The 129,274-nt window shown below is 33.8% G+C and overlaps 5 protein-coding genes across 7 annotated transcripts in view; 2 read left to right on the top strand and 3 right to left on the bottom strand.

The window, feature by feature from the left end:
• Window positions 1-8,492: 8,492 nt before the first annotated feature.
• Window positions 8,493-18,834, bottom strand: LOC134847888 (homeobox protein 2-like). 3 transcript variants are annotated; one of them, XM_063865147.1, is made up of 9 exons: window positions 18,736-18,834; window positions 13,142-13,927; window positions 12,505-12,628; window positions 11,747-11,819; window positions 10,777-11,009; window positions 10,301-10,439; window positions 9,853-9,945; window positions 9,326-9,643; window positions 8,493-9,080 (listed from the first exon to the last, which is right to left on the bottom strand). In XM_063865147.1, the coding sequence occupies exons 1-9, from the start codon at window positions 18,750-18,752 to the stop codon at window positions 8,785-8,787; spliced, it is 2,079 nt and encodes a 692-aa protein (XP_063721217.1). In that variant the 5' UTR covers window positions 18,753-18,834; the 3' UTR covers window positions 8,493-8,784. The 3 variants fall into 3 exon arrangements, with proteins under 3 accessions (XP_063721217.1, XP_063721218.1, XP_063721219.1); XM_063865148.1 differs by lacking the exon at window positions 18,736-18,834 and adding an exon at window positions 17,015-17,319; XM_063865149.1 differs by lacking the exon at window positions 18,736-18,834 and adding an exon at window positions 14,830-14,909.
• Window positions 18,835-23,528: 4,694 nt separating this feature from the next.
• On the bottom strand, window positions 23,529-27,879 carry LOC134848684 (putative polypeptide N-acetylgalactosaminyltransferase 10). The gene is made up of 4 exons (XM_063866201.1): window positions 27,528-27,879; window positions 24,225-24,435; window positions 23,676-23,991; window positions 23,529-23,535 (listed from the first exon to the last, which is right to left on the bottom strand). The coding sequence occupies exons 1-4, from the start codon at window positions 27,714-27,716 to the stop codon at window positions 23,529-23,531; spliced, it is 723 nt and encodes a 240-aa protein (XP_063722271.1). The 5' UTR covers window positions 27,717-27,879.
• An 8,915-nt stretch (window positions 27,880-36,794) lies between these two features.
• On the top strand, window positions 36,795-78,063 carry LOC134847695 (collagen alpha-1(XXIII) chain-like). The gene is made up of 14 exons (XM_063864870.1): window positions 36,795-37,581; window positions 38,325-38,443; window positions 45,126-45,183; window positions 66,571-66,627; window positions 67,484-67,500; window positions 67,610-67,663; window positions 70,828-70,869; window positions 71,285-71,356; window positions 72,102-72,143; window positions 72,491-72,610; window positions 73,176-73,202; window positions 76,303-76,446; window positions 76,872-76,949; window positions 77,917-78,063. The coding sequence occupies exons 1-14, from the start codon at window positions 37,341-37,343 to the stop codon at window positions 77,956-77,958; spliced, it is 1,113 nt and encodes a 370-aa protein (XP_063720940.1). The 5' UTR covers window positions 36,795-37,340; the 3' UTR covers window positions 77,959-78,063.
• On the bottom strand, window positions 45,532-65,276 carry LOC134848259 (tetraspanin-18-like). The gene is made up of 6 exons (XM_063865644.1): window positions 64,823-65,276; window positions 64,445-64,592; window positions 61,283-61,456; window positions 51,507-51,628; window positions 48,292-48,384; window positions 45,532-46,134 (listed from the first exon to the last, which is right to left on the bottom strand). The coding sequence occupies exons 1-6, from the start codon at window positions 64,997-64,999 to the stop codon at window positions 45,979-45,981; spliced, it is 870 nt and encodes a 289-aa protein (XP_063721714.1). The 5' UTR covers window positions 65,000-65,276; the 3' UTR covers window positions 45,532-45,978.
• Window positions 78,064-105,178: 27,115 nt separating the features above from the next.
• Window positions 105,179-129,274, top strand: part of LOC134847732 (transducin beta-like protein 2) — a 343,894-nt gene continuing 319,798 nt past the window's right edge. The window contains exon 1 of the mRNA XM_063864926.1: window positions 105,179-105,192. The gene's annotated coding sequence lies outside the window, so the exon portion shown is untranslated. The remainder of the gene's footprint in view (window positions 105,193-129,274) is intronic.

Genomic DNA, 129,274 nt, shown 5'->3' with positions numbered 1-129,274 from the left:
TCTCCTCCCCCCTCGAGAAAATCCTAGATCAGTTCCTGAGCCCTTGTACTGTACCGAGTTTGAAAAATGTTTGAATCGTTGAAGTTTTTATTCTCAAAATGGCGCTAGAAAAATGTTTCAAAACAGTTTTACCAGAGTGAAACTAAAATTTCAAGGCTAGCTTTATATAGAGAGCATTTACTTGCTCTTTTTCTTACTCGAAATTGAACGAGTACGAAAAAAACAAAGAGTAATTCTTCTCATTCTTAGTTCTTTTTCCTCTGAAGTCTAAATAAAAAGAACAGTCATGCATTTAGCTTAGAATATTTTGATATTCGGACCTAACAGGTATCTAGTGTTTTTTTTGGAAATTTTATGAACCTGATTGAATTATCTCTATCGCGTTAACAGCTTGAAATATATCACGAATTTATAGATCATTTCATAAATGGTTAAATAGTCTATTTTCAAAACTCCATAACTTTACGAAAAAGGGTCAGTGGTAAAATGGTTTTTAGATTTCAGCTCTGACGTCAAGATAGTATCGAAGAATTTTCTTAAAAATAGCTTGTTAAAAAATGAAAATGGTCTCAGAAGTAAAACCACAAATAAAATCAATTTTGAACATGAACAAGAAATAATTTTTTTAGAAAGAATAGCCAGTTACTATGCCAGTACCACAAAACATTCCGACCATGTCTAAATAAACACGACAAAATTTTTTCATGTTATTAAAGTTTTTTTTGGGAGCGGTGTGATAAAAGGAGGTGAAAAAAAAACGAGGATGAGGTTTATTCGACGGTCACAGTAAAATAAGCAATCCGAAAAAATTTTTTGTAGAAAATGACTAAAAAAAAACAAAATGTAAATCAATCTTTTCAATTTTTCTTTATTTGAATTTTTGAAACTTTCAATTCCAAAAAAGCACTAAAATACTCAAAGTAAAATAACGCTTACATTATTTAAAAAAAAAACTTTTTTTTGTGTTTTAAATTAAGCTATTGCAAGCTTACAAGCAATTAAAATAATACTGCTTGCTTGCTTTATTCCTCGCTCGAAAATTGACAAAAAATCAAAAAATTCAGACCAGTTCATCTCGTTCTAAACTACACAGCTTGAATATTAGATATAACCAAGTTAACATATTTTAAGAAGCTATGAATTCAATTCTTTAAGGGTTTTTGCACTATTTTCTCAATACTCGCAGCAAGGCTGGGAATGCAAAATCATGCAAGACTCGATGTTTTTGCAATCATTTAGACAAGTAACTTGCAATGTTTATTATGTGCTTTTGAGGAATCATTGTTATTCGAAATTGTAAAATAAGTTAGATAAAATGATAATGATTAATTAGATGAGGGAAAACTTCCCAAAAAAATTAATTTATTTTTCTTAAAATTAACTCTTCCCAATGTATACCCCTTGCACCAGCGGGTTTAAATGGGGGGACCCAATGGGCGGACCCTGCCGACCCAAAGAGTCCCCCCTTTGTACTATTTTGAGATATCAGTTTTTGGCTGACTGACCCTAAAATTTTTCTAAAGGCGCACACGGCGCCAATATATTCTAACTTTGAGCGGTGAGCGCGTGCCAAAAAAACACAATTTTTTGGAAAACATTTCCCAAAAAATGAATAAAAACGCCTTTTTTGGCCCTTTTTGTCAAAACAAATTTGCCTCTCCTCCCCCCTCGAGAAAACCCTAGATCAGTCCCTGAGCCCTTGTACTGTACCGAGTTTCACACATGTTTTTGCAAACTCCGATTGATTTTCATTGAAATTTGACTAACAAAACGCAGAAATTATAATCATAGCCAACAGAAAGACTTAAGAACTTGATAATTAAATCAAAGAAGAAGAAAATAAAAGGTTTTTTGGGAAAGTTTTTCTACTTTGAGCTCCAAAAATTTTTTTTGAGTTTTTAAAACTAATTTTGACGGCTTTTTTTTTTCAAAATAGAACATAATCAAAGCATGTTTTTTCACTTGGTTACTCCAAACATGAAAAATTCAACTTGAGATTTAAAGTCGGGAGTGTTTTTCCCGTCTTTGCATTTTGTTGTTTTAATTTTTCTTCTTCCACTATACGAGAAAGCAGCCACAAAAAAAACGAGGATAGCCTGCGCAAGTAACATAAGGTTCCGATCATATCCTTAGATAAATAAATGAGTATCAATTTTGTCATTTAAAAAAAGTTAGAGTCGTTTTTGTGCGTCGTGTGTTAAAAAGATCTGACTGAATAAACAACAATCACAGTAAAACACTCAAACTGGATATTAATTGCTTCAAAAAATTGACAAGATGTTTTTTTTTCAGTTTTCTGCAGAAAATTGTTTGAATCGTTGAAGTTTTTATTCTCAAAATGGCGCTAGAAAATTGTTTCAAAATAGTTTTACCAGAGTGAAATTAAAATTTCAAGGCTAGCTTTATATAGAGAGTCTTTACTTGCTCTTTTTCTTACTTGAAATTGAACGAGTACGAAAAAAGGAAAGAGTAATTCTTCTCATTTTTAGTTCTTTTTCCTCTGAAGGCTAAATAAAAAGAACAGTCATGCCTTTAGCTTAGAATATTTTGATATTCGGACCTAACAGGTATCTTGAGTTTTTTTGGAAGTTTTATGAAACTGATTGAATTATCTCTATCGCGTTAACAGCTTGGAATATATCACGAATTTATAGATCATGTCATAAATGGTTAAATAGGCTGTTTTCAAAACTCCATAACTTTACAAAAAAGGGTCAGTGGTAAAATCGCTTTTTAGATTTCACCTCTGACGTCAAGATAGTATTGAAGAGTTTTCTTAAAAGTGGCTTGTTAAAAATTGAAAATGGTCTCAGAAGTAAAACCACAAATAAAATCATTTTTGAACATGAACAAGAAATAAATTTTTTAGAAAGACTAGCCAGTTACTATGCCAGTACCACAAAACATTCCGACCATGTCTAAATAAACACGACAAATTTTTTCATATTATTATCGTTTTTTTTTTGGGAGCGGTGTGATAAAAGGAGCTGAAAAAAAACGAGGATTAGGTTTATTCGACGGTCACAGTAAAATAAGCAATCTGAAAAAAAATTTTGTAGAAAATGACTGAAAAAAAACTAAATGTAAATCAATTTTTTCAATTTTTCTTTATTTGAATTTTTGAAAATTTCAACTCCAAAAAGGCACTAAAATACTCAAAGTAAAATAACGCTTACATTATTTTAAAAAAAAACTAAATTTTTGTGTTTTAAATTAAGCTATTGCAAGCTTACAAGCAACTAAAATAATACTGCTTGCTCGCTTTATTCCTCGCTCAAAAATTGACAAAAAATCAAAAAATTCAGACCAGTTCATCTCGTTCTAAACTACAAGGCTTGAAATTAGATTTAACCAAGTTAACATATTTTTAGAAGCTATGAATTCAATTCTTTCAGGATTTTTGCACTATTTTCTCAATGTTCGCAGCAAGGCTGGGAATGCAAAATCATGCAAGACTCGATGTTTTTGCAATCATTTAGACAAGTAACTTGCAATGTTTATTATGTGCTTTTGAGGAATCATTTTTATTCGAAGTTGTAAAATAAGTTAGATAAATGATAATGATTAATTAGATGAGGGAAAAAGTTTGGGTAGTTTTGAGAAAACTTTCCAAAAAATCCATTTTTTTTTATAAATTAACTCTTCCCAATGTATACCCCTTGCACCAGCGGGTTTAGATGGGGGGACCCAATGGGCGGACCATGCCGACCCAAAGAGTCCCCCCTTTGTACTATTTTGAGATATCAATTTTTGGCTGACTCCCCCTAAAAATTTTCTAAAGGCGCACACGGCGCCAAAATATTCTAACTTTGAGCGGTGAGCGCGTGCCAAAAAACACAATTGTTTGGAAAACATTTCCCAAAAAGTGACTAAAAACGCCTTTTTTGGCCCTTTTTGTCAAAACAAATTTGCCTCTCCTCCCCCCTCGAGAAAATCCTAGATCAGTCCCTGAGCCCTTGTACTGTACCGAGTTTCACACATGTTTTTGCAAACTCCGTTTGATTTTCATTAAAATTTGACTAACAAAACGCAGAAACTATAATAATAGCCAACAGAAAGACTTAAGAACTTGATAATTAAATCAAAGAAGAAGAAAAGAAAAGATTTTTTGGGAAAGTTTTTCTACCTTGAGCTCCAAAAAAAGTTTTTGAGTTTTTAAAACTAATTTTGACGGCTTTTTTTTTCAAAATAGAACATAATCAAAGCATGTTTTTTCACTTGGTTACTCCAAACATGAAAAATTCAACTTGAGATTTAAAGTCGGGAGTGTTTTTCCCGTCTTTGCATTTTGTTGTTTTAATTTTTCTTCTTCCACTATACGAGAAAGCAGCCACAGTAAAAACGAGGATAGCCTGCGCAAGTAACATAAAGTTCCGATCATATCCTTAGATAAATAAATGAGGTTAGAGTCGTTTTTGTGCGTCGTGTGTTAAAAAGATCTGACTAAAACGTAGAAATTAGGAATAAACGACAATCACAGTAAAACACTCAAACTGGATATTAATTGCTTCAAAAAACTGACAAGAGGTTTTTTTTTCAGTTTTCTGCAGAAAATTGTTTGAATCGTTGAAATTTTTATTCTCAAAATGGCGCTAGAAAATTGTTTCAAAATAGTTTTACCAGAGTGAAACTAAAATTTCAAGGCTACCTTTATATAGAGAATCTTTACTTGCTCTTTTTCTTACTCGAAATTGAACGAGTACAAAAAAAATAAAGAGTAATTCTTCTCATTTTTAGTTTTTTTCCTCTGAACTAAATAAAAAGAATAGTCATGCATTTAGCTTAGAGTATTTTGATATTCGGACCTAACAGGTATCTAGTGTTTTTTGGAAGTTTTATGAAACTGATTGAACTATCTCTATCGCGTTAACAGCTTGAAATATATCACGAATTTATAGATCATGTCATAAATGGTTAAATAGTCTATTTTCAAAACTTCATAACATAACTTTACGAAAAACGGTCAGTGGTAAAATGGTTTTTTTGATTTCAGCTCTGACGTAAAGATAGTATTGAAGAATTTTCCTAAAAATGGCTTGTTGAAAATTGAAAATGGTCTCAGAAGTAAAACCACAAATAAAATCAATTTTGAAAATGAACAAGAAATAAATTTTTTAGAAAGAATAGCCAGTTACTATGCCAGTACCACAAAACATTCCGACCATGTCTAAATAAACACGACAAAATTTTTTCATGTTATTATCGTTTTTTTTTGGGAGCGGTGTGATAAAAAGGAGCTGAAAAAAAACGAGGATTAGGTTTATTCGACGGTCACAGTAAAATAAGCAATCTGAAAAAAATTTTTGTAGAAAATGACTAAAAAAAAAACAAAATGTATATCAATTTTTTCAATTTTTCTCTATTTGAATTTTTGAAACTTTCAATTCCAAAAAGGCACTAAAATACTCAAAGTGAAATAAAGCTTACATTATTTAAAAAAAAACTAAATTTTTGTGTTTTAAATTAAGCTATTGCAAGCTTACAAGCAATTAAAATAATACTGCTTGCTCGCTTTATTCCTCGCTCGAAAATTGACAAAAAATCAAAAAATTCAGACCAGTTCATCTCGTTCTAAACTACACAGCTTGAAATTAGATTTAACCAAGTTAACATATTTTAAGAAGCTATGAATTCAATTCTTTAAGGGTTTTTGCACTATTTTCTCAATACTCGCAGCAAGGCTGGGAATGCAAAATCATGCAAGACTCGATGTTTTTGCAATCATTTAGACAAGTAACTTGTAATGTCTATTATGTGCTTTTGAGGAATCATTGTTATTTGAAATTGTAAAATAAGTTAGATAAAATGATAATGATTAATTAGATGAGGTAAAAAGTTTGGGTAGTTTTGAGAAAACTTCCCAAAAAAATTAATTAATTTTTTTTTATAAATTAACTCTTCCCAATGTATACCTCTTGCACCAGCGGGTTTAAATGGGGGGGACCCAATGGGCGGACCCTGCCGACCCAAAGAGTCCCCCCTTTGTACTGTTTTGAGATATCAGTTTTTGGCTGACTGACCCTAAAATTTTTCTAAAGGCGCACACGGCGCCAATATATTCTAACTTTGAGCGGTGAGCGCGTGCCAAAAAAAACACAATTTTTTGGAAAACATTTCCCAAAAAGTGACTAAAAACGCCTTTTTGGGCCCGTTTTGTCAAAACAAATTTGCCTCTCCTCCCCCCTCGAGAAAATCCTAAATCAGTTCCTGAGCCCTTGTACTGTACCGATTTTCTTCACACAAGTTTTTGCAAACTCCGATTGATTTTTATTCAAACTCGACTAACAAAACGCAGAAACTATAATCATAGCCATTAGAAAGACTTAGGAACTTGATAATTAAATCAAAGAAGAAGAAAAAAAAAGGGTTTTTTGGGAAAGTTTTTCTACCTTGAGCTCCAAAAAAAGTTTTTGAGTTTTTAAAACTAATTTTGACGGAATTTTTTTTTAAAATAGAACATAATCAAAGCATGTTTTTTCACTTGGTTACTCCAAACATGAAAAATTCAAGATTTAAAGTCGGGAGTGTTTTTCCCGTCTTTGCATTTTGTTGTTTTAATTTTTTTTCTTCCACTATACGAGAAAGCAGCCACAAAAAAACGAGGATAGCCTGCGCAAGTAACATAAAGTTCCGATCATATCATTAGATAAATAAACGAGTATCAATTTTGTCATTTAAAAAAAGTTGGAGTCGTTTTTGTCCGTCGTGTGTTAAAAAGATCTGACTAAAACGTAGAAATTAGGAATAAACGACAATCACACTAAAACACTCAAACTGGACATTAATTGGTTTAAAAAACTGACAAGATGTTTTTTTTCAGTTTTCTGCAGAAAACTGTTTGAATCGTTGAAGTTTTTATTCTCAAAATGGCGCTAGAAAATTGTTTCAAAATAGTTTTACCAGAATGAAACTAAAATTTCAAGGCTAGCTTTATATAGAGAGCATTTACTTGCTCTTTTTCTTACTCGAAATTGAACGAGTACGAAAAAAAGAAAGAGTAATTCTTCTCATTTTTAGTTCTTTTTCCTCTAAAGACTAAATAAAAAGAACAGTCATGCATTTAGCTAAGAATATTTTGATATTCGGACCTAACAGGTTATCTAGTGTTTTTTTGGAAATTTTATGAACCTGATTGAATTATCTCTATCGCGTTAATAGCTTGAAATATATCACGAGTTTATAGATCATTTCATAAAAGGGTTAAATAGGCTATTTTCAAAATTCCATAATTTTACGAAAAAGGGTCAGTGGTAAAATGGTTTTCTAGATTTCAGCTCTGACGTCAAGATAGTATTGAAGAGTTTTCTTAAAAGTGGCTTGTTAAAAATTGAAAATTGTCTGAGAAGTAAAACCACAAATAAAATCAATTTTGAACATGAACACGAAATAAATTCTTTAGAAAGAATAGCCAGTTACTTTGCTAGTACCACAAAACATTCCGACCATGTCTAAATAAACATGACAAAATTTTTTCATATTATTATCGTTTTTTTTGGGAGCGGTGTGATAAAAGGAGCTGAACAAAAAACGAGGATTAGGTTTATTCGACAGTCACAGTAAAATAAGCAATCTGAAAAAAAAAATTATAGAAAATAACTAAAAAAAAACAAAATATAAATCAATTTTTTCAATTTTTCTTTTTTTGAATTTTTGAAACTTTCAATTCCAAAAAAGCACTAAAATACTCAAAGTAAAATAACGCTTACATTACTTAAAAAAAACTAAGTTTTTTTGTTTTAAATTAAGCTATTGCAAGCTTACAAGCAATTAAAATAAGACTGCTTGCTCGCTTTATTCCTCGCTCGAAAATTGACAAAAAATCAAAAAATTCAGACCAGTTCATCTCGAAAATGGGAACATTTTCGAAAAAAAATTAATATCGTTCAAATTAAGGCTGAAAAGGTTTCAATATGATGTATCATTCTTAGCTTTCTGATATTGGTTTTGTATTTCATCTTAGTTGAAAAACAAAATAAGCTATCTTACTCGCTCTTTTTGCTTGAAATTTGACAAATTCAAAATATTAAACTTGGTTTCTGGCTACTGAGATCATGTTCTAGAAACTTTTAAGTTTCGGTCAAATCACAACCAAAAAGTCTTTAATATGATATATCATTTGACTTATTCCAATAATTGTTTGTGGTGCCTGATTTTGCCAACAAAATATCTAAAAAATATATTAGATGTTTATTTCGAAACAATCTTAATTTTGTTTGAAAACCCACCTTTACCGAGACCCTTCATCAATGTTTAATCCGGTAAAAAAATCAATTTGAACTGCTCTGAGCAAGCAATGCCAAACATGATTTTTTACCGCAGTTTGCGGAAATTTCAACGACTTTGGAAGATGTCGTCAAAAAGGGGAAAGTAAAATTGTTCAAAACTACTTGCAGATGAAAACGAGAGGAGCTTTAAAAAATTTCCAGCTGCCCATTAAAAATTGTGCCTCACTTCCTAATTTAAAAATTGGAACAAAATTTAAATTGTGCAACGTTTTCAATCCACGGAAATGATTTCAAATCAACATAAATATTTTTAAAATTAATGAAACGACAATTTATAAATCAATTTTAAATAAATTTTAACTGTTTAGCAGCAATAGTTAAAGCTTGTAGTTGTGACAGTATTTGGTGCGCATATTTTGGGTTTATGTGAAGGTTTTTGTGACATGTTTCTGATATGGCCAAACAAAAAACACAAACATAAATGGGCAAATTCACTAACAAGTTTTGAATAACTAAATTTGTTTACAAATTAACTCATAATTTCAAAAATTGGCTTTTTCTAAATTTTTGAACTGTTTTCTGAAGTCAAGTTGAGAACGTCAAACGTGGCTTGTTGACCAGTTTCTGTTTCACCATGGGTTGAGTGCGTTTCAGTCATTGCGTAACTGTTGCGTAATCCATCATTTTCATCGTTCGTGGAATTTTCCAGGTTGCCCGGCACTAGTTCAGATATGACGCTGTTCACTTCCGCCAGTTGTTCAGCCAATGAACTTTTCGGCTTTTTCGCTACTGGTTCGTCGATTTCGTCCACATCATTTCCGTTTTGGCACATGTTGAACGCTTTGTCCTCGCCTCCTTAAAAAATCCTCTGTAAGGTTTAAATGTACTTTTAATTGAAAGAAAAGCGATTCCTAATATCAGTTCACAACAATCTACATTTCAGGTAGTTTTCTGATTTCTCATAAAGATATTAGCCAAGTTGGTGTAAAAAGAGCCTACAAAAATATTTGACTAGGTGTTTCTAATAGAGAAAGCTTTTATGAACATTTTTGGACTCCTTACTTTTTTTTCAAAAAAGTGTATCCGATTTAAGCTCGTACCATATTCATCGGCTTTGTTTTCATTTTTTATCTGCATTTGTTGTTGGTTGTGCTGCAATGCCGATCTGTTATGTTCAATCAGCTCGTCCAAAAAAGATGCCGCTGATGCCACAACAGCAGTAGGATTAGTCCCTACTTGAGGGTTCAAATGCCCCCCGGGATTATTCTTGTTGAGGCCAGGCAGGGAATGTGGGTGGGGTTGTTGTTGTTTGTTGTTGCTACCCTCGAGAAGGAAGGGGAGCACTCCGGCGGGGTGTCCTGTCGCTAGGAGAGATAGGTTGTTGTGATTGGTCGCTGCCGCAGCTTGTTGCTGTTCGGCTGAAATAAATTTGAACCTGTTTTTTTTAATTGTGGATTAATCCAGAACCCGAAATTATTTTTTGCAGGCAAATAACTTTTTTGGCCAATTTTGTCATGAAGCGCAAGTGAAGAAAATTTGATTTCAAGTTTATTTCATAACTTTGGGTTTTTTAATCATAAATTTTTCGAGCACATGAAGTTTTTTTGAGTAAAGATCTGAATCTCACCAAAATGATTTTTGCGTTTGATTTCCTTCCTTCTGTTGGCAAACCAGTTGTACACTTTCACTGCAGTTACCAACTTTTCATCGTGACCTTGACCTGAGAGAAGAAGAATGAATGTAAATAAACCAAAAAATTAGTATTTGTGAACCCTAAAATAAAAATAGGGCAAACTGATAGATAATCCGGGAATATTTAAACTGCTGTGCTTAAAATAATGTTGAAATTACTACGAGAAATTAAATGTTTGAACCAAAACAATCTTTAAAAATTATTTTTTCTGCAATTTGAAAATGATTTCTGAAATATGTTAACAATTTGCTATTTTAGAGCGGCTAATGTCTTTTCGTTTTCGATTAAGTTAACAGATGTGAATAATAAAGAGAGATATATCAGCTATAGTCTATAATTAGTGGCCACTCATGGTCATTATTACAGTGCACGATATGCGTACCAGTGGAGTCGATGAGTTGGTTGCATGCCTGCGCTATCTCCTCCCTCTTGGCGTCGTCCGGGTAGGGATTCACATGGTAGAACTTCTCCAACAGACACACACAGCTCTCCTTCCACACAAATCGATCACGCTTCTTCACCTAAACAGAGTTTTAGCGTACAGAATTTCTTATGTAATTTTCGAAGCAATATGGCAAAGCAGGGTACTTATGATAATTTCAGGGAGAACCAATATGATCAATTCGATCATGATCAGAATCCTCCTTAGCAAACTTTTTTCTTTATTTTTTCCTTTTTCTTTTTTTTTCTGGCATTTCATGTTAAAACACAACTTTTTTTTATAAATGTATGTTTTTTAGCGTCAAGTTTCCTGGAAATTCAAAAACTTGCTGCATAGTTTGAACAAAATTATCAAAAAGTAGGTAACATTTTGGAAATTAATTTACTGAAATAGCAAAAAATGTCAACTTTTCTTACCTGTTGAATTGGCTGACCAACTGCTGAATACCCATTACTGCCTCCATCACTTGCGCCATTCTTACTGCTGTTGGTTCCCACTGGACTATTGTTGTTGTTGTTGTTGTTGTTTATTTGTTGTCCCGTGATTGTGTTTGAGGTCGGAGGAGTCTGTGAGATATTTGATCCTTCGTTGATGGGTGAATTGCCTCTAGAACTGTTGCTGTGCACTGGCGATACCATGTCTCCGCTCGCTAAAATATTTTTTGTTTTTAAACTCAAAAACGAGAATTGATTGATTTGTAACCAGTTAAAAAAATATTTTGTCAAACAACTTTGAAACAAAAATTATTTAAACATTACTTTGTAGGTACGAACACGCAAAACATTAATATTCTATGAAAGCAAAATTGAATCGATTATTTTTAAGAAAAATCATAATAATAATAAAAATAAAAAATTCTTTTACGTCAATGGTTTTAATTCAACTCAAACAATAGTTAAAATGATAAAATAAAGCAATACTTTTTTCTAGTAGGGATCTGGGTCTCCCGCATTGTCTTGTAGCTTGCTGGTAAGTGTTTCCAATTCGTCTATTAAGAACCCGATTTACAGTGCTATGGGTTAGCCCGAGCATTTTTGCTATTTGCCGACCACTAACGGGCTCACTGATCTCCGCTAATCGGTCGTAAGTTCGATATATTTCAGCAGCTGTTTCGGAGCTTATTGTTATGCCACGCATTTCAAAAAAAAAACGAAACGATTCTTAAGACTGGCGCAAATGTTCAGACCGAGCAAAAACGTTGAAACAAATGCTCCACTTTTGAACATGAAACAAATTGATAGTCGAAAAGAATTATGTCAAAAGAAATGAAACAACCGTTTTGAGAAATCGAGCTCAAAATTGTTGCTAGTTTTTTTAAGCGATGAGACCAAAAAACTATTAAAATGAAAATCGAGTGTTATTAGACGATTTCAAAATAGTGTTTACCTTCTCGTTTCCGCTTCTCGTCCAGATACCATTTGTAGATGTTGGTCCTTGTGGAGTCCTTCATCCAAACTCCCTAAGCAAAATAAAATTAGTTTAGATTTTATGTAATAATATATAGATGCTGGAGAGTTAGAACTTGTACTTGGTTGAAGTACATTACAGAAAAAAAAATTTTGACAAAATTTAAACAGAACAATTTCAGCAGCAACTTTTAAGGATAGATATGCAAAATTTTTACCTGAAATAGTCCCGTTTTTAAAAATTGCATTTTATCGAAATTTGGTTATTCCTTAAAACTCACCGTTTAAAATTTCCCAGATTTAATTTTTTCAGTTTTTTCTCATGTCATTTAGCTATCTTTTCAATTTCGCTTGCCTGTGCACCGAATTTTTAGTTTTTTTTTGGTTTTTTTGGGAGAGCTCGGAAAACTAACTTTGATCAAACATAAAAAAGGCCTACAAAATTTTCGAGCATGGAGATTCCCACATCCGCAACTCTTATTGACTGAGAATACATACATAATAACAATTAATTAACTTCAGGCAACTGCTTTGTGGGTAGTTCATAAATTTACAAACTACTCCAACAATTTTACTGCCTAGGAGAGCACCATTGGACCTACAAGTCCGTTCGCAGGTGTCTCAGGGACATATGTTTAAAACACATGGTTCTTCACATAATCTTGCAATGCCGATTGCAGAATATTATTGATGTAATTGAAGTTAAGGCGGGGAGATGGTGGTGGTTTTAGTAGGTACCTGGTGTAGGAATTGTGAGATGTAGCTCTGGCTGACCCCTGTCTTCTCCGCCACCTGGTGCTGCTTGATCCCGTGACACATCATGAAGTTCTTGATCTCCTCCTTAGTGTCCACCACAGACATACTGAAGCACAGATAGCAACGCTTCATTTTCATTTTTGTACCATTTAACAAAAAACTCAATTTTTTGTTATCAGCAGTGGTTGCAGAATTTTGTATGGAAACCAAATTCGTTTAGGTTTGAGCATTCAGCCTGTACTCCAATTTTCATTGTATTTGGGAGGATGGACTATAAAAAAGAGTCGTCGAAGCAAACGTTTGAACTGGAAAATGGTGAAGTAGTTTCAAAAACAATACCGCTGATTGACAAACAATAGTTACTTGACTTGCATTTTTCTTGGTGTTTTTTTACCATACCCAAGCTTTGGCTATTTGCATTCACCCCCTCTGTCACCCCGAGATTTTCTAAATGCTAGAATGTAATTTATTCTACATACGTGAAAAAGTCAAAAGATTGCGATATTTTTTCATGCAAATTACCGTATTAACAATTTTTAGACGATTTTTTGCTTGTTTTTGCGGGACGGCTACTAAGAAAACTGGGAAAACGCTGATTGCTTAAAGATGAACCACTTACGACTGTAGCTGCATCAATTGCTCGTCATCGTCGCTGATTGTGGTCGGGTCGCCTAGGGACGCATTCACCCCGCCCATACTCTCCCGCTTCAAATTCACGGGCGAGTTAGCCCCACCCCCTCCATTGATATGACTCATCTGGTTCAAAATTGAGTTTTCAGCCGCGTTTGTTGATCCCAAATGAAATCCGACCAAACTACCCGCGAGTCCAGCACTGGCCGGTGAAGCCGCCTGGTTATGAAGTCCTCCAATTCCGGGAATGGTCATGCCCTGTGAACACATCAAAGCAGCCGCCAAATTTCTCTGAGCCAAGCTCGACTGAATGCCATTTTGCTGCATATGTGCATTTCCGTTCACAAAGTTTCCATTAGTCATCGCGTTGAAAAATGCATGTTGTAGAGCCAAAGATCGCAAATATTCGGCTCCCGTTGTCGCCGAGTTCAGAGATCCCAGTTGGCCGATCGTTCCAGGAAGCAGATTTCCTTTCGAGTTGGGTGACAATTCTTGCTTGATTTCCTTTCCCGGAGGTGAGTTGGCTTCAACACCAGTGGAAAATCCAGTCGAATCAATTTTTTCCATCGAATCCAATCCTTGTACGATTTGATTTTTTGTCAAACCTGAATTTTTGAGTCGCCTCAACAACTCAATTTGCTCTATTGTATATTTGAGGTCGGGTGGGCTATTGGGCGCCGAGTTGGCGTTCGGACAATTGATCGGCGTCGGAGGTTGAACCAAAGTCGGCGAATTGGTTACTGCCGGTGCGTTGGTTGACGAAAACATGGTCGGCCTAAGCGAATCAATAGTTTCAAAAACGGACTTAAACCCGAAATAATCAGGGGCCGAAAAATATTGACTATTTGCAAACATTTTGAACAACTTGGTTTCTTTGTACTCAAAGTTTGGGAATTTTACAAATAGCGTTGACAGTCTTTGCCGAATGTTTGCGCCATAATTTGACTTGCGCACTAGCAAAAAAGATCCTAACAAATTAAAGTTTGGTTTCCTTGGAAGTCAAAAATGAAAAGTCTGTTAAAAAACGAGTTGACCTCACCTATTTCAGTACTTCTTAATGAACAAAAGTCAGCCGTATTTCCGCTTTGTTATTACAATATGTTGAAAAAGGTGTGAAATTTTTAAGTGAGAAAAAAAGTAATATGGTTAATCTTGTCAACAAACGTTTCTAGATAAAGCCAGTTAAGTTAAAAATGTGAATGAATTGCTAATTGATTTGTTTATTATGACTCGAGCAATTTTAAGCCCGTCGGCGATAAGATAAAAATTTAAAAACAAAAGGTTGGTTATGTTAAAACGAAACGTGAAATTAAAATTACTTTTACTTCTCTGTTTCGGCGCTTTTTAGTATTAAAATTAACTTACTTAGTTGAAAAAGGTGGGAAAATTAGCTAGACAAATAGATGAGCCGCTAGTTCTTCGATATATAATTTTTCAAAGTTGAATCAATTAAGCTTTTCACAAAAAACTACTTGCCTGAGTATTTTGAATTAGTTTTTCTTTGTTATTTTTTGAGTTTTCACTTTTTTCTTAGTAAGTATGCTGCTGTTAATTGTTTTTGTTTTAGTTTTTTGTTAAACTAGCACTTAATTCCTCTCAAGATCGACGTTGGCTACTAAAGAGTAAAGTGCTAAGACGGTAAAACAGGGGATTTTTTAAAGTAAATTGTTGCCTTACTCTTTAAATTTTGTTAAAAGTACTTATTCGGGAATTATAAGAGAGAGGATAGTATAAGAACTGCGACCAATGAATGCAATTTATTCTCTTGTTGAGAAATAAAACAAAACAAAAAATAAGGAATTAAGGGAAAAATAAATAAATAGCTAGATATGGGTACCTTTTGAAAGTGCATTTAGTACTTGCTATCCCCACTTAGCAGAAAATCTATTATAAGTAGCACAAGCGGGCAGAATTTGTTAAAACGTCAAAACATTTTGAGTTATTACCTGGCCATTAAATAAATGGAAAGCTCTTTTTTAATGCTCCGTTTACGTAGTCTAAGTTAATTACGAAATTATAATTCCTTTCCTGTAGCTTTATTTCTTTTTACTTAAGTTTCGGTGATCGCTTCAGCGGTTACCATAAAATCCCCACCGACAAAAAGTAATATTAATTATATTTTTCCCTGAAAAGGGCATAGAAATTTACTTAGTTAATTTCCAAAAATGTTAACTCTAAGTTCACCTGAGCATAATTGACATCTAAAAAGAAACTGCTCAACATTAATGACAATCGATAGCAATTTCTAAACCCGAATTTAATCTCGCAAAAACCAACTTAAAAAAATCGAAACAATGAAATTGCAGTACCGATGCGACTAACTATTCACTTAAGGCCTTTTGTTGTTTGCTCTGACGAAAGATGATCAAGATTTTTGTTAAATTAATTTTCAAATTAGAGTTGAAACAGTCTAACCATCGTCATGCTGCTGTCGTCACCAAAGGAAGCATCACAAAGCAAAATCAAGAAAATCCGGACGCCTGCTATACGGGTAGCTCAGAATGATCCGATCAAACGTTTAAAATAATTTGAATACCTTTACCTTCACTTCAGTCTTCAGTGGCGGTTTTTCGGAAAATTCGGACCAATTTTTTTTTAGGTCGACCAACTTTTTTCTAATTTTTTTTTTTAAAACAGGCCAAAAAACGGCGTTTTTGGCCACTTTTTGAGAAAATTTTGACAAAAAAATGCGTTTTGTTGGCGCGCGCTCCCCCCTCAAAATTAGTTTTATTGGCGCCAAGGCTCCTTTAGAAAATATTTGAGGTTGGCCAGCCAAAAATGGATATCGTTAAGTTATACCAAAACTTTGGCAACCAGAATTGAGGGGGGGGGGGGGGGTGCGGTGGCCCACCGCTTCCTCCCCTTGGCACGCTAAAGAATACCCTTTATTTTTGTTTTTGTACAACCATCAAAAATGTGACAAAAATTTCGATATTCTAAGTTTGCCTCCTAGGCAAAGCTTCAAAATGTTCAAAAAAAATGTTCTGTTTCGGAAGAACTGGTCTGAGTTTTTCCGATTTTCAGACCAAACTTCACACAATATGATAAAATTGAATTCATTTCCGATGAGACATAATTTAAATCTACTGCAAGTTTTACGTTATTTTAGTTATATTCATTTCCATTCTGCAACATTTTGCCTAATTTAGCCGCCCTGTTTAAAAAGTTATAAGAGCTCACAAAAAGTATATAGATATTTTTTTCGAGTTTGTTTATTTTTCTTTCATTTTCTTCTCTTCTCAAATCACTGTGGTCGGAAAATTCTGTCCTACGTCCTACTTCATAGCAACCCGCTCTGTTTGTTCATGTTTGAAACCTTTAATTTTTTGAAACATTTCATTTTTGAAACGCTTCCTATTGAAACACTTCATTCTTTCAAATTAAGTAATTGGATTACAGAAGCGGAAAAAAAACAGATTACTTTGGGTTAGCCATAGGTTACAAAACCCTCTTGAGTGTGCATGGAGTATGATTACCCAGCCGATTTAGGGGCGGATTTAGGGGCGGAATTGGCAGGGGCGGATTTAGGATTTTCTCGAGGGGGGGGGGGGCGGGTTTTTTTCAAAAAATGTTGGAAAATTATATTGACCTTTTTTATGTCGACAAAATTAATTTTCCGAGCGCTCCCAGAACACTTTGACCCTTTTGGACAAAATTTTTGCGTCTAAGGCACCTTCAAAAAAATTTTTAGGGTTGGTTAGTGAGGTGGCCGAATACCTGAGGGAAATTTACCACCCTAATAAAACATGTTTGAGAGCAGAAGGTTCAGTTTAAATATTCAAGTTCTTAAAACCACTTGAAGGGAAGAGTCTTTTTCTGCCAAAATAATTGGCTGGGTTTCCAAAAATCTGCTGAGTCTTACCTTTTTTTAATTTGAGCTGTGTAAATGCTGACTTTTTTGTGAAATCAAGTTCGAATGAATTGTTTTATTTTTTAAGGAATTAGTTGATTATTCGTGCTTATGAAACTTATCTTCTATTCACCGTGTTTTCATCAGAATATTTGTATTATTTTTTCTAGTTTTGCTTTTTTTTCTGTTGGGAGTATAAATGCGTAAGAGCGCAATATGAAGTTGGAGAAGACAGTTTTTTTTATTTTGTAGAGGGAATATCTATGTCTAATTGTGTAATATCTCTAGCAGGTAGCTTTTCTGCGTTATACAAGCATCTTCAAAGATTGAGCAGCAAAATTAAGTAAAAATTGATAAAAATTTAATTTTATTATTATTTAAAACAGCAGATGTTCCGAGGGGGAAAGTAACGCATTAGTTTATAGTGATTTTTTAATAAAAAGTCGAGTATGAATTATTAACAGTTTTTAAACTAGCATCTGTTCTTGTTTTACGTTTGTGTTCGTATTAGAAACTTATAACTAAGAGTATTGCATGCGCGCCTGTTATCAAATATTAATTGCAGCCACTTTTATAAAAACTCTCTTCATTTTTTAAATATATTTTTTCTTCCATTTTTCCTCTCATCGAAGCTCATCCCTTAAACTGGTTTCACTTTTTACTATCTTATTTCCTAATCCTGAAATGTATAATGGGACACATATTGCACTAATGCGAAATGAACCGACAGTCTCATCAGCAGAAAACTTAGTATCAGACCAATTTTTAGCAACAAATAATATGATGAATACAATTGTTAAAAAGAGATACGAGAAGGCGCAGAATTTTGGTTTCGACCGATTTGACTTGCCTCAAAAACTTCAATTTTTCTTTTTGAGAAGAATTATGCCTACGTTGGTTTAAGTTTTTAGCCGCTCTGTGCTCTTAAACCAATATGTTTACTAGAACAAAATAGATTCATTGATATAAACTCTGTTTTGATATTGAATAATTTTATATGATATTTCTTCACCTCCAGAAGTGTTGAAATACTCCAACAAATGAAATAATTCCTCATACAACCGTCCATTTTGCCATTTTCATTGACGGCCAGGTTACTGTTTTTCATTTGTTTTTTAAGAAGCACAATCATTTCAGAGTTTTAAAATTATCTGTAAAATTAAAAACAACTGACGGTATTAATGAAGCTATACTTTCGCTAGATGATATGGAAAACGGTTGCAGTTTCGTAGGCCATCTTTACCTCTGGAAATTATCTATGTTTTTTTTTAATTATCTAATCTAATCTAAGCAAAAAAAAATATTTTCTGCTGGCTTAGATTATTATCATTATCAATGATTTTTTCTGTTCTTTAATAAATCGGCTTGTTTTGTTCGCTCCAAGTGAATTGAACTTGGAGAATTGGTTTGAATTAAGTGGCTAGCCATCAGTATTATTGTTTCTTACTCATATATGTCATTTTTACTCAAGGTGGGTTTCAATTATGCATGATGTTGATGTTTAGCGCTCAATCGAGAGGCAGGGAAGGGAATTCGGAAATAGAAAGACGAATCAATGCAAAATGAACGTATCGATTTTTTAAATGCCTCCACAAAAACTATTTTGATGACAAAAATGACTTCAATTTCGAAATTTTCTGGTGCTCATTCTTATTATCTGTTCAATTAAAGTTTTGCAAAACTTGAAAAACGAAATGTATTTTTTAGAAAGAAATAAATAAAACGGAACTCACCTTGAAAGAAAATACATCTTTGAGTTTTTAGCTCAACTGTTCAGAAAGTATCAGTATTATGAAATGATTCGACTGATTGTTTTCAGCTAATTAATTCCGATTTGAGTTAAATGGGATAAAAACACAAAATTGTTTGTTTATTTAAGAAGTAAAGCCTTCGACCGGCCCCACCCTTAGATTGATTGTTCGTGGGAAAAATAAATAGGCCTCTTAGCTGTTATTTGTTATTTTTTCCATTGATACTTAAATTCCATTCATTTTTTCACCCAGGATTAAAAGTGGGTTACTTAATTTTTTGTTTGCAAGGCCCTAAGGGTGCTAATTTAAAGATCAGAATTAAAATAATAGTCCAGCTTGGTCGAGAATACCTTTAGCAATTAGAATGAAATCCTGTGAAAAATTAAAAAAATGTTTTCAGATACATTGTCCAAAAACTTATCCTAGGAGTTTTTAGAATTTTGACCAAGGAAAACCAAAATTCTGACATAAGAAAACAAAAGAACAATACATGAAGATATTTTGATATTTGAAGCAGAACTCAGTCTCTATTTCGAAATCAACCAAAATCAATTAATTCTATTTGCTATTTTTTTGTTTTCCGAATTTTGTAGGATGCCTTCTACCATCTCCGAAAAGTGATTGCCGTAATTACCAAAAACAGAAATTTTTGAATTGATTCAAATTTATATTGATTTCTATCTTGAAAAAACTGAACGAAACTGTGATTGGCAAGCGCAATTGCGGTGTTCAATATAGTTTCAGATTGATCAGCAAATAACTGAAAATTGCGGTTGTAAAAAGTTGTCAAAGGGTATAATTCATTCTCTAAAAATTCTTGGCTATTAGATTTGAGGATGGAGTAACCAATGACAAGAAGATGGGAACTACAGTTCTGGCTCTCATCTTTGATTTTACCAAATTAAACAAAACTTGGTTCGAAATTATCTCTTTTTATTTTTCTGCAATTGCTGAATACGTTTTTTTCTGAGAGACCTCGCTAGCAGATATTATCATAATCATGAAACATGTATGTCCAGAGACATCGGATAAAAACTCATCGTTTCGAGATATTTTTTTCTGAAATGTCAAATGTTGCCCTGAAATAATGGATTAAGTTTTGGCCTTCGAAGATGTTTTCAAAAAATAGTTTATAAAAAGTCTGAGCGAGCAAAATATTAACATTTTTATTGCAATTTTATGAAAACTGAATTAGAAAAAAGCGAGCGATAGTTCAAAAAAAGTAAGTCGGAAAAATTCAAATTTGTTTTTTTTTCAGAGACCAAGAAATCGATTTCACTGTTACAAATAATGACAGTGATGTTGGCAGATTTTTGGAAACAACGATATTTTAAAAAAAAAAAGATGACGGTTCATTCAGTCACTCTGAATGGAAATTCATTACAACCAAAAAATATGCCAGTAAGAATGATATTAAGTCCAATAAAAAGAAAAACTAAGAGAAGCTGCCCAAACTAGCTCCAAAAACATTGGACTTAGAATAATTTTTTTTTGCACACAAAAATATCAAAAGAAAAAAAGAAATATTATGAAACAAAATGAAATAAACCAGATGAGGTGCATGAGTTGAAAAAAATGCAGTAAATAACATCCCGCAAAATTTCATTCCCGTTTGATACGAAACAATTTACGACTAGTAAATGAGACTGGACAGAAACTGAGCAATTTTTCCGCTAGTACATGCTTGGGCAATTTAAACATCTAAATTGCTAGAGCAAAAAAACCCTCAAAGTTTAAAATTTGTAGTTTATATATACTTTCAGGTGAAATTAAAGTTTCATAATTTGAGTTATCTTTAAAAAAACACACATTTATTTACCAATCGAGTTTGTCCAGCAAATTTAGTCAGAACCATCATTTGTATGTCTTTTCATTTAAACAGAGGTAAAAAATTTTGTTGTTTTCAAAAAAATTCCCTAATCTGTTTTTGAAATTTTTTTTTGCGGCTTTGATCTATTTACTGTAAAAAGAAGAAAAACCAACAAAATAAAGTGAAAAGTCAAAAACAATAGATCTTAAAAAAAGACAAACTCTATCGCTGAAGTTTTTGCGAACAACAGAAAATTTTCACCTCAAAGCTTGGCAAAGATCATTGAAATGATGAGGTAGAAAACTGAAAACTTCAAATGAATAGTAAAACTGCATTAGCAAATATATATTTTTTGAATGTTGGATTTTATAGTGAAAAAGTTTTCATGCTGAATATAGTGAAGTTTTGCAACAACTAAAACGTAATTTATGGCTTTAACCTTGTAACTAGTTTTAACCACGCCTCCTCGTTTAGAATTTGAGAGTTCGTAGTTAAAAACTGTTTAACTCAAACTTTTTCCAGGAACTTTTGTAATATGATTTCTTATTATACTTTCTTAATACTTTTTCATAGATTTCAAGCAGAAAGGGCTAAAATAACTTTTTTGGTGTAAAACCATCTTGTTCAAAATAACTAAACAACAACTTTAAAATGCAAAAAGAAGGACCCATCTATAAAGCTAATAATACTAAATATTCTGTCAAAAACTTATATCATTGTTTTCTTGTATCTTTTTCGTCAAAAGTTTTTTCAAAGTTTGCATCCCGAAGGCAAAGTTAATCTCTTAAGTTATTTTTATATCAGGGCGAAGTTTGCATATTTAAGGTAATTTCAGAGCACTAGAGAATTTTTGCTGGGACTATTGAGATTTCACATAACCAATTTTTATACTTGAAAAAAAAACCTATTTCAATTTTTAGTTTTTTTTTTTTCACATAATGCGTTGTTTTGTTGTAAAAGCAAAATCTTGAAAAAACAACAAACTTTTATTTGTTTGTATTGATGATATATTTCCCATAAATTACATGCTGTTGAGATTTTTAAGATAGGTAGTGAGATTAGCCCGAAAATTTTCTTTCCCACAGAGCAATTTTTTGTCCCAAAACATAATTTATACATCATGCAATGTAATTTCAACGTGATAACCGCGTTCTACTTGTGGTTCAGTTTTGAATTAGTTCTAGTTTCATAAATCTATTTTGATTAAAAGATTCAATGTTAAATCAATGCTTTCTGACAGCAATTTTTTGATGCTAAAGTTATCCAACTATTATGATGCTAGAAAAAAAATAAAACAAAAATTTCAGTTTTTGTCTTTTTGAATTTTTTTTTGAAACTTGTTAATAGTCAAAATTTTTTTATTTTTATGACTAGCAGTATAGTCATTTGTGACCCGATGACTAAACTCACAAGCTAAATTTATTTTTTGCTGAAATTTTCTTTAAAAAAAACGTTTTCGAGCTTTGGGAGATGAAGAAAGATTTTTAGTACTGTTGCATAATGTTCGTTTTTGGTTGACTTGTAATCTACCAAATCAGAATTTGTCGTGTTGCACCGTCCGTGACTGATTGTCAACTACACCTTAATCAACAGTTAAGCAAAAACTTAAGCAAGACGTGTTTCAAAAAGAATACTGATAATTTGAAGTTCAATATTTCTCTCAGTTTCCGTGTTTCAAAACTGTATTTGAAAATTGAAAAAATCAAAAAAAGCGCTTGCTCAATTCTAAACATCCAATGGAAACGAACTATAAGAAATATTGATTTCTCGTAGCTCCTCTTCTACATTCTTTGCCCTTTCTTAGGGAATCCGGACGAAAATTTGAAGAAAAAAAAACAAATAGTTAATAGCACTCAGGTAAACTTTTATGTACTTATGGTTATTATGCTTGGATCAGTTAGGTCACAGACAAAAGACACAGACAAAAGCACACCACAAAACTTGTTTTCCTATTATATGTATAGATTTTATACTTTACAAAATCAGATAATTTTCTAGGTTTGATTGTTTTTGCTGGTTTCCAGACTTTAAAAAATAGTTTTCCAAGCAAAATGAGTTTTAAACTTATTAAACATTTCCCATATTAGTTTGTGCTTAAGTTTTTTCCTACTTATTTCAGAAAACGTTCTTTGATTTCTCAATAAAATTTCAAAAAAACGTCACGTGTATCTCCAAAAGTTTATAACATAAACAGAATTTTCAATTGATTCTTTTTAAATCTTTTTATACACAAATATGTTTACTGAGATGTTAACGGGCGCATTGCGATGGGTTTGGTTTTTCCCTCTTAGAACAGTTTTTGTTCCAATACAAAGTCTGTGTATCATGCTATCTAATTTCGAATATAGGTTTGAGCTACTTCTTAGTTCAACTTCTGTTTACTCCTAAGTTTTTTGTAATCATAACTTAATGTTTTGCGAGGTTAATATTGAGATCTAGCAATTCTAATGAGACGTGAGGTCTGTCTTCTTAGATAAATTGCTACTTGCAATGTAGAGTTTAATGGGATACATTATGAATGGTTAGAAATTTTCATGGAAATTTTGGGTTTGGTTGGTCTTTTATTGAGAAATTTGGTGGATAAGAAAACAAAACTAAAAGACTGAGCGTTTGGTAGGCGATTAGGTCACATTCATGACCCGTCTGTGCTCATCAGTTCAACCTATACTGCTTAAATTAAGCGTAGAACGCATCAACTAGAACACTTCTTTGCGTGGTATCACGAAGGTTGGTTTGAGCTTCATGAAATAAGGTAAATTAGTGGCATTTCTTTTTACCGCTTTTTGAAATTTCAAGGCAATTCAGACAAAGTTGAATTTTGATTAAGTAAGGTAAAAAAACTAAATATGGCAAACTTTATTTCTCATCACCAATGTGTTCTAAGCATGTTTATTGTCTTCTCTCAAAAGGGAATAAATCTTTTCGATATTGACTCATATCAGAGTCATCGAAAACCCACTGTTGGCTAACATCTGTCAAATTACAATTTTTCAAATAAATCAAAGCACCGTCAGTAGCCAAACATTGATTGATTCTTTTCTGTTCTATAGTCCGAGTTTTTAATTCATATTTCCAAAACTGGTTGCCTCCCATTTTGTGACAAAAGTCGAACGTCGGAATCGGTTTGCGATCGTGCTTCGAGATACTGCCGACGTCTAGACACGCCTGAGAGTCTTTGTCGAATATGAACTCCTTTCGCCATGTGAGTGAAATTGAAGGCGCACCTTCGCATTTGGAGAGCATTAATTTCTTATCATATCTGTTAATGCACTTCATCATGTGCTCCTGTGAGCGTGCTCGACCGTGAGCATGGGAACGAGGCTCGACAGCAGGATAATAAGTGGGTTGGTTGAAATTGATATTTTTCATGAACCAGTCAAAAGAATGGCACTGCAGTTTTTGTCTGATTTCAAATCTCTGCTCGATTCCTGAAACAAATTGTCAGAATTCAATCCGAAAACAATTCAGCCAGAATTAAAAAAAAAATTAGTAGTCTCAGTTGAATGTTTTTTAATCAAATCCAACATATTTTAAAATTCTTTAATATTGTTTTTCTTTACATTAAGATTTTAAAAGTTTTTCTAAGCAGTTAATGTTTTTACTTCACATATTTTAAGAGCATCAAAAATACTTAGGAAAAATGATTTTAAGAAGTTCTAACCGGTCATGAGTCTGGCGAATCTCCGGTCAGGTTTCCTGTAGAAGAAGAACTCCTTGTACTCGTCCATCCACACATTGGCCACTCTGGGCATGTTGCTCATGCTTCTCTCAATCGCCGCTCGGGGGGAGTAAGGAACATTCATTGAGCCCCTGTGCACTCTCGCCACCCGACTACAGGGCGTCTCTATCACTTCACCCCCACACATCCATGTCTAAGAATTAAGAACTTGGTAAGAATTGAGGATCAAACAGGACAGTAGGAGAGTGAGAGCAGAAGAGTATAGTCCAAATAACACCACCTGGACATAGCAGGCATGCGAATCAGTGGCGGATTTAGAGATCAGGGATTTGACCCTCGCACTCACTAAAAGGTCCACCCCTTGGATACTATTGTACGAAATCCATTTAAGCTGACCAACCCTTACAATTTTTGAAAGGCGCCGTGGTGTTAAGAACTAATGTATATTAATTTTGAGGGGGATTGCGACCCCAAAAACACGATCTTTTGGTCAAAACCGATCTTTTGGTCAAAAGGTGCCTAAAAGTGGCACAAACATTTTTCTCAAAATACGATCTTTATATTGTTATGGGAGAGCTTAAAATATAAATGGAGGCTTAAGATTGTACCTAAAAATTGGCTAACAAAAATCAATTTTTTGAGAAAATCATAGATCCGCGCCTTATTCGACTCCATCAATTTTTTCTCTTATTAATGAAACCGTTGTTTTCTTGTTTTTGGATTTTTGAAAGCTAAATAGTTGATATAATTATCGGTTATCATTTGTGCTGTGAAATCCAATGATTTTTCTTTTACAATCTTTGAAGGAGTCTTATGCCTGGTTTCCATTTTAGTATATTTAGTTTAATTATCGCTAACTTTTGCACTCCCTAAGAAAAGGGAAACAGGTCGCAAGAACTGTTATTCAAATCTCCCACCGCTTGAATCAAATGATGTAATCGATTAAAGACTTTTGTTTGTCTTTCACAATCAAAAGGTAAACAACGATTTCACTAACCAAGGGTTAAGCGCGATTGGATTTAAACTTTTTTATAGTGGATACGCAGTTAATTGTTCAGATACTGAAACCACTCGCAAAACATTCAACCCAGAAGACTTAACAGCGGATAACAATCTCAACTTTCCAAATAATGAAGTATAGGCTGCACATAAAGCCTACTTTTGAAAAAAAAACTGTCCGATTAAACCTATCAAACAAACGAGTCAAAAATGGTTATAAAAACCAAATAAAAGCCCAGAAAAAATCCAGGCCACAGCTTTGTAAGCAGGCTCTATCTGTTAAACCTGGGCTTGATAACAACACAATTTTGCTCAAGCGAATATGCAAGCTGACATTGAAATTCTCGCAATTTGAACCATATCATAATTTGAACTGAGCACCATTGAATCTAATCAATTATAATGGATTCCCGAGACAAAAATAATCCATTATAATCCAAAAAAAAAATAAACTTCTTCTTGAAATGTAAAAAATTATGAAACGTAACATGTAGCAACTGCAGTAAACAGGAAATGAGATAACTTTGAAAAAAAATGTAAATTTCACGAACTCCATTAGATTCGATTAGAATCTATTATAATGATTTATGTTGGCATAAAAATTCGTAAGAATATAGTTCAGTTTATATGGTTTACAAACGATTATAATGGCTCATTTTTAATGGATTATAGTCGATTATTTTGTAATTTTGTAGATACCGACAAAATAATCGATTATGATCTATGAGCGTTCGGCGCGGGAGCACAGATAAACTCAATAACGGCTCAAACAAAAAAGACTGCTAATATCCGGGCGACACCTCAAAAATTATCGAATGTTTCATTTTTGTCTTCTCATTTTTTGTTCTTTTTCCTCTGAAAGTTAAATAAAGTGAATAGTTATGCATTTAGCTGAAAATTTTTTAATAGTAGGACCAAAAAGGCATCTAGTTGTTTATTTGGAAGATTTTTGAACCTGATTGAATAATCTCTACCGCATTAATAGCTATGAGTATATCACAAACTTTTTGTCATAACTGGTCAAATGAGCCCTTTTCAAAACCCATAATTTAACGAAAAAGGGTCAGTGGTGCAATGGTGTTTTAAGTTTCAGCTCTGATGTCAAGATAACCTGAAAACACTTTTTTAAAAGTGGCTAGGTTAACAAATTGAAAATTGTCTCAGAACTAAAACCACGAAAAAAAATCAATTATGAACATGAACAACTATTAACATTTGGAAAAACAACCCATGAACCGCTTGAATTTTCAGGTTTGAGTTTTTTTGATCATTTAAATTTTTAAAAAGCGAGTTTGAAGATATTTTACGTCGCGGCTTCTCACAAATAATGATGAGCTAAGCTTAGGATATCCAATCAAATTTGATAACTCGATGCTCAAACATAATCGGGATCAACCGTTTTGTTAAACAGGGTTTTTAAGTAAAAACGACAAAAAAACTTTGATTTTTCACTAATTTGAGATGTCACCCTTTTTCAAATAGTGTAATTCAAACAAACTTGTCAAAAAAATTTCTCAGAAAACTCTTGAAAATTTTTGGGTTGCTGAAATTTAATTTTCTGCCGTTGTGCAATGAGAGACAAAAATTGTGAAGAATGCATTTTGTCTAAAAATTTTTTTTTATATAAAAAAAAAAGATTTCGTTGGGTAAAATGATCAAAACCCAAAACAAACGTACCTTGTGACTATGAAACAGTGAAATAGTGATTGATTTGATGACTGAAATAGTGAAAAAGATATATGAAAAATATTTTGAAAAAAAGATAGTAAAAATCAATTTCATCCATTTCAAATTGATTTACGTACTTAAAATGCCTATCGTTAATCAATTCATATACAGTATTTTATCTATTTTAAAATCTATAAAAATCAAATTTAATCTCAAGTTTGTCAGTATTGGATAGTTCGTTTGGGCTTTCAATAATAATTATACTAGAAAATACAAGTAGCTGGCCACTGAGCATAAGCATAGACTTTTTGGTGTTTATAAGAGTTATTTTTGGCTGACAAACAATCAATTTTACAAAAAAAAATATACAAAAGTTTTTTTTTTTTAAAATACGATAATTCTGCTTTTACCTCTTGAAAATTGCAAAAAAAAATCAATAATACGTACAATTCCGTCCATTTTCTAGGTTGGGTCAAAATATCTTAGCCTCAGCCCAAAACCTTCAAATAAATTTGACTTCATTTTGAATAAAAATATCTGAAACTCACAATCTATATATCTATTTTTTCTTTTCATTTATATTTTATAATGTGTTTTCAGTAGCATCTATTAGCTAACCTTGAATGACATTTCAAACTGCTCTCCACTCCAAATGTCGAGAAAAGGATCGAATCCTTTTAATTTTTTCCACCAATCAGCATGAATGGCAAACACACCTCCAAACAAAACAGGTGTGAAGAAAACATCAGACTGACTCTTTCTCTTAGCTGCTTCAATTTCAGGAATTGGAATCTTTTTATAAGTCATGAACCAGTCGAAAGAGCCTCTTTGAAGGTCATTATTGTCAACTGGTCGATACCCAAAATTGTGCTCGCTTATAATTTCATGTGTAGGTTGAACAACTGCGCGAAAATTCAAAGCAATTGGATCTAAAAGAGGTGGTAACCAATTTATACCGACTTCAACATGACTGTCCATGAAAACCAAAACTTCGCCAGTCGCTTTTCTAGAACCCAAAATTTGACCTTGGATATTTGCTATTCTTTTGGAACTTCTAAATAATTTGATTTTCGGGCTTATCATGGCTAACTCATTCTCGAAATCGGACCTATTTATTTCCGGGTAATCACTTAGGTCGTCGACAAAAATCATTTCCTTCAGAAGCTTTTCTGGCGATCGGTTTACAAAACTTGTCGCTGTCCTCAAAAGTACTGATTTTGCCTCGTTGTGAAAAGTAATAATAATCGATGCCTGAGGTAAACTTTCGTGATATTGTTTCGTTTTACATGAAGACGGTCGTGTGTCTGGAATAGTCCGGCCAAGTGCAATCTTATCACTTCTGACTTTCGAGTACCCAAACTTACCAGAAGTTTGCTGGTTGAGAAGTTCTTCTTCGGAGTTGAGGTCAACTTTTTCCCCATTCTCACCCGGTTTTTTTTCTCTTAAAGGTTCCAGATTTTTCTGGACGTTTTCCCAACTGCGATAATTCCCAGGATTTTTCAAAGCTGTTCTTGTTATCTTAACACCATATGGCAGCTCAAATATTCTAGAAAAACTCACTGATTGACTGTTGATGATTTGAGGCTTAACAAATGGTTCCGTTTTTTCTATCTTCTCTTGATCTTCTCGACGATGATTTCGACTATGGCCATTTTGCTTTCTATAATTTTGCACGAAGGAAAGTTTTCGAATTTTATTGAAAAAAAGCAGGGTTGATAGGTGAAACTGCGACTATATAAAGTATTCTGGTTAATGAAAACCTCATTTCTTTTGAAAATCAGTACTAAATATTAATTTTCTATATAAATTCAAAAAATATATATTAGAACTGAATATGTAAGAACTAACTCAAAACACATCATTAAGTTTTGCAAAAATTAGGCAAATAAACCTATTTTTCAAGAAAACATTATAATTTCCGAATATATTGAATACAACAGGTATTAAAAATCATACACAAAGCTGCTTTTAAAATATTTTGTAAAATTGTAATGGTGTTTTTTTTGTCTTATTCTACTTAAATTGTGTTCCGGAGTTGAGCTTCCAGAGTTTGTTAATTTTTAATAAAAATTTTTTCAACAAACGATTGTGGTAAAAGTGGTTATTTCATTTATGCAGATTGCAGTTCAAACTGTGAGGAAAAAACATGAACAAAGCGTTTTTATGTGTGAATGAACACGATCTTCACGTAGTTGAATTTTGCATGATACAAAAACTAAAAGCTGAATGATCTGGTTAAGAAACAACTCATTTGCATTATGTTTTGACGCTTTGATCCAAGAAAACTGAACCCAGTGCAATTTTTTCTGCACTATTTATTTGAGATAAAAAATTTTTGCCTGACCGAATTCTCAAATTGAAGTCCATCGGAAACTCCAACTTTTGTTGATGGTATCATAATTTGATAACCCCTGATAACACAGTGAGACCACCCCTTCGTTCAATTCCGGTCGTTATATTTTTTCAAAGGATATTTTTCCGGTTGCATTTATACTTTATTCTACATCACTCTTATTGCCGGCAATAATATAAACAAATTTTGTAAGCAACTTTGCACCAAAAAAACTAACCCACCCCTGAACTATAAAACAAAAGACACAGCTTTGCAAAAAAAAATACTGCAAACGCCATAAAAAACCCTGAGTACACACTGTGCTTCTCGTTGTTTTACTAATCACTTTCAGATTTCAATTTGATCGAGTATTTTGTGATGTAATTCTCGGTTCATCCCCAGGTTTCAATTTGACCGAGTATTTAGCAATGTAATTTGAGTGAAGACCAATTAACAAGCTAGTTGGGGGCAAATATTTTTGGCTTTGAGCTGAAAATACAGAAAATGCGACCAGCATTGATAATTAAATTATATCAATTTGACTATGACTTCGTTTAAGAAAAGTAGCTGTCTAATTTCGATTTCGCATTCCCTTTTTTCTGGTCTTCTGGGAATCAAAACAAGTATCGGACACGTATAAACACTGTACGTGTGGATCAGAAGTTATCTAATTTTGCCTCTAATTTTCTTCAAAGCTTCAAAACCAGACTCCAATTTGTTCTAGTTGAAAGTATGCAACGTCAATTTTGTAACCATAAAAAATTACGCCTAACTTCAATCGATTTATGACAATTTAGCAGGTTTTCTGAAGGTCAATTTGAAAATTAACAACTTTAAATTGACGTATTTTCACTGCTGACTTTGTAAAATTGGGCTTTTATTAAATTTTGAAGCCATCAGTGAAATATCCCTTCGCAGCAAGACATTAATCCGGATATCTTCAAAATAATTCTCATCAAAATGAGCTTTTCTAAATTGTACTTTTTAGTGTTATAATATGTTATTTGATGACTGAAATAGTGAAAAAGATATATGAAAAATATTTTGAAAAAAAGATAGTAAAAATCAATTTCATCCATTTCAAATTGATTTACGTACTTAAAATGCCTATCGTTAATCAATTCATATACAGTATTTTATCTATTTTAAAATCTATAAAAATCAAATTTAATCTCAAGTTTGTCAGTACTGGATAGTTCGTTTGGGCTTTCAATAATAATTATACTAGAAAATACAAGTAGCTGGCCACTGAGCATAAGCATAGATTTTTTGGTGTTTATAAGAGTTATTTTTGGCTGACAAACAATCAATTTTACAAAAAAAATTATACAAAAGTTTTTTTTTTAAAAATACGATAATTCTGCTTTTACCTCTTGAAAATTGCAAAAAAAAATCATTAATACGTACAATTCTGTCCATTTTCTAGGTTGGGTCAAAATATCCTAGCCTCAGCCCAAAACCTTCAAATAAATTTGACTTCATTTTGAATAAAAATATCTGAAACTCACAATCTATATATTTATTTTTTCTTTTCATTTATATTTTATAATGAGTTTTCAGTAGCATCTATTAGCTAACCTTGAATGACATTTCAAACTGCTCTCCACTCCAAATGTCGAGAAAAGGATCGAATCCTTTTAATTTTTTCCACCAATCAGCATGAATGGCAAACACACCTCCAAACAAAACAGGTGTGAAGAAAACATCAGACTGACTCTTTCTCTTAGCTGCTTCAATTTCAGGAATTGGAATCCTTTTATAAGTCATGAACCAGTCGAAAGAGCCTCTTTGAAGGTCATTATTGTCAACCGGTCGATACCCAAAATTGTGCTCGCTTATAATTTCATGTGTAGGTTGAACAACTGCGCGAAAATTCAAAGCAATTGGATCTAAAAGAGGTGGTAACCAATTTATACCGACTTCAACATGACTGTCCATGAAAACCAAAACTTCGCCAGTCGCTTTTCTAGAACCCAAAATTTGACCTTGGATATTTGCTATTCTTTTGGAACTTCTAAATAATTTGATTTTCGGGCTTATCATGGCTAACTCATTCTCGAAATCGGACACTGCGATAATTCCCAGGATTTTTCAAAGCTGTTCTTGTTATCTTAACACCATATGGCAGCTCAAATATTCTAGAAAAACTCACTGATTGACTGTTGATGATTTGAGGCTTAACAAATGGTTCCGTTTTTTCTATCTTCTCTTGATCTTCTCGACGATGATTTCGACTATGGTCATTTTGCTTTCTATAATTTTGCACGAAGGAAAGTTTTCGAATTTTATTGAAAAAAAGCAGGGTTGATAGGTGAAACTGCGACTATATAAAGTATTCTGGTTAATGAAAACCTCATTTCTTTTGAAAATCAGTACTAAATATTAATTTTCTATATAAATTCAAAAAATATATATTAGAACTGAATATGTAAGAACTAACTCAAAACACATCATTAAGCTTTGCAAAAATTAGGCAAATAAACCTATTTTTCAAGAAAACATTATAATTTCCGAATATATTGAATACAACAGGTATTAAAAATCATACACAAAGCTGCTTTTAAAATATTTTGTAAAATTGTAATGGTGTTTTTTTTGTCTTATTCTACTTAAATTGTGTTCCGGAGTTGAGCTTCCAGAGTTTGTTAATTTTTAATAAGAATTTTTTCAACAAACGATTGTGGTAAAAGTGGTTATTTCATTTATGCAGATTGCAGTTCAAACTGTGAGGAAAAAACATGAACAAAGCGTTTTTATGTGTGAATGAACACGATCTTCACGTAGTTGAATTTTGCATGATACAAAAACTAAAAGCTGAATGATCTGGTTAAGAAACAACTCATTTGCATTATGTTTTGACGCTTTGATCCAAGAAAACTGAACCCAGTGCAATTTTTTCTGCACTATTTATTTGAGATAAAAAATTTTTGCCTGACCGAATTCTCAAATTGAAGTCCATCGGATATTCCAACTTTTGTTGATGGTATCATAATTTGATAACCCCTAATAACACAGTGAGACCACCCCTTCATTCAATTCCGGTCGTTATATTTTTTCAAAGGATATTTTTTCCGGTTGCATTTATACTTTATTCTACATCACTCTTATTGCCGGCAATAATATAAACAAATTTTGTAAGCAACTTTGCACCAAAAAAACTAACCCACCCCTGAACTATAAAACGAAAGACACAGCTTTGCAAAAAAAAAATACTGCAAACGCCATAAAAAACCCTGAGTACACCACTGTGCTTCTCGTTGTTTTACTAATCACTTTCAGATTTCAATTTGATCGAGTATTTTGTGATGTAATTCTCGGTTCATCCCCAGGTTTCAATTTGACCGAGTATTTAGCAATGTAATTTGAGTGAAGACCAATTAACAAGCTAGTTGGGGGCAAATATTTTTGGCTTTGAGCTGAAAATACAGAAAATGCGACCAGCATTGATAATTAAATTATATCAATTTGACTATGACTTCGTTTAAGAAAAGTAGCTGTCTAATTTCGATTTCGCATTCCCTTTTTTCTGGTCTTCTGGGAATCAAAACAAGTATCGGACACGTATAAACACTGTACGTGTGGATCAGAAGTTATCTAATTTTGCCTCTAATTTTCTTCAAAGCTTCAAAACCAGACTCCAATTTGTTCTAGTTGAAAGTATGCAACGTCAATTTTGTAACCATAAAAAATTACGCCTAACTTCAATCGATTTATGACAATTTAGCAGGTTTTCTGAAGGTCAATTTGAAAATTAACAACTTTAAATTGACGTATTTTCACTGCTGACTTTGTAAAATTGGGCTTTTATTAAATTTTGAAGCCATCAGTGAAATATCTGGCTACTGATCCCTTCGCAGCAAGACATTAATCCGGATATCTTCAAAATAATTCTCATCAAAATGAGCTTTTCTAAATTGTACTTTTTAGTGTTATAATATGTTATTTGATGACTGAAATCGTGAAAAAGATATATGAAAAATAATTTGAAAAAAAAGATAGTAAAAATCAATTTCATCCATTTCAAATTGATTTACGTACTTAAAATGCCTATCGTTAATCAATTCATATACAGTATTTTATCTATTTTAAAATCTATAAAAATCAAATTTAATCTCAAGTTTGTCAGTACTGGATAGTTCGTTTGGGCTTTCAATAATAATTATACTAGAAAATACAAGTAGCTGGCCACTGAGCATAAGCATAGACTTTTTGGTGTTTATAAGAGTTATTTTTGGCTGACAAACAATCAGTTTTACAAAAAAAATTATACAAAAGTTTTTTTTTTAAAAATACGATAATTCTGCTTTTACCTCTTGAAAATTGCAAAAAAAAATCATTAATACGTACAATTCTGTCCATTTTCTAGGTTGGGTCAAAATATCCTAGCCTCAGCCCAAAACCTTCAAATAAATTTGACTTCATTTTGAATAAAAATATCTGAAACTCACAATCTATATATTTATTTTTTCTTTTCATTTATATTTTATAATGTGTTTTCAGTAGCATCTATTAGCTAACCTTGAATGACATTTCAAACTGCTCTCCACTCCAAATGTCGAGAAAAGGATCGAATCCTTTTAATTTTCTCCACCAATCAGCATGAATGGCAAACACACCTCCAAACAAAACAGGTGTGAAGAAAACATCAGACTGACTCTTTCTCTTAGCTGCTTCAATTTCAGGAATTGGAATCTTTTTATAAGTCATGAACCAGTCGAAAGAGCCTCTTTGAAGGTCATTATTGTCAACCGGTCGATACCCAAAATTGTGCTCGCTTATAATTTCATGTGTAGGTTGAACAACTGCGCGAAAATTCAAAGCAATTGGATCTAAAAGAGGTGGTAACCAATTTATACCGACTTCAACATGACTGTCCATGAAAACCAAAACTTCGCCAGTCGCTTTTCTAGAACCCAAAATTTGACCTTGGATATTTGCTATTCTTTTGGAACTTCTAAATAATTTGATTTTCGGGCTTATCATGGCTAACTCATTCTCGAAATCGGACCCATTTATTTCCGGGTAATCACTTAGGTCGTCGACAAAAATCATCTCCTTCAGAAGCTTTTCTGGCGATCGGCTTACAATACTTGTCGCTGTCCTCAAAAGTACTGATTTTGCCTCGTTGTGAAAAGTAATAATAATCGATGCCTGAGGTAAACTTTCGTGATATTGTTTCGTTTTACATGAAGACGGTCGTGTGTCTGGAATAGTCCGGTCAAGTGCAATTTTATCACTTCTGACTTTAGAGTACCCAAACTTACCAGAAGTTTGCTGGTTGAGAAGTTCTTCTTCGGAGTTGAGGTCAACTTTTTCCCCATTCTCACCCGGTTTTTTTTCTCTTAAAGGTTCCAGATTTTTCTGGGCGTTTTCCCAACTGCGATAATTCCCAGGATTTTTCAAAGCTGTTCTTGTTATCTTAACACCATATGGCAGCTCAAATATTCTAGAAGAAATCACTGATTGATTGCTGATGATTTGAGGTTTAACAAATGGTTCCGTTTTTTCTATCTTCTCTTGATCTTCTCGACGATGATTTCGACTATGGCCATTTTGCTTTCTATAATTTTGCACGAAGGAAAGTTTTTGAATTTGATTGAAAAGAAGCAGGCCGATAAGTGAAACTGCGACTATATAAAGTATTCTGGTTAATGAAAACCTCATTTCTTTTGAAAATCAGTACTAAATATTAATTTTCTATATAAATTCAAAAAATATATATTAGAACTGAATATGTAAGAACTAACTCAAAACACATCATTAAGCTTTGCAAAAATTAGGCAAATAAACCTATTTTTCAAGAAAACATTATAATTTCCGAATATATTGAATACAACAGGTATTAAAAATCATACACAAAGCTGCTTTTAAAATATTTTGTAAAATTGTAATGGTGTTTTTTTTGTCTTATTCTACTTAAATTGTGTTCCGGAGTTGAGCTTCCAGAGTTTGTTAATTTTTAATAAGAATTTTTTCAACAAACGATTGTGGTAAAAGTGGTTATTTCATTTATGCAGATTGCAGTTCAAACTGTGAGGAAAAAACATGAACAAAGCGTTTTTATGTGTGAATGAACACGATCTTCACGTAGTTGAATTTTGCATGATACAAAAACTAAAAGCTGAATGATCTGGTTAAGAAACAACTCATTTGCATTATGTTTTGACGCTTTGATCCAAGAAAACTGAACCCAGTGCAATTTTTTCTGCACTATTTATTTGAGATAAAAAATTTTTGCCTGACCGAATTCTCAAATTGAAGTCCATCGGATATTCCAACTTTTGTTGATGGTATCATAATTTGATAACCCCTAATAACACAGTGAGACCACCCCTTCATTCAATTCCGGTCGTTATATTTTTTCAAAGGATATTTTTTCCGGTTGCATTTATACTTTATTCTATATCACTCTTATTGCCGGCAATAACATAAACAAATTTTGTAAGCATCTTTGCACCAAAAAAACTAACCCACCCCTGAACTATAAAAAGAAAGACACAGCTTTGCAAAAAACTGCAAACGCCATAAAAAACCCTGAGTACACCACTGTGCTTGTCGTTGTTTTACTAATCACTTTCAGATTTCAATTTGATCGAGTATTTTGTGATGTAATTCTCGGTTCATCCCTAGGTTTCAATTTGACCGAGTATTTAGCAATGGAATTTGAGTGAAGACCAATTAACAAGCTAGTTGGGGGCAAATATTTTTGGCTTTGAGCTGAAAATACAGAAAATGCGACCAGCATTGATAATTAAATTATATCAATTTGACTGTGACTTCGTTTAAAAAAAGTAGCTGTCTAATTTCGATTTCGCCTTCCCTTTTTTCTGGTCTTCTGGGAATCAAAACAAGTATCGGACACGTATAAACACTGTACGTGTGGATCAGAAATTATCTGCAAGTCAATGGTTAGACTCGTTTTTCTTCCTAATTTTGCCTCTAATTTTCTTCAAAGCTTCAAAACTAGACTCAAATTTGTTCTAGTTGAAAGTATGCAACGTCAATTTTGTTACCATAAAAAATTACGCCTAACTTCAATCGATTTATGACAATTTAGCAGGTTTTCTGAAGGTCAATTTGAAAATTAACAAATTTAAATTGACGTATTTTCACTGCTGAGCTTGTAAAATCGGGCTTTTATTAAATTTTGAAGCCATCAGTGAAATATCTGGCTACTGATCCCTTCGCAGCAAGACATTAATCCGGATATCTTCAAAATAATTCTAATTCTGAATTTGAACTCAAAATATCTAATTTTAAAGACGTGAACAAAACTGCAGACATGCTAATTAGCAGAAAATTACACTACGCTTTAAAATGAAATTTCAAAAAAAGGTTAAAATGATTGTTATCGTTTTTTTCCTGTTATTTATTCTCAATAACTGAAACGCTTATTCAACAATAAATCGCTAAATTATTCCTTCCTTCGGCTAAGCTCGAAGAGAAATTGTCTCTGTTTGCCTTTTTGACGTAACAGGTTGATAAAGCCGTATATTCGTAAAATACTTGATTGTTAGCCCAAAGCTAAGACAACTCTTGCAAAGTTGGGCCTTCCCAAAAATATTTTAATCTTGATTTGTTTAATATTTCCCTTTATAAGTTTTGTTATTCTAAGCCACTTAAAGTGAGATAAAACGGAGATTAAAAGCGAAACAACAACTGAGGAAACTTCAGGCTCTTTTATTTTTGAGAAACTTAATTACCCAAAGCAGACAAGCGACACTACCCATGGTTTAAGCTTTAAGATTCAGTACCCGAATTTATTATTGGTTAAGACAAGCTTAAACTGATTTACACCAAATGCTCGAATGACCCAACCAAATAAATGGTTCTATAATTGTCTCGAGGTTATTTGAGTTAAATTATTTATACAAAATTTTATTAGGTAAAAAGTTCGTATAACATTGCGCTGCACAAAAATTTTCAAAACTTTGAGATCAATTTATCTTATTTATGCTTCAATTCTTAAATCCACAGGCAATAATTTACTAGCATCGTTACCATTTTGATTTAGATAATTTGCTTAATTTTATTGACGACAATTATTTGAACGCTTTCTTCGAAATAAAGAGAAATTTTTAAAAATTTCAGAACTTTAAATGTCAACAATGATAAACGGCAATAAGGAACCAGGCCGAAAATCCATTTCAAATTCAATTTACGACACTTACCTCTATGAGACACCCCCCTACAACCGAGACCAGAAGTTCCACCCGAGTTTGTCAACTGATGTGAAAACTTTGACGAAAACTCCGAATCAGAGTGAACTGAAAAAGGAGCGTTTTACATGGGGATCGATTTTATCGATTTTGGCGATAGCGTTATCGGTTATATCGACAGGCATGTTATCTGTTTCAATCAAAAACATATACTCTTTTTGCTTTTTATGCAGATTTTTTTATCAAAAGCTGACTACTTTTGTATCCCGCTTTTCGGTCAAATTTTTACATTGCACGAAAACCTTGGCGAAGAAAAATCAGCCAGGAATTGAAAAGTATACCACAACAGCAAAAATTTGTGAAACCAATTCGAAGCATAATGATTTTCGAACTGCTGAATTTATGGTCGTCAAATAATTTAACAGAGTTTTATCGGAGTTTGAAATTTGGACTAATTTTAACTTGAAATTAAAAACAGGCTAGTTGATAGTCTTATGGCGCTCTCTCAAGCGATGTTATTCTGGAAAAAAAATCTTTCAATTTTACTTTTTATTGTGTAACGACCTCAATTGGAAATAATTTAATATTATTGGCAATTTTGGCTAAAAGCTCTAAAATTTTTCTGAGAAGAGCATTCGGAGCATAAAAGTACGTTTTAGCCAACTTATAAATTGGGGGGAGGGGAAGGAGAGAGAAAACGCGTTTTTTGGTCAAAGTTATCCAAAAAGTGGCTAAAACGTACTTTAAAAAAAAATTGCCCGCGTCGCAGAACTTATGGTCAAAATAATGACTTTTAAGTGATTTGGGAGCGGTCGGAAAATCAATTTGGTGGGCGTAAAAACAGTCGACAGAATTTTCGAAACTGTTTTTTTGAAATAGTGCTCCCCCCACCTCGATGAAACCTAGCACAATTTTAATTTACAGGTCTGTGTCTGAACTTCTACCGGCAGAAGATGCAACTGCAGAGGACAATGGAATCAAACGCAGTCCGAATTGCAGAACTGGAGAGATCCAGATTTGATTCGCCAGTTGCCTCGAGACAGGTGGGTTATGAAATTTCACCCAAAGGACAAAATCAAAGTGGAACGTACTTACTAGCATTTGATGTAATTTATCAAGCATGTGTGAACAGTTAGTTGATAATGTCGATGCAATCACTTATTGAACACATCTAGCTTAAGATATATTTATTTTCTCGGGCGTTTTTTTTCGGATGCGTTTTTCTCTCGGGCTTACTGCAATTTAAAGATCAGAATTGAATGGAATATTTTTCACGATAAGTTCAGGCCTGAAACAACCTCGGGTTCAAAATTTTTCTTAGCATGTTAAGCAAAACTGATCGAGACACCAATGAAAAATTTTAGGGATCAAGATAGACCAAGTTAAGATTTTCGCCCGCGTTCATTTCGGATATATGTAAAAGGGTAAAACACCCGATTCTGATTGGCTAAAAATTCTCACCTAAAAGCAAGCTAACATCCCTCCAAAAAACTGCTTGTTTGAGAGATGGGATGTTAATTTGGTTTACTAATGGTTTGGTACCATTTCAATCGAATCTTGATTTATTTAAATGAAACTGAAAACATTGAACATTTTGAAAATTATTAAAACTATAGCCAGCTAGCAAAAGTAGAGTTCTGCAGTAAACCCATTTTCTTCTAGTAGGCATAATTGAAAATTTTCAATTTCAAAAATTGAGCAAAAGAATGAAAAAATGGTTTTAAAAGTTTTTTCTCTATTTTTTGCACAAAATTTTAAAACTTTTTTTTTCAAAAAAGTTCTATGTTTTCAATTGCAGAGGAAACGTTGAATGAAAGAATTAAAATTAGTTTTCCTATACGTAAAAACCAAGATTTGTAGCGTGATTGACCAACTTTTTTGAAAACAATTTTTTAAATAATGATCGTCACTCGATTGCTTTACTAGCTCGAAATTTCGAAAAAAAAACTTCGAAAAGCACTCCGTTAAATTTTGAAAGTTCGAATAGTTTCCTATACTCTGGGACATTTTGTTTGAAAATTTTTGGATTTTGTATGAATGGGCTTCATGATGATGTATCTCTTGACTTATTTCTGATACATATATCACTCGCAGCTATTTTTGTGGCATCTGGTTCTTAAAATTTTAGAGGATTAAATTAACCCGATCGCAAAATGTATATCCAATTTAATGGTCGCAACAAAACCATTTACATACTAGAATATCAGGGAGTCTGAATTCATGCTATAAACCAATAATTTCATCAATTTACTCCTATACAGGTTAAATATCAAGCAAATAAAAATTAAATGACTTCAACTCCAAATAGCAGACTCAACATAAGATACATCTTTTGACAAGTATTTGACTGCAAAAACAATGCACTGGTTCAATATTTCTAGCCTTAAATTTGAAAACTAGACGTTAAAATTCCAAAATTATACAATGTTTGAAACAAAAAACATCTCAATCAAAAAAAAATGTTTTAGGCCGTTTTTTGAATGATTGGACTACCTACTTATAAAAATGACTTATTCTGACTAAAAGATTACTGCATTTTTTTAATCAGAATCAAATATTAAGCAATATCATTTTAGAAGTTAGTAATTCAAAAAATCCAACAAAGTTTCCAAAAACTGGTTTTTGAAGGCTTAAAAATTAGGCAAAACTTAGCTTTTATATAAAAAACGCATGCCGAAAAAATATTTTATCTATCGCATAGTTTTTTTGCTCAATTATCACACTTGATTAATTATTATTTTTTCTGATATCACATTTAGTGACAACATTTGACTAGCGAAAAGGTTATCTAAGCACTATTTAATCAAATCTACGATTGCATTTTTCATTTGAGTTATAGTCAAGAAATTATTAAAAATTTGGTGAAATTTAGTTAAAAATTCGAAAACTTGTTAAGTTTCAGGTAACAAAACTCTTAAACTTCCACCATAGCTCTCACAAAAAAATATTGCTTCAAAAACTTACAAACGCTCAACAGATAAAACTTTGAAAATCCTGACAGTTTTCTAATTTTGAGAGTTAAGCAGTTTACTTTTTTCGTCATTTGTATCACGCTTGCTCAATTCGAGATCCATGACTTTTTAAAAAAGCTACTCAAACCAAAGTAAAAAGTTAGACCGTCACAACTGTACGTCGGTAACTTCAGATCGGCGCAATTAAATTTTAGCAACTCCAAATGACCAAAAAATCCAAATAAACCATCAAAAAAAATCAAAACATATTTCGAACGGCCCTAAAAAGAATTGAGAGTGACCCTTTGTCTAGCAGAAGCTGCAACTAAAAAACTGCATAGAAAGTTTCAAAAATCTAATCGGAAAAACTTGCATGATAAACTGCAACTAAAAAAACTGCAACTAAAAACGGTTCAGAAAATATCAACAAAAGCTAAAATATAATCAAGCAAAACGAATTATTTAGCATTTAAGTCGTTGTTTCCAATTGATATATGTAATCAAAAATAACTTGGCCAAATTAAATACTATGCCTTTTTGGAGTTTTACTCTATCCTTGGGATGCATTCTTCTCTCAGACGAATACCCAAAATACTTGAACCTATAATAGTAAATATACATCATTAATTATAAAAAAAATACCAAGAAATTAGCTTTAAAATGAAACACAGGTGACTGCTGTGAAGTAAAGCCAAACATTATGACCAAATCAACAAGAAAAAAAAACTATTTTTCTAAAATTAAAATACCCATCAATGAAAATAGTTTCGCTGCAGCACAAACGAAAGAAGTTTAGGATTAAAAAATGTAACAATCAAAAAGTAACAGACACGAGGAAACACATAGACATACACACTCACACACAAAAAATAAAAATCTTTCTTTATTCAATAATTTGCCTGCGTTCTACAGCAAGTAGTACATGAGAATCTGTTTCAGATTGAATTTATTATAACTTTAACCTATTGATACTTTTTCACTCGCGATTTAGTGTTATTGTTTTTTGTCGACTTGATGCGATTGCTCAATGTTGATCTGATACATTTTAGGTGAAAACCATTTCAGAAAAGCCTAATTGATTTCAGATTCTTTAATTGAAATATTTTTTGAAAATTGATGTTTGAAACTTTTTGGTAATGCAGTGTGCACTCTTCAGTTTTTTCTCACTGATAAATCAACTCAGTACGAGGTCATTCTGTGCATTCTGTGCATTGTAGGCGTATTCCGCAACAGGTTAAAATCAGATTTATTAAGGAATTCGTAACTTTTTTTTTATCTTCTTTGCTGTTTTATATATCACATACAAATACCTAAATCACTGTACCGCTCAAAATATAAGAATTTGCGGAATCCGCAACAGTGTTTGCGGATTCCGGAACAGTTGGTGGAATCCTTAAACAAATAATAAGACATTTGTATTGTATATTGTAAAAGCTAAAAAAAATTTGCTTTCCAAAAGGTGGAGGAAATAACTGGGAGAAGAGACATTCATAGTGAGCCTCTATGATTTTTTCAACTTCAAGCTACTTCCTCCACTTTTTTGAAAACAAAATATTTTAGTTTTGTTCTAGAAACATAATAAAGAAAACAATGAAAAAACCCATCTAACTTATTGGTTTCTGACAGCATCGTAAGATTACTCATACTTTTTTATATAAAAAAGGGTCTTTTCAATGCTTTGTGAGAGCTCGGAAAATCAATTTGGTCGACCTAAAAAAAGGTCGACAGTGTTTTCAAACTTTTTTTTGAAAATTCATCCCCCTTCGAAAAAATTCTAGATCCGCCCCTGATCTGTAAATCTAATGAGACAAAATTTTTATTATCTATACTTGCACATACACTAACTTGGTTGATTTGTGATCATTTTAGACAAGAAGTGAAATTGTGTTAACTTTCCGTAACACAGCTTAAATCCCGACCAAAATGACCAATAAGTTTAAGTTTGTTCTAGAAAAGTAACAATACTGCTCGTATCAGGGCAAACCCCTCAATGTTTCGACTGCCTTTTAAGGTTTATGGAGCAGAAAAACATTTAAAAAACAAATGAAGTTAAAAAAAATGAGTTTTTTTCTGAAATTTGAAATTTTTTATGAAAACCATCCTCCCACACGCCATACAAAATACAAAAGAATAGATTTCGCTCCTTGTAACAAATCAATAAAGGCAAATAAGCTTCTTTTAACCAATTTGGAACAATTTCTAAGATGGATTAAATCTCCGCTAACGCGTTAATAGCGCGAACTATAGTGCTGATTTAAATTAACCGGACAAAACGAGCTAAACTTCAAATTTAAAACGCGTTTTTCTCAAAATGAGTTGAGTTTAGGTGAAAAATTATGAAGACAAAACTTGCTTAAAAGTGGTGTAATTTATTTTGCAAAATTCGGGCCCAAAATTTTACCCCAAAAATGCGTCATTTGGCTTTTCTTAGTCATTAAAAAATTACGGCAAAAAATACGCAGTCGATCACAGACATAATTATATCAAAGTGAGCTCCTTACGTAGCCCAACAAACTTTGAGAGGGGTATATTCTCCAAAATATTGTAGAAGTTAATTTATGTTTGTTTGATAGACAAAAAAGGTCGTTTTTACTGTACAAAATACCAACTTTTTATTTAAAAACAATTTTTAAACAATTTGCAATTTTTTTTAAGAGAAAATACACTCCATAAAGTTTGTTGGGCTACTTAAGGGGCTCACTTTGATATAATTATGTCTGTGATCGACTGGGTATTTTTGGCGTAATTTTTGATTAACTAAGAAAAGCCAAAATGACCCATTTTTGGGGTAAAATTTTGGGCCCGAAATTTGCAAAACAAATTACACCATAATAATTCTGCTAAAATTTCAAGCAAGTTTTGTCTTAATAAGTTTTCACCTAAACTCAACCCAATTTGAGAAATAACTGGAAGAAGAGAAATTCATAGTGAGCCTCTAAGATTTTTTCAACTTCCAGTTACTTCCTCCACCTTTTTGAAAACAAAATATTTTAGTTTTGTTCTAGAAACATAATAACGAAAACAATGAATAAACCCATCTGACTTATTGGTTTCTGACAGCATCGTAAGATTACGCATAATTTTTTATATAAAAAAGGGTCTTTTCAATGCTTTGTGAGAGCTCGGAAAATCAATTTGGTCGACCTAAAAAAGGTCGACAAAGTTTTCAAACTTTTTTTTTGAAAATCCACCCCCCCCCCTTCGAGCAAATCCTAGATCCGCCCCAGATCTTTAAACCTAATGAGATAAAAGTTTTATTATCTACACTTGCACATACACTAACTTGGTTGATTTGTGTTCAATTTAGTCAAGAAGTGAATATGTGTTAACTTTCCGTAACACAGCTTAAATCCCGACCAAAATGACCAATAAATTTAAGTTTGTTCTAGAAAAATAACAACACTGCTTGTATCAGGGCAAACCCCTCAATATTCCGACTGCCTTTTAAGGTTTATGGAGCAGAAATAACATTTAAAAAAATGATTGAAATTAAAGAAATGAGTTTTTTTCTGAAATTTTAAATTTTTTATGAAAACCATCCTCCCACACGCCATACAAAATACAAAAGAATAGATTTCGCTCCTTGTAACAAATCAATAATTGCAAATAAGCTTCTTTTAACCAATTTGGAACGATTTCTAAGACGGATTAAATCTCCGCTAACGCGTTAATAGCGCGAACTATAGTGCTGATTTAAATTAACCGGATAAAACGAGCTAACTTTCAAATTTAAAACGTGTTTTTCTCAAATTGGGTTGATTTAGGTGAAAACTTATGAAGAAAAAACTAGCAGGATTAATATGGTGTAATTTGTTTTGCAAAATTCGGGCCCAAAATTTTACCCCAAAAATGCGTCATTTGGCTTTTCTTAGTTAATAAAAAATTACTCCAAAAAATACCCAGTCAATCACAGACATAATTATATCAAAGTGAGCTCTTTACGTAGCCCAACAAATTTTGAGAGGGGTATAATCTCCAAAATATTGTAGACATTATTTTATTTTTGTTTGATAGACAAAAAAGGTCGTTTTTACTGTATAAAATACCAACTTTTTATTTAAAAACAATTTTTAAACAATTTGCATTTTTTTGGAGAAAAAACCCTCAATAAAGTTTGTTGGGCTACGTAAGGGGCTCGCTTTGATATAATTATGTCTGTGATCGACTGGGTATTTTCGGCGTAATTTTTTTTGATTAACTAAGAAAAGCCAAAATGACCCATTATTGGGGTAAAATTTTGGGCCCGAATTTTGCAAAACAAATTACACCATATTAATTCTGCTAAAATTTCAAGCAAGTTTTGTCTTAATAAGTTTGCACCTAAACTCAACCCAATTTGAGAAAAACTCGTTTCAAATTTCAAGTTAACGCGTATTGTCCGGTTATTTTGAATCAGCACTGTATATCGCGCGTTAATTGTCCCAAACTGGCCAAAATGGCTATCTTTAAACACCCATAATTTTACGAAAAATGATCACAGGTGAAATATTTTTTCAAATTTAAGCTCAGGACAACAATACCTTTTGAATGATATTTTAAAAAATTCCGTCAAAAATGGCTAGTTAAAAAGTCGAAATTTGTCTGAAGAAAAAAACCCACCCGAGCACAAATATTCCGTTACTTTCGTATCGAAAGTCGAAACAATAAAGTAAACAATGAAAAAAAACCAATCTAAACCATTGGTTCATAAGATTCATTGAAATTTCTTTAGACATATTTTTTTAAATGAAAAGCATTTGATTTTCATAAAACATCGAAATTAATTCTGTTTCAGCTTTCAAGATTTTACTCCGAACCCGCCAAGGAAGTCAAAGTGTGTGACTGCTCTCAAAGTTAGTACAAAGTCTTCTTCTTAACTTCATAACAGCATGCGTGTGTAAAATACGGATTTCACTCGCTTCAATCTTGGGATCGAAGGGTTCACAATTTGTGGGTAAATGTGTAAGTAAACAACTAGAAATAATTTAATATATTTTGCAGGAGTAAATAAACAATGTTTGGATTGAACTGACGGTGGAATCAGTTAAACAACTTGTCAGTTTTCCTAGCATGCTTGGGAAAATATGGAAACTATGACAAAAATTTTGATTCTTCCTTATGGTGAGCACATTTCATGGGGTGAAAAGCTGGATCCTTCCGGACTCGTTTGCAATTATACAAAATCGAAAAAAGGACTATTTTAAAAGATTATAATTTTAACACCTGGTTAATTTGACACCAGGTACTAAAATATACTTAAAACCTGATTATCTATAATGAACATTAGGAAAACAATTCAAACTAATTAAGCAACAGCATAAAAAGATCAACTAAACTAACTTCAACAATTTGGTTCAACAAGCTATACAAACCTTATCACATAGAGGAGACAGAGAAATTTTTCGTAATTAGGTTCAAAATTAGTATGTTTAACTGTTCAGTTTCTTCATTTTTAGGGTTAATACTCCTTCATAGACAGCATAGGAAAATTTGTCAATGAAATCCAATAATTTTTCTTTAGTTCACCCCTTTAATTTTCTTGCTCTCAGTTTCTTCGTGCGATTTCTTCGCCACTATTGAAATCGTAGGCGCAAATAACAAAATAAACTCTTTTTTTTCTTGTTTCTTTCCTTTCAAGATTTTCCTCTTCACTCCTTTTCGTCCTTGACTCTGCTTGAAAACATGAACGAATTTCCGGCTTGGTGTTTGGTTGAAATCTGACATGACAGATAAACTAACAGTAGCTGGATTGCAATGGTCACAAAAATAGCCACTGATATCCACACGCCAAATTCACTCATCAGCTGAAAAGAAAAAAAAACATGAGTTTTTTTTTCAAAATGCGTCTTTAAAATTATTAAGATTTTTTTGAGAAAAACCAAAAAATCATTTGGGTAAACTTGAGTGAAGACCATCTAAACGGAAAAGTTAAAACGGGATAAAGTTTATTATCACTCGACGAAATTAAACTTGAGTCGATGAAATCTATTGACAATTTCGCAAGCATAATCTTCTCAACACGGAATCTTTATTAAATCATATGTTTTAATAGCCTCGACCAGCTTTTTGTATGATTAAAGTGGCGTATGCAGCAGATTTTGGTTAGCCTCGACAAGTTTCCATCAAATTTTCTTTTTAGAGAAACTGAATATTTTGAGCAGAGATTGACTTATGTTTAGATTTAAAAGGAAATTTTGGTTTAGGGTTTCAGGACGTAAGATTAAGTTCACGATCAAGAAATTTTTAAAGATAGCTTTTGAACAACTTTTGTTTTCAATACGGAATTCTTAGGCCATCTAAATAAGTTTGCTGTGCTACGTCTGCTGAAATCACGAGTTCTGAACCTGACTTTCAAACAAAGCTGAAGAGCCAATATTATAAAAAATAGCAAACAAGACTGCTCGTATCTGGGTGAAGCACTGAATGTTACGACTGCCTTTTAAGGTCTAGAGAGCAGTAATAACTTGAAAAAATTAAAACAATAAAATAAAACAAGCATTTTTTTTAAATTTGAGTTTATTTTTGAAAAAATCATCCCCCACACACCATAAAAGCTACAAAGTGATAGATTTTGCTCCTAGCGTCATATCAATTATGGCATATAAGCTTCCTAACAAATTTGGAACGATTTCTTTGACAGATTAAAGTTCCGCTAACGCGTAAATAGCGAAACTATATCGCGCGTTAATTGTCCCAAATTGGCCAAATTTGCAATATTTAAAACCCCATAACTTATTATCAAAATTGTAAATAGAAAAATTATCAAAAGTGAAATATCTTTGAAATTTCAGCTCAAGACACCAGTAATTTTTGAATGATATAAGCAAATTCCGTCAAAAATGGCTAGTTAAAAGTCGAAAATTTTCTGAAGAGAAAAACCATTCCCGAGCGCAAACATTCAGTTACTTTCGTTATGAAAGCCGGGACAAAAAGTGGAACAGACAGATTTATTTAAAAAGTAATCTGTCATCTTCGAGCAATTTTTGCATGCAATTTTGAATTTTAAGGTGGCCTTGAGATCTAATTTTTATCTGAAAAATTAGCTTTTGCATGTAAAAATTGTATGAAATACAGTTTTGATTTAAATTATTTCGAGAAAACGAACAAAACTTGATTTTTCAAACGCTATTTTCTCATAGAGTTAATGAGGCGCAATTTTTTTCCGAATTTATCGACCAAAATTTTACCCCAAAAATGTTTTTTTTTTTGCTTTTTTAATCAATCAAGTAAAAATATAAAGCACCAGAAGCCTCTAACACCGCCCAACAAAATTATAAACAACTAAATCTCCAAAAACTTAAGCAGATGTTTAAAACTTGTTTTTAAGCAAAAATTTTGGGTTTCATAAAGAAAAAATCACATTTCTTGACTATCAAGCAAAAACATTTTCTCTTATACTGGTTTTTGGAGATTTAACCCTTTTAAAATTTTAGAAGTTTTTTTCCATAATCTTCCTATCAATTAACACGTTATTTTTAGCGTGTTTTGTTGATTAATTAGAAAGGCCAAAATCAGGGGCGGATTTAGGGGGCGGGGGCGAAGAGGGGCGGACGCAACCCCCCCCCCCCCCTCCCCCTCAGGGATTCGATTCCCTGCCGATTTTTGGGGTAAAATGTTGGTTGAGAGTTTCGGAGAAAAAATTGCACCATGTTAATTCTGGTGAAATTTTGTCTTTTGTTAACTTAATTTGAGAAAAACGCGATTGAATTTTAAAATTTTGTTCGTTTTTGTTCAAATTCAAATCTGCTGAGTCAAAACTATGAAATCAACTGCATGAAATCAAATCTGAGTTTCAACAAAAAAATTTCTTTGTTTTTTTGATTGAGTAAAATAGGCTACATTTATAATCTTGCTGAATTTTTTTTTTAGAATTCAACTTAATAATCTAATTTTGAATGACACGCGGTTAGATTCAAAATCTAACTTGATTATGGTCATCAAATGTCCCACTGGGAACATACCTGATTTAGAGTGTCGTAGCACCCCTCTGTATGAAGTCCTGGTGGGGGAGAACCAATGTAACATTTATCGAGGTCAGCTGAAGTTGGTCTCACCTAAATAGTAGAACTTTCCTTTCATCTTTTTAAGCCAATAAAAACATTGCTCGTTTGAGACATCCAACAATACACCATCCTCCTTAGGCGGTCGATTCGGAACACCATACATTGTTTGGCCTTGGGTAATTTTGTAAGGCATTTTGAATCTTTGTTTCCGAATTTTGACAGTGCTTGCTGACTAAATATGTTAGAGCAACCTAATTTTGAGCCTGTCGGGACAATTGGATGCAACTTGTTTTCTCGTATCAAAACTGCTAGAAGTGTCAGGATGTTGTTTACCGGGTTGACTAAATAGTTTGAAATTTTATCAAGTTAATTCTATACTTGTTTATGGGAAAAAGCCAGTCATACAAATTTCATACGATTTTCGATATCAAAATTTTAGAGTAATCGAAATATAAATGTATTTGTCTGTTCTTTTAGCATGAAAGTCGTTGTATTGAAATACAAAAAGGTAGGATGTTTTGTTACTAAAACAATTCACACAGTTTTTATATATAAAAATTGTATGACTATCATTTTTTATGGACACCCAAAAACTGTTTTTAAGTAAATTTTCAAAGTTGCCCAAAAAAAACTTTCGTCATTTTGAAGCGCAAAACAAATTTTGAATCCAAACGGAAATTTTTTGCATGCAGAGTTTTTGGTGTGCGTAACGTAGTCCTGAGAACCCGAAATTTATATTTTTTGCTCTTTTTTCAGCTTTTTTGAAAAGCTCTCAAAATTTTTTTCTTTTTGTTGCATATATTGTTTAAATCTTCCTGAGTAGTAAAAGTTTATCCAAAAACTTATTTTTGATAAATACCATCTAAAAAAAACGTCAGCCAAAAATTTGAGGTAGGGTGACAATTCGTAACAGGCGACGATTCGTAACAGCCGCCAATTCGTAACAAGGCATTGGCAAGTAGAATACACTGGCTCCGCTGCGCTTACATCCGGCATGAGAAGAACACTGCAAGTGGATCAGTGTTTCCCGCTTATTATACTGTTACAAACTGTCGCGTGTTACAAATTGTCGCCCCACGAAAATTTAAAGGTATTTTCAATTTACTGTTGACACAGATTATATCCTCAACTTCTTCGAAAGTCGGAACAATACATTTTGTACTCAACGCTAGATATAGCGTTGGGGGTAAAATCTTTTGAAAAACTGGGAACATTTTCAACGTTTTTTCCCTATTTTTGGCAATTTTTTTATACTAGTTTATAGGTTTTAGAGAGATATCGAACCAATCAGCGCAATATATTTTGTTTTGACTTTCAAATCACTCGAAACCTTACATCAATTTATTTATACACTAGTGGGCAAGTTAAACGCAAACTCGAGATTTTGCTCTCTAAAATGACTCTTTTCATTGTCCATTTTAGACAAAAATTTCCTTCAAAATTTTTTTTTTTTACATAGTCAAAGGGCAAATCATCAGAGCCACCATCTGTGAAAATATCAACCTTTGGTTTCAAAGACTCATCAATTAATCCCGGGCCTGAAAGTACCAGTGTTCGTCATTTGCACTGAGTTTTGCATAGTGGTGAATCCTTTCTTGATTATTAGGAGCAAAAAAACCTTGTTCATGCGACGTGAAACATTCTCAGCGAGAAAATTGGAACAATCGGTGTGAAAACTTTACTAAACTTGAACGTTTTTTTTTTGTTCACGCGAAGTAAAAACTTAGAGCAAAGGAGAAATATGGCATTTTTAGAGCTGGATCACTCTGGTAATTTTTTGAAATCAAAGGTTGATATTTTCATAGATGGTGGCTTTGATGATTTGCCCTTGGTCTATGTTAATTTTTAAAATGACTTTCGAAGAAAATTTCGTCCAAAATGGACATTGAAAAGAAGGATCGTAGAAAAAACCCTAAAGTTAAGTTTAATTTTGTTCACTAGTGTATTACACGTTAAAGTAATTGAGTTTACTCTGAGAGCGCGGAAATTGCTTTAACTAAAAGAAAACTGGGAAAATTCAAAAAACATCGACAAAGTCTGAAGTCAGTAAAAATAACATTTTATAGGGTATTCATAACATTACCGGGCATTCAGATCATGATCTTCATTGCGTGCTTAATCATAAAAAAAACAATTCATTGATACATTTGATCTATTTTAATTTTGACTTTCTGAAAAAAAGTTTTAATGGGATAACAGAGAAATTAATTGAACAGGTGTTACAAAATTTTACTGAAATTTTTTTTGTTCGGTGTCAGTCATTTCTTTTTCAATTTTCTATAGTGCCATAAAAAATTTTAAAAAAACCCTAAACATTTCGAGTACCTTTTAGGGTCTATGGGACAGTGTTCGCTGAAAAACAATTTTTAAAAAAAATGTTTGTGTTTTTTTTAAATCATTACCGCACGTCATAATTAGAACAAAGCAGGGGTGGAGGATGGGAGGGAAGGGAGAATTCAGAGTTTCCAAAAATTCATGAAAGTTTTGTCGACCCGTTTTTTATAAGTCGACCAAATGATTTTACGAGCACTTCCAGAACACTATAAACCCTATTTTGATTAATATTTTGCGCCGCTTCCAGAAGACTATGAAGACCCTATTTTGATTAAATGTTTTGCGCCGTTTGAAAAAACAAGTCAAAAATTTTGACCAACAAAATGCATTTTTTCATCGCGCGCTATCCTTCAAAACTAATACATATTGGCGCCAAAGACGCTTTAAGTAAACATTTTAGTGTTGGTTGGTCTAAGCTGGATGTCATCAATCAATACCAAAGGGGGAACCCTTTGGTTGGTGAGATAGTCAAATCCCTGAAGAGAGAGAGCATCACGCCCCCCTTTACTAAATCCACCCCTGGTACACAGTGATAATTTTTGCTGCTAGTAACGCAGCAATATTGCGCATTAATCTTCCCAACTTGGCCATATTGGCGATCTTTAAATCCCATAACTTTACAAAAAATAATAACAGGTGAAACACCTTTCACATATGAGCTCAGTGCAAAAACACTTTTTGGATGATATATAAAAACCCGTCCAAAATAAATAGTTAAAAAATCGAAAATTGTCTGGAGAAAAAACAATCACGAGATCAAATACGCAGTCACTTTCTTCGAAATTCGGAGCAATAACATGTGCATATTTCAATATCGTAATAGTGTCACAGAAACTGACCAATCCATCTCTGATTTTTTCGATGCCGGGCTCTGGTGATATTTTGCAGCACGTGTAAGGATATTTCTGATGATGACCATCCACAGTGTTGTTCATCCTCTCCCACGCAGTCCCCACCCAATCTAAAGTTCATCACAAAATGTCATATGAATCGAAAAGTCATTTCAGTTTCTTTACAATCAGTAGGCCATGACAAGTCATAAAATTGAACGTGGCCAAAGGGGGAACGCCTTTTTGGCCTGTTTTTTTTTTTAAATTTGTCTGCGGCGCATAAATCAGGAGCAGATCTAGGATTTTCTCGAGGGGGGGGGGGGATGATTTTCGAAAAATTTTGTCGACCTTTTTTTTTAAGTCGACCGAATTGATTTTCCGAGTTCTCTCAAAGCACTAGAAGAACTGGTTTCGGCAAAAATTTATGCGCTGCAGACAAATTTAAAAAAAAACAGGCCAAAAAGGCGTTTTAAGTTCTTTTTAGACAATGTTGACCAAAAAATCTGAATTGTCCCCTAAAAATGTTGACCAAAATAGAAAAATTTTAAGGTCAGTCATCCAAAAATGGATATCCCAAAATTGTATACAGGGGGACTCTTTGGGTCGGCAGGAGGTCGAATCCTTGAGGAGGCGGGCGGGGGAGGGGCTATGATGAGTATGTTTATATATCTGGAAACTGTACGACTAGAATTCTCCTTAATTTATTAAAAAGGTTTCTTACTTTTCATTTATATCATTTAAATGTTGTGTTCGTAATCAAACTCAAATGACAAAGAATCTGATTGATCAGAACCCTTGAGTCGTTGAGGCGTTGAAGATGGTATCAATGCTCTTTATGTCCAAGAATTATCGCTGTTTTCTCAAATTGGTCAATTTTTCATTAAGGTTTTTGCCAATTCTATTGAAGTTTTTGACAACTTTTGTTTATGTTTAGACTTATAACTGTTTACTGGGAAACTAAGGTCTTAACCAGACCTTCACCTAAGTTTCCCTAGACAACAAAAAGAATTCAGTTCTTAAATCCATTTACCTACCCGCACTGAAGTTCATGGATATTAATCGATTTTTTGTTAGGTTTTAATTGTCTGTCTCCACCAAAATCAATCATAATTGATTGTAATCGATTAAAAACTGATTGTAATCTACTTTTTTGACAAATCAATGCGATCCATTTTAATCTGTACTGTGCTACTCGCCCCGTGAATCGTGCTCTTCCGACTGTATCTCACCCGTCAATCAATAATCGATCGCAACAACAATTCCAATAATAAGAATGAATTAACAAATGAATATATCCAAATACAGAGTAGCCTATAATTGGCTGAAATACAAATTAATCATTCAATTAAAGAAAGGGGTTCGCGATTACTATTATTTAAACCAACTGCCTCCTGCAGTTCAATTAACACCTCACTACAAACTAACGTCCTCCTCGAGAACTTCTTTCAATAAAAATTGTCTAACAACGATTCCGCTATCCTCTAGATAGCCTAACTAACATTCACTAAATAAACTACATTCACATTAACAAGTCTTCCAACTCGTTCTCTAACTAGCTGAGAACCAACTATTCGATTTGCTCGCAATAATTCTTCTCTGACGAGAACCAACTACTCTCAATGGTAGCGCACGACTGTTCTGACTCATAAAGGCTCTCCGGTACCCTCCAATTCCTTATCTTTCCTTACACTTAGTTTTAGTTAAGTCACGCCATTCCCTATCAGTCCTGACATCCGCCTAAATCACCCGTCCGCACATGTTTAAGACTATATCCCTCCCCCTGTCAAATCTGCCACATGCCAACTTCGGTTTCTTTTATCAATCTTTTCACACATTAGATACGCGGTATGCGGTAGCTGCCACAATTTGACCAAGCAAACAAATGTCATACAATTCTAATCAACTGATTCTTGATCTCTGTGAACTTCAGCCCTCGAGTTCAACTCAACCTCCAAACCATGCTATTTTTACTCAGTCTTTATTCACAAGGTCCTTATTTTAGTTATCGCGTTAACTTTTCGATCTCCCAAGGGTAGGGGGAGACCCTTTTTGAGGGTAGCTAACTAATTTCAGGCATCTTAATTTTCTATCTGTACTCTGTTCCAATCCCGACCTTCTAGCTATCAGGGGAACGTAGTTCGTCTGTTAGGGGTCAAATTAAACCAAAAAATCACCTCCGGAGAGCCAAGTAAAGTTCCCGTCCATTCAGATTATTTAGGAAACTTAACTCTCATGCCGCGGTCCTATTACTATCAATTTCCTCTGGGACTACTTTTCTTTAGTCTAGTTGAATTGCTATTAATAGATCATTTGCCAAGTTAAACTGAACCCAGTGTTTAGCAAGTTCACTTCGAATTAAATCCTCTACTCCAAATTTGTAATGTAAAAACTGTATCTCAATCGGCTTCTGCTCTACTTCCCGATATTTAGCCAGGGGTCAACAGGGGTCAAACTTCCATATTTGGGTTTAGAATCCCATGGGGGTCCTAACTACCAAGCTTCATTTATATCCCATTAATACTTCACAAGTTATACTTTTCAAGGGTCCATTATCAATTTTCCCGGGAAAAGGCTTTTAACACCGGAAGGAGTCGTCGGAGGGGTTTCAACCAGAAGGGGACTTTTTTGGGGACGAGCTGTAGTATCTGATGCCGCCATAAAATTGATTTGCCCTCGCTCATTATTTTGCGTAAATTGACTACTTCCGGTCTAAGGGGGTGTTTTTCCAAGTGGTAATAGCTTCCGGTCCAACCGCCGGATTTAGTTCAAATTATAATACAAGATTTATCTTGCCACTACCTATCGTCCCTCCAAGTTTCAGCTCCCTGCGATCATTGGAGGCCGAGAAACGATTTCCGGAAGTTAGGGATGGGTTTGTTTACTTTGGGCATAAAACGGGAAGTGGGATTCTGAGGAGTCTGGGTTCTCAAACTTAAGCTCCCCTTAACTAGGCCTACAACATACTAGAATTTGAGTCTACTCAAACTGCTAGTTTCCGATTTCTGATAGGGCCATTTACACTTCCGGGACCGTTTTCACTTGCCCCCCAAGGGTCTGAGGGGTCCCGTTTTTTGTATGCCCGGGTCAAATCATCCCTAGTATCGCTCCTCTGAGTTTCATAACATTAGCTTTCCTAGTTCCGATTTGGGGGGTTCGCCGATTTTGTCAAATTTTGTTTTCTGGCCTAGGAGGAACCATATCTTCGAAGATTGAACTATTTCGAACTTTACCATTTGTTTGCTCTACTGCTTAACTTATTGACGAATCAATCTTACGCTCAGGTTACTATGGCATGTATTACAGTAGAATCACCAGTTCTACAGTCTTCCCTTCTAGTCTATTATTCTCCCAAATAATAAAAAAAATAACTCCTAACATGGCTTAAAGATAAGTTACATAACGCTTCGCTTTGCCGTGCTCACTAACACTTAGTCGTTTCCCCTCCCTTTAAAGTTTTTTTCTTAAAGTTTCGCGGACCCAACAGTTAGTCCGCGTTAAATAAACAATGATACAGCACAAAGAGTAACCTAAGAGGGGACGTAACTGAATTAATTTTACTCTTCATGGTACGATCCAACCCTTTCACATTCATAATCATCACTATCAATTGTCTGCACTACAGTTCAGGTGGGATTGCACTCAATGTAAATAAGCACCAACTAATGAAATAAAAGAGACAGTCTACTAATGTAAATTTTAACTCACGAGAATCCGGCGAGTTCACACTTCCGGTCTCTCACCTCAAGTCTTCTACTGCCATTTCCATCTGTCCGCGAGGTGCCTGTAGTCCTGCTGCAGCACCGTCCAGTCACCTCCTAAGTCTTCATCCCTCACCTGATCGTCGGGTGGTCGCCAGCACTGCTTGGGGACCTCGCATTCAGATTTAACCCAGCCCCGGTCAACTTCATCTTCGCCGAACGACTCCACACATTTCCATCGATCAATTAAATTGTGGAAGTAGGCGGCCTTTGCATCTCTAGGCCCCACTTCCCTTCCATCGCCAAGCCCTTCTTGTTCTTCGTGTGATCGGCATCGCTTCGCGTCGCTGTCGACTACTTCGTCCACCTCTTGAACCACTGCAACTCTCTCTGTTCGGCCTCCTCCACGAGTTTGTCTCAAAGCTTCATCTAATGAAACAGGCTTTGGGCACCCGTACATTTCGTATTCCTCTACTTTTGTTTCTTGAACCACATTTATGCTGTGATCGTCATAATTCGTCGGCCACCCTTCCAAGATTTCGTCGGCAGACTCCACTGCCGCTGTTATCTTCGCAATCAGCCTCTTCCGCATGTCTGATCTTGGAATATGATTTCCCTTAATCTGTCCGTCCGGTTCATGTGGCAGAGAGGGCATCCGTTCCGGAGAAGGTCTATGAGTCAAGTGCCGTATGGGTACCATTGAACCTTCTCTCGTCCCCGTCCTCAAGAAATCTTCTCCGCGACTGAACACCAAAGAGCACTGATACTCTGTCATCGATTGTAATCCTAGGACCATCTCGGCTTTCAGTTTCGGGACCACAAGCGCTTCGATTTCTTCGGCAATGTCGCCCAACTTGAAGCGAGTTCTGACAACTCCGTCGACCGTTATTATTTGTCCGTCTGCTGTCTCCAGTCGACCTACGTAGCGTTCCATCGTCGGTGCGTCAACAATTCTCCGCGCAGCATCTACCCTTATGAGGTCGGTGGTGGCTCCGGTATCAAGCAGCACCTCAACATGGGTTCTGCCTACGCAAGCATTAACGACTGCTCCGCGTGGATCGCTGATATCATGATTAATCCCAACACGCTCGATGCGCATCCGCGATTTCTGTTTCGTTTCCAACTTTGGCTCTTTCTCTCTCTCTCTCTCTCTCTCTCTGATCCTTGGTAGTCGCTCCAATAGCGATAGAACTTGTTCCTGCTCCAGTATCTTCTCGCTCTGCCCTTCTCCATTATTATTTGTGTTCGTATCGTAATGCGCGCAAAACTGAGTTCCTGTAGCTTGCGTTCGCCTTTCCGCCTGCTGTTTCTTAAATTCGGCCGGGAAAAATCCTCCTTCGAACTCGCCTACTGTCCCGACCCTTGGTAGTTTGAATCGTTCGCGCTTCTTTGTGGACATCTTTTTGTAATGTGGCCCACCTGTCCACAATTAAAACAACCACCCTGGGTCCATGGGTTGTTTCCACTCTGTCGCCCAATTGGGTTCGCAGAGTCGCGTTGCTGATTCTCTCCCCGTCGAGTGTAGCTCTCTGGCTTGGGGTTACAAGGATCAATGAACCTACCTATCATTGTCTTTAAGTTCTGCATCTGGGCCATCATTTGAGCCACCAGATCGTTCTGGCGTGATTCCCGCATCTGCATCTGCAACCTCACCTCATCATACATCGAACTCTGGACATCAATCTGCTTCGCCAGGTTGTTCTGAGCCTTCATCGTTTGGTCCAGCCTCTGGTCAGTGTGCGTCTGCAATCTCGCCAGCTCCGTCCGTAACTGTTTAGTCTCGGCAGTCAGCGTACTGTCTCCGCCAGCCTCAGTCGTCATGTCATGAACATCGTGCACCGACCGAACGTGATTTGGCCGTCTCCGAATCTTCATCCTGACTGTTTTGCGTGCCATATCTAGATCCTGTGCTCGGGCATCCGCCTAGTTGATATTCTCGAGGTCTTCTCGCAGAAGCAATTCCTGAAGCTCAAAATCACACAATCCATCAGTGAACTGTTCGCGGTTCATGTCGTCTCGGGCTTGGGTTCCCAGGTTTGTATTTGCAACTTCACCCAAGGATCGTACTCGTCTTGCAAAATCTGTCAAGCCCTCGCCTTCCTCCTGCAGGAGGTTCTTGAATTCAGCCCTCGCAGCTGATCGTGTCTGGAATGGCATCATCCTCTGATCGAGTTCCGCGAGCATTCTGCCTAGCGTCGGTTCCTCGAGCCCGTCAACTTCCTCTCGAAAGTGAGCAGGCATACTTGTGAAATCATCCAATGCCCAGCCTGTCAGGCAAGTAGGCAGCCCCATTCTGGCCTGCTCATCGTCCCATCGATTGGCGTCTGCTATCCAGGCAAAGTGTTTCATCCAGTCTCGCCAGTTCTGATAACTGCTCGAGGGAAACCGATCTGGTCGTATCGTACCAAATCCGAACACTCCCTGTTGTCGATCGAGAGCATTGGCTGCTGCCTCTGCAGCCTCTGCAATCAGCTGTCTGGCTTGATCATTCATCGCCATCGCAATTATTTCGTGGATCTTTCGTTCGTTCTTCTCGTCCTTGTAATCCCGCACAAATCGTCGTTGGAGCTACAATCCAGAATAGCGCCCACCCAGGAGCGCCAATGTAAACGTGGGGGAATTCACAAAATCTCTAGGCCGGTCTTGCTCGCTATTTCACACCGCCACAATATGTTCCCTTTGGTACTGAGGTCAGCGGGGCAACCGATTCCCAGTACTGTTCACAATACCAAAAGGGTTGATTTGGTGGTTGGCTGCTCTGTACTGTACTGTGCTGCTCGCCCCGTGATTCGTGCTTTTCCGACTGTATCTCACCCGTCAATAAATAATCGATCACAACAACAATTCCAATAATAAAAATAAACTAACAAATGAATATTACCAAGTACAGAGTAGCCTATAATTGGCTGAAAAACAAATTAATCATTCAAATATAGAAAGGGGTTCGCGGTTACTATTATTTAAACCAACTGCCTCCTGCAGTTCAATTAACACCTCACTACAATTTAACGTCCTCCTCGAGAAATTCTTTCAATAACAATCGTCCAACAACGATTCCGCTATCCTCTAGATAGCCTAACTAACATTCACTAACTAATCTACATTCACATTAACAAGTCTTGCAACTCGTTCTCTAACTAACTGAGAACAAACTATTCGATTCGCTCGCAATAATTCTTCTCTGACGAGAACCAACTACTCTCAATGGTAGCGCACGACTGTTCTGAGTCTTAAAGGCTCTCAGGTACCCTCCAATTCCTTATCTTTCTTTACACTTAGTTTTAGTTAAGCCACGCCATTCCCTATCAGTCCTGACATCCGCCTAAATCATCCGTCCGCACATGTTTAAGACTATATCCCTCCCCCTGTCAACTCTGCCATGTGCCAACTTCGGTTTCTTTTATGTATTTTTTGCATTCTTATTAGATATGCGGTATGCAGTAGCTGTTACAATTTGACCAAGCAAACATATGTCATAGGATTCTAATCAACTAATTCTTGATCTCTGTGAACTTCAGCCCTCGAGTTCAACTCAACCTCCAAACCATGCTATGTTTACTCAGTCTTTATTCCCAAGGTCTTTGTTTTAATTATCCCGTTAACGTTTCGATCTCCCAAGGGTAGGGGGAGACCCTTTTTGTGGGTAGCTAACTAATTTCAGGCATCTTAATTTTCTATCTGTACTCTATTCCAATCCCGACCTTCTAGCTATCAGGGGGACGTAGTTTGTCTGTTCGGGGTCAAATTAAACAAAAAGGTCACCTCCGGAGAGCCAAGTAAATTTCCCGTTCATTCATACAATTTAGGAAACTTAACTCTCATGCTACGATCCTATTACTATCAATTTCCTCTGAGACTACTTTTCTTTGGTCTAGTTGAATTGCTATTAATAGATCATTCGCCAAGTTAAACTGAACCCAGTGTTTAGCAAGTTCACTTCGAATTAAATCCTCTACTCCAAAGTTGCAATGTAAAACTATATCTCGATCGGCTTCTGCTCTACTTCCTGATATTTAAGTTTCCCTCCAACTTTTTAGCAAGATGACCCATTCTCATTTCCAGGAGTTGGGCTGGGGAATACGCCAATTTCCGGTGTTAATCCCGAGGTTTTCTATACAAATTTGATCCTAAACGCCCAAAGGTCAACTTAAGGTCAGCCAGGGGTCAACCGGTGTCAAACTTCCATATTTGGGTTCATAATCCCATGGGGGTCCTAATTACAAAGCTTCATTCATATCCCATTAATACTTCACAAGTTATACTATTTCAAGGGTCCATTATCACTTTTCCCGGGAAAAGGCTATTAACACCGGAAGGAGTCGTCGGAGGGGTTTCAATCAGTAGGGAACTTTTTTGGGACGAGCTGTAGTATCTGATGCCGCCATAAAATTGATTTGCCCTCGCTCATTATTTTGCGTAAATTGCCTACTTCTGGTCTAAGGGGGTGTTTTTCCAAGTGGTAATAGCTTCCAGTCCAACCGCCGGATTTGGTTCAAATTATAATACAAGAGGTATCTTGCCACTACCTATCATCCCTCCAAGTTTCAGCTCCCTGCGATCATTGGAGGCCGAGAAACGATTTCCGGAAGTTAGGGGTGGGTTTGTTTACTTTGGGCATAAAACGGGAAGTGGGGGGTCTGAGGGGTCTGTGTTCCCAAACTTAAGCTCCCCTTAACTAGGCCTACAAAATACTAGAATTTGAGTCTATTCCAACCGCTAGTTTCCGAGTTCTGATAGGGCCATTTACACTTCCGGGGACTGTTATCACTTGCCCCCCAAGGGTCTGAGGGGTCCCGTTTTTTGTATGCCCGGGTCAAATCATCTCTAGTATCGCTCCTCTGAATTTCATAACATTAGCTTTCCTAGTTTCGATTTGGGGAGGGTTTCGCCGATTTTGTCAAATTTTGTTTTCTGGCATAGAAGGGACGATATCTTCGAAGATTGAACTATTTCGAACTTTACCCTTTGTTTGCTCTACTGCTTAACTTAATGACGAATCAATCTTAAGCTCAGGTTACTATAGCATGTAAAACAGTAGAATCACCAATTCTACACCTTGTCCTCCATATTTTTTTGGCCCTTTTTCAGGTTTAAGCCCCCTTTTAGGCCATATTCACCTTCTCCTGTGAGGGCTGGTTATAGGCGTAATGTCCAACCATTTTAATTCCCCCAGTTTATCCTATCCCCTGCCCCACGTTAACCACCTCCCACTCTTCGGTAAAATATTGGGGAGTGGGTGGTAAATTAGAGGAGGGGATGAGGAAGGGCGAAGGGTGAATGTGTGTGTGTGTAACCAGGGATAAGGATAGGGTTGTGGGGGTTGTGAGGGTTGTGGGGGTTGTGAAAGTTAGGGGAGAGGGGGAAGGATTGCACACGGGGATGAACTTGTTCGCTTGGGTTCTAGTTTTGCAGAACGCTGCAAAAATAGAGTAAACGTTTCACATTTGCAAAAATAATCATTTTTTCATGGTTATTAAAATTTAAAAAAATGGTTCATACATATCGAAGCAAAAACAATTGATCTTAATTGATTTTAATGGAATATAATGGATTTTGGTGCCCCCCCTCAAAATTAGTACATATTTGCGCCGAAGGCGCCTTTAGAAAACTTTTAAGGTCTGTCACCAAAAATGGATATCTCAAAATAGTTCAAAAGCGGGACTATTTTGAAAAATGCGTCCGCCCCCCCCCCCCCTAAGTCCGCCCTTGCTAAAACTTGAACTAATTTTTATTTGTGGGCAAGAAACTTTTGAACTCTTTGTGCTTTTGAGGGAGAATAGGAGATTTTAAATTCCAATTTTCATTTCAGTTGTTCTGTTTACGAAGATTCTCAGGCAATCATAAACTCTAACTGACAATCTTCGATGGAATGACCAAAATTTTCCTTGAAAACAAACTTTTCCCTTTTTTGATTGGCTAATTCGTCTTGAATTGTTTCACCAATCCTATGTCAAAGTTGCAGCCGTGAATCAGAAAAAAAACAGAGAAAATGACAAAAACTTGGGAAAAAATCTTCTTTTCATTGGTTGAAAACTCAAGTTTCAAGTTTTGGCCCTCGATAGTTCAAACATGTCAAACGCAACGTACCTTGCTCTCTTTCAATTCCACAGCAGTCGAACTTGAGTTGGAGGAAGTTCCAGGCGATGGAGTCTGCCCCAGTTGAGTTCTCCCCTTTGTAGTGTTCCATTGATGAGTCCATCTGGTCAGACAAGAAAGATTCAACTTCTGAGCTGTAGGCCAAATAGTAGCTGGCCACTGCGACTAGAACAGAACGTAATGAAAGAAATATGTCAAAATATGGGTATTTTAGAAAGTGGAAACTGATTGAATATTTTTTTAAACATATTTTTCAGAATTTATAGCGTTGAAGAACATTTTAAGGACAAAATTTTTACATTTAGTTCAATTACATTCCAGATTAGTGCTGCTTCAATATTGTTTCAATAAAATCGCATTACTACATCAGACTGCTTACAGTGCTGCCATAGCTCATAAAAAACAGATATAAAGTTTGCAGTACTGCAACGAAACTGAGAAATCACTGGAAGAGTGCTAATTTTTTCAACATTTTTGGAACACTGCTGATACCACTCTTACGTTTCCTCTCCGCCATAATCTTAGAAAATGGTGCAGATATTTAAGAAACTTGTAAGTACATCAGAGATTACAATTGATAGCGAAAAGCAAAACTTCTAGATAAAAAATTTATCCGACGTGTTGCAGGATTTACAAAATGATATAGTTTTCACGGTTTTTCAGCTTGTGAAAAGTTCATTCCACGACGATTAAAACTGTTTAATTTTGCAAGAAATGATTCCTTACTAGTTAATCAAATGAAAAAGTAACTTTTACTTTTTTAACTCTTATAACTTTACTTAATTTACTTTTACAATAATTGGAATACCTCGTATAACCTCGACTGCCTCCTTGCAACAAAATTTGTCTTCCAATTTGTTTTTTTTTAGTAAAAAACATGCACCAATTTTTAAAAGGTTTTAGAAATTCTGATCATGGTTTAAATGAAGATCGTGAAAGCAAAGTTCTATTGCGTTTTTTGTTATCTGATAGACGGAGAAGGTTTTAGAAGAAAACGACAGATTCACCATAATTGATTGTTCTGGTTAAACAGAGTACACAAAACTGTAGTGATAAGATGTATTTCAGAGAAAAACTTAGAAGAAATTTTTTAAGAACCAACATTTTTTGTCATTTTTTTCTTCATTTGAATCCTTAACTTCGCGTTTTTTAAAACCCTTTACGGACTTGCTCGATGACGAGATGAAATTTTTTCATTAGAAATTGAACCAGAAAACAGGTTAAAATGAGTTCCATTGATTTTGTCAAATCATTCGGAACTGCATTCATAGGGTGAGTCAGGGCACATCTACTTCATTTTTTTCCAGATGACTAATTGAGATGAAGCAAAGCATTTCTGTGGAATTTTTTTTACAAATCTGATTCAAATCTTCACGCACAGATGCGAGCTTCACAAATAATCAAGACATTGCTGAAAGTTCCATCAACTAAATTAAGCTATTTAAGCTATGGAAAAGGCGCGACGAAAGCCTGTAAAGCAAAAGCAAAAATAACATCATTTAGGTTTAGGTTATTAAAAATATTCGGTTATCATCAAGTAATGGACTTTTTGGCGCTCAGCTGACGATCATTAGTTGACAATTTTTGGCATCAGTGCATTAATCGAGTTTTGCTGGCCTTATATTTAGGCTCGTATGGGTTCAATTCACTTTTACTCATCTCCTTTTCTCTTTAATAGAAGAAACGCAATTGTTAAAAAAAACTGTTTAAAATGAGAGATGTGGTGTAAACCAGTTTCAGTAATTCTGATCTTGCCTAATTTTAGGAAGATAAAGACTATGATGAGTTTACCTGCAAACCTTAAAGTATTTTGGATTAAAATGTCTGGGATGATAGGAGGATAATTTTGGCTGGTCACGCTGAACTGGGATGCTCAATTATAAAAAGGCAAATAATAAAATTTAAAAAAATGTTCCACAACATATATAACATTTTATCGTTTTTTATAAATTCCTTTAAGATATGCAGATCATATTCTAATAAATCGCTATTGGACACAATTTTTCTGTTTTCAGTCGTCTGGCGTCTTAAACTTAAATCTAACCAATTTTAAGTTTTTTTTTTCAGTTTCAATTTTTATACACAAATTCAATTTTCCACTCCGACTTGTATGATAATTTACCGAATAGATTATTCTTTATAAATATATATAAAGGGGCGGATTGAGGGGGGGCGGACATGCTCCTTCCCCCCCCCCCCTCCTCAGGGATTCGACCCCTGCCGACCCAAAGGTTGTCGACCCTATCTTAGATGTAAGACCCTAAGTTTTTGTAAGATTTGTAGGAAATTTGAGCCATCTTACAACTTTTAAAAAAGGTTCTAAGATTACATTTTTTTTCCACATTTCGAAAATTAATTAATAATACTAATTAATAATCTAAGACAAGTGTGAATGTTTTTCTATATCGTAATAACAGATAAAAATCAATTTTGGAAACTTTTAGTTTTTTTTCAAACTTACGCATATCAAAAGTTTTAGATAGTGGTTCTAATGAATGCGGTTCGAATTAAAAAATCCGAAACAATTAATTTTATTTTTTTTCAATGGATCTTTTAATTTTAGAAAATTAGCGGTTGAAAGCTACTTTGGAGGCGATAAAAATTCAATTTTGGTGAAGCATGTAATATAGCTGCGGACGTGTTGTATGTGGGGTTCAGATATATATCGACAAAATATCTAGGTATCAGTAAAAACAAACCTTATAAAATTAGTGGGTTCTGCTTCTGTAATTGTACTCTGAGTCGGTGGAAAAATTTAAACTGGTTACAAAATTTTTTTTTGAAAATAAACAAGCAAAAAAATGCAAAATTTTGGAATCTTAATTTTTCTCATAAAAAAGTCCCTTCCTTCTAACATTCTTAGAGCCTAGTTTTGCGAGCAATTCTAAGATTCTTATTAGAAAAGCTCAAAGATAGCGACTTTTGGTCAACCAGGGGTGATTGCATTAAAAATTTCTTTAAGTTTTTAGTGTTTATCGAAAAGCGGCCAAAGAGCTCCGCATGGTCTTAAATTGATGACAAATAACTTTGAACGTTTTTTTTTTGCTTTTAAACATTTATGGCTACTACACTAGTCAAATCGTTGATAATTTAAAATAATTCCTGATATTTTTTTGTCAACTTTAGTTCTTTTGTCAAAAGACACATACTTACATTCAATTACAGTAAGAATTGTCAGGAAAAAGGCAAATAGCTTCAAAGAGCATCCCGACTGTCTCAGGGCACCACACAGACCCAAACATGACGTCAGCAGAAGGACCCCGAAAGTAGACAGGACAAAAATGCCCAAATTTGAAGTAGTCTTCAGCAAAATTATAGCAGATATGTTTTTAGCACAACTTTTTATTTAATACGCAGAAAAGTTTTGAAAACTCTGTTCGTCCGATAGAACTCAACTTTGAAACAATTGATTGCCGCATTTTGACAAACATCGTTTTATTTAAGTATCGAATTCAATTTTAATGTTTTTAAAGCTTTTCGTTGTTTGAATTTTTCGATAGTCACCGTCAAATATATCTGCTTAATTTTGACCTGAGAGTTTATAATTTCAGACAATTCATCTATGTTGTAGGCGAATAGCAGAACACAAATGAGGCCGATTATTCCGAGCGTCATCAACATAACAATAATAGTGAAGATTATTATAATAGTTCGCGATAATCGGAGGTGTTTTCCGGATAAATTTGTGGGGTCAACTTTGGTTCCCATTTCTGTGTAATTATATTGTTTATTACTTTAATAGCTAAAAATGACACCTTTGTGGCCAAAAAGGTGACAAACTCGGAAAAAATAATGATTACCAAACCCTTAAAATAAGTTTTTACTCATAAATAAATCATAGAAAAGCTGAAGCGTGATGTTTTATAACCGCAACAAACGCAAATGCCGGAATTAATAAATAAATTTAGCTTGTGTTTTTTTTCAATAAAAAAAATAAACATGGATACACGGTAACTCGCCAAATTTAAACTACATAGATGGTTAAAGCTTCCATTTCTATTTTTTTTCTTATAATAGAGGCTAAATTGTTTGCCTAGATAATAAAATGCTCAAAATAAACATAACAAAATGCGGTGGATTTGCGGAGTATGTTATTTCCTGTGTTTCGATTGAAAAGGATTAGTGTGCCTGTTTGAACGTTGGAGGTTTGACTATGCGTTGTAAAAAACGCATTCTCATATTTGTCTACAATTTATATTTAAAAAATTGGGCATGCCATCAAGTAACAGGATTTAAAATTTTAAAATGTGTTATACTTTATATGCCGTTCGCCTTCTAAAAGATGTTTTATAGGTATATAAGAAGTATACAAGAAAAATACAAGAGGTATACAGATTTTTTGCCTAAGGGTGGAGATTAGGAGCAGTTTTTGGACAATTTTGTCATCTTTTACTAAATTCAGCTAACTAAATTCAGCTTTTACTAAATTCTAGCTCTATTTTTTTCTAGCTCTATCGAAGTGTAGAAGACCTATTTAATCATATTCGCAGTGTTTGGTTGAGGTTTGGCTTAGATTTTTTTACTGTGAAAATTCCAACGATAATCCCAAACTTATTTTCTGCTTTTCAACTTTATTTTTAGACTTTATTTTTATTTTTATTGGTCTCAGTCTTTTTTGAAGTTCCTCATTTGTGTTAACGTGCACAACCACTCTCTAAAACTAAAAAATTTGACATCTATGCAGAAAAATTGTTCCGAAGGAGGAACTCTGCCTTCGGGTGTTTTCTTAGGTTTTTTGAACTTTTTTATTTTCACGCAAAATCCAAAAATAAATAATGGGCTAAAGGGATCGAGTGATTTGTCATATGAAAAACTTTATTGTGTTAATTGTATCAAATTTTGATCAAATAAAAATCCGAGCAGGTCTATCACACGGAAATAACACGTACATACTAAATTTCTTTCAGGAGTTTTAATTTTTGAAGCTTACAATAACGCCTTTGTGACAACAAAAAACTTGTGAACTGCTCAAAAAGAAAACCGACAAAAGATAGAAACAAAGGAAAAAAAAAGTTTTTGATAAAATCTGTTATCAAATATGCGTATTTCACTTTTACTCTCAAGTGTGACTGTTGCTAGGCTTTTGTTCAGAGCCGCCCCGTAGTCGAAGGAACAAAAAACATCGCATTTTGCCGGAAAAAAATCGTTTTGTGAAGTTTTTTGTTATGTTGTTGTCGGAAATATCTGTGCTACTTGCACAACAACCGACTATCCTTGTTACTTCTGGCTTAGTCCAAAGACCATAATTTTATCATGTTTTCATTTAATTTGTGGTTTAGGTCTTCTCAGAGGGTCACCTGGAAGAGACGGGGCTCCGGGACCCCCTGGACCACAAGGTCAGCTGAAATCTCCTACTTCGAACTATTACAGTGCTGGTTTAAATTATCCGGACAAAACCAAGCAAAACTTGAAAAATCAAACGCGTTTTTCTCGATATTAGTTAAAATAAAACAAAAAGTTTTACCCTAAAAGTGGGTCATTTTTGCTTTTTAAAAATTAATTAAAAATTACGCTGAAACTATCGAGTTAATTGATAAAAAAGTTTACATCAAACGAAGCCTCTTATACATTCCAATACAATTCTTAAAGTCTATAATTTCAAAAATTTGCAATTGGTTTTTGAACGAAGACCAAAAACATATCATTTCATAGAGATTTGTAGAATTTGAATCCTTCTGGAGAGTAGGTGGCTGAAGAGGCTTTTTTTAAATATAAAAAACTGCACTATACTATTTCTGGTGAAACTCTTTGCAATTTTTTTTCTTCACATTTTATCTAATTTTAATCCAATTGGAGAAAACGCGTTTGAATTTTCGAATGTTGTTTGCTGTGTTTGTTTAATTTAAATCAGCACATGACTTAGAATTTTAAAAAAATCGAACGAAATCTTTTGAGAAATAATTAAATAAACTAGCAGTTTTTTGCTTACAAAAAACAGTAAATAGATTGTTTTTCAATCTCCAAATTGAAATATTCTATTTGGCACGCTGACTAAGAAGGCTTTGCAAGTATTTAATACTTTCTTACATAACTTTCTCACAGAACCTTAATACATAAAATCACCCTTTACCCTTAAAAATGATTACTTAAATCTTTGTTATGTGTCATCAGGGTAGGGGGTTAAATAACATAATGTTAAAAATTGAATTCGAATCTTTTGTACTTCAGTATAACAGTTGGTTTTTGTTTCAGGCGAACGTGGACCTCAGGTATTATTTAAAACCATTATTATTGTTACCATCAATATTAATGTTCAAAAATTGCGCAAATCAGCAGATATCGAAAAATCGCCTGGAAATTGAGCCGTGTACTGTTTAGGGGCCACGTGGTTTTCCAGGACTAAGAGGCGAAAAGGGAGAACAAGGAGAAAAGGCAAGTTTTTTTAAAAAAAATTAACGAATTCTGTGAGATACATTTCAAAAAATTTCTGACGAAATGCTTGACAACAACAGCGTTATCTGACAAATTTTTTATTAAAGGGCAGTTTTGTGATATAATTATTAGGGCGACCTCAGAATTAAAAACGTTGTAATTATGTCGAGAAAAACTATTCAATTTTTTTTGCGTTACTTGATTCAACCTAGATAAACCCTAATAATTAGATTGAACTATGGACTAGGTGTTTATTTTTTCAAACAAAATCCTGTCATTAAAGAACCCGTGTAGAGATTTGAGTGCAGTATCATCCTGGGTAGCGCGACAATTCGTAACAAGCGAAAATTCGATTTCGGAACGAGGGACAATGCGTGTTACAAGCGACATGTCGTAACAAGCAACAACAACGCATTGGTATATAGAATATGCTTGCCCCGCTGCGCTTACGTCCGCGTGAATTACCCGCTTAACATACAGTTACGAATTGTCGCTTGTTACGGATTGTCGCCTGTTAGTAATTATGACCTGTCACGAATTGTCGCCTCTCGATAATCCTGATTCCCTTTCTGTTAAAAATCGGATTCGAAATATTTGATCTGTAAGGCCCAAAACTCTTCTGAATGTTTCTTTGGTTTATCAGACATAATTACATAAAAAGTAATTTGCAATTTTCGTTCTTAGTTTGTTTTCTCAACTATTCAATTTTAAGTGTTTTGGAGAGCCCATCGTTTATTTTTTGCAGTTCCTAGAAAAAATCAAAAGAGAGTTTTTAAAGCTATAATTGTTAGCTATTTTTTGTTTTTTAAACCAGTAGCAGAGCAGTCTTTTCAGTTTTATCCAATTCTTCTAGCCATATATTTTTTCAAAAATCAATCAGTCAAAATGATTTGAAATAGCTCCAAATAGTTACAGAAGTAAAATCACCACAACAAAAATTTGTTACTCGGAAACTTTAAATACATTCAACATTTCTTCGCAGTTTTTCCTCAATTAAAAAAAATGATTTTAATTTCATGAAAAATTATCAAATTTTTGCGGTTCGAATATTTCAGTATTACATTCGGAAATTTTTTTTTTAAACAAAAGGAAAATTGGCTCGGTGTACAAACAGACAACTCAAGTGGAAAGTTTTTTTTGATCATTCTAAGTAAATGTTTGAATTCCGAAAAAATACTTCAAAAGTTTTCATTTTCCGGAAAAAATGTCTTTCATGATTTTGCATTCTAGGCTGGTTTCTAGAAAAAATAACAGGAAATGTAAATGATATCAAAAACGAATAGAAAAACAAAAACCTTTTTTTTGGCAAGTGGTGACTTTTTTGCAACTCATCGTTTTTTATGAAAAACCATTCATGTTATCATTGTGCGTGACAATGGCATGAACGAGGAAATTAAGTTATAAATTTACAAAAGTCGTAGACATAATATTCAAAGCAACTTAAGAACTTATTCCTTTATATGAAACTTTTCCTTAACGAGCCCGGCGACTTGTATTTTCTCCATTGGTTTAGTACTGACCAATTATAGAATATTTGACATGAAAACTTCTTCGTGCTTTATTATATATAATAAACAGAACCTGTACTTTTTGGCCTCTTTAAAAAGAAGTGTTTGTGGCAGCTATCTAATTTCCGGCAAACTTTGTTTCGTTTCGCCGCTCAAGAAAGAATGTTTTGTTTATTTGTTTCACCTGAATTAACTAATAATTATTGTTCCGACTTTCGAAGAAAACGGAATATATATGCTCGGTGTGTTTTTTTATCCAGTCAATTTTCCTCGATCGAAATCATAATTTTCGGAAATTTTTATATCCCATTGGGGACATTGAGTTCATGAGTTCAAATATAAAAGATATTTTACCTCGGATAATTTTTTTGTAAAGTTCTGGGGGTTTAAAGAAATTATTCATTCTGCTGAGAGCGTAAATGCGAATTATTTATGCGTGGCGACTTATCGCGCACAACAAAATTGTTTTAAATTGAATTGAGGCTATCTAATTAATTTTGTACGACTCAAAAATTTACACTTTGATTTTGTCCAAAAATTACGTATTTCCAATAATTTTCTCTCAAAAACTATTCGATATGAATTAGGGGACATCATAACATTCAGGGCTTTGCCCTGATATACGAGCAGTCTTGTTTCACATATATAATTGTTCCGACTTTCGTAACGAAAGTAACGGAATATTTGTGCTCGGGTGGGTTTTATTTTCTTCAGACAAATTTATACTTTTTAACTCGCCATTTACTAAGTTTTTTTAATCATTCGAAAGCTATTACTGTCCTGAGCTTAAATTTGAAAAAAAATATTCGACCTGTGATTATTTTTTGTAAAGTTATGGGGGTTTAAAGATTGCCATTTTGGCCAATTTGGGACCTTAAAGCGCGATATAGTTCGCGCTATTAACGCGTAAGCTAGATTTAATTCGTCTCAGAAATTGTTCCAAATTGGTTCAAGGAAGCTTATATGCCATAATTGATTTATTAATAGGAGCAAAGTTTATCACTTTGTATTTAATATGACGTGTGGGGGAATGTTTTTTCCTAAAAAATCTCAAATTTTTTTTACAATCTTTTAAATATTATTTTATAACATTTAAACTTTCAATGTTATTACTGCTCCATAGACCTTAAAAGGCAGTCGGAACATTCAGGGCTTCGCCCTGATACGAGCAGTCTTGTTTTGTATTTGTTCAGCGCGCCGGGGGTGTTCAACAAAACATCGAAAAGATAAATTCAAAAAACTTAGTTGGCTTGTAAAATTTCTGCAAAAACTACTAAATAAAAGAAGGTACGTAGGCAGAAGAATCAATACAAACAGCCCTGCTGATAGTAAAAATATTTTCCTTCAGATCTAGAGGATTGACAACCTCCTCAAACGGGTTTTATCAATGATTAGAAAGTTATGACAGCCATTTTAAGCGAAGCAGTCACAACTCTGCTGAATAATTTGAAAGCTGAAAACTGTTCCAATTCCTTTTGCGATACTTTGAGGGAAATAAGGTTTTGACAGTTGCTAATTTGAAAGCTAAACTGCCGACTTTACAAGCGCGCCGACTTATTTATTCCTGATTGAAATCGTAAAACTGAAACCCCAGCTGATATAAAAACCAGTCTCATAAGAAATCGATATTGTTATTTGTTCAACTGTGATTTTTAGGGCAGCGCAGGAGAAATTGTAGTGTTAGATTCCAAAATACCGGTAAGTTTATGACTGGCAGAACCCAAAATCATCATGGATCAATTACAGTCTAACACTTCAAGTATAATCATCAGGTGTAAAACTACCTTTAATTTTGCCTGCTCCCTATCTGGATTGCGATAAAATCATATTAGCTAGCATGAGAATTCTGCTTGGAGCCCTAAATTACGTCATTATATGTGGTGTTTTGAATGCCATTAATTTGGGTTCAGCTGTTTTCGCAGACGTTTCTGATCAAATCTAAATGTCTGTTTTATTGCCATAAAACGCTTTCGTTTCTATCCCTTTAATGTTGTTATTTCTGGCTAATTGTCTTCCAAACTTCAAGAGCTTTACTGCGTTTGAAGATATGCATTGCTTATTATTTGAGGCGAGAATTAAGTCTGAAAATATCCTGAAATAATTTCTGTTTTAGTATGCGAGGAACAAACGAGGAGTGTCTATAACGTCCAAAGACTCTGACGATGATTCGGAAGAATCGGGACAGGTAATCATTTGATGGACTGATCATCGGCCCTCTTCACTTAGCCAAAAACCCATAGAAAAAATGATGTAATTTTTTTGCGAATTAGGGAAGAAATTAATAAAATTTTTGAGACAATCTCATGTTTTGTTTGGAGTTTTGTTTTTGGAAACAATTCTGATGATTTGTTCTTTTTTGTTTTCATAATCTCAGAATGTCGAATTTTATTTGTGTCGAATTTTATTTATGAATATTTATGAATGACCAAATTGACCATTTTCGAATGTGTGTCGAATTTTATATATGAATATTTGTGTCGAATTGTATGTCGAAATTTGTGTCAAGTTTTAATTATGAATATTTATGAATGAACAAATTGACCATTTTTACAGATGTTAAATGTCTCTGCTTAATATATATTTTTAAATTTACTGTATATTGAAGGCAAACGTGGTGTCTGAGCCGACTGCTTGAAGTGCCCTCTTCCATAACATTATCTGGTAACGGTCGGGGTCAAAGACAGAAAAGATCAGAAGGATAGCTTAGATCTTGATTAACCATTATGACACGGCAAAACCACATAACGATTACCTTGGAAACCATAGCCAAGGTCAAAATGTGAAAACTGGTTCAATTTTTGGAACGAACAACGAGCTATGTTGGACATAGACAAGAAAATTTTCCTACTAATTATAACCCAATAAAGAATTAGAGACGGCCCAATTTTAGAAAAAGCAAAAAAATGAATTTGATGTCCTCTTTGTTTCAGAATTACCACGTTGGAGACGCACCAAACTTCCAATTTTTTGAGGTAATTATTATAAAAAAACTCTAGACACTTGGCTTGCATTTGTGAACCAAAATGTTTCGAAAAATGTGAGTCCGATTGCCTTTCACAAAATTTATTATTTAGAAAACTATTAAAAGTTAGTTTACAAAAGACACAATTAAAATTTTGTGAAGCCATGGGATAATAAATCTGGGATCAAAAATTCTGGGATCATAAAATGTAAGAAGTATGCAATAGGGCCGCACTGAAATTTATTGCGAAGGTAATGTAATTAAGATAGTTATCTAATGTCAAAACCGTTTTACACTTCTTGGACCTTTTGTTTCATTATCAAGCAAGTGAAGTTAATTGGTAATAAACGCGTTTAGTCCAACTTCAAAGGCCAGAGGGGAGAGCCCGGTCCACCGGGACCCCCTGGACTTCCGGGTCCCTCTGGGCAAAAGGGTGAAAGGGGAATACCAGGATTCACTGGAATCAAAGGAAATTCGGTGAGTTGTCGGATTAACTTTGGATTACAATAGAAATAATAATAAAATTATGCAATTTCAAATCAGCAATAGAAAAAATTGCTTGCATCTTTTTGCATCAAAAAATGAGAAACCATTTCTTGAAAATCATAGTTTGGCTAACTCTTGGGTTGAGTAGATATAAAGAAGTTCAATAATATTGGATTAGCAGAACGAAAAATTCCGTGAAGGAAATTTAGAATACAAAAATCCGACTCTTGATTGAAGAGTTATTATTAGCCTAATAAAAATTGATTCAACCTTTCGAGCAGTGGCAGTTACGGGAGGGGTGCAGTTTTTCGTAAAATTTTAAAAATTTTGCGGGCCTTATTTTTAGGTCGACCAATTAGAATTATCCGAGCTCTCCGAAAATACTTTGAGGACCCTATTTGTTGTCAAAAAATTTCTGTGCCGCTAGCAAGTTTTTCAAAAGCAACTATTATTCTTGCCAAAAGTGCAACAACGCTTGCCAAAAGTGCAACACCCCCCCCCCCCCTCGGCACGCTGCTGCTTTCCAGTGTTTTAACAATATAAACTGTGTTTTCAGGGAATCATGGGACCTCCAGGCAAAAAGGTGAGATACAGCTTGTCAGTTCTAGAAAAATCAAATATGAAAACTGTTCTCATAACGCAATTTCATAATGCAATTTTAATTGCCTAAAATTATCTCGGAGGGTTTGAAAGTACAGTACCATTGTATATTAAAATTTCCGTGATTACATTTTTTGTTTTTTTTACTCATTTTGTTTTTGATTAGTACTTATTTTTATTTAAATGGTTGATACATGAGAAACAAAATAGCGCTCTGAGCTGTTCAGTTCTTTACGGAGAACAGCCATTCTGCCTCTTAATTACAGAGTTCATTCATTTTTTTTTTCATTTTCATGAGCTGAGTAAAGTTGTATAAGCCTCAAGCGACGAGCAAAGATCTTGTTGGGCTCGAACCACTGACGTGTCGGCTGAGAGGCGGAGAGTTAGCCACTTCATTGACACTCTTCTTTTTTTTATGAATGTACTACCGTTACTCTTCCTTTACATTGTGGGTCAAATAAAATCAGTTGTTGGTTTTTGAGTCGCTGTCGACGCTGCTCGACTTTGGTTGATTTTCCTGAATCTCGTCGATCTTTCATTTAGAATTTCTACGCATTTCATATTCAATGGCTGATGTAAAATGATTTCAAATTGTTTTTTTTTAGTTTGCCTATTAAATGGATTTAATACTTTTTAAAAATTATTAAGAGTCATGGTCATTTTGTAGCAGTTTTATTCAGAATAATTATAGTTGTGCCTTCATACATGTCCATTCTCAAATAGCTACAGATGTGAGTTCATACATAATAATACATTTATGAATGCACTTAGGTATAAATGCAATTTCTGATTTCAATTGAATTTCGTCCGCTAGAACTTTAAATTGCGCTCTCCTAATACGAACGTGAAAAAAGCGCAAAATAAATGAACGACTTCTAATTTTGGAAGAGGGTTTTAATTTTTAGATTTTGCAGCGGAATCAACACTTTGCATTTTTATCCCAGGGATTCGAACCCCTCACCAACACTCTCGCACGCTAATTTTATCAGGCAGAAGGGCATATATACATGGAAAAATTGAATAAATAACGTCCAAAAAATTCAAAGTTTTTGCGCACCCCAAAAAATCAAAATTCCGTGGTCCTAAAGGTCTGAAAAATTGCCACAAGAATGATGGTATCTCAAGAACCGGGCACTATCTTTCACATCATCCCTCACCCCCACTTTTTTTTTACCTTTGGGTGTTCAATTGAACAGACTTTTTTTAATCGGTTGCACAAAAATTCATTTTGAGATTCGAACTCACCCTAGAGGGATCACCGATATTTTTTATTCATTTATCTTACTGACTTTTCCACGTGGCCTTTTAGTTTTGTAACCAAAACTCATTCTTATAGGAAATTGAAACCTTAAAAAGTCGAAAAGTCAAGTCGAAATAGCGATGCATGTTTAAATGGAAATCAATTCAAAATGGAATCAATAGAAACAAGACTGCTCGTATTAAGGCGAGCCCCCGAATGATGCAACTGCCTTTTACTGTCTATGCAGCAGTAATAACTTGAAAAGTTTAAATGTAATAAAATAAAACGAAATTTTTCTAAAAAATAGTTTGATATTTTTGTAAAAGTCATCGCCCCACACGCCATATACAATATAAAGTTATCAATTTCGCTTCTAGTAACAAGTCAATTATGGCAAATAAGCTTCTATCAACTATTTTGGAACAATCCCTAGGACGGATTGAATCTCCGCTAACGTATTACTAGCGCGAAATATATCGCGCGTTAATTGTCCGAAATCGGCCAAAATGGCAACCGATTATACCCCATAACTTAAGCAAAAATGATCATAGGTGAAATATCTTTTTAAATTCAAGCTCAAGACAACAATACATTTCGAATGATAGGAAAAAAATCATCAAAAATGGCTAACAGAAAAGTCGTAATTTGTCTGAAAAAAAAAACAACCCCGAGCACAAATATTCCGTTAGTTTCGTTACGAAAGTCGGAACTTTAAAATTATATATTGTATTTAATTTGGGTTCTAGGATATTTAATTTAAAAATGGGGGATTTTGACTTCGGGTTTTTATCCAATGGGGGATTTTGTCCGGGGGAATTTTGTCCTGAGGGTTTATATCCTGGGAGATTTAGGCCCCACCAACCATAGTGTCCCCCCTTTTATACTTTTTCATGACATCCATTTAAGGCCGATCATCCCTAGGGCAATATATAAAAATATTGAAGCGGAGCGTGCAAATTTTTCGAATAGTTCCTAAAAACGGACCTAATTTTTGACTTATTTAAAAAAAATTGCTTGCGGCGCAGCAAGTTTGGCCAAAATAGGGTTTTTATAGTGTTCATGGAGTCTCCGAAAATCTATTTGTTTGACTCAAAAAAAGTTTGAAAATCCTCCCCTCTTGAGAAAATTCTAGATTTGCCCATGTACTTATCCATATTTTTCAAATTGAGGCAACTTCATCAAAAAAATTCCAATCATAAACTTTTCACAATACTCAAAGAACCATAAAGTTTTTACTTTGAAACTAAAAACTTGATTTTTTTGAAGAGTAAGTCAATGTTTCTTTCCCAACTGTCTGTTGAGTGTGTTTTTCTTTTTTCTTTTTTCTCATAAATAAAAGTTTTTTCGATCAAAACGTGAGTGCAATGTTTTAGATAGATGACTCAAATGATATAGCTATTTTTCATCAACTGTGAACCTTTCAACTGTTTCAAAAATATTATTATGAAACTTCTGTTTGGTGTTTAAATGGTGTTCAGATGAACTAAACAGTGACAACACATCTATCTCAAGTTTTGAGATTTTTTTTGGCAGTAGTTTTGAGCTGTTTGACTCATGTATCGACCCTGATAAACGCATGCATCGACTCTGGTTGCCTCGTGTTACGACCGTGATTGACTTGTATCGATCCTTTTTGGTCGACCTATATAACTAGTTTACGAAGCCGTACACATATTTACAATACGGTGGATACATATTTTGCGCCCCCACTTGAAATTAGTATAAGATCTCGACAAGAAAGCCATGTTGGACAGATAATCAAAGACTAGTCATGATCTTGACAAAGTTATCGTAAAGTACTGAAGAATTGGACTGAAGAAACCATTTATATAATTCCTTTCAGGGCGAGACAGGTACTCCAGGCTATCCTGGGGGTGTGGGTGAGAAGGGAGACAGAGGTCAGAAGGGCGACAGGGGCATCCGGGGCCACACGGGGGTGGCTGGACGGGACGGGGACAGGGGAATACCTGGACAGATGGGCATAAGGGTAGGTAACAGCCCTTATAAGTTTACGCAACCGAATACTTCAATTAACTGCGTTCTGGGCATGCTCATGGCCTTACTTTGACCTCCTTTCAAGTTTGATAAATTGAAATTGCTAATTATTAATTTATTTTTCTAAAAATTATTACCATTTTTCATTTGCTGAGGTTAATTTGATGATTTTTGTAATTATTTCAGGGTTATTCAATTTTTTTGTTTGTCGGTTTCTTGACTTGGAACAAAAATTGACTCTCTTGAGTTTTTTTTTTTAGCTTTTCTTGGTTTGACTCAATCACTTTATGGCAAGGTTAGCCTCTGAGTTATCGTGAAGAAAGAATAATTTTCAGTAGCTCATGGAAGACAAGACGAAACTGATTAGAAACATATCAGATGCGTCACGAAAATTCTATAATGTCTTTTTGAATCTAGGGTCCGATTGGTCTTCCTGGTCCTCGGGGACAGAAGGGCAACCCTGGAGCTCCGGGAGTGGACGCGCCATGCCCCTACGTGAGATCGAATTATTATTTTTATTTGATAAAGGCACCAATAGTGCCCGAATCTTTAGATCTTGGCGCACTCTTCCTTCATAAGAAAATCGTGTGAAAGTTACAACGAAAGCGACAGACTTGTAACTTGATTTTTCATTTAAGACAGTAATATCATTCAATTAGATTCTCCAAATGCATTTATCAAATGCCAAAGTTTTTCTTGCGGTAAGGATCTTGCTGCAAGACAAATGGAATATTTAGAATGTTAAACTTCCTCATTTATCTCTCGATCTAAAATTGAATAGTTAGAGGCAGGGTCGGATCTAGCATTTTCACGATGGGAGGGGGGAGGGCGGATTTCAGAAATTTTGTCGATATTTTTGTAGATTGACTAAATTGATTTTCCGAGCTCTCCTAAAACGCTAAAAAGACTCTGTTTTGGCCAAATTTTCTGCAAGTAGGCAAAAATTTGAAAAAAAAACAGGCCAAAAAAGGCATTTATAGGTTTTTTTTGGAAAAGTTTTACCAAAAAACTGTGTTTTTTCGGCTTGCTCTTACCCATAAAGCTAGTAAATAGTGGCGCCGAAGGCCCCTTTTAGAAATCTTTTAGGGTACATCAGCCAAAAATGAATTTCTCTGATTAGTACAAAGGTTCGGCAGGTGGTCGAATCCCTGAGGGAGAAGCAACCGTCCAACTCCACCCCCCCCCCTTAAATCCGCTGGTGGCTAGAGGTGAAACATGCAATCGGAGTCAACTTAGTCAGAAAAAAAGACAAACAAGCGTTTATAAACAATTATGTAAAAAGCTTATTTACCGCCCAGCCACTAATAAAAATTAAGATTGCGCGTGAAACATACAAGTAGATAACTACCATGCATTCCAAATTTTTAAAAAATGGGTGAAATTAACTTAAGCTTCATATGGTGTGTTAAATTAGTAATTTTATGTACAATTGAGGTAATCAGTGTCATGTTAAATATTATAGGGTCCGGACGGTCTACCTCTTGCCATCTGCTCAGCCAAATGACCAGACGTCACGAATGAAAAAACTTGTGTTATACTATTCAGTGCATTAGGAAAAAATAACTTGATACGAGCTCAATGCTCTACACCAGACTGTATGGCCAGAACTGATTTGTAGAACTTTTCAAATTGGAATTAGTTTAAAGTTACAACTCTTTTTTTCTCGTCGTTATTGCAGGGAAGCTTTGACAAAAAAACTAAGTTTTAAATTTTGTAATTGCATCATAATTTTTTCAAGCAATCAAATCTTGAGAGCATCGAGCATCAAGTAATTGAGATATTTATTTAAGGATGACCAAATCGATTTATTGAGCTCACCCAAAATACTATAAAAACCCAAGACTTTATGTTAACAAAATTTTCTTCGCCGCGGGTGAAGTTTTGAAAAAGAGGCGGATCTAGGATTTTCTCGAGGGGGGGAGGGGGGGGGGGGGGCGGATTTTCAAAAAAAATTGACAATATTGTCGACGTTTTTTTTAGGTCGACCCAAGTGATTTTTTGAGCTATCTCTGATCACTGGAAAGATCACATTTTGACCAAGACACTACTAAAATACGCCTCTTTCAGCTTCTTATTGAGGAAAATATTTTTAGAAAAAAACAACTATTTAGAAAAAACTACGCACAATTATGACTTAAACATCAACCATTAAACTACGCCAAGTAGACAAAAAGGCTCGCGTCAAATTTAGATCATCGTCGTTTTGTATATAATGGCTCTGTCAACGAGACAAGAGGAGCAGTATTGCGTCAAGAGGGGCGCTGGCCCCTTCTCATTTATGGACGCTAAAACTTTTCTAAGGATGTCCCTTTGATACAATTTTGCGACAGTCATTACCGGCTGATCAAAGCTTAAAAGTTTCTAATAGCTATATTTTTTTGATAAAAATGGCAATTTTTTGTTGTGGGTTTGCTGCTCCTTCTCCTCAAAATTATGTTTCTTAAATTTTGGCAAAAGATTAATTTTTTATCATGAAGGGAAGCTGTGAAAAAATTAAGAAAAAAATTGAAATTCTCAAAAGGTTTTGCATAAACAAATTGTACCTGACTTTAGAAACCCAGTTTAATTGGAAAAACAGTTTCTGTGAAAACTCAGAGAAAACATTTTAATCGAAAAAAAATTGAAAAAAGTTCGTTTAAAAATGCCTGTATAAATTTGCACAAACTTTTTCATTAGGTGAATGAAAACATTCTTTTGTAAGCAGGACAAGGACTCTCACAAGAGAAGTAACTTTCGAAAAAAGTTCCAGAAAACATTCAAATTAAATTTGATAATTCGAAAACAACAATGCAGATTGAAGTGTTTAAAAATTGCAGTTCGATGTTCGTTTCTTAATGTATGCAAGACTGCTCATATCAGCGTGAAGCTCTAAGAGTTCTCACTGTCTTTTAAGGTCAATGGAAAAGTTACAACTTGAAAAAACTCCATGTAATAAAAAAATGATAAGAAAAATATTTAAAATTGAGGTTTTTTTTGAAAGTCATCACCCCACACTCCATATAAATGCAAAGTGATAGTTTTCGATCCTAATAACAGGTCAAATATGGCAAATAAGATTCCTTCAACCGAATTGTAACAGTTTCTAAGGCGGATTAAATCTCCTAAGAGCGCCAAAACTTTTAAACACCATAGTTTTAGAACAAAAATCACAGTTAAGATATATAAAATACAAAATACGCCATATAAAATGCAAAAAGACAATTTTCGATCCCAGGATTTTTACTGAGCGTACTTTGCTGTTCGATTGCTTAATGTTCTAGCATTGTTCACAAGTCTCACCTAAGATCGTCAAATTTGTTCACATAAGTTATAATACAAACATTATTTAGAAAAGAGTATAAAATTATATAATTGATAGCTAAATAAAACTGATTTAGACAAATATTGAACAACTGTCTCTAGTACCAATAGGGATGGAATCAACACCTAGTTTTTACATATTAACTAAACAAGGATTTGTCTGTAGTCGGCGTCTAGGTTGCTGTTTGATTTTTCCGCCCATTTTCTTTCAGAGTTTTGGGTCATCAGTTCTTCTAGATCAGTGTTGCTAATTTTGTTTTTCTAGAACCGAGAAAAATTCTGAGATCTTATCTTAAGAAATTTTTGAAAATAAAAAGAAATAAAGTTGTTCCGGAATAACATAAATCACTTGAGCGAGTAGAAAAGAGAGTGGGTTAAAAAAATATGAAGATTTTGGACAGATCCAATTTTAAAGCAAGACTGCTTTAAAATACCGCTGTCTCCTTTATTCTTAAGCGTTTTGTTTTTTTTTGGATATCAATTTCATCCTCCTGTCTTTGTTAAGATTTCGGTAGTCTCGTTTTTTGTTGGTTTTTACATATTACAAAGCCTTCTTTAATTCAGTCTTTGATTTGCAGGTGTTCTATTTCTTTGTGTCTTTGATAAGCTCAGAAAGGACCAAGTGCTTACGCTTTGATGTCTGTTTTTCAAGGCAACACATTTTAACCGGCCAGTTTATTTGGCGACACACATTTTTTGATATCCGACAAAACAGTCTGTGAAAAAATATTGAATATTTTGAGAGGAATCCAGTTTTGGAGGAGTGAACAAAGTCAGACTAGTGTTTAATGGGTTGACATAACTAAAATGAAAATGATTCTCCTCTAATCTTTAGTAATACTACTATTCATCTTCTTTTTAGATAGACAGTTGCTCGATACTTACTATTACATTGGTATCAAATTATGTTTAGAAATCGTGAAGTAGGTTTAGGTTAAATGTTTCATTGAGCCATTATATTTGAAGTTGAAATCAATTAGTTGAAAATTGAAGTTAAATGAATTGAATCATTCGTTTCCTTTTCCAATTTTAGAGCTTTTCTTTCAATTTTCTAGTCGTTGGTGCCATAGACGATTTGTTTCAATTGCTACTCTCTGTCTTGGTTTTGATAGTACTCATCATCACCAAATCGAGGTTGCAATTGTGTTGAGAATTATTGGAATGAGTTTTGGTTTTTTTGTTATTGTTTTTCAAAACTAGAGTGAAACCATACTAGTTTTTCTTGTTCTGGTTGTGATTTTGTGTATTTCAACTGAAAAATTACAGTTCATAACCGGTTCAAACACTGTTGTCAAACGTCACTTCACAGTTATGTTTTCTGTTTTATACGGTTACTTTGTGTGTCATACTAAAGCGGTGTTTTTTTGTTCCATAAAAACCCAACACCATGAAAATCAGAAAAACAAAAATAGTTTCTCAGTTTCTCACTTTCAACCTGATCGTAACATAATTTGGAAAGCATACAGTTTTACGCTTTTCTTGGAGTTAACTAGATAGAAACATGGTATTTGTCACTATTTCCGTCATAACATGCAAGTCTTGTTTCATTTTTTGAACAAAAAACAGAAGATATTGCATTAGAATTAAACCAAAACAAAATATCGAACAAGCGGAAACTAGAAAACCAATAACAAAAAGTTATAAAATAAGTTCAGTTGAATAGTTTATCTTTTGTTGCAAGTTTTTGATCTCAATCACATTCACAGTCTTAGTAAAGAACAGTTTTTCTTGATTTTTATGATGTAAAGTTATACGTAAGCAATCACAATGAGGATGCGGTTTAATTTTTACAGTGTTGCTTTTGTATTCAAGCGTTTAAATGCCTGAGTACAGTGGATTCTAAGCTCCCGAATTGGTAATATGGCGAAAATTTTGGGAAGTGAAATATAAGAAACTCAAAGTCTGCATACAGCCACCAACAATCGATTGCGTTGGGTAAAAGAATATAAAAGGTTACATAAAGCCAATAACAATTGCTCTCATAAGTCTGCGGCGGGTCGGGTCGAGAATATTTGTTGGCCAATTTTATGAAAATGATTATTGGTAAAAAATTGTTTTCAATTCTTTGAGAAGGAAAGAGATGATATTTCTCGTTTTGATGAGATTCTTCTACTTTGCATTTTGTAACTTAAAAAGAACGCAGTTTGTAACTAATGTTATCGGCGTTAAGAGGAAACCCATGGTGCTATCTAGCTTCGCAGAATCATTTTGTTACAACGTTACATTGAATAGTTCTTTCATCAAATATTTCACTCTACTAATTATCGTTTTTGTACATAGGGTATTTTTGCATTCACTTAAGTGTTATACTAAATTTTCAATGATAAATTTGCCTGAGTTTGATATGATTATAGACTACTAAATATATTTTCACTCCTATGTTTTTGCAATTTCTTCTGCAATTATTTTGAATTCGGAATTTTTTTAAACACAGCGAATTTTTTTAAACACAGCCAATCATTCGAATTTTATTTGATTTTGAGGATGGCCCATAATTGTTGGCGTACTTGACTGTTTTCGATCTCGGTAAAACTTTTAATATCTTTCTATGCTGTTTTGTCAAATTCTACCGAGTTTTATACAGAACTGCCACTCACTGTAGTATATCAGGTGAGTTAAATGATTTTTTTTGTAAAATCATTTAACCCTAATTGAGAATTTTTTAAGCAAGTTTTATGCTTTTCGCAAATGCTTGAATAATTAACAGCAACTTAAGCACGCAAAAAAATGTTTGATTAGCGACATCTATTCAAGAAATAAGGAACACTCATAATATTGTTTTAGTGAGAATAACTTAAACTTACTGCTCATTATACCAAAAATTAGGTAAACTGCACAAACCATAAGCGTTATAAATGCTTTTATAATGAAATAAACTGGATAGAAAAAGGACTTACCAATTTTTAGTGCAATAGTTATGTTTTGATTGAAAACTACATTTTGATGAAAGCATTGATAAGGATAATTTCTCCGTCTTGCAATTTGGAAAGCGTACAGTTTTACGCTTTTTCTTGGGGTTAACAAATTAGAAACATGAAATTTGACACTATTTGTGTCATAACATGCAAGTCTTGTTTCATTTTTTGAATAAGAAACGGAAGATATTGAATTAGAATTAAACCAAAACGAAGTATTGAAGAATAAGTTCTTTTATCTCTTGGTATTTTTTAATTCTAACTTAGAACTTGAAAAATTTATCAATTTAATGTTTTAGGAATTGAAATTCAAACCTAGATTGCATTTGAGTTTGGCTGAAAACCATTTTTTACTTTTTACTAAAATGACCAGTTTAGTAGCGAAAGTAGAGTGAAAAGTTTTATAACCTTTAAGCTTAAGTTTTTCTCCGTTAACAGCAACGGTGTTTGACTTTGATATATCAACAGGTATAGGCTGTGTTCTACACAATTTTTCAAAACTGTCAAAATGATTAGCGAAGATGTTGCTCTAGTGTCTAGTGGAAATTCGGCTTCCAGACCGTTATTTTTGGTTTCTGCCTCCGACGATATGTTGATAAAACAAATCCGTCGAAAAGGGCTAGTTGAAAAGTCAAAATTCGTCTGAATAAAAATAAGCAAACTCCAGCACAAATATTGCGTTATTTTTGTTACGAAAGCCGGGAAAAAAACTTCGTCCTGATGCATTCAACCTGATGGACTCTACCTGAATCCTGATGGATTCAACCTGATGCATTTACGATTTGTACAGGACCTAAACGCGGTAAGGCAGTTGCATTGAGAGCTCCTTACTTGGCGATGCCGAATGCGTCTATGGTTAAGGTAATGGTTGACTGGAAACTTTGTCTCGCAGAGTAAAATGAACAAAAGTATAGGCATCCTCAAAAACTCATAAGGGGAAAGGGAGTGTTTTAAGTTTTAGGATATTACTACTGAATGCTTCGACTCTCTTTTAAAGCCTAGGCATCAATAATAACATGCAAAAATTAAATTTTATATAAAAAGCAGTGTATTCGTTTAATTTAAATTTTAATTATTTTTGTGTAAATCGTCCGCCCCACGCCATATAAAATGCAAAAAGACAATTTTCGATCCCAGGATTTTTACTGAGCGTACTTTGCTGTTCGATTGCTTAATGTTCTAGCATTGTTTACAAGTCTCACCTAAGATCGTCAAATTTGTTCACATAAGTTATAATACAAACATTAATTAGAAAAGAGTATAAAATTATATAATTGATAGCTAAATATAACTGATTTAGACAAATATTGAACAACTGTCTCTAGTACCAATAGGGATGGAATCAACACCTAGTTTTTACATATTAACTAACCAAGGATTTGTCTGTAGTCGGCGTCTAGGTTGCTGTTTGATTTTTCTGTCTATTTTCTCTCAGAGTTTTGGGTCATCAGTTCTTCTAGATCAGTGTTGCTAATTTTGTTTTTCTAGAACCGAGAAAAATTCTGAGATCTTAACTTAAAAAAATTTAAAAATTAAAAGGAATAAAGTTGTTCCGGAATAAAATAAATCACTTGAGCGAGTAGAAAAGAGAGTGGGTTAAAAATATGAAGATTTAGGACAGATCAAATTTTAAAACAAGATTGCTTTAAAATATCGCTGTCTCCTTTTATTCTCAAACATTTTATTTCATTGGATATCAATTTCATCTTCCTGTCTTTGGAAAGATTTCGGTAGTATCGTTTTTTTGGTTTTTACATAATACAAAACCTTCTTTATTTCAGTCTTTGATTTGCAGGTGTTCTATTTCTTTGTGTCTTTGATAACCTCAAAAAGGAACAAGTGCTTACGCTTTGATGTCTGTATTTCAAGGCAGGACATTTTAACCGGCCAGTTTATTTGGCGACACACTTTTTTTGATATCCGACAAAATAGTCTGTGAAAAATAATTGAATATTTTGTGAGGAATCCAGTTTTGGAGGAGTGAACAAAGTCAGACTAGTGTTTAATGGGTTGACATAACTAAAATGAAAATGATTCTCCTCTAATCTTCAGTAATACTACTATTCATCTTCTTTGTAGATAGACAGTTGCTCGATACTTACTATTATATTGGTATCAAATTATGTTTAGAAATCGTGAAGTAGGTTTAGGTTAAAGGTTTCATTGAGCCATTATATTTGGAGTTGAAATCAATTAGTTGAAAATTGAAGTTAAATGAATTGAATCATTCGTTTCCTTTTCCACTTTTAGAGCTTTTCCTTCAAATTTCAGGTCATTGGTGCCATAGACGAATTGTTTCAATTGTTACTCTCTGTCTTGGTTTTAATAGTACTCATCATCACCGAATCCAGGTTGCAATTGTGTTGAGAATTGTTGGAATGAGTTTTGGTTTTTTGTTATTGTTTTTCAAAACTAGAGTGAAACCATACTAGCTTTTTCATGTTCTGATTGTGATTTTGTGTAATTCAACTGAAAACTAACAGTTCATAACCGGTTCAATTTCTGTTGTCAAATGTCACTTCACAGTTATGTTTTCTGTTTTATACGGTTACTTTGTGCGTCCTACTAAAGCGGTGTTTTTTTGTTCCATAAGAACCCAACACCATGAAAATCAGAAAAACAAAAACAGTTTCTCAGTTTTGCACTTTCAACCTGATCGTAACAGAATTTGGAAAGCATACAATTTTACGCTTTTCTTGGAGTTAACTAGATAGAAACATGGTAATTGTCATAATTTCAGTCATAACATGCAAGTCTTGTTTCATTTTTTGAATAAGAAACACAAAATTTTGAATTAAATTTAAACAAAAACAAAATATCGAAGAAGAGGAAACTAGAAAATTTTTAACAAAAAGTTATAAAATAAATTCAGTGGAATAGTTTATCGTTTGTTGCAAGTTTTTGAACTCAATCACATTCACAGTCTTGGTAGGGAACAGTTTTTCTTGACTTTTATGACGTAAAAGTATATGTAAGCAACCACAATGAGGATGCGGTTTAATTTTTACAGTGCTGCGTTTGTATTCAAGCGTTTAAACGCCTGAGTACAGTGGATTCTAAGCTCCCGAATTGGTAAGTTGGCGAAAATTTTGAGAAGTGAAATATAAGAATCTCAAAATCTGCATACAGCCACCAACAGTCGATTGCGTTGGGTAAACGAATATAAAAGGCTACATAGAGCCACTAACAATTGCTCTAATAAATCTGCGGCGGGTCTGATCGAGAATATTTGTTGGCCAATTTTATGAAAATGATTATTGGTAAAAAATTGTTTTCAATTCTTTGAGAAGGAAAGAGATGATATTTCTCTTTTTGATGAGATTCTTCTATTTTGCATTTTGTAACTTGAAAAAATCGGAGTTCGTAACTTGTCATCGGCGTTAAGAGGAAACCCATGGTGCTAATTAACTTCGCAGAATCATTTTGTTACAACGTTACATTGAATAGTTCTTTAATCAAATATTTCACTCTACTAATTATCGTTTTTGTACGTAGAGTAATTTTGCATTCACTTAAGTATTATACTAAATTTTCAATGATAAACTTTCAATGAGTTTGATATGATTATAGACTTTTAAAACTTTTTTTACTCCTATGTTTTTGCAATTTCTTCTGCAATTATTTTGATTTCGGAACTTTTTTAAACACAGCCATTGGGTTCCAATCATTCAATTTTTATTTGATTTTGAGGATGGCCCATAATTGTTGGCGTACTTGACTGTCTTTGATCTCGTTAAAGATTTTAATATGTTTCTATGCAGTTTTGTCATATTCTACCGAGTGGTATACAGAACTGCCACTCACTGTAGTATATCAGATGAGTTAAATGATTTTTTTTGTAAAATCATTTAACTCTGTTTGAGAATTTTTTAAGCGAGTTTTATGCTTTACGCAAATGCTTGAATAGTTAACAGCAACTTAAGCACGCAAAAAAATGTTTGATTAGCGACATCTATTCAAGAAATAAGGAACCCTCATAATATTGTTTTAGTGAGAATAACTTTAACTTACTGCTCAATATACCAAAAATTAGGTAAACTGCACAAACAATAAGCGTTATAAATGCTTTTATAATGAAATTACATTCATAGAAAAAGGACTTACCAATTTTTGGTGCAATAGTTATGTTTTGATTGAAAACTAAACTTCGATGAAAGCATTGATATGGACAACTTTTCCGTCTTGCAATTTGGAAAGCGTACAATTTTACGCTTTTCTTGGGGTTAACTAGATAAAAACATGGTATTTGACATTATTTCTGTCATAACATGCAAGTCTTTTTTCATTTTTTGAATAAGAAATGGAAGATATTGAATTAGAATTAAACCAAAACGAAATATCGAAGAATAAGTTCTTTTGTCTCTTGGTGTTTTTAAATTCTAACGTTGAACTTGAAAAATTTATCAATTTAATGTTTTGAGAATTGAAATTCAAACCTAGATTGCATTTGAGTTTGGCTGAAAACCATTTTTTACTTTTTACTAAAATGACCAGTTTAATACCGAAAGTAGAGTGAAAAGTTTTATAAACTTTAAGCTTAAGTTTTTCTCCGTTAACAGCAACGGTGTTTGACTTTGATTTATCAACAGGTAGAGGCTGTATTCTACACAATTGTTCAAAACTGTCAAAATGATTAGCGAAGATGTTGCTCTAGTGTTTAGTAAAAATTCGGCTTCCAGACCATTATTTTTGGTTTCTGCCTCCGACGATATGTTGATATAAGTTAATATACTTTTACTTTTTTGGTTTAGAAGGAGACTGATCGAGTTTAAAATAACAAACCCACACTCATCATCCTTATACGTTCCTGGAATATCATCATCACTTAATTTGTGGATCCGATAAGGTGAATGATAATCAGTATTTTCTTTAAATTATTCTTTATTGTTCGATCTGTCTCGCGACTGAGAACCTTCATCGTACTTTGTTATATGACAGAAATCTTGATGGGGATTTATATCATTGAATTTATTATCTACTCCTGACCTACAGCTACATGCTACACTTACTTTAATCTCTGTTTGCTTTCTCTTATATTTGGGTTGATGCATAATTTTGCTCCTGTTGAACTACAAATTTATAGATATGGCTTGTCGTATCGCACCACATGGGACACCATTTGCAAATATTGGGTTGTTTTATGCGTTTCTTTGTTCATGTTGATTTTAAGCTGCTCTTGTTTCAGGAGCATTCATTAGTCCTGTTAAGCCTTTGAGTTCATCCTTCATTCCCTCTATTTCCAATTTTTTATCCGAGCTACCGGATACTGTTCAAGTAAATTTACTGATTACTGTAAAACTAAGATCTTTGGAAGCTTTGTAATATTACAATGTTTGCCAAGTTATGGATAGATTCTCAATTTCAAATTGATGAGACTGTGTTCTGAGCTTGGCGGCCTCTAGCCTTGCACAAAGAATTGCATTTTTTTGCTGTTCTTTGATCACCATTCAAAATCAGATTAGACCATTGACAATCTACTGCGATGCTATATCTATGCATGTAATGTAATTTTTGGTAAATTTTTCAGGTTGTTTGTTTGATGTGTACTGCTTCTATTCGTCTTCTTTACTTAACCTTATCTTCGGAGTTTTTATTTTTAAACTAGTCTCTTTTTACTTACCAAGGTAAACCTGCTGCCAATCATTGATACCATTGAGCAGCTAGACCTCTAAGTTTCGAACCGAATAGAGCTCCTTGTCTCTTATCATATGCATCTTGATCAACACCTGCGCCTGCTGGTCGAGTGTTTAGTGAAATTTAATTTTTTTTCAACTATTTTGGGCTAAAAGAAATTAATTTTTTGTTGGATATATCAATAGTGCAATGAGGTTGGTTAAGCTCTTTTAGATTAGAAATTTTTTCTGGGCTTTTGCTGCAGAAAGAACGGTTAATTCGTGATTATTTTTGTTTGGATGTTTGGAAAAAATGGTGACCTGATCCTTTGGTTGTTGGTAAAATAATTTTTGTGGATTTTTTATATTTTAGTTTAAAACAAAATGCTGTTGTTTTTATTGTTAAAATTTGGTCATAGTATTTTAAACCTCTTTGCAGACATAAAGATTAACCTAATCATAAACAATTTATTGAATGATTAGTTTTCAAAGATAACGAATCATAAATTTTGGTCAATTTATTACTGATTATTTTGGTAGTTTAGATTTTAATGAAAAAAAAGTGTCAAATATTTTTTGTTTTTTTTTCTCAAGTGTATCGTCAAAAACGAACGTAAGATTCAAGTTTTTTTTGTCGTTTGGTTGTTTTGATGAAAGAATAATATGATCGTTCTCAGATTTTTCAGTGTTACTGGTATACCATATGATGCTGGAGACTTCGCTTCCTAATTTTGATTTTAAATTTTTTGTGCCAAAGTCATTTTTCAAACATATTGACATTAATTTTTGATGGCGACCTTTTTTTGACGAAATTGATTTTTTGTTAAGTGTGTTATAGGGTAATGAAAATTTCATAGGATTGTTTATTTTTTATCAAAGTTTTACTGAAAATGAAACGCAAAAAAAAAAAGAAAAATTAAAAAAATTTGTTGATTTTTCTGTTGATCTTTTAATAATTTTTGTAGGCTGAAACCGGAAACTTTAATTTATTGAAAATTACTGACGCATTGTTTTTGATGAGCAAAATAGTTATATACTAAATAGTTTTTACTGGTTAAAGACCCATTTTTTGAACTGAAATCAAAATCTGCAACCTGAGTTTATGGTCGCTGAAGTTGAGTTAATTGATATTTGAAGGTTTTCAAAAGCTTTCGTAAACATTTTCTAACGCCTATCATGAAAAAAGTTTAGAGAAAAACCAATCATTGTTTTAAATCTAGTTTTAAAATCTGAAACAAAAAAACTTTTGTGTAATAACGTTGGTTTTTGATAGCTGGTGTAGTGTAATATAGACCTATGAACTGGTTTCTTACATCATGTTTACAAAAAACTTTATCGGAAAATTAGGTCCTGGGGCTTAAATTTTGATTTTTTTTACTGAAATTTTGTGATGATTACTAGGCTTTAGATTTTTGAAGTTAGCCTAAAGCCTAAAGCCTAAATTTTTAGCCTAAAGCGTCAGCTATAGTGGAACGAAACCATGAGTTAGAGGGCTCGAATTAAACATTTTCAGTTAGTCCATTTAAACATACTTGTCTTCACATAAATTTTACAGAATTTCGACTTTGAACGCAAGATTAAGGTCAAGGATGCAGTTACAACATGAAAAAACTCCATGTAATAAAAAAATGTGAAGAAAAATATTTAAAAATTGAGATTTTTTTTAGAAAGTCATCGCCCCACACTCCATATAAAGGCAAAGTGATAGTTTTCGATCCTAATAACAAGTCAAATATGGCAAATAAGATTCCTTCAACCGAATTGTAACAGTTTCTAAGGCGGATTAAATCTCCTAAGAGCGCCAAAACTTTTAAACACCATAGTTTTAGAACAAAAATCACAGTTAAGATATCTTTTCAAATTTAGGCTGAAGACAAAATAGTTTTGAATGACATAAAAAATTTCCGTCAAAATGGCTAATTGAAAAGTCAAAATTTGTCTGAAAAAAACTAAACAAACTCCAGCACAAAAATCGCGTTATTTTCGTTACGAAAGCCGGGAAGAAAACTTCGTTCTGAGTATTTAACCTGGTGGATTTAACCTGATGTATCCAACCTGATGCATTTACGATTTGTACAGGATTTAAACGCAGTAAGGCAGTTGCAATGAGAGCTCCTTACCTGGCGATGCCGAATGCGTCAATGGTTAAGGTAAGGGTTGACTGGAATTTTTGTCTCGCAGACTAAAAAGGACAATAGTATAGACATCCTCAAAAACACATAAGGTGATAGGGACTGTTCTAAGTCTTTGGATATTACTACTGAATGCTTCGACTCTCTTTTAAAACCTTGCAACAGTAATAACATGGAAAAACTAAATGCTTAAAAAAAACACGTTTTTCGTTTAATTTAAACTTCATTTTTTTTTGTGTAAATCGTCCGCCCCACGCCATATAAAATGCAAAAAGACAATTTTCGATCCCAGGATTTTTACTGAGCGTACTTTGCTGTTCGATTGCTTAATATTCTAGCATTGTTTACAAGTCTCACCTAAGATCGTCAAATTTCTTGACAAAAGTTCTGGTACAAACAATATTGAGAAAAGAGCATAAAATTATATAATTGATAGTTAAATAAAACTGATTAAGACAAATAATGAACAACTGTCTCTAGTACCAATAGGAATGGAGTCAACCCCTAGTTTTTACATATTTACTAAACCTTGATTTGTCTGCAGTCGGCGTCTAGGTTGCTGTTTGTTTTTTCCGCTTATTTTTTCTCAGAGTTTTGGGTCATCAGTTCTTCTAGATCAGTGTTGCTAATTTTGTTTTTCTAGAACCGAGAAAAATTCTGAGATCTTATCTTAAGAAATTTTTAAAAATAAAAAGAAATAAAGTTGTTCCGGAATAACATAAATCACTTGAGCGAGTAGAAAAGAGAGTGGGTGAAAAAATTTGAAGTTTTTGGACAAACCAATTTTAAAGCAAGACTGATTTAAAATACCGCTGTCTCCTTTTATTCTTAAGCGTTTTATTTCATTGGATATCAATTTCATCCTCCTGTCTTTGTTAAGATTTCGGTAGTCTCGTTTTTTGTTGGTTTTTACATATTACAAAGCCTTCTTTATTTCAGTCTTTGATTTGCAGGTGTTCTATTTCTTTGTGTCTTTGATAAGCTCAAAAAGGACCAAGTGCTTACGCTTTGATGTTTGTTTTTCAATGCAGGACATTTTAACCCGCCAGTTTATATGGCGACACACTTTTTTTGATATCCGACAAATTAGTCTGTGAAAAAATATTAGATATTTTGAGAGGAATCCAGTTTTGGAGGAGTGAACAAAGTCAAACTAGTGTTTACTGGGTTGAAATAACTGAAATTAAATAGATTTTCTTCTTACCTTAAGTAATACTTCAACTCATCTTCTTTTTAGATAGACAGTTGCTCGATACTTACTATTACATTGGTATTAAATTATGTTTAGAAATTGTGAAGTAGGTTTAGGTTGAATGTTTCATTGAGCCAATATCTTTGAAGTTGAAATCAATTAGTTAAAAATTGAAGTTAAATGATTTGAATCATTCGTTTTCTTTTGAATTTTAAGAACTTTTCCTTCAAATTTCCATTCGTTGATGCCGTAGACGATTTTTTTTTCAATTGTTACTCTCTGTCTTGGTTTTGATAGTACTCATCATCACCGAATCCAGGTTGCAATTGTGTTGCGAATTATTGGAATGGGTTTTGGTTTTTTGTTCTCGTTTTTCAAAACAAGAGTGAAACCATGCTAGCTTTTCTTGTTCTGATTGTGATTTCGTGTAATTCAACTGAAAGCTTACGGTTCATAACTGGTTCAAACCTTTTTGTCAAACGTCAGTTCACAGTTATGTTTTCTGTTTTATTAGGTTACTTTGTGTGTCCTTCTAAAAAGGTGTTTTTTTTGTTCCATAAAAACCCACCACCATGAAAATCAGAAAAACAAAATTAGCTTCTCAATTTCTCAGTTTCAACCTGATCGTAACATAAATTGGAAAGCAAACAGTTTTACGCTTTTCTTGGAGTTAACTAGATAGAAAAATGGTATTTGTCATTATTTCCGTCATAACATGCAAGTCTTGTTTCAATTTTTGAAAAAGAAACAAAAGATATTGAATTAGAATTAAACCAGAACGAAGAAAAAGAAACTAGAAAACCACTAACAAAAAGTTATAAAATAAGTTCAGTGGAATAATTCATCTTCTGTTTCAAGTTTTTGATCTCAATCACTTTCACAGTCTGAATCACAGTCTTGGTAAAGAACAGTTTTTTTTTATTTTTATGATGTAAAGTTATACGTAAGCAATCACAATGAGGATGCGGTTTAATTTTTACAGTGCTGCTTTTGCATTCAAGCGTTTAAACGCCTGCGTACAGTGGCTTCTGAGCTCCCGAATTGGTAATTTGGCGAAAATTTTGAGAAGTGATTTATAAGAATCTCAATAGCTGCATAAAGCCACTAACAATCAATTGCGTTGGGTAAAAAAATATAAAAGGCTACATAAAGCCACTAACAAGTGCTCGCATAAATCTGCGGCGGGTCTGGTCGAGAAAATTTGTTGGCCCATTTTATGAAAATGTTTATGGGTAAAAAATTGTAATTTTTTCTTTGAGAAGGAAAGAGATGATATTTCTCTTTTTGATGAGTTTCTTCTATTTTTCGTTTTGTAACTTAGAAACAACGCAGTTCGTAATTAATGTCATCGGCGTTAAGAGGAAACCCATGGTGCTATCTAACTTCGCAGAATCATTTTGTTACAACGTTACATTGAATAGTTCTTTAATCAAATATTTCACTCTACTAATTATCGTTTTTGTAAATAGGGTATTTTTGCATTCACTTAAGTGTTATACTAAATTTTCAATGATAAATTTGGCTGAGTTTGATATGATTATAGACTTCTAAAACTATTTTCACTCCTATGTTTTTGCAATTTCTTCTGCAATTATTTTGAATTCGGAATTTTTTTAAACACAGCCACTGGGTTCCAATCATTCGATTTTTATTTGATTTTGAGGATGGCCCAAAAATGTTGGCGTACTTGACTGTTTTTGATCTCGGTTAAGGTTTTAATATGTTTTTATGATGTTTTGTCATATTCCTTCGAGTGTTATACAGAACTGCCACTCACTGTAGTATATCAGGTGAGTTAAATGGTTTTTTTTGTAAAATCATTTCACTGTTTGAGAATTTTTTAAAGCAAGTTTTATGCTTTTCGCAAATGCTTGAATAGTAAACAGCAACTTAAGCACGCAAAAAATTTTTTGATTAGCGACATTTATTCAAGAATACCGTTATACTCATTAATGCCGTTTTGGTCAAGGACTTATCAATTTTTTGTGCAATAGTTATGTTTTGATTGAAAACTACATTTTATTGAAAGCATTGATATGGATAGTTTTTCCGTCTTGTAATTTGGAAGGCGTACAGTTTTACGCTTTTCTTGGGTTTAACTAGACAAAAACATGGTATTTGACATTATTTCTGTCATAACATGCAAGTCTTGTTTCATTTATTGAATAAAAAACAGAAGATATTGAGTTAGAATTAAACCAGAACGAAATATCGAAGATTAAGTTCTTTTTACCTCTTGGTATTTTTTAATTCTAACTTAGAACTTGAAAAATCTATCAATTTAATGTTTTGAGAATTGAAATTCACAAAAATTGAATTTTTTTAGCTGTTCTTTGATCACCATTCAAAATCAGATTAGACCATTGACAATCTACTGCGGTATTTTATCTATGTATGTAATGTAACTTTTGATAAATTGGTCAGGTTGTTTGTTTGATGTTTATTGCTTCTATTCGTCTTCTTTATTTAACCTTATCGTTGGAGATTTTTTTTTAAACTAGTATCTTTTAACTTTCCAAGGCAAACCTGCTGCCAATCATTGATACCATTGAACAGCTAGACTTTTAAGTCTCGAACCGAACAAAGCTCATTTTCTGTTATCATATGCGTCTTGATCAACACCTGTGCCTGCTAGTCGAGTGTTTTGTGAAATTAATTTTTTTTCTCAACTATATTGGGCTTAAAGAAAATATTTTAAGTATCAATAGTGCAATGAGGTTGGTTAAGCTCTTTTAGATTAGAAATTTTTTCTGGGGTATTGCTGCAGAAAGAACGGTTAATTGATGATTATTCTTGTTTGAATGTTTGGACAAAATGGTGACTTGATCCTTTGGATGATGGTAAAATATCTAATAACTTTTGTGGATTCTATTTTCTCTAGTTTAAAACAAAATGCTGTTGTTTTTATTGTTAAAAATTAGTCATACTATTTTAAATCTTTTCGCAGACATAAAGATTTACCTAATCATGAACAATACATTGAATGATTGTTTTTCAAAGATAACGAATCTTATATTATGATCAATTTATTACTTATAATTTTGGTAGTTTAGATTTTATTGAGAAAAAGTTTTGAATCTTTTTTTGTTTTTTTTCTCGAGTGTATTGTCAAAAACGAACGTAAGATTCGTGTTTTTTTTCGTTTGGTCGTTTTGATAAATTTTAATATGGTCGTTCCCAGATGCTTCAGTGTTAGTGGTATACCATTTGATATTGGAGACTTCGCTTCTTAATTTTGATTTTTAATTTTTTGTGCCGAGGTCAATTTTCAAATGTGTTGACTTTAATTTTTGATGGCGATTTTTTTTAATGAAATTGATTTTTTGTTAACTGTGTAATAGGGTATTGAAAGCTTCATAGGATTTTTTATTTTTAATCAAAGTTTTACTAAAAATGAAACGCAAAAAAAAAGAAAAATTGAAAAAATTTGTTAATTTTTCTTTTGATTTTTTAAAATTATTTGTAGGCTGAGACCCTTGTTTGAAACCTGAAACTTTATTTTTTTTGAAAATTACTGACGCCTTGTTTTTGATAAGCAAATTAGGTATCTAATTTTTGAGGTTTTTACTGATTTCAGAACCATTTTTTTGACCGAAATCAAAATCTGAAACCTGAATTTATGGTCGCTGAAGTTGAGTTAATTGATATTTGAGGGTTTCCAAAGGCTTTAGAAAATCTATTCCACCCCTATCATGAAAACAGTTTTGAGAAAAACTAATATTTTAATACCGTAAATCTAGTTTTGAAATCTGAAACAAAAAAACTTACGTTGGTTTTTGATAGCTGGTGTAGCGTAATTTTGACCTATGAACTGGTTTTTTACATCATGATTACAAAAATTTTTGCGGAAAAATAAGTTCTTGGGCTTAAATTATGATTTCTTTTACTGAAATTTTGGGATGATTACTAGGTTTAAGAGTTTTGAAATTAATAAACTTCGTTGGTGTTTCTTATTTATGTCTGTAGAAGGAAATTTTTAGCCTAAAGCGTCAGTTTTAGTCGAACGAAACCATAAGTTAGAGGGCTCAATTTAACCCCTTTCAGTTAGTGCATTTAAAGCATTTAAAAATACTAGTATTTACCTAAATTTTACTAAATTTTGACTTTTAACGCAAGATTTTTCATGCTGAAACAAACAACACCTATTCTGGAACATACGATTTAGCCTCAAGTTCTAAAACTAGTTTGGTGGGTTTCACCACTGTTAGTTTACTTTAAAAAGCCAAACTTCGACGTTCGGAGCTCATTTTTGAGACCAAAAACTAAATTGTTGTGTTATGAAGCTAAAAATTGTGAAAACTTACCATTTAAAACAACGTTTGTGACTTATGGTATCTTTTACTCTTTCAACTTGTGCTGTTTTACCCGAATCCGTTTACCAAAACTTAAAGCTTTTACCGGAAATTAAACTTGTTTTGGCTGAAACGTTTGGCCCTATAACTAAAACGTAGACTGAAACCCACAATTTTGGTTAGTAAAAAAAATATTTTTCTAGTGCTTAAGCTATCATATGAAACCTATTTATCAATATAAAGTGGATGTGTGAGTGTTTTAGCTTAAATTTTTGTTGTAAACCTAATATTTTGGCGCTAAAACCAAAACCTGGTGTTTGCTGATATGTGGTTGACGGGTAAAATTGGTTTTAGTGTGTTTTTTTAAATGGTTCATTCACTGTATATCTAAAATGTGTCATAAAAATCCATTAATTTAGTAAAAAACACTTAAAAATATTCCTTCCGTTTTACTTTCCGTTGTTTTTTCCCTAGTTTCAGTGAATGCTACTTTTATTAGAATGGTTTAGTTTTAAGTTACGTTAAGGTAAGTGAGCACAAAATATTTTAGGAAAGTTGAAAACAAACCTCAGCAAAGGATGAAGCATTAGAATAAAAAGCATCAAGCGTGAAAGATTGGATATGTGATGAAAAAATCATTTTACTATTTTAATTAGGGTACTTTTAGTTTGCATATAGGACAACAAAGATATTTAACAAGTTTTTGAGCAATTTGGATGAATAAGGATTTAGCCAAACTTAGTGATAACAAATTTAAACTGAAGTTTCAGCATGTAATTAGTGGATTACTGGACAAAAAGCGTAAATCCAGCTAGCATACTCAGGCAAAGAACGCTTATTTAAGAAATTTCATATAATTTTATCATAATAGTTAATGGTTAAGTTCAAGAGCTAATGTCAGTAGAAATCCATCTAATATAACCTCGAGATGGAGGAATATCTTGGGTGATGTTAACGTAGGGGTACATTTCGCATGAACCCTACTAGGAGTTTTTGTCAAGCAGAAGACAAGTAAATTGTTTTTCTATCGAAAAACACGCATTGTCTTTGCCTTTTTAAAATTGAAAACTAATCTGAAAAATACCCACAGATCCTAAATTTAATACTTTGTTGATTTTTAAAAGCTGAATCGAGTTTTTTGGGAAAAGGAATTTCTTAAGGACTAGTTCTCTGCTTCGGTCGCACCAGTTTTACTAAGCGTACATTGCTGGTTGATTGTTTAAAAATCTAGCTTAACTAGCAAGTCTCACCTAAAAGCGTCAATTTTATTGACATAAGTTTTAGTAGAAACCATATTCGGAAGAAAACGTAAATTTGTATAATGAATAGTTAAATAGAAATGATTTAGACAATTAATGAACAACTGTCTTTAGTACCAACAGGTCTGGTGTCAACGCCTATTTTCTACTTTTTAACTAACACTTGAGTTGCCTGTATACCGCTTCTAGACTGCTATCTATTGACTTGTCTACCAATTGTCTCTCAGAGTATTGGGTCTTCAGTTCTTCTAGATTTGTGTTGCCAATTTTGTTTTTTTCTGGTTTAAAAAAAATAAAAGAAACAGTTAAAATTAATCTGGAAAAAGTTAACACGACTGAGCGGGTGGAAATGAGAGTTGGAGTTAAAAAGTATCAAGAGTCCAGACAGGTCCAATTGTAAAGCAAGAAGGGTTCAAAGTACCTTTGTCTCATTCGAATCTTCATTTGTTATCTTTTTCATCTTTTGATCTTTCGAAAAATTTCAGTGGTCTAATTTTTAGTTTTTTTTAGTTTTAATATCAAACGGCTTTTTCAATTCAGTTTTGATTTGCAAGTGTTCTTTTTCTTTGCGTTCTTGTTAGGCTCCAAAAGGAACGGGTGCTTCTCGCCTTTAAAGCTGCTTTACCAAGCAGGACATTTTAATCGGCCAGCCTGTATGGCGACACACTTTTTTGGGTTTCGGAAAAATGGGTCTGAGAATAAATATTGATTATTTAACAAGGAATACAACTTTGGAAGAATTAAAAAAATCGGACTATTTTGAAATACTACTAGTTGAAATACTATATTTTGAAATATTACCGTGTCTTTTGAAATACTGCTTAACAAATCATTAATTGCAAATAACTTTCTTTCATTCTATTTGGAACGATATCTAAAACGGACTTAATCTCTACTTACGCGTTAATAGCGCGAAGTATATCGCGCGCTAATTGTCCCTAATTGTTCAAAATGGCAACTCTTAAACACCCATAACCTTATAAATAAAGACCACAGGTAAAAAATTTTGAAGTTTAAGCTCAAGACAACAATACTTTTTCAATGATGAAAAAAATTCCGTCAAAGATGGCTAAATAAAAAGTCGAAATCTGTCTGAGAAAAAAAATAATCCCGAGCGCAAGTATCCTTGAATTCGTGAAACGTACTTGAACAACAAGTTATAGGGTAATGCACATAAAGTTGGAATCCTAAATATCATGTAATGCGATACGCTATGGTGAGAATGAACTTCTTTTTCTAGCTACATCGAGTAGTTGCGCTGCTGTTGAATAACAGTCTAACACTGGTCAAATGGTTCTAAGAACGGCAGTATAATACTGGTATATTAAAAAAAATAGACAATGTTCATGACGCGAATGTAAAATGCATATCTGTTCTCAGTAAAAGGACGCAGGCCAAACTCTTATCAATCTTTTCATACAAATCTAAAGGTCTGCACATGCGAATTTCAGTTTTGTGCGTAGCTGCAATTTGACGGATTTTTGCGTTAATTTTTTCAAATTCTGGTTACAGGTTTTTCGTTTTGTAAGTAATATTCTGACAATTTGATTTTGTTTCTTTACACTTTTTGTGTATTGAAATTTAACTTGCCTCGGTAGAGACTATAACATCATATTGAAAGACAGAATATACGGAGGACCTAAATAATTCTGCTTGGGTTGGTAAAATAAAAGTAATTTACTTTGACAGGGCGATGCCGCTAATTGAAACAATTTTTTTTTCAGCAGGAGTTTTATCTGTGAAATTTAATCAATTCTTTTACCGAATATCGAAATATTTTTTTTTGGTTTGCCGAAGCGTTTTTCAGAACTGTAGTTACTTGTTTTTTTATTGAACTATGGTTTTAGACTTGTCAGTGTTGCGTTCAGTGTTGACTTGTTTTCCTCCATCTCGATTAGTATCATGTAATGACAAATAAATTCTTTCAATGTCTCTTATAAACAATATCATCTGCGAAAATAGTTATGTTCATCTAATGGCATGACATTTGGAAAAAGATTAAACAGGTAGCAAGTACTGACCTAGGTAGCTCATACCAGCTTGAAAAGTGGGCAATTGAATTTCTGTCGTATTGTACTCCATCATTCAAGTAGGAAATCGACAGATTTTGGAAGAGTTGGATCTCTGAGCTCATATTTAAACAGTATTGAAAAAAAAATGTGACTCACGTGATCAAATTCATTCGAAGATCTTAAATGTGCAGCAGCTATTACAACTACTTTAAGTGCTTGCATTAAGGACCAAACTTCTGAAGTGATATAACTCGTTCTTTTCACAAAATGATAATTCTGTACCACTGAAAAAGTTTCAAAAACTATCCAAAAAACTGGCAGAGGAGATATTGGCCAGTAGTTTTCGCAACTGTTATTGGAACCACTCAGTGCAAAAAACTATTGTTGAAATTTGAAAATATTGGAAAAGAAACTTGGTTCTATATATCTGTTTATAAATGAAGATAACTTATTGCAAATTTTAGATTAAGCATCTAATCAGGGGGCGGATCTAGGATTTTTTTCGAGGGGGGGGGAGCGGATTTTCAAAAATTTTGACGATCTTTTCTTTTTTTTAGGTCGAGCAAATTGATTTTCCGAGCTCTTCTAAAGCACTAAAAAGTCGTTGTTTTGGCCAAATTTTCTGCGCTGCATGCAAATTTTTGAAAAAACAGGTCAAAAGCCGTTTTTAGGACCTTTTTGAAAAATTTTGACAAAAAAATCCGTGTTTTTTTTGGCGCGCGTTCCCCCTCAAAGTTAGTATATATTGGCGCCCAAGGCGCCTTTAGAAAAATTTTAGGGTCGGTCGGCAAAAAATGGATTTTTTAAAAAGTACCAAAGAGGGGACCCTTTGGGTCGGCAGGGGGTCGAATCCCTGAGGGGGGGGGGAGGGAAGCGTCCGGAACCCCCCCCCCCCTAAATCGGCCCCTGCATCTAATTGATCTCACTGAAATCTTTGAAAAAATTTGTGGGCAATTTAATATTTAACTTGAACATTTCTCTGCTATTTGATTCTTTAAGAACCATTATTTGCTCAATGAGACAGCTAACAATGGGACAGCTAATCTATGCTTTGAAGGAAAATTTTTTTTGAAGCTGAGACATCAAATAGGTTTTGTAATTCATTTACTATCTGTTGTGTTACCGCCGTTGCTACAAGACATAGTATGAACAAGTTTTTTTTTCTAAAAACTTTTGAATTTCATTGCTATTTGGCTTCGTTTTTGAATTTAAAATTGTGCTTTCAGGCTGAAAATGAAGTAGTGACTGTTTTCCATAGAGCATGCTCTAGAATTTTAACTTTTCAACAAACTGCCTCGTTTCAGAAGCGTCTCGTTTCGTTTTGATTGTTGTATTTTTTTACTCGGGTCATTTCATTTCATTTTAAAACGGTCTCATTTTCAAAGAGAATGATATCTGTAAAATATACAACAATAAAAAGTCTGATACACTTGTTCTGACAACTAACACAAATTTGTAAAATGATGCTCAATACAAGAAGGAAGTAATTTTGCTCTTTTTTGTTTCTGTAAAGTGTCAACCAAGCTAGGACATTTTCCTGCTTTTTGCTTTATGGAAAAGATCCGAAAAAACCTTGAAATGTAAAAAACTCTAAAAAAAGATGTATTTTTTCTTCGAAACCCGAAAAAAATGTTTATCAAGTTCAATGACAATTTCTTATTTCAACTTATGCTGACTATGTTTTGATTCCATAACATTTTATCTGTTTCTGTTCTTGTCAAGTAAAATAAGGTTTGTTTAATTTTTGATTAAGAAAATTTTACAAATTAAACCCAGTATAAAACAGAGCAATTTGATAATCCATAGTGTGAGAATATTTTTATGACAAATACTTGATAAAGCTTGTCTGGTTACATAATGCTGTTCTTTTTTCTTCACATTTTTATTTTTGAATGATTGACAAATTACCGCTTTCTCTCTTCTGTTATGTCTTAAACTGTAAAACTTGTAATTCTTCTTTGCAAAAAAATTGTAACGGTTGTCCTTAGAAAAACTACAAATGAGTTAAAAACGACTATATTGATTCTACTAACGACAATTAAAGAGAATTTACTAGGGATTTGTCTTTTTAATTGTTTCTAGTTTTAATTTCAAATTAATATGAACATGAACAGTCAATCTATAAAACCTCAAAAATCTACTAAAAATCATTTTCCTCAAATCCACCGCACCCAAGTTAATCGTTAGAATCAAATTTTCAAACTGTTAATGGCCTTGAGTACTTTTATAAAAATGCTGTTTTTGCACTGCTTTTATTGGAATGAAATTATTTTGCCGAAGGCTTGCAAATAAATTTTGACCTGAAAGGTTTTGATCTAAAATTTCTCACACAAGAAATAAGTCGTGAAATATTCTCACTCAATTTCGTCATTGGAAACTCACTCATATCATGCACTCAACCTGATTTTTTTATATCGACAATCAACGACTTTGGCAAGTTGAATTTTCTACTAGATTTTAGCCCGCAGTTTTCTGATTCTTAAACTCATGACGAAATGAATTCACTACAAAACTAAAATTTTTAGTCTAAATGAATAAAATAAAAACACATCTTTTCTTCTCTTGCATTTTCATGGTTAGAAAGACTCTAAAAAAGTAATCAAGCTCAAACTGGATTTGTTTTGCGATTTGACTTATGTATTGTTTTGAAGTCATAGTGAAATCAAGTTGCTAAAAGGAATGGATGACTTTGTTTCAAAACTGATTTCGCTTTCTAAGAGACGAGGAACGAGTCCATATTTTTTTTTGTTTTTCCTCTACAGAAAAAAAAATTAAAAGCTCTACGGGCGATAAACTATTTTTTCAATTTCAATTTTATACAAAAGCAGATTAATAATTACATCGGGCAAATGGCAAAAAAAACAAATTTTTGAGCAAATTTTTCTATAATCGATTGATGCGATTTTCTATAATCGACTTTGTGACTTGTTACGTTTTATCTTCATTTTCATTAATTTGAATTCACAAAAAACTGGGAAACTAAAAACGTTGCAATTTTTAAACTACTAGGCACGGAATCTTGAATTTAATAAATGCGACGAACTGTCATCGTTCCAACAAACGATGAACTAAATTAAACCATACTTCAAAATGTTCAGAACAAACCAAGTAGGAGCGGTCGAAGTTGAAAAAAAAATCTGCTTAGTTTTTTTAACCGGGCTGCGCCAAAGTGGCTGTCGTAGAACTTTTCTTATAAGTTTTTCACATTTCTTACCAAAAAGGCTCTAAGAATGTTATAAGGTAGGGAACTATCTGGCAAAAAATTGTAAGATAAGAAAAAAATTTGCCAAAAATATTTTCATGGTTATTTAAAAATACTTTCACACAAATACTTTCCTACATACTTTCCTGTTGCAGAGTAAAATAATGAAATCTCGTAGGCCAAGCAACTCGTTTAGCTTCATTAGTCTACTGCACAAACCAATGTATTTATAAGGTTTTTTTGCTGATTACTAAAAATTTTGTCAATATAAACAGGGATCCCACACACATTACATCCGCAACCATATGAAATGATTCGCCAAAGTTGATTTTTTCTTTTCTCCAAAAAATTTCAAATCGTTTATTACGTATAACTGGGTGACTCATTAAAAAAATCAGATTTTGTAATTCGGGTTTTTTTGTTTAACGAAATGCATACATGATAAGCACTATCTGAAAATTCTTACATACAACAAAAACTTTCCGAAACTGATTTTTATCTGTTATTACGGTTAAAAAAACACATTGAAAAAATTTCTTTTTTTTTTGAACGCTATCTTTGTCTTTTCATTTGCATTGATCGTTACGACAAAAATTTTTAATAAGTGTAATGACTTGTCTCTCTATTCCACTCTATTCAAACATCAAATGGTGCGCTCATCCAGTGTAAAGCTTGGCCTCGTAATGAATCCAAAATTTTATCTTGGGTCATAAAACTTTATGAAATCTGATTGGAATGAATTTTATTTTTCAGTGTCGATTAACGAATAGAAGACAGTTCTTTCAGGTTTTTGTTTGGGTATGAAAAACGATCTGAAAAATCATGCGGGAATTTGATTTTTGCGGTTTAAATTTTTATTTCTGCACAATTTCAATTCAAAATAATTTGCTTAGAGGAAGATAATTTATTTTCTCTTCTGATTTTCAGCAGAGGCGAAAACGCTAATGGCGTAAAGGCAAAAACTGTGAATGAACTGTTGTTTGAATAAATAAAAATAAAACTATTATTGATCCACTTTCAAAATTCTTATTGATCCATTTTTTTCGTTATCGGGCTTTATTTATAAGAAAATCTCTATCGTAACTACTGAAGAAGTTCAACCGATTTTATCGTCATGAATTTAGTTTTCGAATTGTTTTTCGATTGTTTTCTTTGAAATGTTGTATTATTGCGAAATACTACACACACAAACAAAAGACCATTGTCTTAATTGTTTATTTAACGACCCAATTCTAAATTGGAGCGTGCCATTTAAATTAAAGCCTCTTTTCACTAAATCAGATATTGACTGATTTACTCTTATTAGGACTATAAAATCTTGTTTTGAAAATCCACTCCTTTTTAAATACTTGTCCAATTTTTCTCATTTTTTCATGCTCAATATTTTAAAAGGGCGGCGATTATTAATACGTCCCTTTTAACTTAACTTGAAACAAACTGGATAAATATTTAGCAGTCTTGCCGGCTGCACTGAAATTCTCCTTGCTTTGATTAAGCAGAGGTGCACCTGCAATATGATGCATCAGAGAGAGTAATATGAATTTTTAATAAGACAAACTGAAGGCTGCGGTTTTTATCAAAGGGGACTAATAAGTTGAAGATATTTGATTTGAAAAAATCAAAAAAAAACTAGTTGAAAATTCCCTTATTAAAAAGGGAGAACAAAGGAGCAGGTGAAACCTGAATAATTAAAGATTGAATCAGCCGCCGGTTTATGCTTACGAGCAAAAGGACTGGCCTGAAATCTTCAGTGTTTCATTTTGCTCAGTCAGCAGCAAGTCATTTCTCTTCAGTCAAATCTTTTAAAAATAAATAATTTTTCTTTTCTGCCCTAACACTAAAATTAATCTAGCCCTTTTCATTTAAAAAAAGAGAATAAATTCTCAGTTTAAGTTTGATTTGAAAAATTATAAATCGAGATACTCGAGATACGCACCCCCGAGGAAGTCTGGACTACAAGTACCCAAAGGACTACGGCAAGACGATTCAGACGACCCAACCAGAAGTGCTGACTTGGACAAACATCAAGGGCAACCATACATACTAATCAGCCACCGACCTTAGTAAGAAGATAAAATATTGATGAACAAAATAAGATTAGCTCAACCTCCCCTCATAGGTATATTTCTTTAAGCTGTTCGATTCATTTATATAATCTAATAACCCAGTGCTCTGTATCTAACCAACTAATTAATTCATACCTTTTCTAACTATTGTTTCTACTCTAATTTTTGTCAAGACAATTTGACGATCTAAGGTGAGACTTATAATTTAGGATAAAATTACTAAGCATTCAACCAGCAATGAGCGCTTAGTAAAACTGGTGCGACCGCAGCAGAGAACTACTCCTTAAGAAATTCTTTTTCCAACAAACTAGAAACAGCTTTTAAATTTCAAAAAATATAATATTCTTAGGATCTGTGAGTATTTGTCAGATTAGTTTTCAACCTCAAAAAGCCAGAGACAATGGGTATCTTTCGATAGAAACACAATTTCATTGTCTTCTACTTGACAGATATTCCTGGTAGGGTTCTTGCGAAATGCATCCCCTGCGCTAGCAGTCGCCCACGATATCCCTCCATCTCGAGGTCTATTAGACGGCTTTCTAACTGATATTAGCTCATGAACTTAACTATTATCTATTATTATAATAATATATAAAATTTCTGAAAGAATCGTTCTCTGCCTAAGTCCGCTAGTAAGATATACACGTTTTGTCCAGTAATCCACTAAAGTTTTGCCGAAACTTCAGTTTAAAGTTATCATCACTAAAATTAACGAAATTCTGTATTAAACTAAAGTGCTCAAAAACTTATTAAATATCTTCATTTATTTTTTCGAGGGGGTTAAGTGGTCATATGTGCGATCTAAGAGTACCCTAAATTGTATGATAAATTGAATTCTTCATCACATTATCTCAAATCATCCACGCTTGTTGCTATTTATTCTAATCCTTCATCATTTCTCGAGGCTTATCCTCATTTTTTCTTAAACTAATTTTAATTCTATCCACCTTAACATAACTTAAACCTAAATCATCCATCAGTAAAACTACCAATTACTGAAACTAAGGAAGAAAATAACAAAAACCACGAAGGAAGGAACGGATTTGGGTGTTTTTTAATAAATTATTAGTTTTTTTTAACACAGTTTAAATATACACCTAATAAACAATAAGATTACGCACTAAAACCAATCTTAAACGTTAACCACATAACACCAAACACCAAGTTTTAGTTTCAGCACAAAAATATCAGGTTTCACAACAAAAACTAAGTTTAAAACACTGACACATCCACTTTATATTGATAAAATAGGTTTCATATGATAGCATAAGCACTAAAAAATTGATTTTTACCAGCCAAAATTTTTGGTTTCAGTCTAGGTTTCAGTTATAGGTCCAAACGTTTCAGTTAAAATAAGTATAGTTTCCGGTCAAAATTTCAAGTTTCTGTAAACGGATTCGGGTAAAACAGCAAAAATTGAACTAGTCAAACCCAAATTTGGATACCATAAGTCAAACACCTGGTCTTAAATGGTACGTTTTTGTTAGTTTCAGGTTTCAGAACACAAAAATTGAGTTTTTGGTCTCAAAATTGAGCTCCGAACGCCGAATTTTGACTTTCTAAAGAAAACTAACGGTGTTAAAACCCACCAAACCAATTTTAAATGTTGGTTCCTAAGGCTGAAACGTACGTTTCAGAATTGGTGTTTTTGGTTTCAGAACCAAAAATCTTGCTTCCCGAGAAAAATTTTTGTGAAATATTGAAAGATAATAAGAATCTTTAATGCACTAACAAATTTTTAAACTCAAAAAACTTCTAGAAGGTGTTAGTTTGAGCCCTCAAACTTATAGTTTCAGAAAACTAAAATCGTCGTTTTAGGCTAAAATTTTCATCTTTTTGGCAATTTTATTGCTGGAATAGAAATATATCAGGGAGACCAACCTAAATTTTCAATCTCAAAACTCTAAAACCAAGTGGTCAAAGCATAGTTTCAGTTCTAGAAATCATAGTTTCAGCCCCAAAAACTTAGGTTTCCGCAAACAAATTTTTGATTTTGAAGTTACAAACCTGTTCAAAATTCTAATTTACACTAAGCCAGCTATCAAAAACCATTTTTTTATTTTCATGCACCGAGTTTGAGAGAGTTTAAGAGTTTTAGGTTTGAGTTTTCAAAAACTAAGTTCAAGATATCAAAAGATTCGGTTTTCTCGAATTTTTTTGCAAGATAAAGCAAAAACCAGATATAATAAAGCGTATAGAAAATTTTAAGATTAAAAAAAAAACTCAACTTCAGCTACCATAGTTTCAGGTTTCAGATTATCGTTTCAGTCAAAAAATTTTCTTTAAATTTTTAACAAAAAAATTAAGTTTTGAACCAATAATAACCAATAAAGGCATATAGTTATATTGTTAACCATACCATAGCATCAACAAAACTTCACTTGAACAAAGTTTCAGGTTTCAGTTAAACTTTCAGCGAATAAAAAACTTGAAAAACTTAGAAAAAATTTTAGAAAAATTTTTTTCCAAAGAAATTTTTTTATTTTCTTATCTTATTATTAATAACCTTTGTTAATATTCAATAATTCCTAAGAGGTTTTCATTACTTTAAAACATACTATTTAAGTAGTACAACTTTGCTTAAGAAAAAGAAAACAAACATCGTAAAAATTAATGTCAACACATTTTAAAATTGACGTCAGTACAACAAATTTAAAACTCAAATTAGGAAATAAAGTCTCTAATATCATATGGTATATCACTAACACTGAAAAAGATCATATTAGTATATTAGCAAAACACCCTAACGAAGATAAAAACGAATTATACGTCTTCTTTCGTCGATATACTCCAGAAATTGACACAATTCTTCAGCAAATAAAAATACCAAATAACATAATTTGTATACCGGAAGAGCGATTAATTGCTTCACTCCCGATTGCTTTCTGATATCATAATATACCCAAGCACAAAACTACTTGCATTTTAATCATTTTTAATTAAAAACACAAAATTTTCCTTAACAAAAATTAAAAATAATAACAAGTTCATAAGAAAAATTTAAATATTTTTCATATTGTTTATCATTCCCTAGATAAATATTTATGTCCCTAAAAGGATGTAAAATGCTATGACCAACTTTTATCAAGTAAATACAACAGCATTTAAATTAAAACTAAAATTGAAAAATAAATCCACAAAAATTATTTGGTATATCACCAATATCCAAAAAGATCAAATCACAATTTTGTCCAAACACCCACACAAAAATATTCACGAATTAACCATTCTTTCCAGCAGCAATACCCCAAAGGTAACTTCCATCTTAAAAAAGCTTAATCAGCCCCATAGCACTATTGATCTATCTAACAAAAATTCGTATTCATTGAACCCAGCAAACTTCATTGTAACTTAAATACAATTATTTCAGTCCGAACAATTGATCAGTACACAACACATCCAAAACCCTTTATATATTGTTAACAAAACATTGAGTGAATTAAACAAAAATGGCAAATGTAGTAGCATACCCAGATTTAGCTCTCGAAAAGTTTACCGGCTTAGACCCGAATGAAGATGCAAGAGATTTTCTTGATATAGTAGAGAAAAAGATAGCATTTTCCCTAGGCACTAGACCAGGAGATGCAGGTGACGAACAAGACGCATATGATAACAGACAAAGAGCCTTATTTGGTTCAATATTAAGAGGTCCAGCCGCTCAATGGTATCAGGGATTAGCAGCAAACTTACCTTGGAATGATATAAGAGATCAATTCATAGATAGATTCACTGATGATAAGGATAAATATAGGAGACGAATAGAAGCAGAAAACATAAAAAGACAACCTGATGAATTCATTAAAAGCTACATACATAGATTAAGCACCGCAGTAGACCGTGGATGGCCTAATCCAACTTTTAATGATGATCAAAGAACAGCAAAGAAAATGGAATTCTTTGTACGCGGCTTAAGCCCGCCAGGCTTGAAACAAAAGGCTCATCAATTCCTAATTGAGAATCCACCCGCAACTTGGCAACAATTAAAAGATCATATTGCTACAAAAGACTTAAGTTTTGCAATAAGTAGTGAATTTATCGGAACAGCATCTAGTAGCATAGAAAATAAATTGGAAATAGAGGGAATAAAGAATCAACTGAAAGAGTTAACAGGACTAATGAAGGATCATAAAATAAACGCAGCCTATAATCCACATGAGCATAGAAACAAACAAAACAACCCAATGTTTTGCAACTGGTGTTGCATGTCAGGCCACACGATAAGCCATTGCTTTAAATATAACGATCAACAGGAGCAAAATTATAACTCGCTTCAATTAAGAGAGAATTCAAACAGAAGTCACCATAACTATAGTAAGAATAGGTCAAGAGTAGACAACAAATTCAATGACATAAATCCCCAACAAGAATTCAAGCATTTGTCAAACTTCAATGAAAGTTCTCAACCGCGTGACAATTCGAACAGTGAAAAATCCTTCAACGAAAATAACGATTGTCATTCACCTTACCAGATCCACAACTTTAGTGATGATAACATTCCAGGAGACTATACCGATAATGAGTGTGAACTTGTTAATTTAAACTAGATCAGTCTCCGTCCGAACCAAAAATACAATTATAGATTAACTTATACCAACATCCCGTCGGAGACAAAAATAAAAATAACGGTCTGGAAACCCAATTTCTACTAGACACTGGAGCAACATGTTCACTTATTAATTTTGACAGTTATGAACAATATTGTAAAATACAGCCTCTACAGCTGAATAAATCTAGATCAAACACAGTTGCTGTTAATGGAGAAAAGCTTAAACTTATAGGTTATACCAATTTTGACTCAACTTTTGGTACAAACACTGATAATCCGGTAAAAATCAAAGCATGGATTTCAGCCGAGAACGGATGCGATCTAAATATATTAGGAATGGATTTCATTTTTCACAACATTAAATCAATAAACTTTCCAAATTTAAACTTAGAATTAAAAAAGTACCCAGATTTAACAGTTCCTATCAGTATTATAAGAAGCAAAAGTTATCCATATCTAAGCTTTTATCAAAATGTACTTCTCGATAAAAAAATAACTATTGCACCACAATCATCCCGCGTAATTTCAATTTCTCCAGCAGGCATAGTTTTCAAAGCAGGAACATCGTTTAGAATTGATAAGTCCTTAGAACAAAAAGGAATTAATGCAAAAAGCACTTAGTGTAGGAATGAAATTAAGTCAATGCCTATCGTACTTAAAAATTCCAGAGAATCAAAAGTAAATATAAACAAAGGTGTAATAGGCCAAACGTTTGAAAACATAGAAATAAAATAAACCCATTTCTTCCTGTTTTGAAATATTTATAAATGTGAAGTTTTCATTAAAGATTTTATAACGCTTTAAGTTTGTGAAATTCACCTAGCGTTTTGTATACTGGGCAGTAAACTTTGTTTAAAATTACTAAAAAATTAGATTACAAATATTATCCTACAAATGTACTACAATGAATAGCTGTTCTGTATGACACCCAAAAGGTTATGCCAAAATGCATGAACACGGATTTAATTCTTAACCGAGATCGAAAACAGTCAAGTACGCTAACAGTTTTGGACCATCCTCAAAATCAAAAAAAGATAGAGGGATCGGAACCCAATGGCTCAGACAAAAAAAGTTTTTCGACTTCAACATATTTGGAAAAAAAATTGCAAAAGGCCAGGAGTTTCAAATATTTCAGTTTTACGAGTCTATATTAATTTCATTTTCAGGCGGTTTTATTAACTGAAAATTCAGTATTACACTTAAGGGAATGACAAATTACCCTACGTACAATAACGAGAATTAATAGAGTGAAACCTTTGATAAAAGATCTAGCCAATGTAAAATTGTAACAAACCCATTCTGCGAAGTTAATTTGCACCATCGGATTCCTCTTAGGGCCCAAGAAGGGACCGATGACATTATTTTTATCTTTGTAGTTTTCAAGTTACAAAATGCAAACTAGAAGAAATTCATCAAAAAGGGAAATATCACCTCCTTTCTTCTCAACACATTGAGTAAAATTTTCACCAATATTCTTTATCATAAAATGGGCGAACAATGTTTTTCGACCCGACCCGCCGCAGATTTATGCCAGCATTTGTTGGTGGCTTCATGTAGCCTTTTTAAAATTATGGTACCATATTCTTTCAACAATGCAAATGCTTGTTGGTGGCTGTTTGCAGCTCTTGAGACTCTTATGATTCGCTCCTCACAATTTGGCCAAAATATCAATTCGGTAGTTCAAAATCCACAATATGCAGGCATTTAAACCCTTAAATACAACAAACTGTCAGAAGAAACACTTTGAAAATTGCACCGCATCATCATTAAGATTGCTTAAGTTAAATTTTTGCATCATAAAGTTCCGCACAACTTTTTTGTACTAAAGATGTGAACATGGATTGGTAAAGGGGATTAAAACCGAAGAAAACTAATCCACTTATCTTTTTGAATATTATACAGTTTACAATTTGTCTATTCTATGTTCCTTTTTGATACTTCATTTTGATTTGACTCTGTTTCAAATCTTTTCTCATTCTTATAAAAAAAATGAAACACAAAATCCTGGTTATGACAAAAATGCTGTAATATGAACTATTATATTTGTTTATACCTGCCTTAGTACTTTTAAAATTTTCTATTTGTTAATATTTGCATCTAGTAATTCATTACTCAAAGTTTATAGCTGTAAAATTTATTGAAGACCCCATGGTAAGCCTGTGGATGACCCCAGGTGGACATACATTTAAGATTAGGGGTTAATTAATGCCCAAATTTCCATTTTTTGCTTTAACTACATAAGTTTAATATCTGAGCTTAACTCAGTGTTGTAAAGTGCTTTATTCCTGTGGTTAATAAACACCATGATCGTCTTTCTTGATTTGTTTTCCTGTGGTTAATAAACACCATGATCGTCTTTCTTGATTTGTATTCCTGTGGTTAATAAACACCGTGATCGTCTTTCTTCATTTGTTTTCCGTGGTGGGTTTGTGTGAAACCACAAGATTATATTTTCCACCTTTTATATATATATACAATTTTACACTTTGTCCTTCATCGTTCAAACATTTGATAATTAGCCTTAATATCCGAATGTAATTCGGGATTTTGAATATTTGGTCATTTTATATTGATGTTTAGCAAAATGGAATACGACCCAATTTTAAACTGGAATTGCAGAAACGCAGACCCAGCACCAGAGGAGTTCAAAAGAAAGCTGCCCCTCAGGAAGAAACAACGGAAACCTCTAGCAGTTCAATCTTTGTCAATAGACGACGGGTTAAATAAGAACCCTCGCAACTTTCCCAGTTTAACCCAAAGATTGGAGCTGCAGAAGTGCAGAGAAATCAAATTGGATACGGAAAATCCAAAATATATAACGAGTTTAAAGTACTCAATAAAGGAAAATTTTAACAGATGGAAACTGCCATCGTTCATTGAAGTCGTTAACTCAACGACAATGGAAAAGGCGATGATGCCTATCGACTTTATAACCCAGCCAGAAGGGGTTATAAAGAACGAAAACAACTTCTGGAAATTAAAGAAGAGGGAGGAACACGGCTACATCCTCAAGGCAGGAGGCACGCAAGTCACCATCCCGTTCGAAGGAATAACTGCTTTTCCGAACCATATAAAAAACAGACAGGAAGAACAGGACGACATTCAACAACTTACGGACGGAATGAGCAGACTACGAATCAAAAACAAAATTAAAAAGAAGAAAATCGTGAAGTTGCAACAAAAACTTGAGGCTTCACAGAGGAAGATAGCGATCCTCAGATCGTACAATGTGGAGCTTGAATCCGGAAGGAAGCTCTAGATAAAACCTAACTTATCCTTATAACTTTTTCGTTTGATGTTCTCTTTAAATTTTATAACTATAGTATTTAACCATTAAAGTGTTTAAATTTTCACCATGGTAACTGTAAGAATCGAACAGCTTAATTTTCTAAAAAAAGGGGTGAGTTGTAGTATTGCGAAATACTACACACACAAACAAAAGACCATTGTCTTAATTGTTTATTTAACGACCCAATTCTAAATTGGAGCGTGCCATTTAAATTAAAGCCTCTTTTCACTAAATCAGATATTGACTGATTTACTCTTATTAGGACTATAAAATCTTGTTTTGAAAATCCACTCCTTTTTAAATACTTGTCCAATTTTTCTCATTTTTTCATGCTCAATATTTTAAAAGGGCGGCGATTATTAATACGTCCCTTTTAACTTAACTTGAAACAAACTGGATAAATATTTAGCAGTCTTGCCGGCTGCACTGAAATTCTCCTTGCTTTGATTAAGCAGAGGTGCACCTGCAATATGATGCATCAGAGAGAGTAATATGAATTTTTAATAAGACAAACTGAAGGCTGCGGTTTTTATCAAAGGGGACTAATAAGTTGAAGATATTTGATTTGAAAAAATCAAAAAAAAACTAGTTGAAAATTCCCTTATTAAAAAGGGAGAACAAAGGAGCAGGTGAAACCTGAATAATTAAAGATTGAATCAGCCGCCGGTTTATGCTTACGAGCAAAAGGACTGGCCTGAAATCTTCAGTGTTTCATTTTGCTCAGTCAGCAGCAAGTCATTTCTCTTCAGTCAAATCTTTTAAAAATAAATAATTTTTCTTTTCTGCCCTAACACTAAAATTAATCTAGCCCTTTTCATTTAAAAAAAGAGAATAAATTCTCAGTTTAAGTTTGATTTGAAAAATTATAAATCGAGATACTCGAGATACGCACCCCCGAGGAAGTCTGGACTACAAGTACCCAAAGGACTACGGCAAGACGATTCAGACGACCCAACCAGAAGTGCTGACTTGGACAAACATCAAGGGCAACCATACATACTAATCAGCCACCGACCTTAGTAAGAAGATAAAATATTGATGAACAAAATAAGATTAGCTCAACCTCCCCTCATAGGTATATTTCTTTAAGCTGTTCGATTCATTTATATAATCTAATAACCCAGTGCTCTGTATCTAACCAACTAATTAATTCATACCTTTTCTAACTATTGTTTCTACTCTAATTTTTGTCAAGACAATTTGACGATCTAAGGTGAGACTTATAATTTAGGATAAAATTACTAAGCATTCAACCAGCAATGAGCGCTTAGTAAAATGTTTTTCTCCGTTTCCAGAAGCTTCCTTTCTGTTGGTTCTTTTCCCAATATCTTTTTGAATCAGTCATCCTTTGAATTAGATGCGCCGATATGAGCAAAAGTTGCTTTATTGCTTTTGAGATTAGTCAGATGAACCGTTTGAAAACATAAGTGTACACGGGTACCGACCAACTCTCATTAAACTTTTATGCAGACATGGCTTAGACAACTGCACTCTGTGACGCATCTAAGTTTTGGTTAATGACGTGAGTCTTAACTCATTTGAAATGTGTCATTTTAAATACACATAAAAATGATTATCGGCTTTCAAAAACCGGCTGCAAGTACGTGTTTTAATAGAAAAACGGAATCGTCACGAAAAAAAAACAAAATTAACCGTACCAAATTTAGAAGATATATATATTTATTTTAAACTATCCATTGATTAATTTTCCTATTTTAGTTTTGTTAGCTCAGCAAAGATCATTTTTGTTTAAAACTTGTTGAATACAAAATCTGTTTTCAATCAGGTCATTCCAATTCTTTTGAAATTGAAGGTTTATGTGCCTTCATACAAAGGATAAACAATTCATTTCATTAAAACTATTTTGAAGGTCCTAGTAAATGGCATATAATTGATTTCAGAGCATTTTGCTATAGAGTGACTTTGGAAAAATTGAGAATTTCATAGATGTTGCACGGTTTTTTCTGTTTATTTTTCAGAAAAAAAATCATGTTATAATTGGTTTTTGCCAGCTCTCTGATTTCGGGTTAAATATTTCAAAATCATCTCATCAATAAAAGACTTTTAAAATCTTAAATACGAAAAACCTTTGTTTTTTCTTAGTAACCCAATTTCAGAAAAGTTTTCATTTGAAAAAATCTATTTTTTTTCGTCCTGACTTCACTGACAGTTTTCCAATTGGTTCTTGGCTATGTTATAGGACAACAAAAACTCTCAACTGATATTTATCTAAATTGAAACTTAGAAGCGAATATTTAAATGGCATATAGGCAAACAAACGTGAATGTCTTGTTTCCTGAGTTTCCCGAAAAATAAAAAATAAAACAAGTTATTGGTCCAGTTTATTTTCTTAATCAGGCATAATTTTAACAAAGTGTCTACAATAACTATACAAAAATTTCAAAGAAGTTTATCGGAATGAATTTTATGTTTGAATCATTTTTCATATGTTTTCCTTTGAACAAATTTTTTTAGTTTCCAGATTATTTTTCCCGTTAACTAATTTCCATCAATTCAAGAAATATTTCAAATTAATCTTTTATTTTTCGGTTTCGTTGACTTTACCGACACTTTTTAATTTAGTTTTTGGCTATCTTACTTTGATGTTTATGTGAACTCAAAACTACATAGCGAAATTGGGTATCTGTAATTGTTTTCGATGAATCGCTTCGTCAAAAACAACGAAATAGTCCAGCAGTAAGTTGTTTTTAAAAATAAATCGTTAAAGAGCTCAATTGGTTTTTACAATAACTTTGAAAGGATGTTAATATATTTAAAAGCAGGTAAAAATTGGTTCGTAGATTAATTGAAAAAAAGTTAGCAAAACTAAAACTTAAGTTTAAAAAAATCGATTTTGTTCGTACTTAAGTTTTCTATGGCATCATGAGAGTTTTCAGTTCGTTAAGAGAATGTAAAAACTTCATTCTAAATGTTAAACAGATGATGATGATGATGATGATGATGATGATCATGATGATGATGTTGTTGAACGCGTAGTTTCTTTCGCTCTGTTCGCATAAAATTTCCTTCGTTGTCATGGACCAGCTGAAATACGTAAATTACTTGATTTAAAATTCATGCAGTGCTGCTTTGCAACCACTCTGTGGTATGGCTGTTACGTCAATGTTTTAGTAACTGCCAAAAGCGATGTATCTTTTGGACAGCCATTGTTTGTTTGTTAGCTAAGTTACCGTTTAAACCTGACCGATTGAATTCCACTAATCTTTTAGCTTCGTTTTAGTCTAATTTTAAAATGTAGTTTTAGTTGGAAAGCTCATATTATCTTACACTGATATAACCCGCGTACTTTAGTTGTCTAACTTAGACATTTTATGGCCCAGTCAGCCAATTCGAATTCATGATGATTGGATTTCCTCGGGAATCATTCAACAAACGAAATCCCTCAAGAAAGAGAAAAATGGGCAGATAAGTTTCACCTCACCATCATAGCAAAAAACTCCGTAGATATTGACGGTATCATCAACCCACCATAAGGTCAACCTCTACATGCTTCGATCCCAGAACATCCAGCCGAGAACTACCGAGATGCTACGCGGCGACAAAATGGAAAAGCGAGATACACATCACTGCCTAACATCTATAACGAAGAAGTAAAAAGCCGCAGAATAGAAGACATTAACAAGTTCAACGTACTAAAAATTGGAGATTTTGCTAAGAAACTGAAATCTCAATTCTACCTAGCACTAGGCAGAGAGCGCCAAAATGTTTCGCTCGTAAAAAACCCAGGGAAAAAGATTCTGGATATGTGGGTAAAGTTTTGCTGAACTTTGGCAGTTGCTCAAAACAACATTTACATCGGGAACCAACCTTAGATTTGAGTGCTTCATATTTTTTAGCAGACGCCAAAAACACAAAGAAAACCTAGAAAAATTTCACAAAATTCTAATGGAGCTTGCAAATAAGTGTAGTTTATGTGATTTAGATGCAGGTCTGGTGAGGTACGTTTTCATAACAAACATGAGAAAAGTAGAGATACAATAGAAACTATAAATGAAATAATTAACTCCCGAAAACGTCCTAGCTTACGTCTTAGTTCACGAAAAAAGAACCCAAATACATCAGTATGTAGAAACTCCAGCTGCATATTTTTCGTATAGAAACACGAGTGTCAGAAACAAATCAACCTTAAACATATCAGAAACACAGAAGTGCCGGAATTGTGGCCAACTAATTAAGAAAAGACACCTCTCAGTATGTCCAGCCAGAAAAACAACAAATAACAAATGCGGACGAGAAGGACACTTCGCAAAACACTGGGAGAGCACAGGAAGACAACAAGTTCAAACGAATATAATTGAACAAACTATTACAGAGGTTGAAGGAGCAAGCCAACGCCAATACACCCATGCCGAATCAGAATTTCAGGTCAACTTAGGCGACTTTAGAATACTGGCAGTTGATGATTTAAGCAAAATCAACAACACAAGGAACAGAGTAGAGAACCGCATTCGAACAGTACTCTCTCAGGAAGGCCGAGAAACAAAGAAAACATTTAAATTATCATTAGGAGATAATAACCCATGCAAAACAAAAATGCAGATCTGCTCGGCCAGTCCAGCATCATTTATCAAAAAAAATGTTACACGAAGTTAAGATCAAAAACCGCTCCATAAAAACAGAGCCAGCAGATCAAACCACAAAACGAGCTTAACAAGGATTTGTCAGCATCATGAACGTAATAGAGAGTAAAATCCAGTCCAATAGCTGGTCAGCTACCAATCAGAAGAAACTATTCATTACAGAGGGAGCTGAAATAATTTTATTGAGAATTGATAATCTACCTAACTTGGGTATCAAAGGTTCACAACTTCCCGCTCCATCAAGCAGACAAACACACCCTGTTCAATTATGCAAAACGGCAACACAATATGAAAACCAATTAGAATCAGATGAACTCACTAAATCAACTGCGGAAAACGCCCAACAGTATGAGCTCAAAAAACTTTTTCTTAAGCAACCCCCAAATATCGAATAGGTATATCGAATTAAAGAAAAGGTATATCGAAAACTTTTTAAGTAAACACTTACTTCATAGACTAAAACCAAACCAGATAAAGGGGAAACAAATCCCAATTCATTTACTCCCAAAAAGGAAATTATGCGTCGACCAACTTTTAAAAGATGGCCATTTAGAAAAATTGTTTTTTTAAGGAATTTCAACGTATTATGGACATGTTAGTGGGAAAAACAGCAAACACACACTGTTACCTAGACAATATAGTTTAGCTACTGTTGGAACAGCCTGTGATGACAGCAAAACTGTTTCAAAAGCCTTGAAAATACTGGACAACAAAAACTTATCCATAAAGTGGGAAAATTTGCAAGTTTTTGACAAACGAGTTTCAATGGCTAGGTTTTATATTAAACAACCTTACAACGAAACCCCTAACACACAAAACCGACGCAATTAAAAATTTCAAAATCCGAACAAGCATTATAGACATTAGATCACTAATGTGACTAATCAACCAGTTCAACACAGTCATACCTAACTTAGCGACTCTCTCATCGCCGTTCAGAAATTTAAGTCATAAAATTAAACAATTCCTCTAGACGAAAGAACATCAAGAAGTTTCTAACGCGGTAAGGAATCAGAACTTTGAGGTACTGAGAGAAACTAAGGTTAACTGTGAAGCTTCGCATACGGGACTCGGAGCCTCAATCAAACAAAATCATAAGGATGTCTGAAAACTGTAGCAGTTGCATTGCGTTTCTTAAACAGAGCTGACAAAAAGTACAGTACAAACGAACTGGAATTGTTTGGATTAGTTTGCTTATTAGATTAATTTGAAAAATACTTGTTGGTGTCCATATTTACTTTACTAATTGACTATAAAACACCGATCGGAGCTCTAAGAGACGACCGAAACGCTAAAACAACTCAATCAAGATTAACTTGATGGGCCGAAATTACTCCCCTACGACTTTTCAGCCAAACATATGCCCGGTAAGGATATGCGATTTGTAGAGTACATGTCACGCCACCATATAAATAAAACCTATCCCCTATTTTAGAGAATGACAAGAAATTTGCTGTTGCAACGGTGGATTATATCGGGATTTTACTGGGCTTCGACAAAGCCATGCCTGAAACTCATATAAGGAGCGATAAAGAACAATTCGCTCTCGATAGCTCACAAAATGTGAACACCTGCTGCACTGTGATTGGTCAAAATCATGAGAACAAAACAGCGAAATGAATCGAAGAGGAGCAACTAATTCAACACGCTGCAGAACAGCTTCAAAATATTCGCGACCAAACAATTTTCTATATGCGTCAAAACTCTCATTATCAAACAGTTGTGTTCTTCAGGTGTAAAACATTCAATTTTGCAGAAAAAGCTAAGCGCTTAAAAAGTAGCCATTACGATTTGACACGAATTAAAACGACGGAAGAAATCTCCCTACAGTAGTTGAGACTAGTGCAAATATAGAACTAGATTTCGCCTGACCTCAACCAGTCGTGTGGGGAACAAAAAATACTTCTAGTATGCATTGACTGTTACTCTAAGTTCTCCTCCGCACAAATCACTTCGAGCACATCAGCAAAAACAATTAAAAAAATTCCTGCAAAATTACATGACATTACACGGTATCCCACGAAAAATCCGAGTAGAACAAGGGTCCGGACTCGTAGCTAAGGAAGTCAAAGAGTTTTGAGTGGGGCGTCGTAGAGCCCCGTGGCGGTCATTAGTCCGGTGGGGGTCATAGAGCCACATGTCTGGTCGAGTGACTCATTGGGATCATTAAGGAAAAGCTGTTAAAGATGGCTCAAGACAATCAAAATGCTATGCTAAAAATGATGAAATGCATTAGGAATGTTGAACAGCAGTCAATAAACTGCACTCCGTTCAAAGCTCATTTTGGCAGGACTGCAAACACTATGTGGCACAATCTAGTAAAACCTCGGCCGATACAAAATTTAAACTGGGATCGAATAATGCTTTGCTTAGATAGAGGACGAAGAATGATGTGCCGAGATAGGAGAGATCATTGGGATTCACTAGATCACATTGAAGACGCCGAAATAGACAGATCTGATTCATCTTCGGACGAATTCTCCAAACCAATAAAATACGTCCCTACTAGCGCAGGATCGCCCGTAAAAGTTTTGCGAAAGCTCACAAACAAGCCTATAACCATCTCGGGGTAAGATATCAGTTTTCTGTTGAGTTCAAGGTAGAAAAAACATTATCCATATAACGAAAAACTGACGGACGAAATTGCTAGAGAATTTGAATATACGGTAACACTTAAAAGCTGGAAAATTATACTTGAATCTGTTACAGCCAGAAAGAGTGACAATTCCGATCTTCCCAGAAAGCCAGTGAGTTCTGGAAAGAAGGGCCAGCTTCTGAAGTTTTAAGCTACCAAGAGCCCCAGAACAACTTCTAGAAGAACGGCCATCAAGAGCTCAAGGAAACATCAAGTCGCACAAAACAAGAGGCAAAATTTGAAGAGCTAGAAATTGCTGGCAGGAACGCTGAAAAGTACAGCACAAGAGAAACACTCCTAAGAGAAGAAGAAGAGGCGCAGACAAGGAAACTGCTAGTACCTCTCGATCCTGAAACGACACGACCAGAACCGGAAAGGAAAATTGCTACCATTCTCGATTTACTAAGAGTGCCTATAGTAGTATGCATATAGTGCATTAGGATGGGGGGTTGTCATATACGAATGACCAATAGGTATATATCATAATTGTCAGCATGTATTATCTGTCAACCAATGGTCACCATGTAAAAATCCTAATTGTCATCCTGTTTAGTTTTATAACTAATAGTCCTCATGTAAAGTGTCGATATAATTTTGAATATTCCCAATAAACGTTGTGTTTATATGTTTGGTGCTGGAAAGGATTTGCTGAATCTCCGTTCCAATAAGAACGGATATGTTTCACTGCGCTATTTCCTGGTTGCTCAATCTTTGTTCCAATAACCACTGATATTTTTTGTTTGCTCAACTCTTCTTAAAACTTTGATTCAATTTCAAATTACATTCAAATAGATACAAATATATGCAAGAAAAAGTTTCGTTCAAATGAAAAAGATTATATCCCCAATTAACTGAGTTCCAAAACTGGACCAAAAGCACGCACTTGAAAACGCACTAAACACGGAATAGCGGTAAGCTAAATTTTATGAACACACAATTCTCTTTTTAAATCATGAATTTTATTTACTATACAAAAAATAATATGGTTTTTTCTGTTTTAATCTATTCGTCGATATTTTGACCGCGGTTCAACTGCTTCATAATCGAAAAGGAATCGTTGAAGAATGGCGACTGGTCCTCGTCCGAAGTAATGACCTCCAGATCGGCGATATCCCCGCTATCTATATCACTGTCGTTGATTTCTGATGCCCAAATCAGACCGGATTCTGGAGTTTGCCAACTGCTATTGACCTGGTCCAACAGTTGTCAAAGCGAACGATGTGATTGTGTATTTTCAGCTGCAAAACTATCCTCACACTAGTCATCATCAATTTCCTGATGGTCCCAATCAACGTTTTGAGTGTTAGCGAATTTTTCAGACATCTCATCCAGGGAACCATCCCAATCTTATGACACTGGCTGTTGACCAACTTGAAAAAAATGGCATCCATTTTTCCAAATCGTCATCATCAATTGGGCCAGAATTTGAAGCAGCGGCGCTGTCATTGCTACAATCAATGCTAATCACAATTTGACCCACGTTGTTTTTGTGACCGTAGAGAAGGGCCTGCTGGCCATCATCGAGGATGTTGCGTTTGTCATCAAAAGCTGATAACAGGGATTTTGTCATAAATACAATTTGCATATTGTGTGACACGAATGCGATTTGACTGTTTCCAGTTTTGAATAACGAGCCAGAGGTCAAGATGTCTCGATATCGCTGGTGAGTCAACATCTTTTGAGCCGCTTTTGATACACCTTTTGCCGATAATTTTCTGCAGTCGAAATTATAACTAGAAGATTTCTAACCCATTTAACGATGATCACTACTGTCTTTTTTGGTCGGGGAAAACATTTTTTTTGGTCGGCGAAAACTTTTTTGTTTCGAAAAAAATATATATTTTTTTGAGCTGGAATTTTTTTGGTCGGCTTTTTTTCGGAAAAAGTGTTTTTTTTTGGCCAGCGAAAACTTGTTTTGTTTCAAAAAAACATATTTTTTTTGGACTGAAGGGTTTTTATGAAAAATTTTTTTGTCGACGGAAGATTTTTGTGATTACTGAGTTTTTACCGAGTTTTGTGATTACCGAGAAAGAAACACAAAAAATTTTTCGTCGACAAAAAAAAACTTCAAAAACGAAAACTCCCGCTCAAAAAATATAAATTTTTTAAAACAAAATAAATTTTCGCCGAACAAAAAAGTTTTTTTTTTTTCGATATAAAAGTTTTACCGCCCAAAAAAATGCCGACCAAATAAAAAAAAACTCTCCAAAATTTATCAGACTAAAAAACAAAAATTTCAAAAAAACATATAATTTCGCCAAAAAGTAAAATATAATTAAAGGCAGATGAAATTGATTACCTCATGACAAAATGAAATAAAGCTTGGGTTTGAGGGATATAGTTTCCAATATTATGGCCCCTGCAAACTCGTTATTGCATTTTAAAACAACCATTTTGAATTTTTGGATCGTAGAGAAGTTGATTTTTTGGGTACTTTGACATACTGTGCGCATCAGAATAGAGAAGTTGGCATTCAAAGTTTGTTTTAAAGACATCATAACGAAATTTATAAATGTGAAAGTTATCTAATTCAAGAACGCTAGCTCCCACAATTGTCGGCACATCCCAAAAAAAAATTTGGATTCGAATTGAACGCTGCCAAGTTTTCCCAAAAAAAACCTGTAGGATTTGATTCCGAATGCACTAACTTCTCGGAGGGCGGCTTAATAAGTTCTAAGCATGCGAGCGAGTATCCATTTACGCTTTGAATCGCAGGTTCCTCTGACTCGCATGTTTACTCATAGGCACAATTGTTTAAAATAATGTACAAATCCTCCTCAAGTTCTATTCTAGCTTGTTGGCGTTTAGCCGTGTTCAGAAGGATATATGGTGCCAACCACGCTTCTTGTTCAAATTTGAGAACACGGTGCACTTTTTTATTTTTTAATGTTAATCGAACATATAATTGCAAAAGTTTGTAATGAATTGTATAGTTTGACTTGTCATGCAACGTCTGCAGTAACTTCGTGGTCTTATTAATTGAATGTCTTATAGCTTATTGATTTCTCATATGCCCGAGTAAATTTGTTTGGTAGAGAATCAACCAATCCTGGGGTGCTATTTCTTTGGTAGGAGCTGAATGGTAATCTTGATGACTGTCATGTGGTTCTTCTGGGTACTCGAGATCAGCTTCTAATATAAATCCATCAGATAGTCTTCAGACCTTTAAAGGATTTGGTTCAAAATTTCCTCGTTTGTTATATGTTCTTTTAATTCAAAGTTACGCATCGGTAGTTTTTCGTTTGCATGACGCCACCACAGAGGTTATTCGCTTTATCATAAACCCGTAGGTGCTAGGTTGAGCTTGATTGAAGTCGGGGCTTTCTTTGTTTTTGCTTTGAAAAAGCCACTATGGAACACAAATGCAGTGCCACCTCGCATCATATTCTCGGCCATTTCGAGATGAATGCGGTCTGATATGAGCTGAACATTCGAGTCTTTGCAGTTACATTTGAGGGCGTCTCCAGCTAAATTAGAAGCACCAAAATGGTGCGCACAGTCCAGGCCATAAGTGACTAATTTGACGAAACTCTTCAAATACGCAAGCAAGAAGGAGTGTATCACACCTGAGATACAAGTTTTGATAATACTCCAAGTTTTGACATTCGAACTCTCTGAAAGTTTTCCTCGCTAGTTCCAGAATGGTTTTTGATGCTGCAACTTTTCCTCCTCTCAAAACATCACACCAATGATGCCAGGGAGGGAGTTCTTTTTCTGCAAATTTTTCTCTATCATACATGTATGAATAAGGGTAGAACATTTTTTGTCGTATCAGACATCGTTGCTCCTCCGTCTCGTTTGCAAAGTAGTCGTTTAAAATTGACAGTTTTTGCACTGGTAAATTATCATCCCAATTTTGCAAGGAAGAATTTAAGAACTCTCATGAGTCAATGAATCTGAGGTACTCGAAAGTTTTTTGATCAGTTTCGATCTTCCTTTTTCTAGAATTAATTAGGACTCCAATGCTTAACGATATATATATTTATCGTCGGTGCTGGGTATGACACTCATTGTACTGGTTGGCTCGCATTCATGCAATGCAAGACAAATATGGTGGGGTCATAGTTCTGGATGTTATGCCCAATGACTGGAATAAAATTCACAGTTGGTCTAGCTACATTGCATTTTTCACGTGCCAATCCCTGAGGGATTTAGTTTCCGATATTATGGCCCCTGCAAACTCGTTATTGCATTTTAAAACAATCATTTTGAATTTTTGGATCGTAGAGAAGTTGATTTTTTGGGTACTTTGACAGACTGTGCGTATCAGAATAGAGAAGTTGGCATTCAAAGTTTGTTTTAAAGACATCATAACGAAATTTATACATGTGAAAGTTATCTAATTCAAGAACGCTAGCTCCCACAATTGTCGGCACATCCCAAAAAAAAAATTTGGATTCGAATTGAACGCTGCCAAGTTTTCCCAAAAAAAACCTGTAGGATTTGATTCCGAATGCACTAACTTCTCGGAGGGCGGCTTAATAAGTTCTAAGCATGCGAGCGAGTATCCATTTACGCTTTGAATCGCAGGTTCCTCTGACTCGCATGTTTACTCATAGGCACAATTGTTTAAAATAATGTACAAATCCTCCTCAAGTTTTATTCTAGCTTGTTGGCGTTTAGCCGTGTTCAGAAGGATATATGGTTCCAACCACGCTTCTTGTTCAAATTTCAGAACACGGTGCACTTTTTTAATTTTTAATGTTAACCGAACATATAATTGCAAAAGTTTGTAATGAATTGTATAGTTTGACTTGCCATGCAACGTCTGCAGTAACTTCGTGGTCTTATTAATTGAATGTCTTATAGCTTATTGATTTCTCATATGCCCGAGTAAATTTGTTTGGTAGAGAATCAACCAATCCTGGGGTGCTGTTTCTTTGGTAGGAGCTGAATGGTAATCTTGATGACTGTCATGTGGTTCTTCTGGGTACTCGAGATCAGCTTCTAATATAAATCCATCAGATAGTCTTCAGACCTTTTAAGGATTTGGTTCAAAATTTCCTCGTTTGTTATATGTTCTTTTAATTCAAAGTTACGCATCGGTAGTTTTTTCGTTTGCATGACGCCACCACAGAGGTTATTCGCTTTATCATAAACCCGTAGGTGCTAGGTTGAGCTTGATTGAAGTCGGGGCATTCTTTGTTTTTGCTTTGAAAAAGCCACTATGGAACACAAATGCAGTGCCACCTCGCATCATATTCTCGGCCATTTCGAGATGAATGCGGTCTGATATGAGCTGAACATTCGAGTCTTTGCAGTTACATTTGAGGGCGTCTCCAGCTAAATTAGAAGCACCAAAATGGTGCGCACAGTCCAGGCCATAAGTGACTAATTTGACGAAACTCTTCAAATACGCAAGCAAGAAGGAGTGTATCACACCTGAGATACACGTTGTGATAATACTCCAAATTTTGACATTCGAACTCTCTGAAAGTTTTCCTTGCTAGTTCCAGAATGGTTTTTGATGTTGCAACTTTTCCTCCTCTCAAAACATCACACCAATGATGCCAGGGAGGGAGTTCTTTTTCTGCAAATTTTTCTCTATCAGCCATGTATGAATAAGGGTAGAAAATTTTTTGTCGTATCAGACATCTTTGCTCCTCCGTCTCGTTTGCAAAGTAGTCGTTTAAAAATGACAGTTTTTGCACTGGTAAATTATCATCCCAATTTTGCAAGGAAGAATTTAAGAACTCTCATGAGTCAATGAATCTGAGGTACTCGAAAGTTTTTTTGATCAGTTTCGATCTTCCTTTTTCTAGATTTAATTAGGACTCCAATGCTTAACGATATATATTTTTATCGTCGGTGCTGGGTATGACACTCATTGTACTGGTTGGCTCGCATTCATGCAATGCAAGACAAATATGGTGGGGTCATAGTTCTGGATGTTCTGCTGGGATAAAATTCACAGTTGGTCTAGCTACATTGTATTTTTCACGTGCCAATCCCTGAAATTTTCCAGAAGAATGACAATAATCAAGACGTTTTTTGTGCTCATTGGTTGATGTTGATGTGTTTTCTTTGCTCAACGACTCTTGACTTCTAAGGAAATGAATGAGAAAATCGTCGATTTTTATCATATATATCTCTCGCAAATTGATGCAACCGGTTGAGTAACTTTTTCATGCATTGATCAGAGCTGTCATAGTCAAAAAAGTAGTGCTATGAGTTTCAGTGGTCAATTACAGCCAATGACTATCCACAAGCTTCATGTTTTTGTACAAATCGGGTTGATGATCGCAAAGGATTATCAGGGCAAGAAGGTACAGGTTTTAGAAAAAATTCAATGTCGAAGTGAATCACAAGTGATACAAACCACAATTCCTGAAAATTTTTGAACTCGAAACGGTTGATACCTTTCTCTGCTGAAGGAATGACTATTGGACATGTTCATGATCTTTACTAGACTGGATGTGTTGCTCATGAGCTTCTGCACTGAAACTAATGTGAAAACAGATTCTACATAATTGTGTGCATGGGCGATGCCTATATCCTTTGATTTCACAGATGCATTTTAGCAAATCGGTTATAAGTACATAGTGATGCTTCGCGGGTTCGTACAAGAGAAGTAGTTTCATATCAAATATCTCAACTTCAGTGTTGTCATCATTGTTCGGTCGTTTTGATATATACAAAGGCAACAAGTCTCCCTATTGGCACTGGAACACATTTAACCGCACATCGTTGAGTTGTTTAAAGTTTCCAATTGATGCCGAGCTCTTGGGAAAATCAAAGGTACCTTGGACTTTGTGTGCACATTCAGCAGTGTATGGATCAGGTTGTTTTGACGCAGCTGCTGGATTTGCTTTTGTTGATCAGTCAGAATTAGGTCAATACCACATTTCGACTATAAGCCCCCTTAGAGCAAAGTTCAAAGCAATTATGATAGTCCTGTTTTCTATTGTTAATCAAAATCTGCGATTCTCGGATTCGAAAAGGCAAGTCAATATAACAGGTAAACCATGAGTCGTTAGTAAATGAGTTGATAAGTTTTTTGGCGAATGAAAGCCCAAACGACAATGGTCACAAACACCTCCAAAGTGACCATGAGTGTAGAGAATATGTTTTTGTAAAATTGAGAGCATATCAACTGTGAATGAACGATAAACATCAAGGCCTTTTCCAACAACTTGTTTGTCACGCTCATGGCGACTTCTATTGCTCTTTTTTGCAGTGAACAAAATAGCATTTGATCAATTTTTGAAGTTCGTTAAGAAGTTGATTGCTAGAAAGAAATAGAATTGAGTGAACTCAATATAAAATCAAATACAACAGAAAGTGGGAAAACAAAATTGTTCGTCTACCAATTGCAGACAAAACGGTTCGTGTTTCGGGCGCGCAATTTTGAATTTGAAATAACCTTTCCGCCGAAATGCAAAAAACATTCGCAATTTCCGCCTCAAGGTACCTGCTAAAATATTATTGGTTGACATAGCTTGGTTAACGTGAATTATTTAGGCAAACTTACTAAAGATGATCAAATTCAATTAAAAATAAATAAATCAGAATTACGTGATGAAGGAAAAGATTTGAAAATTGCTAACTTAATCTTGAGTTTCACATTTCAAAATGTAGGTCACGTGGTAGGGAATATTTCAAAAAATTGAATCTAAACTGAGCATGTCCTAATACATGTACTCAAACTCAGATGCTTACCCTCCTTTTGAAAAAGTCAAAAGACTCATTTATTGTTTGCTATCATTTTTTATGAAGCTTCAACAAGTTTCATTTGGTTAATGAAATTAATAGAAGGTTTGTATAACTCCGGGTTCAGAGAAACTGTTAGACTGGAATCTATTATCTAGGAAATGTCAACGAAATTACATTTTTTTAACAAATGTAGGTTTGTTGTTTTAAGGAGTTGCAATGGTTTTAGTGTTTTTCTCCAAAACTAATGAGAAATCTTGTCATCTTTAAAAACCATAATTTTTGAAATTACGAAAAACAAGTATTCAAGGGTTTTTGCTAAAGATGTTCATCTTACAACCATTTTTCCATTAAAAACATCCTATTTTTCTTCTCTAATAAAAAATAACTATCAAGAAGACTATTTTTGGGGTTGAACTGTTCATTAACAATTTTTTGTTAAAGTGTTTTTGGGCGGCTGAATTCTAGTTTAAAAATGCTTAGCTCGGTGAGAGCAGCAATCTGAGCGGTCGTTAGCCTATATTCGGACCTTTTTGGTATCATGATGTGATTTGTACAAGTCCACTCATCAGAAGTAAAGCATTTTCCTTCATTAATTTTTGCAACAAAATACCATGAACGGTTTCATAAAAATTGTTTCTTATGTGATTAGAAAACCCAGCAAAAACAGCAAAGTATTTTGAAAGAAAATACAGAAAAAAATTGCAAACGTAACGCGGAAAGAAAAGAAAAAGAAATGAATTGTGGAAATTCCTCAAGAGATTAAAATTGAGTTTGATCTTCGAAAATTAGGAATATTGCGACCTCCTTTGTAGTTTTTAATCAGTATACGAAGCGAGGATGTGAAGTTATTTATGTTAAATTGCACGGTATTCAAGGTTTATCTAATTTGCTTTCATGCAAATGGCTTAATTAAAACCATATTTTTGAACATTGTGATCTATTACAGCCATTGAAATTCTTATCAGTAGCACAAGCTTGAAACACTAATCCACTTTAATCAAATTGCAATCGAAAAACTTTGCGATTTAAATTACATATGAGCTGATGTTAAAATAGAGACAACGCTTCCTTTTGTAAACATATACAATCAATTCAAATCTTTTCATACTCTTCTATTTTGAAATTGAGTTACTTATTAAAATAAAAAAGGAAAACAAACACCACAGCAACTGCAGATAAAGGATTTGAAGAAAAAAATGAAGACGCTGAATTCGAATGTGTACCAAGACTTTCCATAACCAGCGAAGAGTTTTCACACTTACTAAAATTGGGAAAAATAATCCGAGCGCAAAATAATGAAACATCTGATACTGTTGAAAGCAAAGGCATTCAACAGTCTAAATGTAAACGTGCCAGGAAATCTCATTTTTGTTCGAACACAAACAATTTCCAACATTTGCTTTTGAAATAGTTTTTTAGCTATATTTGAAGTTATGTCACCTGGTTACTTCGAAAAATTTCAACAAAATTTCAAATTTGATATTGCTGAAAATATTCCAATTTATCTGCTTTCAAAAATTATATTTTAGGAAGCCACTTCAAATCTGATTGCACTTTTTAATGGAAAATGAAAAAAAAAATCCCATAAAAATTTATTGATTGAGGTAGATTCAGTGGAACAGTTGAACCAATTTTTCCTTCCCAAAATTGTTTTGGTGTTACTTACATTTTACTCGCTTCAAACATTTAGTTTCTCCTGCTAAAGATGTCAAAGGAAACGGTGACTTATTTGACAAGCTTAAGCTAGCTCTCACTTTTATTTGTCACAAACTGTTGCAGCTGTTGTCGATTTATTAGATTTTAGTGAAATCAAGGAACGTTTACCGAATTTACTGTTGATTTCTGCAAGATCAGCTAACAAACAAATTTCTTCAAAAAACAAAATGTCAGCAAAAAAACTCCTGTAATTGGGAGAAAGAAACGAATTGATAATACAGTTACACAAGCTCCATCATCGACGTAAAAGAAATCCACAAGAACTTCGACTACAGTTTTAAAGAAACACACGGAGAGCAGACATATTCAAACCGATGAGATGAAAACAGAAACGTTGAGAAGTATTGAAAGTTTAAATAACGGATCTCATTCTGCCATTTTTTTGGTAAAAAAAATAG

Source organism: Symsagittifera roscoffensis, chromosome 6, assembly GCF_963678635.1.
Source record: "Symsagittifera roscoffensis chromosome 6, txSymRosc1.1, whole genome shotgun sequence".
Taxonomy (NCBI): Eukaryota; Metazoa; Xenacoelomorpha; order Acoela; family Convolutidae; genus Symsagittifera; species Symsagittifera roscoffensis.
This window is presented reverse-complemented; position numbering and strand designations above follow the sequence as displayed.

What these genes read in the sequence shown, in the direction of transcription:
- LOC134847888 (XM_063865147.1), bottom strand. An exon ending in CAATTGATGCAGCTACAGTC is followed by an intron (nt 12,629 to 13,141) that starts GTAAGTGGTTCA and finishes TCTGTGCTTCAG; the next exon opens with TATGTCTGTGGTGGACACTA. An exon ending in TTGGTCAGCCAATTCAACAG is followed by an intron (nt 10,440 to 10,776) that starts GTAAGAAAAGTT and finishes AACTCTGTTTAG; the next exon opens with GTGAAGAAGCGTGATCGATT.
- LOC134848684 (XM_063866201.1), bottom strand. Translation starts at nt 27,716, where the DNA reads ATGACTTATAAAAAGATTCCAATTCCTGAAATTGAAGCAGCTAAGAGA. An exon ending in AGTTTGAAATGTCATTCAAG is followed by an intron (nt 24,436 to 27,527) that starts GTTAGCTAATAG and finishes CTTAATTCTTAG; the next exon opens with ACATGGATGTGTGGGGGTGA. An exon ending in ATTCGCCAGACTCATGACCG is followed by an intron (nt 23,992 to 24,224) that starts GTTAGAACTTCT and finishes AATTTGTTTCAG; the next exon opens with GAATCGAGCAGAGATTTGAA.
- LOC134847695 (XM_063864870.1), top strand. Translation starts at nt 37,341, where the DNA reads ATGTCAACAATGATAAACGGCAATAAGGAACCAGGCCGAAAATCCATT. An exon ending in TGTTAGATTCCAAAATACCG is followed by an intron (nt 70,870 to 71,284) that starts GTAAGTTTATGA and finishes TTTCTGTTTTAG; the next exon opens with TATGCGAGGAACAAACGAGG. An exon ending in TGGGACCTCCAGGCAAAAAG is followed by an intron (nt 73,203 to 76,302) that starts GTGAGATACAGC and finishes AATTCCTTTCAG; the next exon opens with GGCGAGACAGGTACTCCAGG.
- LOC134848259 (XM_063865644.1), bottom strand. Translation starts at nt 64,999, where the DNA reads ATGGGAACCAAAGTTGACCCCACAAATTTATCCGGAAAACACCTCCGA. An exon ending in CTGAAATTATAAACTCTCAG is followed by an intron (nt 64,593 to 64,822) that starts GTCAAAATTAAG and finishes ATTTTGCTGAAG; the next exon opens with ACTACTTCAAATTTGGGCAT. An exon ending in GCTACGACACTCTAAATCAG is followed by an intron (nt 46,135 to 48,291) that starts GTATGTTCCCAG and finishes TTTTCTTTTCAG; the next exon opens with CTGATGAGTGAATTTGGCGT.